Genomic DNA, 128580 nt, shown 5'->3' on the forward strand with positions numbered 1-128580 from the left:
TAACTACTTAACGTGAATTTCAAGAGCCGCTTAAGACAATATCTCGATTGAAAGGCGTTAATGTATGAGTCACGCCTTATGGTGGGAAGAGCAACTTCAAAAATTTGTTAAAAAAATCGTTCTACAAGTCTATAGAAAGTTATATGTTTGTAAATGATGATCGTCCAGGTTAATAAAGTCCTGAGAAGGACTGTTTTTAATGTTGTTGACTGACGTTTCGACAACCTTAGCGGTAGTCATCTTCAGAGTCAAATGAGGAGTAAACGTCAGGTTAGCCGTATTTGTTGTCTGGTTCTTACGTCATTGTATTGTGTGTACAGGAAATGTGCAGGAAATGTGTATTGTCATTGTGGATTAGTGCGAAGTAAAATATTTTATTTTTAGTTGTGATGTGTGATTTAGGTGTGACGTTTTTAGTTGTAGTGTGTGGGTGTCAATTGTGTATTGTCATTGTGAATTAGTTTGAAGTGTAATGTTTTTAGTTGATCGTTTGTTTGTATTGTGAATAAGTCGTTTGTAAGGTGCCGGTAATTGCTGTGATCTGTTCAGGGGGGTTTGTTCCAAGTTGGTATACCAACTTTCTAATGTAAGCCGTTGTCTATAGTCAGTACTGTAAGTGATGCATTTTGCCGAGTCGCAGTCAATGTTGTGCTTTGTCATTCGGTGATGTTCGGCAATGTGATTAGTTTTGTCTTGTTTCTTAGTAGCTCGTTTGTGCTCAGTAAGTCTTATGTTTAAGTTCCTGCCAGTTTCCCCGATATAGGAGGCGTGGCAGTCGGAGCAGTTTATTTTGTAAACTGCACCTTGTTTACAAAATAAACTGCACCTTGTTTACAAAACAAACGACTTATTCACAATACAAACAAACGATCAACTAAAAACATTACACTTCAAACTAATTCACAATGACAATACACAATTGACACCCACACACTACAACTAAAAACGTCACACCTAAATCACACATCACAACTAAAAATAAAATATTTCACTTCACACTAATCCACAATGACAATACACATTTCCTGCACATTTCCTGTACACACAATACAATGACGTAAGAACCAGACAACAAATACGGCTAACCTGACGTTTACTCCTCATTTGACTCTGAAGATGACTACCGCTAAGGTTGTCGAAACGTCAGTCAACAACATCAAAAACAGTCCTTCTCAGGACTTTATTAACCTGGACGATCATCATTTACAAACATATAACGATACTCCCGGGTTCAAACCATTTACTCTATAGAAAGTGTTTTACTACTGTTGTCTTGGCTTGATAAAGTTGTTTTAGACATTAAGATAGCGATTAACAATAGTGTATACTGGGTCACTTAAAGACGACATGCAAATAAGTGCTCACACCCATATTCCATGCATATACCGTCACATCTAACACACTTATGTTCTTAAGTTGCAAAAAATTATATTAAGTTGGATAGAGAACATCTGGAACATGTTATTTACTCCTTTATATCCACAGGAGTTGACACTGAATAAAAAATTCCCCCGGATTCAAATGCAATAACGAATACCGACGCCGCAGGTTTAGCCGAGTAACAAGTAAGGTACATGGCAGAGGAAAAGATTGGAAGGAATCTTTATAAAACTGTTATCTACCACCTTTATCTTGAGGGTTGACGTATAGTTACACTTAAATTGACTCAACACAGTTTTATGGTCATTATACAACTCTCCGAGAATACATGGGGAAATATGTGACTAACTCGGGCTATATAAACATCTAAGGCTATATTAATACATAAATAAAGCAATTGTTTAGGATATAATGAAAAATACTCACGCTTTCTTTAATGTTAACCAGAAGACCTTCAACGGTTGTAAAGCGTCCACCCAACGTTCCACTTTCTAGTTCAAACTCAAGTTCTGGTATTTGCAGTACACACGTGTCAGACTAAACAAGATAAATGTTGTCTTGCCAGTTCAAAGTATTTGTAAGCCACCCTATATGCCGTCAATGATAGAAGTCGATCACTTTTAAATAGCAACGTCGTAAGCACTCAGTTAATAGCTTTCGTTTTCAAACAATGCTAAGAAACATGTAAAATGCGCAAAATACCACCAGTGGTTGGGCCAGCCTGCAAATTTGGTACTGCAGTGCAAATTTTTCTGTGTCCATTCACTGCAAAACCAATAGGTTTCTACGCATGAAAATAATAATAATGCGCTAAAATTTGCACTGCAGGATCAAAACATGCGGGCTGGCAAGTCAATTATTTGCCATTACAATGTGAAAGTCACAAATTAGCACAATAATTAACACAATGTGAGAATAACAACTAACAAAATCAAAGCTTACGAAAGACGACGAAAATCATAGATTACGAAACCTTTAATACATCACGGCACAAATCTGTCGGGTCTGTTATCAGTAATTCAATCCTGCTACCCTTGGCCTCGATTCCACCTATAAATATTATAGTACAGGGTGACCCAAAAAGATACGTACCCATGAAAATTTCAATTATGGCTTTAATTAAAAAGCTATTTATTTCAAATTAAAACCACACATCATTCAGTTTATGGAAGACTATTCACAAGAGTTTCGGCTATTTCTGTCAATTTTTAGTCAATTTATGGCTTTCCCAAGATGTGTTCCAAATGTCCACCATTTCGTTTGCTGTGATGGCAGTTTTAAGTTCTTCAAAAATAAGAGCCATCCCGAAAGAGGAGTGTATAAAAGTGATTCAAAACTTTGCGAGACGAGTACAGGTTTGCTTGCCACGAAATGGTGGACATTTGGAACACATCTTGGGAAAGCCATAAATTGACTAAAAATTGACAGAAATAGCCGAAACTCTTGTGAATAGTCTTCCATAAACTGAATGATGTGTGGTTTTAATTTGAAATAAATAGCTTTTTAATTAAAGCCATAATTGAAATTTTCATGGGTACGTATCTTTTTGGGTCACCCTGTACAAAAGACAATTGATCGGAACACACGAATGGCAAGTTGACAGTTTGACAGCATTCCTTAGTAAGCGATTTTTTGGCAGTGCAAACAAAAAATGAGTTATTTCTACTGTTTAATCCTGAATAGTTGTCGAGATGAATTGACACATGACGAAAACAAGAGCTCTACTTTCTATTGCACCATTTAAAACAGTCACTCTTAGCTTCACACTTGGGAAACTTCAAATTACATCAAAATAAAGCGTGAGTATTTATACAAATCCCGAACATGGTTTGTCAGCCGTTCACCGGCACAGCATAGCAATGTGAAGTCTTACAATCATGAAAAAAAGTTTTACAAAAAAGGTACACAGACTTGTTTTGGGTAAAAAACAAACAGTTATTTTATAGTCCTCTTTCGGGCCTTAAGGTTTGCCTAAATATTACATTACCTCCTGATTTGACTTCGTTCGATCGTTCTCCACAATTTGAACAATCAATAGACATGATAATAACTTGCTTAAAATGAGGAATATCTGTCTCAGTGAATTAAGGAAACAAGATTTTAAAAAGAACGACGTTCAAGCAACAGCACTAAAGCAGAACGCAACCAAAAGGCCTTTCCTTGAATAATTGAAATAATTAAAAACATGACACAACTCGATTTGGAATTTTACGCAAAATCGGCAGAGAAATGATCAAACAGTTCACTTTAAGTGGATGGAATAAATGGATACCGACAGCTTTCATTTTTGTCGTTGTCGGACATTTACAGCGAGGGCAGTCTGTAGGAAACTCCAACACCTGGAAATGAGGAGTAAAACTAAGTATATATATGGACAACATAGAAAAACAGCGTCAATAAACACTAAGCATACAAAACAGTGAGGCTATTGCGCAAATGTTGTATAAAACCAACTTTTCTTCTAAAAACAATGGTATATGCACACAAAATATTACAGGCAGAGTTCAGACTTTAAAATAATGGGTTCAAAGCGGAACTTTTACCTCTTTAAGCGGAATTTATAAAGATTTGTATTTTTTTTGTACTGTTTGAAAGCACATAAACCAAGCACATGCATAAACCCAATGAACAACTCTTCAACATTATATTCATGCTCTCAAAACAACATCAATTTATCGTCCTTGGTTTTAAAAAGAACCATAGAAACATACCTCGTCGTTAGCATCAAATTCGTCAGAGGCATTTTCAACTTCTACGTCTATAAAAATACCACGATGTTTTCATTTATGCATGGTCAGACAATTTAAAATTTGTCAGGTGTAAATGCTTTCTATAGTGACATAATACATTTGTGCAGTTTACAGAGCCTACGAGTTTCACTACTGCTTGAATTAACTGCTCTTAGTCCGTGTAAGCTACACATAGACATTAACGAATAATTGGCGTAGCTTTTTATCATATGTCACGTGCTTTTAGTATCTGGAGGACAAACAAACACTTTTTTATGGTGCCAAATGATACTACTGTCATTGCCTTAGGGAAATATAATGTTCTGATGTATGACAAACTTCTATATGGTGTTTGGATGAACTGATCATACGATGAAGCGAAATAGCACGGAAGCAAACGGGAGAAAAAGGACAAATAAATGCAGGTTTGCCAATAATGCGACAGTAAAACACAACAGATTTTTGGATGTAAAAACCTCTATATGCTATAATGCAATGTAGCGATTATATTGGCGCTTCTCGCAAGGTCCGCACTACGCAAGAGTAACGAAATTAAAGCACTTTCGTATTCTGGAAAATTTAGGGACGCATACAAGCTTCAATTGTATGCAAAGCTTTAAAACTTCATCAAACTTAAAGCCAAAGACGTTTTCAACGAATCGAGAGCAAGTGTTTTCATGTGACGTAAAGCCGCCATCTTGATAGGTTATATACTTCAAAGCTTCTCTATTATGATTACAATTTCTAACACACCTCTAAAGAAGAAATTTATTCGCTAACTAACATGTTACACAAAAAAATAGACAAAAAGGTAAAATTCATGCACATGCATTTAATACAGGAAGCCTGACGTAAAAAGAGAGCTTAGATGTCATGTAGATGCGCATTCTTCAAAAAGAATTTTGTTAAATTGCTTGTCCTCCAAATGCTAGTTGACATCTATTGCAACGTAATTTTTGTCGTCAATGCAACTTGTCCAGATGTCAATTTTCCGCAGCTTATATAGCATTAAGTAAAAATTCAGAAAGAAAAAAACAGCACGTAAGTTTGACGTATCATTATAATTGATACATTTGTGGTTACGTTACAAATGAGAATGTGATTACAGATATAATGTTTAATGAAAGACATTAAAAAAACGTTTCTTTAATTTGTGGCCTGACAGGCCAGAGTGAATCACAGATTGGATGATAATTACCTCTAGTTTCGTCTAGTCCTAATAATTGGTTTTGTTCTTTTGTTCTTTCATATTTTGTAATTGTCATGGCGTCGTCAGATTTCGGTGCAAGCGGATTTTCTACGTAACTATTACCAGAAATGTCGTCAAGCACGAATGTAAATGAAATTAGACCATCTCGACACGACCTGAGTTTTTGAATGAATTTATCAAGTTTTTCTGCTTGCTCTGGGTTTAACACCTATAAACAAACGACAAAAAATCGTACTTGAGAGAGGATAAGCAACTAGCTACAAGAATAGTGAAATGGAAAATCACATCCACAGTCAAATCAGGTCTGACAATACTGGTATAAGATCAGTTCTAATGAAGTTTTATAGGCACAAAAAATTTGAGAGATTTATCCTATTAAACGCTCACAGCAGTCGCTTCTCAAACTGTTTAAGTCGTTCATACAACAGAAAACTAAACAGACCGTTTAATCTATATAATTTTCAAAAAACTGCTTGACACGATACAAAAAAGTATTGAATGCACTTTATAAGAACAAACGAAAAAAATATCCACAGAAATGGTCTCAACAACCAACCTTTTGTATAGGTACATGTTGCTCTAGTGACGACACAGCTCGTTCGAGGATTCCTTCAATTGTACTTAGTTCTGAAATCGTAAAACGTTTCTCAATAAATTGTTTGATGAACGTGTGTGTTAAGGTTATAGAACTAAAGAGAAAGCAACAAAATGTCATTTATTAAATCTTAAAGCTATTTTTGAGCTCTCGTGTTATAGACGATTTAGGCCCGTTTCAACCGTCGCATTTTAATTGCACCGAATGCATTAAGACAAAATAATGTGAAAAAATTCCTTATTAACTTTTGTTTTAGATGCATTTGGCTCATGTAAAATGCGACGTTTGAAACGGGTCTTAGATTGCATTTACGTTTTCTGGCCTTGCAGGAAGATTTATCCAAACTTATGTTAAGCAATGCCGTATGATACTGTGTAAAAGAACTCGACCAAATCTGCCAGCAAAAAAAACCGTTAACAATTGAACTCATCTATTCGAGAAAGCCTGTACGTACATGCAAGTAAACTAAAACAACGTTATACAACGACGTCATTGGTTGGTTTTCTTGATTACACATTTTAGTAAAAACAATTTTGCATAAGCATTCTTTTCAATGACAAATACAATAGATTACACAGAGTCAATGTCTCTGAATTTGGAAGTGGTGTTATGATTTAACGTGATTGGATTGAAGTGATTTATGATTTTGCTACATTTGATTGATATAATATTCTCCCATTATTTACATTCATTTGAATTTCGTTCCATTTTTTTCGTTCTACTGGAAAACTTTTTAGTTTTTTCCACTATTTTTCTTGCATTTTAATCATTTTTATTGTTTTCCGTTTCGTTTGAATGATTTTCCATTATATTCGTTTCATTTGAGTGATTTTTCATTGTTTCATTTCATTTGATTGATTTTAGAATTTTTCCAAAATTATTTTCGTTCTGTTTGAATAATTTTTCAGTGTTTTTCTTCCATTTCAATGCGCTTATGATTTTTCCCATTCTTAAAGTTATATTTGAATGATTTGACGATTCTTCACAATTGACATACATTTAATTAGTGGATATTCTTATGAAATGAAATTTCTACATCAATTTTTTTTATCTTAAACAATATTCAGACCCTCATATATAAGCAATTTGATAAATTTCTGAAATTAATTGTAGTTGGAAGTTACCGAATAACAATAACAACAGGGGAGGATTCAGGGGGTTGGTGGGTGGATAGGGTGGCTAGTCATTTCCCTTTCTTTAGTCAAAATTCTTAAAAAAAAGAATCAAATGCTGTTTGTGATTTAGTTTTGAAATTGCCAAATTCGCAAGTGAATTCACTTACACCAAAAACATAGGGGCATAAAAATTTTAACAAAGAGATTTTTATTGGGTGATACAGTAAGCATAAATCCATGAAACTTTAGATGAAACTTTAGCACGCGAGTTTTGGTCCTGCTACGTAACTTTCAAAGAATCATAACATTAACATTATTCATTTGTTTAGAAATCTTTTGTTTTTACAGTAATTGAACACAGAAAAATTAACACTGCGGGACAAAATAAACGGCTGGCAACGCTAGGGTAGACAGAACACTGGACAGTTTTGTTAAGAGAATTTGCAAAGATGTTTAAAAAGGAAAATATCAAATAAACAAGCAGCTTTTTAAGCCTACAATTTTTTTCTCAAATGCTCAAACAAAATTGAGTTTGTCATAGTGTTGTCCCAGACCCCTAAAATGGAGTAGTGTACTACGTTTGTCGCCCCCCTTGCAGAAATCCTGCATCCGCCACTGAACAAAACTTGCTTCATAAACGAAACGAAGCATATAATTATACTGACTTAACCTGCATGTCTTCCACAGCCAGCATTTTATACAAACATTGCATTTGCATGTGACTATTGAATCATCATGCATTGTGGTTCAATTTTTGTGGTTTATAGTTGTTCTTTGAAAGAAGTGCCCTGTTGTAGTATTGCCATACAGCTTCTTCTCTTGCCGGCTCTTAACATTTTAAGTGAACTTATTCTCTTACAAAGCGTCATTGATTTTCTACGAAAAAAATGGATCCTCAAATACTGTATGACTCGACACTTGGGAAACAAACACTAGAAAACTACCCGATGTCTTCATTATTAGTTCATAATTTTCCTTTATGTCTGAAATCGCAGCACTTACTATCAGCAAAATGAACGATGACGACAAAGGCTGGTTAAGGTTTGCAATAAAAATTTAACCTCGTCCTTCGCACTTGTGGGTCTATTTCGCCTCAACGTCAGAACAAAACTGCATATTGTTCATTTTAAATGGAAATAGCAAACGAACTTCATCAAAATTACTTTGGGTATTCAATCTGTTTATAGTATTAAACAAGCGGTATACCTCGCTGTTTAAAGTATTAAACAACACTAGTCAATTCTTTTTTCACGTACATAACCTTTAATTTTTTTTTGAACGAATTTGATAAATTGTGAACTTGGAATAATAAGAGTGAAAGCATTGTTGGAATTGGCTATAAAATGTTTATGTTAGACCTTGTGAAACATTCCAAGAATGGTAGATAAAAATGCTGCAATTTTGCCGCATGACGAACACTCACATTTGAAGTTTTGTTCCAAAAACGTGACGTTATTTCCGGAGAAAATTACGTCTCTATCAATCTTCTACTTTTCTTCTCCTCCAATTTGAAATCCATGCCCAAAACAAGCATAGTATATGGTTGCAATAGCACTAATATATTCCAACAGAATATTGCAACGTTATTCAGCGAGTGATGTTAGGGATTTACGTCAGAGTTCTCACAACCTGGTTAACGAAATGTGAGCTGTGTTTCACAAGGCTTGCGTCAGGATTTTTCATCCAAATTCACAAAATTCTTTCACAAATACCATTCTACGTCTACAATGTATCAAATTCGTTCAAAATAAATATTAACGTTGCGTAGGTGCACTTCTATAGCTAGTCACAATCCCTGATAATAGACCATATGCCTTATTAATTTTTAATGAAAATGCGCGCTGTGCATTCTGATCTTAGTAGTCACGCTACTACGGTAAACATCAACATGGCCACTGCGGATAGTGAGTGTGTAGCTGTTCTTTGTCGTCTTTCAGAGATAACTCAAACGAGTGAAAACCCTAGTTCTTTTCAGAACTCTTGCACGGGTATTCAGGAGTTTGTTACATCTGAAGCTTATGGCAAGGAAATCCCAGAAACGTCGACGAAGGCGAAGATAGTTGGTGTAAATTCTAATACCGTTGCAAGTCCAGATGAAGAACTCGCGACATTTGGTCGCTTAGATTGGACAAAGTCTTTGGCTAATCTTCCACCTTTTACGCACGAGAAGCTTGAGCATAAGCTAGTTAAAAGTAGAAGAGGAAAATCCAATAATTATGCGCCTAACGCTTTTAGAAATATGAAGAAAGGCTACGGTCTCTGGCGAGAAGGATATGAAAAGAATACAATGGTAAAAGCTAATGTTCCTACTTCAAATGGGGAGGTTGTATTTGTTGTAAAGGCGCGTGTTGGTACATCTATGAAAAGTGTGAGCTACTCTGTATTTGTTCATTTAAATCAGAGAACTGCTGAAGTGGAGTATAGTATTTGTAACTGTAAAGCAGGACAAGGTGGATGCTGCAAACATGTCGCAGCGCTACTTTACACAGTGTTAGACTTTGTGAATCTTAAGCTTTCTGCTGTTCCTGCCGAACTTACGTGTACTCAGCTACCTCAAAAATGGAATAAACCATCTGGAAATTCTAAAACTCTTGAGAAAGCTGTAAAATTTGAACACTTGCTTTTTGAAAAGGCAGATGTAAATAAAACCAATAAACAACATTCTGTAAGAGGTGTTAGAGAGAACTACTGCTCGACCCCACCATATGCACAAGAACTTACCAAAGAAGACATCAAAATAATGGCAGATGCCTTTCAAAAAGTTAATAGGGCATCATTTTTATGCGAAGCATTTAAATCAAATGAATATCAGCCCTGTAATACTTTTGAGACTTCTTGCAATCGAATGATAAAGAGGAGACAGCTGGTGGAGTCTTTGCCTGAAGATCCATCTTCGTGTATTATAAACAAGGTTTTTAAGAATGTGGCTACAGATTATAGTCCTCCTTTGGGCCATTCTAAACAACAATTGGAAGTAATGTTGAAAACAGTTTTTGTCACAGTTATCCAAGCCAAAGAAATATGCATGAATACAATGGAACAAAGTAAAAGTCCTTCTTGGTATGATGAAAGGTGCAAAAGACTAACTGCTTCTATTTTTGGAAAAGTTATAAATCGAAGAAAAACTATACACCCTACATCGTTGCTTAAAACAATCACCAAATCTAACAAATTTTTTAAAAATATACCTCAACCACTAAAGTGGGTTATAGATAATGAGAAGATTGCTCTTGAAAAATACAAAGCTAAATCTTTACTGGAAGAAAATACACACTTAAGCCATTGTGGCCTGGTGATTAGCCCGAAATGGCCATGGCTTGGATGTAGTCTACCTTGTCCTGCTTTACAGTTACAAATACTCTACTCCACTTCAGCAGTTCTCTGATTTAAATGAACAAATACAGAGTAGCTCACACTTTTCATAGATGTACCAACACGCGCCTTTACAACAAATACAACCTCCCCATTTGAAGTAGGAACATTAGCTTTTACCATTGTATTCTTTTCATATCCTTCTCGCCAGAGACCGTAGCCTTTCTTCATATTTCTAAAAGCGTTAGGCGCATAATTATCGGATTTTCCTCTTCTACTTTTAACTAGCTTATGCTCAAGCTTCTCGTGCGTAAAAGATGGAAGATTAGCCAAAGACTTTGTCCAATCTAAGCGACCAAATCTCGCGAGTTCTTCATCTGGACTTGCAACGGTATTAGAATTTACACCAACTATCTTCGCCTTCGTCGACGTTTCTGGGATTTCCTTGCCGTAAGCTTCAGATGTAACAAACTCCTGAATACCCGTGCAAGAGTTCTGAAAAGAACTAGGGTTTGCACTCGTTTGAGTTATCTCTGAAAGACGACAAAGAACAGCTGCACACTCACTATCCGCAGTGGCCATGTTGATGTTTACCGTAGTAGCGTGACTACTAAGGCCTGTCTACACGTATCCGGATAAATTTGAAAACGCAAAACTTTTTTTACGGATGTACGTTCCGTCCACACGTATCCGGATAAAACGCCCACACAAACCGTATACTTTTGAAAACGCTGTCCAGAGTGGAATTTTTGGAAAACGGAAAAAAATTAGTCTCGTGTGGACGGGTGAAACCGTAAAAATACAGAAACGATGACGTATAACTATTATTTGGTCAAACATGGCGGAAACACGAAAGGTTGTTGCGATATTGATTTGCCTTATTTCAAGCATAATATCATGCGTCCAGCTTTATAATGCGGTGTTGAATTCTCACGGAGAATATATTCGAAATCGTATGAATATTATTCGTCAGCTTTCGTTGCTTGGTACCGGAAGGGGGATTGTCAAGTTAGGCAAGAAGCGTCAAAGGAAAAAACGAAGATTTTGGATTCGACCTGGAAGAACAAATGCTTGGTGGAACGGTTTTATACGTGAACTAGTAGTCCCAGAAGAATGGCGAGAAAATTTTAGAATGTCTCGAGTTTCCATTGACAGACTAGCCGAAGAATTAAGACTCTACATCCAAGGGGAAAAAACTATCATGAGATCTCCTGTTGATGTGTTGACCCAAGCTGCTATCACACTATATTGTCTCAGTGATGAAGGTCGTATGAGAAAGACTGCAAATGCGTTTGGAATTTCTCGACAGACCGTTTCCAAAATTGTGAGAAAGGTATGCAAGGCAATAACAATACACCTTTGACCAAAGTATGTAACATTGCCATTTACTGAAGAGAATGTGCAAGAAGAAGTGAACAATTTTTACAGAGCACATGGTTTTCCACAGTGCTTGGGTGCAATTGATGGAACACACATTCCAATAAAGCAGCCACAAGAAAATCCTACTGACTATATTAACCGAAAAGGTACTTACAGTTTGAATGTGCAAGCTATATGTGACCATAAATACTGTTTTATGGATGTGGTTGTGAAATGGCCTGGAAGTGTGCATGATGCGAGGGTTTTTTCAAATTCCAGCCTAAACCAATTGTTGAAGAATGGCAAGATACCACCATGTCAACGCAAGATTTTAACTGATGAAGATCCAGTTCCTATTTTTATATTAGGCGACCCTGCATATCCATTAATGCCGTACTTGATGAAGGAGTATTCAAATGGTGGGTCTAATCAGCAGGAACAGTATTTCGGTATGACTTTGTGCCAATCAAGGATGGTCATTGAATGTGCTTTTGGTAGACTCAAAGCTCGTTTTGCAGCTTTAAAGCGTCCAATGGATATTAATCTTGATGAGCTACCTTTTGTGGTGTATGCATGCTTTGTACTACATAATTTTTGTGAAATTAGTGGTGAAAGAATTGCAGAAGAAAAGGTCACTGCTTCTGTCGAGTATGACAAACAATTTCAGCCAGTTATTGCCAACAATAAATTCAGAACTGACTGTAATGAAGCTGAAGGTAAAAAAATCAGAAGGATATTGACAAGGTACTTTGATCCATAGACAAACCAAAACTTCAATGAACAATGATTTAACAAAACCTATTTTTTATTTTAACCCAAACTATTTTCATCTCACTATGCAATATTTGTTACTAAGTAACTACAACCTTATAAAATATACACATCACTCTATGCTCATTTCAGTAATGCATATTATATTAAAATTTTCATTTGTAAACTGACTAAAGTGCAATGTGCTATTTTCTACATTCATCGGTTGTGCAGCCTGTGGTCTGTCCCAGTTGCTGTTGTAACCAGTAAGCGGAGTTGCAAATTGGGAGGTAATGGTTGAGGATGCAGCATTACTTGGCGAAGCATAGAAAACCTTCCACAATACACCCAGTAAGTTGTTCCATATTTTGCGAGAATTTCTTCATTTGGGTAGCCTGCTGCTTATCCACTTCGTCCATCTTTTCAAGAAGACGTTTTTTTATTTCAAGATCTTCTTGCATGGCATTCAGGAGTTGTTCGTCTGTTGATAACTTTCTCTTTAATCTGTTTTGTCTATAATTCTTCAATTTAGAATTTAAAAATTCTCTTCGTTCAGAAACACAGTTTCATTCATTTTCTTCATCGTCAAGAGTAGGTATTTCGGTATGAGGGCTGCTGGATGTTGAGGAAGCTATGGGTGTACCAATAGAGTTGGCGGGACTGGGACATATTAAACTTGAGTCAAACTCTAGTTGAATTTCTTGCGTCTCTATTCCAGATGCCATTGTAGTCGTAGCTGGTGAGCCTCCCCATATTTCCTGACATTTGTCGAAAGAAATCAGCACAACTCTTCCATGCCCACTTTTCTTACCACAATCAACAGCAGCGCGGAATTTGAGTCTGATAGATTTTAGTTTTGAAGTAATAATTGACTTATTGACTTCATTATTCTGGTGGGGAAACTCTTTTTCAATTTGGGCTGCATCATGTTCAGATAGATACTGAGCGAGGAATAAATTCAAAATATCAGAATATTTAGATTGGCATGTCTCCCAGTCAACATTCTCCGCAGTTCTTGCAGTTTTGTACTCAAGAACAACGTTTAAAAGGAGCTCCACTTCACCGTCGGTCCACACAAAGTTTTCGGTTTTGCTCTTCTTGGATTTGGACGAATTTTCTAATGCGTTTGACATAATTTTTGAATTGTATTTAATAGCAATGCGCAGAAGAATGTCAAGTGTCAAGAAAGCACATATACGTACACGTTATTTGCAGGCTCATCTTGTCTGAAGCGCATGCTCAAATGGAATTTTATCAGTGTTGTCAAATTTATCCGGATACGTGTGGACGGGCGAAAACGATCCGAAAACAATTACGTGTGGACGCGGAAGTTTTTAATACCGTAAAAAAAGTTTTGCGTTTTCAAATTTATCCGGATACGTGTAGACAGGGCCTAAGACCAGAATGCACAGCGCGCATTTTCATTAAAAATTAATAAGGCATATGGTCTATTCACAGGAGCCCTTTGAACAAAAAGCTGTCTTTCTTCCTAATCATATTCATTAATTCCTTTTATCTGCGTAATAGTAGTTCTAACAACAAGATTACCTCCTCCTTGGGAAAAAGCTGGTATCTCAAAATCCAAATCAGGTATTCTCACAAGAGCAGAATTCGTTTTCACCACCTGTCTGTTCAGATCCTTAAACACAAAGACAGAGAAACACATATTGCACGTAATGGTATATTTATAATTATATAGTGCGCGTAATGGTATACTTGAGATCTCAGCTTTCACTATTTGGTTTGGATCCTCCTAACTACTAAGCAGATGAGTACATACACCGTTATTGTAACTCTCCTATTTTGCTCACGACTTTTCATACGCAAACACATGCTTATATAACTGCTCCAGTGGCGTAGCAAACTCGTAAAATGGGGAGGGAGTGGCACAAATTCATACATTGCAAAGTCTAAATCTAGAAAAAACAACTTCTTTCAAAGGAAATTAATACGGCAGAACATAGGAATGCCAGGGACTGTTCATAGCTACAAACGGGTGCATTTGTTATTAGATTTGTGTAACGGCAATAACGATCAGTGGAGATTACTGCTCCAGAACACGTGCTTATTTGCAAATAAATATATGTTGCAACTGGATAACATGACATTCATAAAAAGATAGTGCTGACGGAATGTGTTAGCAAATATCGCGGAAGGTGTTAAATTGAGGTTGTAAATTAAACTAGCAGAAAAAGGAACATTGTCCAGTCCACAAATGGACCAATAAGATATCTCTCAAGTTTGTAGCTGTAGATCGTCAGGGTTGGTAGTGTCCTGAGAAGGACTGTTGGTGTTGATGTTGAATGACGTTTCGACAACCTTAGCGGGAGTCATCTTCAATGGTTTATTACCGACACAGAATGCTTGCATATTGACAAAGAAAAATGTGGTTATTTAATTTAAAAACATGTTGTTATTATTTTCATTGTCTTGATAGTGCTTATGAAATACATACAATCCAAATTTGGGATACTAAACTATAATTTGGGATACTAGATTTTCATACCCTAGTATCCATCTGGATACTCATCAAAAATATCCAGTTCGAGTTCCAATTCAAGAGATCAGACTTTAGTCTAAAGGTAACATTAGCTAAATTGCATTTAGTCCTGATTATTAACCTTTCATTTCTTTATAAAGTAAATGGTTTGAACCCGGGAGTATCGTTAGATGTTTGTAAATGATGATCGTCCAGGTTAATATTAATTATTAAATTTGACTCTGAAGATGACTACCGCTAAGGTTGTCGAAACGTCAGTCAACAACAACAAAAACAGTCCTTCTCAGGACTTTATTAACCTGCACTTTCATTTCTTTGTTAAATAGTAATTTCACACAAAAACATTAAATCAATGGAGTCTCGATATAAACATTAGAGTCCAACAGATTGTTTTAAAAAAATCTTTTGCCAAAAGAAGTTTGCCTTTATCATAATTATAAAATGAAAAAAAGACCTTTTGTCTTGAGTCAAGACATAGTTAAAGGTTTAATCTCTCCCTTCCAATATTCCACATTGTACATACTTGCACATTCACAGTAATCTATTATGTCCAACTATATAATAACTAAATATAATTTTCACAAACTTCCATATTAGTCTGAAGATAAATATAATAAAACCAAACTGCTTATGGCTTTTTGAAAAACAATCTATTGGGCTCTAATCTTTATATTAAGAATCTGCTTCCCACTTCGCACCACAATGGCAACCATATTGATAAATTAATGAAGATATAAAATTATGACAAAACTAAACATAGAACTGCAGTAAACATCAGAGATGTTTGCATTAACTTTTTGAACAGTTAGAACCACAGTGACTTTTTGTCTTATAAATGTGATAACGTACATTCAACTTTTGCTAACCAAACTATCAAATTTTTTAGCTGTTCTGACAACGATTTTCAGGTCAAACTATATTTGGGTGTAATGAAAAGAAACTAAACATACAAATACCTCTTTTGTTACTCTAACTTCAATCCTTATGCCAAGTGTTTGGACTGGTCCAACAGATTGTATTTCATTATTTCTGTTTCCACAGTGACCACATTCAAATGACATTATCACAACCTCTTGGAAATAAGGAATTTTCACCATAAGCATTTTTGTGATACCCTGCATAGAAATTATGAACAGAAAAATACGAGTTTAACACAAGGTTGTGCCATGTCAAATAAAACTGGCACAATGACATCGACTGTAAAGTGCTGAGTCCATGGATAGGTTGCTGTGCACAAGATTAAACAAATTTACTTATTTAAATATTTGCTTCATCCTTAAACATCATTTAGGAGTAGTGACCTAAATAATTAACAATAACATAGTCAACCTTGGACTACGCAACCCATGAAAATTTCAATCTGAATGGCAATAGATTAATTTAATTTTCTTCGAGAAGTTGCCACAATGGCAACAATATGGGTTTAATATTTATATTCGTTTCTTCATATAGATCCTCCAGATTTAAAGATTTACAAAAAATTAACGTCTGACGTTTCGGCTCATTTATAATATCATGCGTGGCCAGGCCAAATTCAAAATTACTACCAGAAACTCAAAATGCCAAGCTTTAGCAAACCTTTTCGTCGCATGCCATACACAAACTTTCTACAGTCATTGGCATGTCGATATCTTTCTCCATTGAGCCTATTTTTGGAAACATCAGTTGTTCTTCCATATTTATATCTGTTTCTCGCTATCGCTGGAATTGCGTGAATTTTCCTGCATTATAGAAGATATTATTTCCGACAAAATTTCAAATTTCTTAAGAGGTTTCCCAGTTTCAGCAGGATCATTATGACAATGTGCTTATGAATTACGACAATGGCAGTGAACAGTAAACGACTGAAAGGCTTGCTTTCACCATCATTGCCCGCAATCTGATGAACAGGACAGCAGTTTGTCACGTCAAAAATCTATTACTTCACGTAGCTCTCTTAAAAGACATTTAATCAATCTGTTTCGTAAATCCATCTGTTTCGTAAATCTGTTTCGTAAATCCATCGCATCTACTGGAATTTACGATAAACTGCTCTAATCGAACTGCTATGGAATAGCATCTATCATGGTCATTGTTTTGTCCTGACTCCTTTTCTGCTTATGGCGGTATCATAATCATTTGCAGTAGTAGCATGTAAGAAGCTTCACCGTGAAAGTCCACGCCATCTATAAGAGGAATAGATTGTTCTAGTTTGGCTATTGTTCGTGCAATAAGCTGGTCGTGATATCGCAAGATAAGGCTGTTACCGTCTAACTCCGCCTTTGCAGACACAGGGTTTGTTTCCTCCACAAAAGTTCCAGGGCCCCACTTTTGTTTCCCACTATAATTCCGTGCATACACTAAATCCCCCATCGAAAAAAATCTTCATTTGTTGTGTAGATCATATTGGTGTCTCTGCTCAAACCCTGCATGTGAAAACTTTACTCTTGCTGTTGGGTTTGCATGGCCAGGAGGGAGGTGGGAGTACGGGAGCTTTAGAGAAAGAAACGGACTAACTTTGCTTCGACGGTGTTAGGTTTTGTGATGTAGCCATCTACCTTCTTTCGAATATATTGACTTACACCGACAAAGAGAGATATCAGGGGCGGATCTAGAGTATGTCAAATCCGTCGTGCGACTGATGTTTGAAATTCAAAAATTACCTATTCATATTAATTAAAAATCATTAATTATTCTTACTTTATTATCGCATTTACTTCGTGATAAAAATCCAGCTTTATTTATTATTGAAAACTAATGGCTAATCCAATGAATATTTCATTGGTAACCAGATCAGTTGAATTTTTTGACCTGGAATAACCGACTGATAAGCGGGGTGGCTTGACTGGTTAGACGGATAAAGGAGTCCATGAACGCCAAAAACGCTTATTTTATTGGTCAATGGCCAGATCAGTGGACAGTCTGGAATGGTCTCGACTTATAATAGGGGTGGCCGGACGTATAAGGGAGTCCAATTGCTATCTTATAATTGGTTCATTTGAATTTTTGTTTTATTGTGATTGGTTTGACGGATTTCGACTGATAGCCTACTGAACAAGGAGGCAAGCTCACTGTCTGAATACCCATAGTCAAGCTCACTGTCTGAATTGAATGTTTGGTCGTTTCATAGTAATTTTTATAAGCATGATAGAAATTAAACTACAATCAGATGGAATTTATGGAAATCTTTTACAAATTCATATATTGACATGAATGCTGCTGTCCAAACTGTGAATTTTTTCAAGAGGGTGAAAAATTTATGGATAAATTGCAAAGACGATCTCGCGAGCGACATTTCAGTCATTGATGTTCAAAAGAAAGCCAACATTGTTTTGAGTTTTATCAGCAGAAATTTACATCCAAAATCGTAAGTAAAGGACAAGTGAAGTGTATGCATGAATGTAATATATCAAAGTCAATTTTTGCGAGTGTGTGATGCGATTTATGTCAATATGGCTTATGGTAAGCAGATTGATGCTTCTAAAATTGTTGTTGCCGGAAGGACTTTTAGCTATGATTTCTTTAGTGCTTGGGGAATCGTGACCGTTATATGGCAGCGAAATCCTACATTCCTGCAAATATATTTCAATGGACAAAAAATCTGTAGCCATAAGGCGCCATACTATTATTTACTTTATCATAAACAAATGTTTGGGGCTTTTCAGTTTATAATCATTGATCATTCAATCATTGGACAGTTATACTACATATTGTTTAAGATTTGAGAAAACTAACATTGATTACATGAGAAGCTGTTTACTATAACCTGTGATTTTGAGTCTTCTGATCCATGAAGCTTTTTATTTTGACCTGAGTATTTCACATACATGAAATGTTGTCCCATGTCACATATTGTCCCCTTTTCTAACTGAACATCTAAAGATGTAAAGGTGTGTTAATCTACGGCTCATACCAGATTGTTTGCCATAAATTCCAAAGGGCTATTGATGTATGAAAAGCATTTTCTATAAAGTAAAAATGTCTTTCTATGTATGCAGATAAACCTTTAAATTTGGCAAAACAGCAAAGTAATTTTCATGATCACTAGGTAATTTTTCTAATGATCATTATAATTTCTAAACTAAATTATTTCAGATTTACATTCAAACGAGCTTTGATCATATGAAAAGATATTTATCATAACCAGTAAGCATGACACATTAACCAATTTTAACATTCATGTAATTATATAATTAAAGACATGTTGGTTACATTCTGTTTGTATTTGCAAAGACAATGCTACTAGTGATTGCTATATAGCACACCTTGCATATACTTACAGAAGCCGTGTGGTTGCCGGCTTAGAATTGCGCCAACGTATCCTCTGCGTGTCGTAAAAGACGACTAAAAGGGGTTGGTGTAAGGAAGGGCATCCTACCGTAAAACTTTTGCTCCAAAAAGAAGACATGGCCCCCAGTTCCCGGCAGCCCTTCAGTGGGCAGGGGGTGCGAAGAATCTCCGGATCGAATGTTGGTGGAAGTGTCACCCTTCGGGTAGGCACAGTGAACGTTGGGACAATGAAGGGAAGGAGTGCAGAAGTGGCGGACATGTTGAAGACAAGGAAAGTTGATGTGTGTGGGTTTCAGGAGGTAAGGTTTAAAGGTGAAGGTACGAGAGTCATAAAGGATGAAGATAATGGAGCGAGATTTAAGTGGTCTTGGAAGGGAAACGGAAGTAGCACGAATGGTGTTGGCTTTGCGATAAGAGAGGATTGGGCGAAGTCGGTTGTAGCAGTGAAGAGAGTTTCGGACAGAGTCCTGAGAGTTGATATAGTTATTGAGGCCGAAGTTGTGAGTTTCGTTGTGGTGTATGCTCCACAGGTTGGACGAAGTGCGGAGGAGAAGGAAAAGTTCTACGACAGCGTGTATGCAGTCAGAGCAGACATTAGAGGGCGATGTGTGATGCTTGGTGATTGGAACGGTCATGTGGGAAGCGTAAGAAAAAGATACTATGCGCATGGAGGTTTTGGAGTTGGTGATATGAATGCTGAAGGCGAGGCGATATTGGAGTTAGCAGCGAGTTGTGAGATGGTGGTAGTGAATACGTGGTTTATAAAGGAAGAAAGCAAGCTTGTGACGTATGAATCTAGTGACAGTAGGACGGTGGTGGATTATATACTGGTGAATAAAGAAGAGAGGAAAAACGTGAAGGATGCAAAAGTGATTGCAGGAGAAGAATGTGTGACCCAGCACAAGCTGCTGGTCATGGACTGGAGAATCAGGAAGGTGAAGAGGAGAAAGGTTGAGGGTAAAGGCAGGCTTAAGCTATGGAAGTTACGATCGAATGAAGGGAAACAGTGTTTCCGTGACGAAATTGCGACATTGAATGTTGAGGGTGAGACGGTGGAGGAGCGATGGACGTGCTTGGAGAAGGGTGTTTTAACGGCAGTGGAGAAGGTATGTTGTAGAAGTAAAGGCGGTGTAGTAAAAGAACAGGCATGGTGGTGGGATCAACGAGTCAGCGAAGTGATTGGCGCGAAGAAGTTGGCATTTAAAAGGTGGAGAAAGTTGCGGACTGAAGCAGATAGGATCGATTACATCCGGTTCAAGAAAAAGGCGCGAAAGGAGGTGGCTAAAGCGATAGAAATGCATCAGAAAGAGCTTCTCGTAAAAATGCAAGAGAATGGACGAAAAGCGTTGTTTAGAACGGCTAGAAGGAGCAAGAAGGAGAGGAACGATATTTTGGGTGCTCCCGGCGTGCAGAACCACGATGGGGAGTTGAAGGTGTTATTGGAAGACAGGTTAGAAGTGTGCAGGGCGTACTGTGACCGTTTGATGAATGTAGAGAATGAGTGGAATGGAGAAGTTGAAGCAGATGAAGTTTTGGGGCCGTGGGAAACAGTGACTGTTGATGAGGTGGCGGCGGCTCTGCGCAAGATGAAGAAAGGAAAGGCGATGGGACCGAGTGAAGTGGGTAGCGAAATGTTGGACAATGAACTATGCGTGAGAGAGTTGTGTAATGTAGCGAACGAGGTTTTGAGGGGCTCAAAGATGCCGAGTACATGGAGAAAGAGTCTAGCGGTCCCGCTGTACAAAGGAAAAGGAGCAGCGACGGTATGTGGGAATTACAGGACTATTAAGCTGATGGAGCATGCGTTGAAGATAGTAGAGAGAGTGTTTGAAAGAAGGTTGAGGGAAGTTGTTCGGATGGGGGAAGAGCAGTATGGATTCATACCTGGGAGAGGAACGACGGATGCGTGTTTTGTGTTGAGGCAGCTGCAGGAGAAATTTTTGGAGAAGGACAGAGAATTGTATATGGTGTTTGTAGATTTGGAGAAGGCGTTTGATAGAGTTCCGAGAAAGGTGATCGAGTACGCTGCGTAAGAAAGGTGTGACAGAGAATATGGTTCGGGCAGTTATGGAGACTTATGAAGGTGTAGAGGCGGTGGTTACGGAGGAAGGTGTTAGATTTGGTGTTTTGAGGTAAAGTTGGTGTTCATCAAGGTTCAGTCTTGTCGCCGTTACTGTTTGCTTGTGTGATGGATGTACTGACAGAGGAAGTGAGAAGAAAAGAAGGATGCTGGTGTTTGTTGTATGCAGATGACATTGTCTTGGTGGCCGAGTCGAAGCAGAAAGTCATGGAATGGTACCGAGAATGGAAAACGGCAATAGAAGTCAAGGGACTGAAAGTGAATGAGGCAAAGACGAAGGGCATGAGATACTCGAGGCAGGTGGAGGTGAAGGACAGTTATAAATGGCCATGTGGTGTGTGTGGGAAAAGAGTTGGAGTGAATTCGATAATGTGTGGGAAATGCAGTAAGTGGGTTCATGGAAGATGTTCAGGTGTCCGTGGTACATTGACAAGAGTAACTGATTTTGAGTGCGGGACGTGTCGAAGTGGTGGGCGAGTCGCGATTGAATGGTTTGAACTAGGTGACGTGAGTTTGGTGTATCGGAGTTTAAATATCTGGGCGATGTGTTAAATGATGGTGGAGGGTGCGAGCAAGCGGTGAGGAACAGAGTTCAAGCAGCGTGGTGGAGTTTTAGAGAGTCGTCGGCAATGTTGTGCGGAAAGTCGACTTCGTTGAAGCAGAAGGGAGAATTGTACAAGGCATGTGTTAGAAGTGTTTTGGGATATGGAGCAGAGTGTTGGGCGCCGAAAGCAGAAGACCTGAGAAGATTGGCGTCGACGGAAAGGAGAATGCTTAGGATGATGTGTGGTGTAACGTTGATGGATAGGATTCGAAGTGAAGAGATTAGAGAAAGAGTTGGTGTTGAGCGTATCGAGAATTGGGTAAGGCGCCAGCGTTTGAGGTGGTTTGGGCATGTGGAAAGGAGGGAAGAAAGTGCTGAAATTCGTAGAACGTTGTATATGAATGTTGATGGAGTCCGCAAACGAGGTAGACCTAGAAAGAGATGGATGGATGCTGTGAACAGTGATATGAAGGCGATGGGTATAACGAGAGATATGGCGAGAGATAGAGACGTTTGGCGTAGAAAAGTTCATGGACCGGTCAACCCCCCTGGCGGGGATTAATACTGGCCGGTATACAAATTTGTTTGTTAGTTTGTTTTGTTGCATATACTTACAGAAGATAATAGTCTAGTGAAATGCCTAATAAACATTTATGGCATTAAGCTGTCCTTAATTGCGAATTTTCACTCTGATAATTTTTGCTTAATCTTTGGCAGAAAAAAAATTTGAGTTTTTTCTCAAAATGTGAATTTGCTGGCACTGATGTGGAGATGGATAAAGGGTTACAATAAACTTGCATGGTTTGAAGTCTGAGCTTTTCTATATCTATGAACTGTCACTTGTAGTACCAAATTTCTAACTTAACTCGTTACATAGAGGTTTGAATGGGGGTCTCTAGGGGGGTCTATGCTTGACAACTTGGTAGAAATTTTTAAAGACTATATCTGTTTTTGAATAGCATTATTTTAAAATAAATTTTACGTTCCTAGACATGCTAATGAGCCATATATTTGGCATGATAATGATCCTAAATATTTGGCAAAACATTCAAGTATTGTTCACTTCATTATTTTTTTTTGAAAAAAACGTAAGCAAAATGTGTTGTTTTTACGCAAAACCGATGCCCACAAAATACATTTTGTATAGCTCTAAAACGCTGAAAATGGCATTTTCAAGGCTCTGAAATTCAAAATTTCTCAAGGGAGAATGCCTCAAACCCCCCCAGGTGCAAAGCGCCTCCGACGTTTTATGACTGATGTCTGAAAAATCCTAGATCCGCCCCTGAGAGATATAACCGATAACTATTACGATCACATTTAATGTTTAACGTCAATGTCTATGGTCTACGATCTATCTTAGAACGGTTAAACTACTTCTATTTATACAAGATATTACGTATGGATATATTTCTTCCTTACTAAATATGGTTACTTTACAATCAACGGAAAGCTATTAGGAAATATAAAAAAGATTGTGATTATTCCACATAAGTATCCCTTAAAATAATCATTCAGTTAGTTACACTTGACTTAATTATTTACTAATTACAGGAAGAATATGAAAGCATATCTTAACAGACGGTACCTTGCACTTGTTTCATCATCTCTGTTTGAAAGTCCGTACACCTCTTTCTAGTAGACCATTGAATGATTGGTGGTATGGTGCTGACATGAAATGGCTTATCTCATTTCTCTGCACGAACGTTTGAGACTCTTGGCTTGTGAACACCGTAGCGTTGTCTGAAACCACCACCTCAGAGAGACATTGAGTTGCGCACTCAAGGTTGATTTGAGTCTAGCTGTGGTTGTTTCAGTTGTAGCAGTGTTGACGCAATGGACTTTCAGCCATTTTGAGTGGGGGTCAATAATCAAGAGCAGCATTTTATCCGTAAAGATACCCGCAAAGTCGATATGGGTAAGTGCCCAAGGGCGACTAGGCCTTCCCTAAGGGTATAAAGTTGCGGTATTTGCTGGCATTTTCTTGTGCTGTTGATATTAGGCTTTAGCATTGTATTGTATTCCAATGTTATGTCCAAGTGTAGGAAAATAAACCAAAACGCTATTTCGTTTTTGTGAATTATATTTACCGATTAGCGAAGAAGTTATTAATACCAATTAGAGTATTCTGTTATGTAAAATTTATTTGCAAGCTTTTATAATTTTCTTTAACTAGGTGCAGTTATTACGAGGCGGATAAAGTACTTGAAATTTAAGAATATTTACGTAATTATAAAGTTAAGTGGGTAAGTTTAAGTAGCGCGTTTGAGTAAAAGTAGGACTGGCTATTTCCTTTATTGCTACATAGCCTGGGAAATATGTTAACTAAAGAAGTCTTTGAAAAAATGTGAAGTGCACCAGCTTAAAATTGTCATCACAAAGAAAAACATGAAAAATCTATGTGATAAAAAGACGGCTTATAAAACATTCAACAGTACATTTTAAAATATTTCAAAAGTATATATATCAACGTTTTCAAACTATTATTTCACCGAACAAACGAAAAAAGGCATTTCGTCTCTGCTTGATTGAACCAAAAATCATCAATACCATGCTCCAAGTATATTGTTCTACTTCGGTTTGTTAATAAAATTGCTAAGTCAGCCGTGAGTCATGATCGATTGTGGAAAGTCAAGACTTTGAGCGTCTTTAGTCGTCTATATTTCTGTCCAGAAGCTTTCTTGTCTGCGTCATTACTTGCAATATGAGTACACATTTGGATTCTTGTAAGACTGTATGTACAGTATACTGAAAAAATAGTAGTACAACACTCAACTAGCAATATTTCACAACTACAACAAAGATGTCGTGTGCACTGCAAACAGCTGCGAATGTTGGACATAACAGCCGAATTACAATATAAAAAGGTTAATAAACAGCAAAGCTCAAAAATTGAAAAAATGGACTCATAGCTCAACAAATGGTATAACATATAAGAAAGCAAACACCACATCTCAGATACCATCTATCAAAATTATAGTTTAATACTGAAATGACAAATCGCTCTAGTTAGTTTGAAGTAACATTGAAAAAATAAATCATGCAATATGCATTTCTTATCTTACGAAACAAAAAAAGGCAACGTAGAATCACAACTATTCTGAGTAGTATTTGAAGTAAATTTTGAGTAATAAACTCAAATTGAAAGAAAATGTACCTTTGAAATTCAATTGGTACCAAATAATATCACATATACTGAATTACAAGTCGCCAAAACTGAAAATTCCGTATGTTGATCGTCTTATTTTTCTTTCTCTCATTCTTATTTGCCTTTTCTATTCTCTTTGCAGCATTTGGACAATGAAAAACCGACATTAACAATTGCAATGGAATTTGCAGAGCGCCGTTATGGGTACAAAACACTCTGAAGAGCGAACAGTTTCAGCGAAAAACAAATTGTCAACGTAAAAAGTCGTCATTTAGCCCCTGAATTTGCGCGGATTCCTGCGCCGTTTCGCCTTATTACAAAAAAAGAGTAAATATACACCAAGAAGCTAGTGCAAATGATGTGAATTTTGAGTTAGCATTTTTTTTGATATGCGTAACGCAAAAAACTCGTCATCCGAGTGAGCAACCTTAGCAAGCTTTTGTTGTTTGCCATTGTTTACCAAGTATAGTGAAAGACCTTTCACCCCGATGCTACCTAATTGGTTGAGGGCATGCAAGACTCTCTTTGCTTTGATTGGCTAAGACGTAAAGCATAATATTGATTTCATCTTTAATGTGCAAGTTATACGATTGAAATACATGCTAAACTTGATAAGTACTACTAGAGCAACATAATGGTTAAAAAATTTTTTGGTTCCTCAATGGACGCATGAAAAAATCACAATTTTCGTAGTGGGCCCATGGTCTATATATTATTGCAGGTCTATACCATTATTTATTGCCATAAATGACATAATTCATTAAAAAGCCTCGCCTATCAATTTTTTTATTTTGTACAAATGAATTAATGTGGCGTTCAAGCATGCACTCGTTCAGTTTTTGCTATGTGTTTTATCTAATTTTATCAAATTGAATTTTTAAGTAGCCAACCGTACATGAACAATGTTGCAGTTTTTTTTTGTTATTTCAAAAACCTTAAATTTGTCTTACTATTGCTGCATTGAGTATTCTCCACCAATACAGCATTTCTCAATTTGAAATCCATATAGATCATGGAGTGTAAGCCAAAAATACGCACAGCAAAAGCAATTTATAGATTAGTTGAAGCATTTGATGAAAAAATCTTATTAATATAGAGTTTGTCTACAACCACAAAACAAATATGACCAGTGCTGACACAAACAAAAAATGTTCTTTATAGCTACCTCAAATCATGGAGTCTTGAGTCAAATATTTTTTCCAACTTTTTATTTTCACTAGAATATTCCATTTTCTAACAATTTCACAATGTTATGACAAATAAATCTTACATTAAAATTGCAGTTGAACTGAAAAATTGTTAACTATAAATTGCCAAATTTGTGAAAAATAGAGGTAATTTCTAAAGGATTAAGACTTATTTTGTCAAAAGTAGAATATAAAGACAAAGCAATTACATTTCTGTTTTTCTGATTATATTTCTCTCCTGATATTTTAAAAGAGCACCAGTTAATTGTCGAGTATGTCACGCAAATGAAAGGATGCAATAAAACTTGAAGACAATTTCATTATTCCTTAGAAAACTCTGACTTATCATATTTTAGTTAAATCCACTTCTTAAAGTGTATCATTCGAAGTAAATATTTTTTAAAAGTGCGCGTTAGAAGTCATAATTCGTATAGTTCTGCTACTAAACGAATAAAAAGCCTTTTATTTTAAGACACTGAATGTGTATTTTTTAAACATTTTAACTTCAGAAAAGGAAGCATGCAACTTGCATATGATTGAATGTCAAACGTTTTGAGATCTCATGTAACGTAAATTTGTCTTTTTGCGCAGCATTTCCAAAAGTACAGCACTTGTCTGTCAAATATTCCATAGATTAATGGATTAACAGCGTGCGACCCCATAATTCTAACACAATAAGCAACGCTTAAATTTACGTCATTCTTTTCTTCAGAATAAAACAAATGCAAGAAAGTTGTCAAAAAATAAATATGGCCAACTGAAAAACATAAAACTGTTATTGCACAAACGAAAAATGTTCTTAAGCTCCGAGTATATCTTTGAAGACTTGACCTTGGGGAGAGTTTTGAATGCGGTTGTGTTGCATTAGAAAATGCTCTTAGTGCGTTTCTAATCAGTACTCGAGCGATTATGGAGTAACTGACAGTCATGAATATAGAAACAGAAAAAAATAGTAAACAACTTGTAAATGTTATTACGATCTTGAGGATTTACAGTACACTCTTGAATTGTCATTACACCTGCTGAAACCAAACCAATAATGTACGCTGAGCCACAAACGATTTTTATCATTCGCCGACTGAAGGAAGGCTTCAATGGATGAACTATGGCATGATAACGTAGAACTGAAATGATCAACATGATAGAAACTCCACTTACTTGAAATAATCGACTTAACGTTTAACAATAATTTGACGCCTTTGAATCGAGTAAGAAATGTACATAGCACTGCCAGCACGTCACATATCGCAAGATGCAAGACAAGAAAGTAATAGTTCTTCTTTAACAGGATCTTTTGCTTTAATACTGAAGCGATCACAAGAGTATTTCCAACCATGCCAAATACACAAATTGCAATACGCAACACAAAGTCAACTTCCATAACGATGTATATGATTAATTTGTATATTTTTTGAATGCTCTTTTTTCTATATTTGTTATCAAAAAGATTAATAAACTGCTGTAACTGGACTTTTTTAAGAATTTTCAGCTTTTTCTATTTTTTCTATAATTCTCGTTCCAAATGCCATGAAAAACTGTGTTTTAGTTTCTACGTTGTTCTGTCTAATTGCTTAAAATTTTAGCTATATTACTATATACATATTGGCAATACTAGTGTTGTTTTTGTGCGGGTAATGTGTGCTGAAACCAACCAATCAGAAACCAGAAAGCTTGTGTAAATAAATAGCCTATAACAATGATGAACAATAATGCTTTCACTATTTCTGCCCACAGTGAATAAATGAAAAAATGTTGATGAAAATTAGTTTAAATTACATAGCGCGTCTCGTCACAGCTGTGTTAGTAACTTCAAGCACTCCAACATACATGAGGATAAATATTTCATCATTAAAGAAAATAGTTGTAGATTAGATTACCTCCTCTCATCCAGAACTTGAGGTTAGAGGGCTTATATCAAGTGTTTGTCCTGGGTCATAGCCGGACTCAAATTCCTTCGAAAATAGTTGGGCAAATCCTCGCTTTTGAATTCGTTGAGATGTGCGAACTATTACCAAATAATCTGCAGCCAACTGCGGTAAATCCCCCTTTGTTCACTATCGAAGGTGGAGCAATAATCCCACTTGTTGTATTCTTTTACGTCGTTTACGAGGATAGCGATCTTTTATTTGAGATAAATGACAGAAAAGAAAGCCTTGGGTTTGACCCCATTCATGTTTCAATAATGCAAAGTTAAGCGATAGAAAAGAAACCATTTGGTGCTGGCCTGTTGTAAAAGTTTATCAAATATTTATTATATCTTCTATATACTAACCTAAGGAGGTTTTACACAACACTGCTGGGGTTCAATGCAAAGGCTCCTTAAATAAAGGGCATACTTATTTACATTTACGTATATTTAAATTTCGTAATGAATTCTGTTCATTCACCCTAACAACAAAAAAAAACCTAAACATATATGTAGCTAAATTTAATATAATTGTCCTTAACTAACTCAAGGTAATAGAATGACTTTAATAAATGTTAGTTGATTCGTTCTGTTTTATTTTATTTTAATCATAAGTTAATCGATCTGGTGCTCTTCTTCTTCTTTCCGAACGTCGTAATTGCGACGACTGCTGTTCAACACTCTCATCATATGAATTTGTTCCTCTCACTTCTTCCGTTGACGTAGATATCTCTATCTTTGCGTCTTCTGTGGGACGTATTGTAGTGTCTTGAACTTCTATTGGAGGGGCAGAAGTTGTTGTACCGTCTTGAAATCCTAAGTCTCCTTGAGGTGCTAAGTATTTTGTTGCTACGGTATCCTCTCTTCCATCAGCGTGTCGAATGTGAGCATATTGAGGGTTTGCTTGTATTAGATGTACTTCGTCCACTAATGGTTCAAACTTTGAATTTCGCGCTTGACGTTTTAAAAGAACCTTTCCTGGTGTAGCTAACCATGAAGGGACAGACACCCCACTCGTTGACTTACGTTGAAAAGAAAATAATCGTTCATGAGGAGTAGCGTTTGTAGCCGTACATAACAAGGACCTAATCGAATGGAGTGCATCCAGCATCACCTCTTGCCAGTGGTTAATGGGTAGATTTTTCGATCGTAAAGCGAGGCAAACTGTTTTCCACAACGTTCCATTGAATTTTTCTACTTGGCCATTTCCTGCAGGATTATAACTTGTTGTTCTACTACTTGAAATACCCTTCTGTAAGAGAAAACTCTTTAGTTCAGCACTCATAAATCCTGACCCTCGATCAGAATGAATGTACGTAGGCATACCAAAAACCGAGAATAATTCTGATAGACAAGCAACAATAGTCCGAGCGCTAACATCTTCACATGGGAACGCAAATGGGAATCTAGAATACTCATCTATGATAGTCAATATATATCGTTTCTTGTCCGTACTAGGCAGTGGACCTTTAAAATCTAGGTTCAGTCTTTCAAACGGCTGTGTTGCTTTTATCAGATGTGACTGTGCAGGTCGATAGTATTGGGGTTTACATTCTCGGTAGTCTCTACATGATTCGGTCATGCGCTTAATTTCTTCTATCGAAAATGGTAAATTTCGGCTTTTTACAAAGTGACTCATGCGAGATACTCCAGGATGACACAGTGCTTTATGAAGTTCGAAAAGTTTATCCAGTGTAAGCGACATAACCTTCACTCTCGATAAGGTATCCGCTGGTATATTTTCTTCTCCTGTTCTATATACTATGTCAAAATCATACATAGAAAGTTCCAATCTCCACCGCATTATTTTATCGTTCTTAATCTTACCATGACGTTTCAAATTGAACATATAAGCTACTGACCTCTGATCCGTTACTAGTTTGAAATGTTTACCTGTTAGATAATGTTTCCACCTACGAACGGCCTCCACGATAGCAGCTGCTTCCTTTTCTACTGACGAGTGTTTTAGTTCTGAACCATTTAGTGCTCTTGAGAAGAATACTACTGGTCGTCCTTGTTGATTTAATGTCGCTGAAAGTGCAAATTCTGATGCATCAGTCTCTATTTGGAAAGGATAAGATTCATCAATTGATCCTACTACAGCATTCTCAATATCATTTTTCAGTAAATCAAACGCTTGCAACGCATCATTTGATAATGGAAAAGCTAAATTGTGAGACAAAGGTCTAATTTTAGTTGAAAAATCTTTAATCCATTGGGAGTAATATGAAAACAAACCGATGACACGTCTTTGAGCTTTTGCATCACGTGGGGCTGGCAGCTCCCGCAAAAGTTTTAATCTCTCCGGATCTGGCTTAATCTCTCCTTGAGATACAACACTTCCGAGTATACTAATTGAAGTTACCGAAAAAACGCACTTGCTTTCATTAAATGTTAGGTTACGCTTCCTCGCTGCTTTCATAAAAAGTTCCAAATTTTTATCATGATGCTCCTGATTGTAACCGCATATAGTAATATTGTCTAAATACGCGAAAGTATCTTCTAAAGCTTCTTCGGATATGAAAGTATCCATTGATCGTTGAAAGGCCGCCGCTCCATTAGTTACACCAAATGGGATTTTACGGAACTGATAAAGTCGATGGTTAGCTTCAAAAGCCGTGTACTTTCTCTCTTTATTTTTGATAGGTACTTGATGGTATGCACTTTTAAGATCTACAGTGCTAAAGACACTATATTGGGCAACTGCGTTTACTGTATCATCTATTCTTGGCATCGGATAAGCGTCCAAATGAGTAAACTTATTAATTGTTTCAGAGTAATCGATTACTAGTCTTTTCTTTTGTCTTTCGTTCTTGGTTACAACGACTTGGGCTCTCCAGGGAGAGTCACTTTCTTCAATAATCCCTTCTTCAAGCAATTTCGACACTTCCGTTGCGATGAACGCTCTGTCTTCGGCACTGTATCTTCGTGATTTTGCAGCTACCGGTCTACAATCTTCAGACAAATATTGAAACAACGGCGGTGGCACTATATTTATAGTTGATAAACCACATATCGTTAAAGAGGGCGATTTTCCCCCATATTCAATAATTATGCTTTCATGTTTTTCCTGCCAATTTTGTCCTAATATCACGTTCGTACACAAATTTGTTAAGACAAACAGTTTTACTTTCTCATACTCTCGCTCTTTAAGTATAATATCGGCAAGACAATAGCCTTGAATTTTAGAAGAGAACGAGGATGCGGCCATTGTTACTTTCTCTTGAGTTGTATAAACGTTCAATCCCAGATTACTTGCAACTTTAGGATGTATAAAATTATGTGTACTTCCCGAATCAATTAGAGCTTCGCAAGATTTTCCATTAATCAAGACATCAATACAGGCTTTCCTTAGTGACTTTGCTACTGTATGTTTAGTTGATGCTAATGCTATATACGAAGCCTGAGGAGCGACCGATTTACATACTCTTTGGAAATGTCTTTTCTTTTTACATTTATAACAATAGGCGTCTTTAGCCGGGCATGCGGAACGATGGTGTGGTCGATTACTGCATAAGTTTCAGAAGTTCTATGTGCTGTATCTAAGGCTCGGGCTTGATCAAAGGCTGTCTGAAGGTCTAATGTTTTATTCTCAAGAAGACGTTGGCGGATGTTAGTTGAAAGAAGACCTGCTATAAACGCGTCTCGTACAGCTTCGTCTCGATATTGATTTGATGTCACGCTACGAAAATTACAATCTTTGCTTAGCGATTTTAATTCTTGCAAATACTCATCCAGGCTCTCGCCTGATTGTTGTTTACGAGTAGCTAACTTATGTCGCGAAAATATCTCATTAGGAACCTTAACATAGAGATTTTTTAACAATTCTATAGCTTCCTCGTAGGTTGTCGCTTCACAGAAAAGTTGATAAACGTCGGCAGTAACATAATTGACTAGAACCTTTAATTTGTTCACTTCTTCGTTAGGTATAGCAGCTACAAAGTTTTGGAAAGTAGCGAACCAGTGCGACCACGATCTAGCAGCGTCTTGAGCGTTAAGATTGGTGTCAAAACGTTGTGGTCTTAAAACTTTCTCCATCACAGCATAAGATGCGGAAGACACTTGATAGGGTTGACTAGTGAGGGCACCAAGATTCTGAGTGTTGTGTAAATTGTTGTAAAAGTTTTATCAAATATTTATTATGTCTTCTATATACTAACCTAAGGAGGTTTTACACAACACTGCTGGGGTTCAATGCAAAGGCTCCTTAAATAAAGGGCATACTTATTTACATTTACGTATATTTAAATTTCGTAATGAATTCTGTTCATGGCCCCAGTGCTGTTTTAACGATGCGAGATAGATGAAGGCAAACAACTTGTTTGAAGCTTTGGGTTTTGCCTCCATTGCTGTTTTACTTCCCTGCGGTTAGTACGCGTATTAGACAATAGGCTACAGCGAGGTGCATGTCTTTAGCGAAGTACGTTTGCAGATTAAGCAGCATTATTATTTTTTTGCCTTATCCACCAATTAATTGGTGTGATCAGGTGCAGAAGTGTGGTGGTCAGGTTCGTAAAGAGCAGGTTTAAAGATGAACTTGAACTCCAAAGCACTCAGCTTGGGTTAACTGAGTCTGCACCAAACCATCTACTCGCGTAAGTATGACATCATAATGTGACGTCGGGTATTAAAAAGGTTGCGGGACCTTTTTCGTAAACTAACAACTCCGTCGAAGTCAATGCATTCACGTTAAATTGGATGCTTTTCCATTCATTAGCTTAACTAAAGGTTCGTTTAATTACATCAAGGGAAGTGCAAGCAAATATTTATTCATGAAATCATTCATGCACGAAATAAGCAACGCCTGCCACGATTTTAAACAGAATATTATCCAAGTTTACACATCTGCCCGTTGCTCTTACTGACTGACGCTTTATTATATTTTTTGAAGTTTCCATTATTTATAAAGCAAGACTGAAACCTTTAAGTAATATTTAATCAAAAATGATTTTTAAAACCTCAATCATCCGTGCACAAGCCCTTCAAAATCCAGTTTCTAAAAATTACTCTATGGTTTTTTGATGTTCAATAACTGTTTAGTTTTCTTTGTTTGAAATGACTCTGCTGTAAAAGTACACATAGCTACAAGTACAAGTTTCTGTGATGGTTTAATAAATTTATAGTGCACACAATATGCATTTCAAAATTGTCAAATTTTTTTATACATCATGTTTGACTAAATCATAATTATGACCCTATTCAAAGCAAAAAATTGTATGCTAACCCAAAAACCATTGTCTTATCTTCTGTCTTGAGTATATCGTTGAAAGCCTGCCTGTGGAGGTTAAATTTTAAAGTTCATTATAAAAGCAGCACGTTTGTAATTAGACTTATTTTCTGCCTATGTCTATGATCTTCAGAAGAAAAGCAATTGTTTATTGGCTTTTTTGGATAGGATTCCAAATGTGAATATATACGACGTTTGTATAGACTACAGGGTGTATAAAAAAACCCGAACAGTTTGGAAAATGTCACAGAAGTCATCAGCACGCCAGATTTGCAAAAACCTTTGGTGGAAATAGGTGCTTAAGGCTTATATCACTCGCAAAAGCAACAATTTCTACAGAATTTCGTATGCTGTGCAATGGCTGAAAATGTCCTGAATGGTTTCTTTTGTCAACTAAACTGCACTTGTACGTTGCAAAATACATTTCAATAATTAAATTTTATTAAAATACTTGAGTATAGTCAAATCATTAAGTATATTACATTAAATCATATAAGTATAGTGAAATCATTAAATATAAAGAAATCATTAGGTATAGTCGAATCGTTAAGATAAATTTGTTTTACACCAAGGAGATCTCTAAAACGTTCATATGTAGGCTTGCTTAATGGTTTAGTCATAATGTCAGCAATCATTGATTCTGCAGGACAATTCTGTGGTTTAATGAAAGTATTTTCAGATGAGTTTTGTAGGTTTTGTGATGACGAACTACGAAAAAAATAATTGAAAGCTTTGAAAGTGGTAAGTCAATCATTTGAATAGTTGGACAGAACATTGTCTTTCAGTTTAGCAGATACTTTTCATGGTCATTATTTGCCTACCCGTATTAATTTCGTGGTGACGTAAGCTACGTCATTACATGTAACTAAATAGTTAATCTAAGATAGCGACGAACGGGACGTCATAAATTTTTGAGCAAACACTTTATATTTATTAAAAAATCCAGCAAACGCAGTAAAAAAATTCAGCCACTGGCTTGGTATACCAGCCGAGATGTAAAACATTTCTTTATGCATTTTCACGCTTGTTAAGTTCGGTTGTTTTGCTATACACTATTTTGTGTTGGTGGACAAATGTCACTCAATTTATTACTGCATGCGCATGCAGACCATGCCAACCTTACCCATCATCCATGACATCTATTATAAAATCATCCTGGGTTAATAGTATTATTACAATACCTAAAAGGCAGTAAATGCTGCCTGGGTGATGGTATTTTATTACTTTCAAGCATGTTTGTCTTTTAGGTTAAATAATACAATACAAGGTATTATTTTTCACACATCGTACAGTTTAAATTAGACTTATTATACTTTACAGAATTTTATTAAGTAGAACTTAATTTGTCAAAATTTAACTCCAATCCGCCTTACGGTTCTGGGACAAAATGTTCGTCCTTCATTGCAACTGGTGTGCAGGGGATTGCCACACGATTTTCTATTAATAGAAAATATTTTTCATTTCAAGTAGATAACGCAGACTATTTAAGAGTGAAAGAGTGCAATATATTCGTTGCACTCTTTTGCACTTCAGCTGTTGAGTATTAGAGAAGCTTCGCATGTTTAATGATGTAATCCAGCATGGCACTGATCCAAAATACATACAGCTTGGTTGTAACAAGTTGCCGCATGTAACAGGACATTGAAATTCTTGCACACCACAAAGCAACGTTTAAAGACAAATAAAAGTATTAAAAATACAAATTAATAAAAATGGAATTGTCTTCAACGGAATTGACCTTATGATGTAAAACGAAAGATGACAGCGGTAACTGTCAGTAAACCTGTGCGGTAAGGCAGTTAAGGAGCATTTCTATATTTATTCATGAAACATTTCAAATAAACGACAGATTTTTTAAAGCAAGCATGTTTCGGCATACTTTAACTATAAAGTAAATGGTTTGAACCCGGGAGTATCGTTACATGTTTGTAAATGTAGATCGTCCAGGTTGGTATAGTCCTGAGAAGGACTGATTTTGTTGTTGTTGACTGACCTTTCAACAACCGTAGCGGTAGTCATCTTCAGAGTCAAATGAGGAGTAAACGTCAGGTTAGCCGTATTTGTTTTCTGGTTCTTACGTCATTGTATTGTGTGTACAGGAAATGTGTATTGTCATTGTGAATTAGTGTGAAGTGAAATATTTTTATTTTTAGTTGTGATGTCTGATTTAGGTGTGAATATTTTTTTAAAAGAATTTAAAGAATTTTTACAGTAGAAAAGAATTACACATCAACTTACTGTGCCATATAGTCCTACACAGAATGGCGTATCGGAACTAATGAATCGCACACTTGTTGAATCAGCCAGACAAATGTTATGCCTTTACATTTTAGGGCAGAAGCAGTGAATACAGCTGTTTATCTGAGAAATTGAAGTCCGCCAGTATCGCTAAATGGAGTTACACCGTTTGAATGCCTGTTCAATGAAAAACCAGATGTTTCTAATCTAAGGTATTTGGATGCCTAGCTTACGCTTACTTTGAGAGAAAGAAACTTTGAGAGAAATCAAAGAAGTGTATCTTCATCGGATATCCCGAAGAGAAAAAAACAAATTGTGTGATGCACTCGGTCAAAAAAATTTTCGAAGCAGGGATGTTGTCTTTCTTGAGAAAAGATTTTACGACTTTAAAGGTAACGAGAACAAACAGTTCAGTAACTTTTACACTCCACAAGAAGAAAGGATTGATGAACCGCATGAAATACCATTTGCTCAAGAAGAGAATGACGAAATTGAAAACACAGTTGAAGCAGATCAGCACCTTCAACCAGTGGGAGCGAAATATGAAGAAAATGTTCTTAGAGTATAGTAATATAGTATAGTTATATAGTATAGTAATATAGAGTATAGCATATAGTAATGCTCAAACCCTTCCAAGAAAAAAAATATTTAAACTTCCCAACAGATTTGATGAAGAAATTTACTACTCATAAAGCTTGACTGCTGACATCCACGAACAGTGTAACATCCAAAAAGCTTGGAATGGTGAAAACAGCAACTATTGGCGAACAGCAACTGATTCAGAGTATCAATCATTATTAGATAACCGCACATGGGAACTAGTTCCTCCTCCTGAAGGGAAGAATATAGTAGGATGTCGTTGGGCGTTCAAAGTAAAGTGAAAGGAGAATGGATCTGTGGAAAGATACAAAGCGAGACTAGTAGCCCAAGGTTACTCTAAATCTGAATGTACCGACTTAAAGACGTTTTTTCAACAGTAGTTCGTTATGCATCAATTAGATTGTTGTTTAGTGTGGCGAACATACATAACTGGGAAATTCATCAAACTGACGTTAAGACTGCCTTTTTGCAAAGTAAACTAAAAGGCGAAATTTACATGAAACAGCCAGAAGGTTATGTGGATCAAAAGAATAATAATTATGTATGTCGATTGAAGAAAAGCATATATGGTTTAAAGCAGGCTGCACGGTGCTGGAATTCTGAAATCGACAAGTTTCTATTATCGAATGAATATCGAAAAAGTAATGCAGAGTCGTGTGTCTACATAAAGTCTATCAAACGAAAGAATGGCAAAATTGACTTTGTCATATTGGCCCTGTATGTGGATGACATACTGTGGTTTTCTAATTGTACAGATATGTTGACTAAAGAAAAGAAATCTCTTGCTAAGAGATTCAAAGTCGAAGATGTTGGTGAAGTAGGTTACATTCTGGGGATGTCAATAAAGCGCAGTCGTCAAGCTAAAACACTTAGTATCAGTCAGTCAAATATTTGCTTGGAGTACTAAAGAAGTTTGGAATGGATGAATCAAAACCTGTATCAACACCACTAGATATGTCAAAGAAGTTTGTATAATTATCTGATGATGAGAAGCCGGTATATGTTCAAAAATATCAAATGGCTATAGGTTGCTTAACATATGCAACTGTTGCAACTCATCCAGACTTAGCTGCGGCCGTCGCATTTTTATCTAAGTATATGTCCAGACAAGGTAAAGATCATTGGCAAGCAGTAAAAAAAGTGTTTCGTTTTATCAAAGGAACGACGGACTATGGTGTTTTGTTTACTGCAAATGGATAAGATTCTGATTTATGTGGTTTTTCAGACGCCGATTGGGGTGGTGATGTAAAGACAAGACGTTCTACATTAGGGTATGTTTTTCAGATTCACAACAATACGATAAGCTGGGGCAGTAATAGACAGACATCTGTGTCAAGATCAACAACTGAAGCCGAATATATTGGTTTGATTTCAGCTTCACAAGAGTGCATCTGGCTAAGAAGACTACTGAATTGTTGAAACCTGTCCCTACAACCATTTACGAAGATAATCAAGGTCTTATTCATTTGTGCAAGAATCCTAAATTTCATAATCGCACAAAAAACATCGACATATCCTATCAATTTATTAGAGAGCAAGTTAATAAGAACGCAATATGAGTAAAATCACGCCTGGCATTTTAGCATGCCAAAACGCTAGTTTGTAAGTCATTGTGTCCAGCGGTTTTTGCACAAAATACTTAATTAAAATAATTAATTACTGAAGATGGCGGCTGTTTCAAATGTGCGATTTTCAGCAGAAGAAGTTTTACATGAAGAGGAGATATACAACAGAGCCGTTGAACAGCCGCCTTCCTCCTTAAAAAAAGTTGAAGAGGCAATTTTCGCATTAGCAAGGGACATGCAATGCGAAAATGTGGAAATTATCTCGAAGAAGTGTGTCGAGCAAGTACAAGCTATGCTTGAACTTGCAAAGAGGTCTACTTCCACGCACAACAATAGTTCGCTGAGATTGATGGGACTCTATATTAATCCAGCCGAGCTTTTAAAAGAGGAGTCACGAATTTGGCTAATGGGGATTCGTCGACGACTTGGTGGCAAAAAAAGCATCAGAAACCCATATTATGGGGAAATTACAAGGGACACTCCTCATGCTTTTTTTGCTACCATGATGCGTACTGTTCGCACTTTGGATGGTTTTGTTGCTCCTTTTTGTTACCAAGTTGAGAAAAAGAAGGCTGAGGTGATATCCTTCACCTCCATGCGCCTTTTGAATAAGTTGCTTGTTTTGTTGTCTGGCTTGTCCAAAGAAGATGTTGCTGCTTACCTAAGGCGAAGTTTTACCGGACGTCGAAAGGGTCAAACAGCAGTAGTTATGGTTACCGAGGTGAAATACTTTGTTTTATGTACAAAAAAAGGCCTGGAAAGCTTATCATTGGATTTAACTATGGAGAGTGGAATATTAATGGAGTTCCTCAACATGTTTGTTAGCTTATAAATGTGTACAAGGCTTACAGTTATGATTTCTTTGCATTGTCTATCTTTTCAGGTAAAGCAAAACCAGTTTGATTGTTCTGCTGTCATGCCTATATTTTACTGTGCTTTTATTGGAAAATAATAAACCGATTCATAAACAGTGGCGTGCGGTGACCGAATTTAATAGGCAAGCGCTGGGGGTGAGGTTCGCGGCATAGCAACCTATCTAGGGGGTCTGGGGGCATGCTCCCCCAGAAAATTTTTGGATTTTGAAGGCTACTGGAGCGCATTTCCCGCGATTTCTGGGAGTACTTTGTCGAAAAAAATGTATCTCTCATGACTGAAACAGTATTGAAAAAATCTAAAAAATTCAAAACTTTATAGAGTATATATTACAATTACGGTTTAAGAGTATTACATGTGGTATTGTGATATAAAGTCGTTTTAAGTAAATGGCTACGCGTGTATTTCTATTGTAGTGAAGAAGTAACAGAACGAAATAGTCCAAAATCCTACAACAGATTTACTTAAATGTAAATTCCATCCGTCTTTCCTTTGCGCAAAACTCCTTTATAACGTCCTCATAGAATCGTGGCTTCCCCTGCAAACTTACCAACATCTCCCTCTCGATTGAAATTGTAGCCAATGCAGAAAGTCGCTCTTGCCCTTGTGTACTGCGAAGATACGCTTTGATACGCTTGAGAGCCGAAAATGATCTTTCTGCAGAGGAGGACGTATTTGGCATAGTAAGAATGAGCTGACACAATCGGTACACCTCTGGAAAACAGGCTTTCAAGTCAAGTTCGATTATTTTTGATATCATATCAAGAACAGGTTTCGATTTGAGCTCGGCAGATGCGTATACAACGATTAGTTCACTTTTTAGTGCTTGAAGATTAAAGAATGTTCCATATGAATCTTGCAACGATTGCAGCTCTCGTTCGGGAAAATTCCGGCTGTACAATTCGTGCTTTGAATGATCCAACAAAGAAACGAATGCTCTGCTGTTAAGACTTTCGAATCTAGAGTCAATCTGCACGACAATGGTATCGACTACACAGAAAAACATTTGACGGAAGGACGCCTTTACATCCTCTTCACTTTGCCCGCGTTTCAGTGCTACTTTGACGATACTTGACGTAAAATTCCAATAATCTACGAATTTTGTTCGTTGTTCTTGAATCTTATCTTTCGTCTCGCGAACTTTCGTGACACAGAAGACAATATCGAACTGCTTACTCTGAATGATATTATACTTTATAATTACGTAAAACAACTCAAATTTCAAGTACATTATCCGCTGTGTAATAACTGCACCTTCTTTAACCAAATATATAAAAGCCTGTAAATAAATTCTAACACATAGAACACTCACGACTGTTGTAAATAACTTCTTTGCTAGTGAATAAAATAATCACAAAATTTAATAGCGTTCTAGTACATTGAACTCACGTTCGGAGCTCATACGAAAGACTTATATATAACGCTAAAATCTACCGGATACAAATATCAATACTACGCAAAGGAAGCTCTTGTCAATATCATAATCTTGTAATACATGCTACAGATAATATCTTCTACATACATAAATTGCAAGACAATAGGCGCGAAATGTATTGTAGCAGTCGTGATTATAACAATTAAGAACAGCCAGTTTCGCGCACAATATTGGCACGGTGTGTTACAAACTGAGGCCATGGCGTTGTTTAATGTTTATAATGACGTCATGGCAACGTGTTCTCCCGTTCTTCAAAATGTGTCTGGCACTGACTCGTACGTTTCAGAATATCGGAGAGTCGTGTTTATCATTTAGTATCTTGTACCTTTTATTTTTAGTCATTAATTTACGAATTCAACGACACAAGACTGACAAGAGCATAGTGTTTTGGTCATAATGCTAGTCATACTTTACCACAACACACGTTTGCGTGCATTTCGATATCTCTGCAGACTGCGGCCCTGCTTGTTTACGCACATTGTGCGCAGAAAATAATAAAATAACCAGTAAAGCACCTACTACTTTGAATTAGAAATCAGAACATTACCTTTCGCTCTCAGTCATCTTTTAATAAACGATAACATTAACGGCGTGAATAATTCGGATGTCCAATGTGTTGAATATACGAATATTATTCGTGCGCTGATATGTGTTTAAAATTGCGAGCGTACAAGACTGTTCACCATCGCTATCAAGCGGCGCCCTTAGAAGCGCCGCTTGCCTTTCTCGATATTCGTCGAATAAGAAGCCTCCAAATCTAGATTAACGCATGCGCAAATGTTCAAATTGAGCTCCGAAGGCAAGCGCGCTTGCCTTGGTTAATAAATAAGAAATTTTTAAGGTGTATTTAATCCACTTGACTCATCTTACAAGTGTAGCAAAGTGAAACCGAAAACCACGACAGTAAATCGCGTATAAATAGCAAGCATTTCAACTGTAAAGACAATTTAGACAAAAGATTACAGTGACATTGTTTAGAACCGAAAATTTTAAACTGATTTTGCTCAGAGATTGATCCAAAAAATTTTTGTTCGGTAAAATGCTTAGGCAAGCGGCGCTTGCCTACGCTTGCATGACGGCACGCCACTGTTCATAAATAGCTATATAAATTTGCTTAAAAATTTTCATACAATGAGATGAGCAAACAATCAGGCTGAATTCTAATTGTTTCTGTATAATATATGCAAATTTGATAGTATGCACATGTAAAGCTTGTATGCTCTAACATGTACATATTCTGGTAAGATTAAGTTGCACAGATTATACTTGTCCTAATGTGATAAAAGACTAAATAGTTTTGTTACATTGTATATATACAATTACAATATTACAATTTATCCAAACAATATACTTTTTTTACAACGTGTTCATTGACAACCCTCCATTTTCATGTGTAACAATTACAATCCTAGAAGTATTTTTGTAGTAGGATGTATTTTGATTTTGGCATGTAAATAGGCAAAGGAAAACTGTAAAAATGGAAGAAACTCGTACCTTCTTGATTAAACAATGATGACAATGCATTCCATGCATTCACTTTCATATTACGATTTTTGTAATTGGGATCACTGGTATCCCACAAGCATTTATATTCTCTTAATGCTTGGAGAAACATTTCTTTGTCAAAGGTATTGCCGTCCACAGACTGTCCACTTCTGATGAGTGTGGAAGCTCTGTAATAATTAACTCAACTTCTGTTGTTTCTTCGTTACTAGTAGCCATGTTGAAATCATTAATATGAACTGCTAGGTTGGCCATGTGCAGTGTTTGCTCATCTCTGATATTTGATTGGCTAAAATTTTGACGATCGTAAAGCGCTTGACGAAAAGTTAAAACAGTTTAAACTTTTCGTCAGAATCAAAATCGTCAAAAATTTCGTCCGAACGAAAAGCTTTTTGCCTCTGCGCATGTGTTGTCGCGAAAATTTAAGACGATCGTCACAAAAATCGTCTAGTGGAGATGCGCCTTTATCCTTTAGATATTTTTCAAACATGTGACAAGTGTACTCACCACCGTTATCTGATCGAAGTACTTTAATTTTCTTGTTAGTGAGATTGGTCACCATTGCTTCAAACTCTTTAAATTTCTCAAAAGCTTCATCCTTACTCTTCATAAAGTAGACTGTTGTTTACCTTGATTTATCATCAATAAATGTTATGAAATATTTATTTCCACCAAGACTTGTTTCTTCCATCGGTCCACAAACATCGCTATGGACAAGATCAAGTACATCTTTAGCACGCGTTGCAGGTTCTCGAGGAAAGGTTGCTCGTATTTGCTTTCCTTGTGCACATCCTTCACAAACTTCAAAGTGATCATCGGATTGAAAATTAAGACCTTTAACCAACTTTTGATCTCGAAGTAGACGTAAATTCTTCAGGCTTAGATGGCCATACCGTTGATGCCATATTTCTTCGCTAGTATCACTTGTACAAACATTCGCATGCTTCGAATCATCCTGTTCTTCTTTAACATCAAGAACATACAGGTTATTCATCATTCTTCCTGATCCAGATATAGATCCATTTTGATCAAGTATCAAGCAAGTGTGTTGATTAAATTCAACTGAGTATCCCCGTTTTGCGGTAGCACTAACTGAGAAGAGATTTTTTCCTAAATCTGGAACATATAGAACGTCAACCAATCTTCTTGGTTCATACTTCTTCTTAGACTTAATCTCAATGTGTACATTTCCTTTTCCCAATGCTTGAACTATTCTGTCATCTCCTAGCTTTACCTTTTCAGGGGATTTGAATGGGATGAAATCAACCATGATGTCCTTATTATATGACATATGAGATGATGCACCTGAATCAATGTACCATGCAGATTCTTTGCCATCTGTAAACAACGACGAATTCTGAACTGTGGCTCCGTAAGATGCTTCTTCCCTTTTATTTCTATTGTCAATTTGCTGATTTTGTTTGGGTTTGCGACATTCTCTAGCCCAATGTCCAGGTAACCCACAGTTATGGCATTTACCTTTTCTTTTGAATTTGGTATTCTTTACTTTGTCGTTTTTGGACTTTTGACATAGTAGTGCTTTCTCACCAATATCCTTACATTCGTTGGATTCTTTACGTTTCTGTTCTTCATGAAGAAGTCTAGCAGTAACGAATTCTAATGATAAGTCATCCGCTCTAGATTCCAATGCTGTTATTAAGCCACTGTACGAATCAGGTAAACTACAAAGGAGTGTCGCCACTTGATCTTCCTCAGAAACAGACGCACCCAATGCTTCTAATTGACTTGCAATATCCTTCATCTTGTTGAGATGTTCGGTCATGGAATCATCAGGACCCATACTTGTAGTGAAATATTTCTTTCGCAAGAATAACTTATTGGCCAAAGATTTGACTTCATAATGACTTTCTAATTTCGCCCAAGCATCTTTTGCAGTACGCGCTGATCGAACGAGAGATAGCTGTTCATCGCCGAGAGACAAACATATTGTTGCAAATGCCTTCCTTTCCCGCCTTTGATATTGTCGACGTTGAGTATCATTAGTTCCTTCACCATTAGGTTCTACCTCATCGCCGATAACTATTTGCCAGAGATCCTTCTCTTCAAGTATCATCTGAATCTTAAACTTCCAAAGGTGAAAGTTTTGGCCATTGAACTTTTAGATCCGTGTAAATGCTTCGTCATTTCCCGAAGTCGCCATATTCAATATTTCGCACTTATGTAAGTTATATTCTCATGAAATCGCGATTTCTCATATACTTTCCGTATTTGCCGTCAAAAACAGAAACTCAAACGCTCCTGGGCCCATAACCTGTTAAATTATTCGCGATTCTGCAATAACGCTCGGAAAATGTATGAAATATTAGGATTTTTATTCTTGAACAAAATAACAAGTTGAGTATCTGCGAACAACAATATTACCAAAACAAGTTCTGAATGTCACTTAATATGACATGTGTCAATTTAATACTATATTGTGTCTACTTAATACTATATTGTTTAAATCTTTTCGTTTAATGTTCGTATCTTAACAAATATTAGGTCAATTGCTAGGTTGATGGTTTCAGTAAGTGGTATGTTAGTAAATAGGCTTTCAACGTCGCAGGAGATGAAGAATTTGTGACAAGAAGTTGATGAGTTGAAAGATGAGAAGTCGTCGAGGAAAGTGAAGGAATCTTTAGTGGAGTGGTCATCTGGAATGAGTGGTGTTAGTAGAGAACTAAGATACTTAGCTAAGTTATAATTGTATGCGTTGATTGATGAAACTATCGGTCGTAGTGGAGGCGATTGTTATGGTTCTCGTTTCTTGTGAAGTTTCGGTAAGCCATAGAAGCGTGAGGGTTGAGAACCTCTGGGGAAGATATCATTATAACCTTTGTTGTTAATCGAGTCTTTCTTTAGAATCTTCCTTAACAGTCGTTGCAGTTTGGCTTCACGTGATAGTGTGACGTCATCTTTGAGTGGGGTGAAGTTTGCTGTATTGTTAATGATTTTAAGGCAGGAATTACGATACATTTGACAATCCATGATTACAACGCCGTTGCCGTTGTCCGGTTTGAGAATGATAATGTTTAGATTATTGCGAATGTTTTTAAGGATGTGATGTTTAAAGTAAATGGTTTGAGCCCGGGAGTATCGTTATATGTTTGTAAATGATGATCATCCAGGTTAATAAAGTCCTGAGAAGGACTGTTTTTGTTGTTGTTGACTGACGTTTCGACAACCTTAGCGGTAGTCATCTTCAGAGTCAAATGAGGAGTAAACGTCAGGTTAGCCGTATTCGTTGTCTGGTTCTTACGTCATTGTATTGTGTGTACAGGAAATGTGTATTGTCAATGTGGATTAGTGTGAAGTGAAATATTTTATTTTTAGTTGTGATGTGTGATTTAGGTGTGACGTTTTTAGTTGTAGTGTGTGGGTGTCAATTGTGTATTGTCATTGTGAATTAGTTTGAAGTGTAATGTTTTTAGTTGATCGTTTGTTTGTATTGTGAATAAGTCGTTTGTAAGGTGCCGGTAATTGCTGTGATCTGTTCAGGGGGGTTTGTTCCAAGTTGGTATACCAACTTTCTAATGTAAGCCGTTGTCTATAGTCAGTACTGTAAGTGATGCATTTTGCCGAGTCCCAGTCAATGTTGTGCTTTGTGATTCGGTGATGTTCGGCAATGTGATTAGTTTTGTCTTGTTTCTTAGTAGCTCGTTTGTGCTCAGTAAGTCTTATGTTTAAGTTCCTGCCAGTTTCCCCGATATAGGAGGCGTGGCAGTCGGAGCAGTTTATTTTGTAAACTGCACCTTGTTTACAAAATAAACTGCACCTTGTTTACAAAACAAACGACTTATTCACAATACAAACAAACGATCAACTAAAAACATTACACTTCAAACTAATTCACAATGACAATACACAATTGACACCCACACACTACAACTAAAAACGTCACACCTAAATCACACATCACAACTAAAAATAAAATATTTCACTTCACACTAATCCATATTGACAATACACATTTCCTGCACATTTCCTGTACACACAATACAATGACGTAAGAACCAGACAACGAATACGGCTAACCTGACGTTTACTCCTCATTTGACTCTGAAGATGACTACCGCTAAGGTTGTCGAAACGTCAGTCAACAACAACAAAAACAGTCCTTCTCAGGACTTTATTAACCTGGACGATCATCATTTACAAACATATGATGTGATGTTTTTTGAAGTCAGCTGGTGTATGGAAAGCCATAGTGGACAAAAGTAGTCGAGAATTTTTTTGGAGTCGAGTTTTTTTTTTTTACAGTCGAGAAATTTTTTTTACAGTCGAGAATTTTTTTTACAGTCGAGATTTTTTTTTACAGTCGAGATTTTGTTTTACAATCGAGATTTTTTTTTACAGTCGAGATTTTTTTTATAGTCGAGAATTTTTTTACAGTCGAGAATTTTTTTACAGTCGAGAATTTTTTTACAGTCGAGATTTTTTTACAGTCGAGATTTTTTTTACAGTCGAGATTTTTTTTTACAGTCGAGATTTTTTTTACAGTCAAGAAGTTTTTTGCAGTGTCGAGAATTTTTTGGCAATTGAAAATCAAAAACTAAGTCTGATTATAAACTAAGAGAAAGATAGCGAAACTTTTTCATTTCATTACTGTGGTTTTATTAGAAATGTCAAACGTCTCAAGAGCTGTCGACGAAGATTTAGAAAATTTGTTATTATCGATACAACACTGTTTAGAACGTATAGATAGGAACGATATTCTTGGTAACTTCAATTTTTTAGAACATTTATGTGATCGCCTTGAAGGACATATTCGAATAATAATGGCCATCTCCTTAGTCCTTAGAAATCAACAACATCCCATATCGCCGCTCATAGCAAACTTACTCAATATATTAAGACAAAAACTTCAATTTCTGCGAACACAGATTACTTTATGTAATGAGGAAGTTGCGATACGTTGTAGAATTCCAGTCCCGCAAGAAGCAAGCTCTGGAGGCAGACGTAGATACATTGTTACAGCAGACCAAATTGAAGAATTACGCAGTACGGGTATGAATTGGAAAGCCATTGCCAGTTGCCTTGGAGTGAGTGCCAAAACTCTTTACAGAAGAAGAATAGACTATGGTATAGCAAACACTTACTGTGACATAACAGAACAAGAGCTTGAACGATACATTAGAGATATTTTAAGATTGACACCCTTCTCTGGCGAAACTTACGTAAGAGGAGCTTTGCGTGGTCGGGGTATTCATATCCAAAGGTGGAGAGTTAGGGAAGCATTAGAAACTATTGACCCTATTAACCGTGCCATAAGACGAAGATACGCTATACAAAGGCGGGTGTACAATGTGAGGAAACCAAATCATCTCTGGCACATTGACTCCAATCACAAACTCATCACTTGGAGATTTGTCCTGCATGGTTGCATCGACGGCTATAGCAGAACTATTATTTATTTGAAATGCTTCACGAACAATCTTGCGCATACTGTTTTGCAATGTTTTGTCAATGGTGCACAAAGATTTGGGATTCCATCTCGCGTACGTGGCGATAGGGGGGTGGAAAATGTACACGTTGCACGGTTTATGATAGCTAATAGAGGTCTAAACAGAGGAAGCTTCATAGCCGGACGCAGCGTGCATAACCAAAGAATTGAGCGCCTTTGGGCGGAGGTGAATAGAGTGAGTTCCTCCTATTATAAAGATCTATTCCAATTTATGGAGGAAAGCGAGCTTCTTGATGCGCACGATGAAATCGATTTGTATGCTCTGCACCATGTTTACATTCCTGCAATACAAGCCTCACTCAATGAGTTTGTCAACCAATGGAATCATCATGGACTTCGAACTATGCGGAGTATGTCGCCCCTAGCACTATGGCGTTCTGAGCTTAATGAAACTGATTTAACAGACGTTAATATCGATAATGTAAATTTATATGGCATTGATCCTGATGGCGCGGTAGTGATATCGAAACGGACAATATGGTTGTTGTCCCTGAAAATTCAGTTGAGTTGACCGAAGATCATGTCAATGAAATACGCCGCCTTGTTCCGGAACCTTTAAGTGATGACGGCAATCACGGAATTCACCACTACCTCACAGTTCGTCAATATTTGCAAAATATTTTTCAGGAACAATAGAAACTATTTAATGAAAGATTATTAGAATGAATTGAGCCTTAAAAATATACCATTTTATCAACAATCGTCGCAACTGCTTTCATTGTCACATATTAGAACACATAAAAAACATATTGAACATATTAAAACTCTTGATAACAGAACACTATAACAGAACATATTTGAACATATTAAAACTCTTGATAACAGAACACTATAACAGAACATATTTGAACATATTAAAACTCTTGATAACAGAACACTATAACAGAACAGTTTTATACGTACGTATACAGTATAGTATAACTTCAACCACAACATTGTTGTTTAATTGTTCGTCTTTATCCATTATCTATTAAACTATGTAAAATGACTATGCAGCTTCTCGTCGAAAAATGTTATTGAATTCCTCGGACAGTTCGTTGTATGACTGGTAAGTTGATGGTATTATCAGTAGAGGAGCACATGTGTGCGCAACAGGTCGACGTGCGTTTCCTGATTCATCACTAAATGCAACCTCGATTGAATCAACTGCAATGATGTTGCTACCAGTAACATACTGGAGAAAAACAATAATAACGTTGTCGTCAAGAGATTTAACAAACCGCTTTAAATGAGAGAAGCATTCCCGTTCGGCACCAGAGGCTGGGCTTGAAATAAAAAGCTTGCAAACCTTTTTCTGGTTTGGCTTTTTTGCTTCATAAAAACTCACCAAACTCTCAACAGTTTCAAATTGCTTAAAACCTTTCAGTTTCTTCAGGATCGGTGACCATGTATTAGCCACGTATTTTGGACGCTGTATTATTTCTTGATGAGCTAACTCCTCAATAATTTTTGACATCGAGCTCTTTTTAATCACCCTGCGGCACTTAAAACTTGAAAGCACGTCAGCTACATCTTCGTCCAATGACGGGTCGGGGCATTCATCACTGATACTTCTTTTTAAAGTGTCACTTTCGTCCTTTGATATATATTGATGAAAAGACTCTACTAGCCAATCCTTAGGAATCGCGTCCTCCGAAAAAAGACAGGAAGCAATAAATGCACTGGACAAAGTAACAGGAAAATATCCAAAGTTAATAAATCCTGCAACAAGAATACGAGCAATACTTTTCCATTCACTCTGTTGGTAGTCACGACCTATAGCTGGGACTTTTTCGGAAGCACCAGTAGCCAGTGAGTTATAAAACTCTCTCCAAAATATGCTAAGCGCCTCTCGTTTTACACCAGAACCTCTTCCGTTTTCAATATCTCCTGCTTCGTCGATAAATACAATCTCTAGGCAACACGACAAAATACTTTCGTCCTTGAACGCAATAATCATGTCTGCTAACACATTGTGGCGGTTAATGGCGATTTCCTTAACCAAACGATTGTTTTCATGAAGCTGATTACCACTGTACAATTCACCATCTGCATCAATATTTACGTCTCCATCATCTTTCAAATCAAATAATATAGCACTTTTTACAATCACAAAAAACAAAGATTTTTATCAGGCATAAGTAACAAATTTATTTTTATAACACTTTTGGTAAAAGTGAGTGATCGATGTCTGCAGATAAAATTTATCACAGTTTAATAAAATTAATAGTAGTAATTACAATAATACTAATAATGCAAGGACTAATAAGGATACTGATGGAAAAATGCTAGGGTACTTGGGATACAATTAAAGATAACAGACAAAAAATATTCAACCAGTTTGTATAGTTTCTTTGGCATACTCTATATAAATAAAAATAAAAATAATACTGATGATGATGATGATGATGATGATGATGATGATGAATATTGTGGAAGACTTAAGGAAGATATAAGGATACATTTAACTATTTGTATTTCAAACAACATGGTTTTAGTGGTTTAATTGTTTTTATTATAAACTATTTGTGGTTATTTGATTCTTTAACTGGGTCAATAACTTTAACAATGTCTGACTCATTTTATTTTCATACGCATGTAAACATCAGTTACCTTGTAAATCAAATGGTTCTTCCAAGTTTGTTTCAAACAATTCACACTGGTTGTTTTGCATTTCAGTAGAAGGTTCAGTATTGGTCATATCTGCATCAGCATCATCAAGCTGCTTATTATTAATGGCTTCATGTTGCTTCAAGGGTTCATCTATGACCACAGTAGCTTGATTTGTTTCTCCAAATTGAACTTGATTTGCTTGACAAATTACAATATATGAATAAGTGTTTATGACAAATACTGAAATATAGACATTACACAATTTTGCTCCTTTCAATGTATAAAAAAGCTCTATATTATATATTTTAATCTTTTTTCATCTCAAGAACACATATATATACTGCTATAATTATATATATACTAATTATTTATATAATTAATATATATACTACTGAATTTGTCATAAGATTTTACTCCAAAACAATAAAAAAAAGAATATTTTCTCAAATCTCACCTTGAAAATTGTTAGTTAAGATTTCATTAAGACTTGAATCATTTGATAGCCTCCATAATTCATCATCCTCAACATCGTCAAACACATTTTCTGGAAGACTATACCTTTTACGTTTCTCTTTATTTGTAGGCTGATTTAGGATTTGTCTACATGGCCTAATATAAACTGGTTTGTTGTTGCTAAAGATTCTGTTGATTACAGAACCATTTAAATATTGACCTTGAGCTAATGTAGGTTTGAGAAGTGCTGTATGGACAGAATGCACAATCTCAATTTCCACGTCATCAGGCAGGGTTCCTTGAAAAGCTTGGCGTATTTCAAGTTCTACGTCAATGTCAGTCCACTCTTTGTGAAATTCAAACGCACTGATGATGTGTCCATTTTCCTGCAGAAAAACTTTTCCTCCTTGACGAGGTACATTCTTGTCATCTGGACCTGATAGTAAGATAAGATCACGCGAGAATGGCCCAGTACTAACTTTTTTCGATTTAGAACATTTTCTCCGACGATTTGATCTCATAGTTGACCGTTGGTCACCGAAATATCTTCTGGTATTGTAGGAAGGAGTTGCCAGATGTGAAGAGGAAGCTGTGACGGATGCATGATTTGTGCAGTGCGACTGCGTTGTATTACTTGGTTGATTTACTTCCATACCTGATGATGATGAATGTTGTCCAAACGTCTTTCTTACTTCATTCTCAACCGAGCATGAACTTCAACACTAGCATAGTTATTGGAAGATGCCCCGGTACTTGCCAAGGCATCCGACAATTCTTCGATACGGTTAAATATTTGCGAAAGTATCTCTTTTGCGCCTGATGAAGATTCAGTCGCCATATTGTTTTTAATGCGCCTATAAACGCGTAAAAAATTGTTGCGAAAAAAATGTCGACTGTAAAAAAAAAATTCTCGATTGTAAAAAAAAAAATCTCGACTGTAAAAAAAAAAGTCTAGACTGTAAAAAAAAAATTCTCGACTGTAAAAAAAAAACTCGACTCCAAAAAAATTCTCGACTACTTTTGTCCACTATGGCTTTCCATACTGGTGTCGGGTGATAAGATGAGATGTACGAGTGAGCGATGTGTGCCAGCTCTGTTTTGAGATGCGTGTAGTCTTTTTGATTGTGAATGCTGTGTTTCATAGTTTGGTGGATTTTTCCGAATGTTGCCAGAATGTCGGTTGAGTTGAGTCGTAGTGGTTTAATGCTGAACAATGGCTTTCAACGAGACATAAAAAACATCACATCCACTCTTTTACGAAACTCTTTCCCAGTAGACTTTATTAACAGAACCGTAAAACGATATGTCGACAACAAACAAACAACAACCTTAATTTAAACACTGAAACTCCTGACACGACGATCACGACCAAGACAAATGAAAATTCTAAAATAACAACTCTATACTTCAAACTACCATACATCAGACATTACTCACACACACAACGCAGACTTAAAAACATTACGAAACGCTTCTGTACAGGTATTGACATTCGACTAATTTTCACATCATTCAAAATCAAAAACCTTTTCTCATTCAAAGACCCAATCCCTGATTCAATTAAATCTATGGTGGTATATGAATTCGATTGCGCGGGATGTAATTCCCGGTACATTGGCGAAACTTCGCGCCATTTATTCACCAGAATCAGGAAACATACCACAACAGACAAAAACTCTCATATCTACCGACAATCATACGATTCTTAAATCTCACTCATGTAAAACCAACTATTCACCCTCTTGCTTCAAAATCATCGACACTGCTGATATTTCATTCTCCCTTAAAATCAAAGCACTCCACATTAACAAAACTAACCCTGACCTCAATGTTCAAGTTTTTAAATTTAATACAATATTTAGTTTATAATACGCTCGGACGCTCTCCATTAATTTATCTTATTTCCTTTTTATTGTTGTAATTTCTGTATCATATTACTTGTATATAAACCTTGTATCACTTATTATGAGTATCGTTACATGTAATGGCAGTACGTCCGTGGTGTTTGTAATGAGAGTTTTTGTACAAGTGTGTGCCAGATTTAGTGGAATACTGGTGAACAGTGATTTCACATCAAAAGACACTAGTATATAGTTGTCCGGTATTTGTATAGTGCACAGTTTTTTAATGAAAGTTTCAGTGGATTGTAGATTGTAATGGACGTACTGCCATTACGGACAAAAGACATTATGGAGCTACTGGAGCTCTGCCTCACCTCGACTTACTTCCAATACAAAGGAACACACTACAAACAATTACATGGGACAGCAATGGGCTCGCCCGTTTCTGTTGTAGTTCCTGAAATTGTAATGCAATCTATAGAGGAACGGGCGCTCACGCCTTACAAACATGCACTACCTTTTTGGTTTCGCTACGTAGATGACACAATCACAGCACTACATGCAGACGACATTGATGACTTTCATACTCACATCAACAAACAGAACAGCCAAATACAATTTACCAAAGATGTCGAAGAAAACGGAACTCTTCCTTTTCTCGACTGTTTGGTAAAACATGACAATCAAAAACTACGAGCAACAGTTTATCGCAAGCAAACACATACTGACTGACTACTAGACCAATCATCTTACAACCTTACATCACACAAAGCCACCACAATCAGAACATTAACAAGACGTGCACAAATCATATGTGATTCACCGGACGCTCTACGAAACGAAAAAAACTATCTCAAACGTGCTTTTGACAAAAACAACTATAACTCTGACTTTATCAAACGCAACACTTACAAACCCAACGAACCCAACGAAGCGAACAACTCAGTGACAACAGCAACGATACCTTACATCAAAGGTACGTCTGAGACTATCTCGCGTATCTTACGACCATACAACATACGTGTCGCACATACACCAATCACAACGTTACGACAAGTACTAACGAACATAAAGGACAAAGAACAACCCAACGAACGACAAGGTTCAATTTACAAAATAAACTGCTCCGACTGCCACGCCTCCTTTATCGGGGAAACTGGCAGGAACTTAAACATAAGACTTACTGAACACAAACGAACTACTAAGAAACAAGACAAAACTAATCACATTGCCGAACATCACCGAATCACAAAGCACAACATTGACTGCGACTCGGCAAAATGCATTACTTACAGTACTATAGACAACGGCTTACATTAGAAAGTTGGTATACCAACTTGGAATAAACCCTCCTGAACAGATCACAGCAATTACCGGCACCTTACAAACGACTTATTCACAATACAAACAAACGATCAACTAAAAACATTACACTTCACACTAATTCACAATGACAATACACAATTGACACCCACACATTACAACTAAAAACATCACACCTAAATCAGACATCACAACTAAAAATAAAAATATTTCACTTCACACTAATTCACTATGACAATACACATTTCCTGTACACACAATACAATGACGTAAGAACCAGATAACAAATACGGCTAACCTGACGTTTACTCCTCATTGACTCCGAAGATGACTACCGCTAAGGTTGTCGAAACGTCAGTCAACAACAACAAAAACAGTCCTTCTCAGGACTTTATTAACCTGGACGATCATCAGTTACTGCTTTCTTAGTGTTTTTACCCCTGTTTCAACTTTCCTCTTGGGTTGGTTTTGATAATAGTTGCGTCGTTGGGGTCGGCTTTGGAAATGACCGCCCCGACGTTGGAATAAAAAGGCACATTGGAATTATATGAGCTGGTGGACCGTTGATCGTTGCGTTTCCGTTTTTGGCTTGTCAGTTGCTGTGCAGCCTTTTTGTTTTCTTTTACTGTTTTCAGGCGTTCCTTTAAATCCTTACCAAACAGTTCTGCAGCATCAGGTTCTTTGTTACTACAAATTACCTTATAATTTTCATCAAGGTCAACTTGGAACAAGTCCCTGCGGCACATGTTCAGATCATGATTAGGTGGAGCGAGAAGCACAGTAGATGTGGACAGCCCATTCCAGATAACATCTGGTGTCGGTGCAGGTGTTGTAGGATTTGTTCCAAGAGAGATACCCGGGCTCGTCCAGGATTCGGACGAACCCGGGTGTTGAGGGTTCGTTCCCTCAATTCGGGAAATCGGAATGAGGCCCTTTATTAAGGCTTCTTATAATTTTGGTAGACGGTGCATCCATGCTACGTGTGGATTTCCTAGAAATGTCCCAAATTTCTGGGTTCACCTTTGTAACTCTTAACAAGTCACAGTTTTCAGGGCGTTTTACCCCTTCCTTCCGTTTTGATAATGTTTGTTCGTTTAGTCTAGTGGACAAAATGCTGGTCAGGATTTTAGAAATATTAGTTGGCAATGGTTGGTCTGTCGGTTCATTCTCACTCACTTCGTGAATCAACTCATCTACCAAAGCATCGCTTTGGTTTGCTAGAGCTGAAGCTGTATCTGCAACTACAGCAGCAGCCCCGTTGGTTGAGTGTTCTTCATCAGTTTCACCTTCAGACATAACATCACCATCGTTCATTTGGCGTGCGGCATCATAAGCCTGCTTGAGCTCTTTTACGACAGGAGCAAAAGTATTCATCAAGCCAGTAAGTTGATCGACTTTCCTGTTAAGGTCGTCCAAAGTGGTTCTCCCGTCATTTCCTTCTTCTAGGAGATTGTTGTTGTTGGCTTTAGCACGGTGTTTATACCCAGGCCCCCAGATTTGCTCATTTTCCCTTGTAGACGAGACCGTTTCTGTTGCGGTTCAACGTCTACATTCACGTCTCCTAATAAGCCCGACAGCGTCGGATTAGGATAGTTATGCAAGAGCGTCAAGTCGTCTGCTTGATCAATTGCTTCGCTGACTTATGCCATTTGTTGTTGAATAGATTATCTAACAACAGAAAAAGAGTTTACCGCGCAAACTCAGTGGTTATGTAGGTGTTTTGTCCTGTATTGCTTTTTTAGAACTTTTTTGTCGTTCTACACAATAGAATTACATCCCTCCAACCTATCACCAATCTTCCATTAACCCACTGGTGAAGTTGTAAATTAACTGAAACACTATATTTCCAAATCATAATTCAATATGAATCTTACCTTTTCTGTAAAAATGAACCTATATTTTAAATGAAGATATGATCTTCGCACTTTGCTGGACAGTTTAAGCAATTGTCTCATGAGCCTGAAAAATTCAGGCGACTTAACGGGATTCGAACCCATGACCTCTGTGGTGCCGGTGCAGTGCTCTGACCAATTGAGCTATGAAGTCACACAGTGGTGAGTAGGTCAATTTTGTTGGTCTGATGTTTTCTCGTGAAAGGCATTTTCACATGCTCACCACTGTGTGAATTCATAGCTCAATTGGTCAGAGCACCGCACTGCATAAAACATTTTTTTAAACCTATATTTTGCTGTTTTTTTGACTTGCCCGCCATTTTGAAAATATTTTTCTTATTTGGCGCGGGGCTATTGAGTTCTATAATACTGGAGCGGCTATCTCAAAAACGTCTTTAATTAGCGGCTGACGCCAAAAAAATGGAGGATTTGTTCTATTACCGCTGAGATTTACCGAAATTGACGGCTTTTCCGAAAATATCACAATTTCTCTCTCCCCTCTTGAGAAAGAGTGAGGAAAAAGTATATGTGTTTTTCGCATATTTAGCAAGCAATTTTATGATGAAAATCACTGTAAAAACATAAATTTCATAAAAGCGAGTCTATTGTGGTTGCCAGTTGTCGGCTTCTGCAACGGATGCCTTTTTTAACTATTGACGAACGAGCTATTTGTTGGCCACATATGAATGCAGATGTGCGCATGGTAACTGTCGTTTAATGATTTGTTCGATCAAAGTTTGTAGTCTGCACGAAACAAAATATATCATATTTTATCTCAACGAGCCACGAGAGAAATGTTAGCTCATTTATTCTCATTAGTTTTTTGCTGTCTTTCATGTGACGGCCTTTTTCGCAACAATTGTAAGATTTGTTTTTGTGCATGCATATCATGTGCATACAATAGTGTTCATAACACTTGAATACATGAATACACAATTGTGTATTTAATACTTCTCTTCTTTCTCTCTTTGTTATAAGTTTCCTATTAGCCATGTGAGTTCAGAATTTGATTGACTAATACAGCTTTCACCTCAATAATAAATTTTATACCCATATTTAATAAGAGTTGCTATGGGATTTTTCCCTTTAAGTATGCAACATCTGGTGTTGTTTATACAAGAATGATGAAGTGCATGTACAAAAGTAAAAATAAGGCAATAAAACCAGATGAATTAAACACATTTTGTGTTCTTTAATGCTAGAAGCATAACAGCTTTTCAGAAATTATAGAGTTATTAAACTGTACTACCTGTATTTCATTCATATTATGAAATGAATTAAGAAGGAAAAAATTGAAGAAAAACTTGGAAAAGTCAAAACATTTCCATGGTTTAATAAAGCAGAAAATAAAGCAAATGGCAAATGTCCATTCTCTACTTTAATAGGTAAATAGGCTCAAAATATTTTTTCAGCTAAAACTGAAATTAAGAAGAAATATATAGCACTGAGGTTTTCATTACTGAATCTTTAATGCTTCAATATAGCATGCATTACATATAAGTAACATTCAAACAACATTCTACTAAAATAATTTAATAGAGAGGTGACATGATTTTACAATTTAGTTGTAAAAAACACACTGGATTGTACAGTTACAGCAAGTCATCATCAATCTCAGTATCAATATTGACACAAGCACAAATTGTACGACCTTTTACATGACATTTCATCAAGCATCAAGACACACAAAACCTTGTCATCTTTATTTGGTACTTGACCTTTACTTTCAAAGCATTCAAGGCATCTTTACTAAATCCATTATCTCCATCCATAGAATTAGTCCAAGTTCAAATAACTGTTGGACAGGGAAGTCTGTGAATCATTTACCTTTGTTTGTATTCAGTCTTAGCAATTTGCAGTTAGACTCTGTCTGGTCAATAGTATCTTCTAATTGTCTTCTTAATGTAGTGATCCATGAAATAGTGGTAATGCAGCATATTCGAGAAACATTTTGCTATCCGATCATCTCTTCATGTTGTCAGCAAATTGATCAAAACAAACTCTGCTCTACTTCATAGGTTCTCTTTGGGGGTAATCGTTTCTTCATAGTATCTGCCCACTGAGTAAAAAGAGCAGAACCTTTTTTCGCGTTAGGGAAACTATTTTGCAAACAGATTTACGGTTTCACACATTAACAAATAAGTGGAAAAGTATGTTGATATTTAAAAACAAAAACAGGAAAACATCAGTAGGATCTTATCGCTCAGGCTTCAAGTTCAATTGCTTTTCAATTTTTGATGAACAAACAAAACAAATATCTTACCTGTGAAAGCGACATGTTCCTTTTTGTGGACACTACAATATACAACAATTGAATGATTGAAGTGTTGGCATTTTAAAAGAAATGCCAAAAAAGGATATCGTGTTTGTTTTTGAAAAATGCTGTATAATTACCTATAGACATCAGGGGGAGGTCGAGAATATAATTTTTCTGCAAAGCGATCATTTCAGCAGAAATAGGTCCATTGGCCGCAATGAACTCTACAACAACTGGAAGGCTAACTCAATATACCCAAGTCTAGACTTGTCTGAAGCCAATTAGAAGCTGATTTGCGGCTTCGCGTGTATCTCGCGTGGGCTGTTTTATTTGCGTGATGGATTGTTTTGCAAAAACTGATAACTTGGAAATCCATTGAGTTCTACAATAACTGAAGCGGCTATCTCAAGCGAGGCCTTAGATATCTGATGACGCCAAAAAAATAGCGGATTTCGTCCGTTGCCGCTGAGATTTACCGAAATTGACCGCTTTTCCGAAAATTTCACAATTTCCCACTCCCTCCTGAGGAAAGAGTGAGGAAAATGTATGTGTGTATTTGGGATTCGGCAAGCAATTTTTTGATAAAATCAAGGTAAAAAACTTAAATTCATAACAGCGAGTCAACTGTGGTTGTCAGTTATCTGCTCCTACGAGGATGCATTTATAACTATCGACGAAAGAGCTATATGTCGGCTACACATGTATGAATGCAGATGTGCGTCGTTTTCTTACCAGCGTCAAACTTATTTGATCGATTAAACTCTTTAGTCTATACAAAAAAGTATATCATAGTTCATCTCCACGGTTCACGAGAGAGAAGTTAGCTTATTTGTTATCATTGCTATTTTGCTTCTTTTCATGCAATGGGCAATGGCTTTTTTCGCCACAATTGTAGGATTTTTACTTGTTTCTTTAATAAAGTAAATATTAAATCTCTGGATATTTACGGATTTTCTGTAATTGAGTTTCATATTAAATTTCAAAAAGACTCAAGTCTGCATAGGTTTGGTAAATGAAAACAAACAATATTGTATAGAAATTACTTTAAGTAACCTTTTTGTGATGTTCTGAAGTGCAACTGCATCAAATACTTGTAAAGTTGTAGCACATTTTGATTTTGTTGTATTGATATATGAATTTGGCAAAATGCAAATAATCATCAAAACACTTATGCTTCCAATGGTGTTTATAATTCATTTGTAGTTTTAATACTTCTACCCTTCTTTTTCACTTTGTTTTGTTTTTCCTATATTTGCAATGTAAGTGCACTATAATTTGAATGATTAACACAGTTTTCACCTCAATAATAAATTTCATAAGCAGTTAGTAGTGTATTTTGTTCTCTGAGTATCTACATCTGGTGTTTTGTTCATACAAGAATGATGAAGTGCAAGTAGTTATGTTATAACAAGGAAATAAAACAAAATGAATGAAATACCTTAAGTGTACTTTTATGTTAGAAGCTTAAAAGCTTTTTAGAAATTATAAAGTTATTGGATTATATTACCTCTATATCATCAATCTCATGACAAGAAATAAGAAGCAAAAAATTTGTAGAAAAGCTTTAAAAAGTGAAAAACTTTTCTTAAAAAAGTAGCAATAATGCATATGATAAATCTCCATTCTGTACTCTAATAGGTAAATAAGCTCAAACTGTTTCTTAAAGAAACATAAGAAATATATAAGACATATACAGTACAGTAACTTTAAAGGTTTCATCACTGAATCTTTAATGCTTCAGTATAGTGCATTAGATATTAATAACATTTAAACAACACTCAACTAAAGTATTTTGATAAAGATATGACATGATTTAAACATTAAGTTATATAAAACCGAATGGCTTATACAGTTTGAATCTTCACATCTGCATCGAGTCATCATCAATCTCAGTACAAATGTTTACATAGACACAAACTTTATGGCCTTCCATTTTACATGTTTGTGAATTGACATTTCATTAAGCATCAAAACACACACAACCTTCTTGCTATCTTTCTTTGGATCATGAGCTTTAACTTCAAAGCATTCTAGGCATCCTTAGTGAATCCATTGTCTCCATCCATAGAATTTGACCACGATCAAATTAAATAACTCTGGATAGGGCAGACAATAAATCAATTATCTTTACAACATTATCATTTTTTAAGACTCTGCCTCGTCAATAACATCTTCCAGTCATCTTTACTACTTGATCTTCCCTGCATGTTGTCAGCAAATAGAACATAACAAACTCTGCTCCAAGTCATGGGTACTGTTGGGTTTGATCATTTCTTTTTGATACTTACTTACAGAGCAAAATGTGCAGGGTCTTTTTTGCTTTAGGGAAACTATTTTGCAAATAGATGGGTAAATTTACGATTTCATGCATTAACAAATGACAGAAAAGTATGCAGAATTTTATAAACAAAAACAGGAAAGCATCAGTATATTTGGCGTTCAAGTGAAATACGATCTTTAATATGTATTTTATGGCTTTTCAAGTGCATGTATAATTGCTTTTCAATCGTTGACGGACTAACAAAACAAGCAACTATCTCACCTGTGAGAAGCGATATGTTCCTTTTTGTGGAAACTACGACATCCAACAATTGAACGATTGAAGTGTTGGCATTATAAAAGAAATTCCAAAAAAGATATCGTCACAGAATATGGAACTAACGATACCATATTCTGTGATATCGTATTTGTTATTGAAAAATTCTTTATAATTTACTATAGACACAAGGGGGAGGTTGAGAATATTATTTTTCTGCAAAGCGATCATTTCAGCGGAAATACGCATTGAGTTCTATAAGACCTGGAGGGGAAACGTCATAGATATAGTAGGTCTAGATTACTGACGAGCCGCCATATTGCGTGACATCCATGATAAATCCAAGATGGCGTGGGAACCGGGCAAAAAACATAGACTCACTATAGGGCAATTGATGTTTTTCGCAATTTACTTCTTTTCATTGTTTTCAAACTCCTCCGATGAAGTTTTATTGGAAACAAATCTTTATTTCTAGTGTTTTGAAACCATATTGGACAGTTATAATTGAAATACGGGTGAAAATATCGCTTTCGAAATATTAGGCCGTATTCTGTGCCCCGAAAATGTGCTTAGAAAACGATTTTCGTATGTAAAAATATATGACTAAATAAAAATCACACAGAAATACTTAATAAAACTTACTTATTAAGATTCGAGATGTTTACACCTTTGAAACTTGCAATCTACGCTGTAATAGCACTTTTTAGGTGACAAACTCGCTCTTTGATTTTTCCTGCCGCCATCTTGTTTTTAGCTGTATTTTTTATGAAAACCGCTGGCAAATCGCTGGCTCACGCATAAAACATGGCGGCCCCGCCCGGCTGCATTATTCATTTTAAGGCTGCAAAAGGTCCCTTATCTACTTTTACAGAAACATCCTTAGTTAAATTTTTACATTGCCATGATATATGGCGCTTGTACGACGGTGAGCATAAGGAGATTGCTGATAGAAACGAAGATTTAGTAAATAGAATAAGGTCACTCGATAATCCATTGCTTGAGAACTTCCAGTATCTTAGAAATTGCTATGCCAAGTTTACAAATGTAGGGTTAATAAGGAGAGCTGAAAAACGTTGTTACAATAAGAGAGAAATTCCAAGTGTTGGTGAAACACAAAATGATGAACAAACAGTACAAGGCGAGGAGCCTCCTAAAAAATTATTAAGATCTTCATCTCACTTGACAAATGATCCTCTCAAACAAGCTAGAAATGAAGCTGTTTTGCCTCCTGTGTGCATTATATGTAACAAGGAAAAGTCTTTCATTGTTCAAAAGGTAAAGTAATAGAAATAATTTTTAATTCAATATTTTTTTCATTGTCTTAATTGGTTACACAGGTAGCCCATTTTCACTTGCAAAATGTAATAATAATAATAATATAACAATAATATATGCACTTTTATAGCGCTTTACCTATTAGCCCAAAGCGCTTGTTATGCTAACCCATATAAAGAAATAATTATAGAACAGAATAAAAAAAACTTAATTACAATTTAAAAAGAGCAGTAAAAAACGGAAACTAAATATTGTAAGTTTGTTTGAAAAGAAATAATGTAATGGCATATCAGTAAACTTTGGACATCTTTTATTCACTAGGGAAAGCGTGTTGTTGACAAGCTTGTTTCATCAGAAACGATTGACGGAGGACGCTTACGTGAAGCAGCTACAAGAAAAGAGGACGAGCGCATTCTGGTGCATATCTTAGACAAGGACTGCGTTGCTCTTGAAGTTAAATACCATAGCAAATGCTACAAGTCCTACACATCTTTCCTTTATAATGGTCAAAGTGCGTTGAGTAATGCTGGACGCAAAGTTTTGTATAGTGAGTCGTTCGAGGAATTCTGCAAGTACATTAAAAAGGTTATTATTGTTGATCATGGGATATGTTATATGAAAATGCTTACGATGAAGTTTGTGGACACAGTTAAGAACATTGAAAATAAAGATGCCTCAGGATATAGAAGTACTAGTCTCAAGGAACGTTTAAAAGAAAGATTTCCACAGCTTGTGTTCCATACACCAAAAGTCCGTAATAGAAGTGAGATAGTATATGCAGAGGATTTGTGTAAAGGTAGTGTAGTGGAGATGTGTGTAGACGGTGACGACCCTGAAAGTGCCGAGCAAGAGGAAGTAAGTGATGCTAAGCTGGAAACTCAACATTATGGAATGGATCCTTCAGCAAACTCCCCTTTACATGGTCTCTATTTCGCCGCTTTAGAGCTGAGAAGGGTTATTCATGACTATCCCACTAAGTGGTACAACGATTGGCCTCCGTTATCGAGCGATATAACCGGCGACAGTGATAAAAAAGTTGTTTCTCCAGTGCTCTTTAATTTCATGGCATGGGTACTTGGCTTCTCAGAAGAACCTGAACATACGAACTATGTTGATATTGGCGAGAACTTGAGGATCAAACTTTTCTCTTTGTGTCAGGATATGGTGTACAGTAGTTCAAAAGGAAATGTAGAAACCCCAAAATCACTCACTTTGGCAACGGCTGTCAGACAAATGTCAGGATGCTCCATGTTAATAAGGATTTTAAGTGGTCTAGGTCACTGTGTGTCCCTATCTTCGACAATGAGCTACGATACTGCCCTAGCACAGACTGTTATGGAAACGTCAGCATTAATACCTAGTGAATTTCTTGAAGAGGTAGCTACTAACCTTGGATGGGACAATATCGATTTTGGTGAAGAGATTAAGAATCAAACCCATGTAACAAACGGGATAATTGCACAAAAGATCAAAGAATCCACTGAGCCACCTCTTGTCCAACCAAAACCAAAAATAAAGAAGTCGCAGAGATCTATAGAGATGCCAGACTCAGAAATTGCCCCTTTTTCTATTGGCGTCAAAAAGACTCCCGACTTCAACAAGGCAAGAACTTCTGTAACTACCTTCAACTCACGTGGCGAGCTTGCAAAGAAGCTTGATTTAGCGTACGTTTTGGTGCCAATGGTCAAATCGAATCAAGATGATTGCCTTCCCTCATGGACAGGATTCAATACTTTTCTTTACCGTGACGAAATGCCAGATGTTTCAAGAGTCGGATATTTACCAGTCATCGATGGTTCTCCAACCAAATACTCGACTATAAACGAAATACTGAACAAAAGCACCGAAACTGCAGACAAGCTAAAACTGAGGTACATTGTCGTTTGCTAAAATTCTATCTTTAAGTTTCTCTGAATTTTTTTTTTTTTTCAGATATGTGACATTAGTATTCGACGAAGCTGTTTACGCTAAAGTGCAACACGTTCGATGGAAAAATGATGACCACTACAATCGTTTTGTCGTGCGCCTAGGAGAATTTCATGCAATTATGTCATATCTTGGTGTGGTTTCAAAACTTTTCGAAGACGGAGGTCTAAAGGTATGATCATGCCGTGGTAATCATAGTACTAGTTTTCCATTCCCTGTCTAGCCATAAAAGAACCCAAAAAAGTATTATTGGGTAATTCATAATGTCCATTATATATGCAAGTGAATGTAATCGGAGTCCCTTTTTCATTTACAGGACTTATTTATAGAATCAGGTTTGATAAGTGAGGGATCCATTAAGGGTGTACTCAGTGGGAAGCACTACAATCGTTCCATGTCATGCCACAAAGTATTGTACGAGGCTCTTCAGCAGATGAGATTTGATGTGTTCTTGGATAGCTTGGGTGAAGAATCAGAGAAAAAGGCCTATGATGTCATAATATCCGCAAGAGAAGCTTATTGGAATGGAACTTTACAAGATTTCGTCGAGTCTCGAGAATTCAAAGACCTAGTAAAGACATATGATGATTTCGTTGCTGAATCATCGGCAAAATCGAAAACGTTTGCATACTGGAGTATGTATATTAAGATGATAGGTAATTTCATTCAAATCGTTTGAATAAATAAAATTTCTATTGAATTTTCTAAAACGGAGATCGTTGCGTACCAATTTTAATTTACAGAAGTTTGCTTTGGACTCTCAAAAATACTGAATATACGATGGTAAATTAGACTTATCTTTTCAGGAATTATTCTTATGTTTGTACGAGCCACAAGAACTGTTGACTGGAATCTCCATTTGCTGGCATTCAGAGCGATGTTGTCCTGGTATTTTGCCTGTGATAAAGTCAACTACTCAAGATATGGAGCTGCATATTGGCTTGAAATGGTATCCGTCAAGGAAACGCATCCAGGTTTGTTGTATTTGTATTGAGCACGGAATATTTCTTAATTAATCTGCCTTTGTTTATGCTCTGCCTTTATTCACAGGAATCCTTGACGACTTGTCATCCAACTTTTCAGTGCAGCGGCAGCAAAACTATGCGTTTTCAGCAGTACCCTGCGACCAAACTATAGAGCAGACAGCCAATCGCGATTCTAAAACGAAAGGTGGTTTGATTGGCTTTTCAATGAATCGGTCAACAGTGCACAGGTGGCTTCTATCCCAATCGCAGAGAGCTGCTATTACTAGTAAATGTAAAGACATGGCTGGAATAAACGACAAAACCAGGTTTGTTAGATTATTCGTTTTCTTAAGTCTTATGCAGTTGCTTATGTGCTTCTTTTATATTTTGATAACTCTCTGAGCAGAATGAAGAAAGATCTTGATACTTCCAAGGTTTTGAAACACGAGAAACAAGTGCAAGAGGTAGTTAACACAGCATCAGCCATGGCCAATCCATTCAACATTGAACAAGCCAGCCTCGTCAATATTAGTACCGGTGTAGAGCTTGAAGATGGCGTTGCCGACAAGTTACTTGAAGCCGAGCAGCTTGGAGAAGACCAGTTTAATGATTTCTGCAAAGAAAATCTGTTTAGTGACGACAAAGATATATATAAAAAGATTAAAAAGAACAACATCAGAACTTTTACAACCAAAGCAATTACCGTCAAAGACAGCAAGGGACAACAACTTGCTGTGAAGTCAAGCCGAAATCTATTTGCCAAACTACTGGTTTTGTCTAAGACGCGCAATGTCGACTTAAAAGAGTTGTTATCTTTCAGCCTTAGCGAATTTCCACTGTCCCTTGCAACTCCAACAGGCGGCTTTGTCAAGACAGCCAAATCAAAAATGTTTGAAGTTATGGAGACGCTGGGTGACAAATCAGTTCTCGTAGATGTTCAAAGCCTTCCAGACAAAAGTACTGCTCTTCTCGTAGACGCGATGGCAGTCTTGCAAGTCATCAAGGGAAAATGGAAGACATTTGGTGAGTTTGCTGACTCGACTTTAACCTATTTAACGAATCTTGCTGCGAAATGGTCTGCCACGAGGTTGGATTTTGTAGGTGATCGATATCCCGAAATTAGCATCTAGAATACGGAGAGAGCTCGCAGAGCCAGTGTTCAAGGTATCTGTCATACTAGCGCAGGAGATTATTATATTTTTAAACTTCAAAATTAATTTTTGTTCCTATTACAGGAGTACAGACAGTTCACATTTTCAATGATGCCCAGAAAATCCCCAAACAATGGAAAAAGTTCATGAGCTCTGGAAAAAACAAAGAGTCTCTCATGGCTTTTTTGGCAAATCAGTGGCGTACCTATCCCTCATCTTTCCTGCGCTCCCTTGCATGCTTGTACATAACGTCGCGTGATAAGTGCATTTTCCTTACTTCGGCAGTATCCAAAGAGAACCCAATTATCTCCAATAATGTCCCAGAGTTAGAAAGCGATCATGAAGAGGCAGATACCCGTCTTCTTCTGCATTCCAAGCACTCAGCTCAAACCTATGACAGAATCATCATTAAAACGCCTGATAAAGATGTCCTTGTTATATCTATTGCCATGCAAAAGCTTATTGGAAAAGATGTATACTTACTAACAGGAACAGGTTCTAACACTCGCACCATAGACGTTGGAGCTGTATCTGATGAGTTAGGAGACGCTCTCTGCAAATGTTTACCTGGATTCCATGCATTCACAGGCAATAATTCATGACACTGCTCATTATTATTAAATACATAACATATTTAACAAGTATAACATGTTCATTTGTAGGCTGTGATTCCACAAGCGCCTTTGCTGGAAAAGGCAAAGTAAAGCCTTGGAAATTGCTTTTATAAAATCCTGAGTTTTTAGAGCCTTTCTCGTTGCTTGGCCAATCGTTTGAGATTTCCGAAGAAGTTTCCACTCCTTTGAATAGATTTGTCTGCCTGCTTTATGGCGACAAAAAGGGAACTTGCGTCAATGATTCAAGGTAAGGCCTTGTTGCGAATTCTATTCACACATCTGCACTTTTTGTATCTTTTTGGATTTGTAGGTACGCCTTGTTTGTGTCTGGGAAATGTTCTGACAATTGCCTCCCCCCTAACACAGACAGTCTGATGCTGCACATCGAGAGATCAAACTATCAAGCATATATTTGGAACAAATGCCTTCTGCCGAAAATGAGACTCCAGCCCCCGTGTGGAAACGGATGGTTCATCGAAGACGACCAATTGAAAGTTTTATGGATGACTCGGCCGTCAGCACCTGACACCCTAATTGAGGTCGTCACCTGCCATTGTAAAACTGGGTGCAAAACCCTTAGATGCTCATGTTTGAAGTCTGGCTTTAAATGTACCGACTTGTGTGGCTGCGCGGACTGCTGTAATTTTGTTGCAGGAGATGACGATTTGTCAAAAGATGAGAATGATGATGATGATTGTGATGATAAAGACGATGAGTACGATAGTGAGGAAGATTAATAGATTTACAGATTTATAGATTATCGCTTGAGGAATATGCGCGCATCACATCAAATTTGTCGATTCAGGTCGCACGTTTAGTATAATTAGTCATATAATAATATAATGTTATGTATTATTTGCTCATATAATTAGACCATTTAAAAGGTCATATAAATCTGCATTGTATTTGAACGAAAATAGCTAGTAAGAAAAGGTCTTACTAGGACGCTTACAAGTAATGAGTAATCTTCTCTATAATATTATATAAGTATTTAATGATGTAAGCGCACGGGTTGAGGTCATCCACTCAGAACAACTGAGCCTTTCTCTTTTGTTTATAATGTTCAAATTTTTAGATAGATACCGCTTTCCCGCAGTTTTGCACTGCTAAAATACATAAGAAATAATTGAAATCCTAAATGTCACTATACTCGCTTTGATAAAATACTGAAGTTTACTAAATATATATTTTCTCACTTTTCTGTTGTAAATTAATAAACAATATATATATAAAATACTTCAGGCAAAAAAAACGGAAAAAAACTAAAAAGACTGCCTTAAAATCCTCGATTTTGCCGCCTCTTTCTCTATCTGAGCCTGCGAATAATACAGCGGTCTTCCACAAAAAAAAATGGCGGACTATGGAAAAGTGGTATGTTTCGCTGCCGGAAAATGGCATATACAACCACAAATACAACCATCCGACTGGTGCAGCTTAAAAAAGATATTTCAGGGCTTCCATTTACTACATGTTTCGAAGTTCATGTATGAGAACAATATTTCTTCGTGTATTCATATTTTTTAGGAGTTTGCAACATCAAAGCTCGAAGCAAGGCAATCGATCAACAGGGCTCAGTCACTCAGTACTATGCTTAGTACTTTTTTAAATATCTATCGGAGAAGTCTGGCTGGGAGAATGGTACTTAGAATAATTCTAGGCTAACTTTGTCAATCCAAGAACACGTGCAGTACTGGTTTTTATAAATCGGGGTATTATTTTTTGGGTACACTTGCAAAATGTATCAATTCAGGAAGAAATTCAGACGCTCAAATGACTTCTTTTACAATAACGTGGAGAGGAAACACACAAAAGATGATGTGGTAGGAATTTTAAAGTGTTCTTTTATTGTTTCTGGTTGCACAAGTTCATATTAATTTATATTTATTACGACAGTTATATTAACAAAAGTATGTGTACAAATTTATTTATGCCCACAATGTTGTGTAAGGAAAAACGATTATTCTGAGCACATTTTCCAATTTCAAGTCTGGATTCTCTACATCCTTTAATCACAATGTCATATATGTTAATAGAATAGCAGTGTGTCATATGAATCTCAATTTTTTGAACAAGAAAATGAATTTGGGGATTTAGTAAGTTTACATATATTGTAAAACTATGTAGATATAAAAATACGCTATATTTATGGGTTTTTTTCATTTATATGTAGAATGAACAAAGTGAAGATATTGCTGAAAATTATGACAAGCACCAAGAGTTAACCACCAAAACACAGGTTTTTAATGTACATATTGATATTGTTTCTCATGAAAAGTCATTGGAAATGGTTATATGTAGGACTGCTTTCACTAGAAAAAACTAAAAAATTTTGAAGTAATTTAAAGAAGGCATGCATTATTTCAACACTTATTAAAAGTCTGTACACATTTTAAATTAAATAATGGTCTTTATTTGTAGGATTCTGAAGATATTTTTACCAAGCAATCTATCTCTATGATTACAGAGGAATCTAAACAACCATGTCAACATAGTCAAGTAGTTCTCACTTATACAGTTATACTTTATACTGTTTACCACTAGTCATGTTTTTAATGTGTTATAAATTGACAATATGCTTGTTGATTGCTTATGCATGAGACACTGTGTAGCAAAACTTTATTAACATCTCGTAGAAATGTGCTCAACAAACATAAAAATATATTACAATAGATATTTTTGAAACAGTGAACATTAATAATTATTGTATACTTGCTCTTTCAGAGTCATTTGTCACCCACTGGCCACTATACTGGGCTATTGTTACAGTTTGACTTTGCATCAAATGTATCACGTCAGCAATCCTTTGTTGTTCATGATTATAATGCAAACAAAAGAGCAATTATGGTGATGTCAAATTTTATTTCCATAATTTCAATGTTGGGTATATACCCAACTAAATGATATTACTCAATACTCTTTTTTTGGTACTATAACCTGCATGTATTTTTTTCTTTTGCATAATTCATTTGTATTTGTTCATCGATATCCCCACCTATTGCTTGATGGCTACGGTTGGATATTGTGCTGCTCATGTGATGCAAATAGAAAGCAATTTGTTGAAGCCCTACCTAATAATATACAATTAGATCCTCAAAAAGGTATGTAAAATAGATGTTACTGAAATGAAATTATTAAAACAGGCCAAACAACATTTTTATACTTGTCAGATATACCATATCCCAGTTGCATACACATATTAGCAATGGAAAAATATCTGGTTGTGTATGATAGAAAGTTTGGTATTGAAGCCAAAGATTTTATTGAAAAAAGTAAGTGTTGTGTGTTACTCTTTCAGGATATAAGGTGTCTGAACAGCTTCACCAAATTTAGACTTACACTTACATACTATTTGTTTGAAGACCCTTGTCAAAGATGTGAGAACTTGTTACATATTAATCTGACATTGCATGAAGTGAATGTCTCAAATTTGTATTTGGCTTATTTTTTCAATGTAAAGTTCTTCATGTTGTATGGGAGGAAATGTCTTCATCCTTAAATATCAGTTTATTGTACATTTCAAACCCTTGTGAAGTCATCCTTCTGTGTTTTTACAAGACCCTTGTGAGACATTGTTCTTATTACATGTGGACGTTAACTAGCATAGCTTTACAAGCAAAAATATTGTTAAAATTTGTGAATGATTATTTACACAACATATTTATCTCATCCAATTTCTTTTATGAATGCAGAATCCACATCCATGATGCAGTCTGTTTTCAGTGATCATTCCTACCATGAGATGCAACCTGAAGAAGTATATTTTGTTATCTGAAAATAACTTTTTTGTACAAATACACGTATAGTTTCTCAACCTTCTAATACCCCACAATTTGTTACCATACATCCTGTGCCTAAGTTCAGGAGCTTCTATAAAGCTATTAGGGTGATAGCCAACAGGGCAAATTGAATTTATGACTATTGAGGTATACACATTCATACTCAAATACATACATAGCCACATACTTACAGTACATACATTAAGTAGTATAAACTAAATGTATGGTAAAATAGTAAAGTCATATTCACCATTAGCTTTACGTGCCTGATATATATATTAAGCACTTTATAAGGATTTTGTGAAGTCATAATTAATCATAATTATTAATCTACAACCTTAAGATAAATGATTTTACATATTTTAGGACTTGTTTAGTGCAGTGTGCAGGAGGTTCAGTGGATTGCTGTAAAACCAGTGAATAGTCCATGGGGGGTTTGTACTTTTGTGTATTCAAAAGTAACGCCGCCCCAGCCCGAGTTAAAATGTTGCAGCTGTTCGTCATATCATTGCATTCATGTGACAACCCTTGCAAAAGCCATGCAAATCGTTGAAGAGGATGAAATGGATTCTCCATTGGCACTTTTTAAGTGTTCCTTTGGAATTACACCAGAGATGCGAGACTATTTTGAATTGGCTACACTTAGCAAAGAAAAGGTTTCTTTATTTGAAACAGGTATGCAAGATAATCTGCAATGGTGAACATCCTTTTGCTTTACATATACTATTTCCTTTATCGGTATGGTATTTAGCACTTTCTAGCATTTTGTAAATATTACAATTTAATTATTTTAGGCAATGAGAATGATGCAAGCGATTTTACTGATCTTCCTGAAAAAAATGGTCATAAAATTTTGGCGCCATCTGAAAGTGGTATTTGTTTTGTGGTGCAGAGTGGGATAAACGTTCTATTCAAGATGAATGGTTGTACGTAGACGTGTGTTCAGTTGCGTACTTTTATTCAATCCATGATGTAAAAGGTAAGTTCTGATTTGTTATAGGTTACGCTTTGCTTCATAATTATTTGACTTAAATAAATTATTTAGTGTATTGTAGACCTTGCTCCTCTTGTGCTACGAAAAAGCATTATGATGGCATTGAAAACAGGATTGTATGGTTTGGATCATATGCAATATCTCATGCCGTTCTAAAAGATTACATTCGGCTTTTCATAACGTCGAGGTACTTTTTAATGAAAATTTGCCGAAGCATTAGTAGCTACGTTTGTCCATTATTTAATTTTCTCGCCCTATCTCTTTTGAATGTTTTTCTTTTTATTCTTGTTCAGTTTACCTATGTACAAATATTATGTTGCGTATGTACAAAGGCAAGTGTCTTCGGGTAATTTTAATTTCCCAAAGGAAATAACTTACGCCAAGTTTCGTCTCGCTATCATTGCCATGATACGGTAAGCATCATTTCATTTTCAGCTGTAAAATATGAATATTCCATTGAGATAGTGATCGCTTGTTTTATTAAGTTATTGAATTTTCTCTTATTAAGGTTGCTTAATATTGATTTTGACAATGGGTTTTTTTGTGAATTATGTGGAAGAATTCCCAAAAGGTAGTGATGGATGGAACAACTCTTGGAATACAGAAAACTTTCTTACCAAATAATTTAAGAGAGTCTGATACTGGATTGCTAGATGGAAGATAAGTATTTTTGAAGTTTATCTGTAATGTATAGTATATACAGGTCTTCTAATTAGTAAATACGAGTGTTCATCTACGTATCAGAAAGCATTTTATGCATGATGGTGACTTCTCTCAATTTGTTTTTGTACACAGCTTATAGTTATAAAAATAACAACCTGTTTTCTTTTGTCCAATACTAGGTTTGAAATGCGCAATTTCATCAACAGGAGAAATGTGCGAGCTTTATTGAAGAAGTACAGTGATTCAAAGCTAAGTTGGGACGAATTTCAAGAATTAAAATCTGAAGTAAGTAGAATTTATTACCCCACGAGTACAAAATTTTGTATGACCACTCCAGAGCTCATTTTATACTATAATTTCTCGTATTTATAGATATCTTCAAAGGGGCTTAGGACTCTACTTGAATGGTTAGAGAAACAAGGATTTATCACTAGTTGTCCAAACTCGTGCAGAAGGTTATTGGCAGCATTGGCTTCTGACAAACCAGTATGCGCAATTGTGCCCCCCAAAGAAGAAGTTTTGGACCTCTTGATAAGGATGTCTGATGGAGCCAATCCAAAAGACAATCCTTCGACTGATTTAAAACTTCTTCATGAAGAAGTGCCCTTACTGTTTAACGTCATTGAGACTAGCGAAGAAATTCCAATTACTATTCAACCGCTGCTAAAGGAATTGGTACAAAAGGCGATAAGTCCGTTCGAGGTCAAGGACGGTCAGTGGCGTTTGCCACACAACTTACCTGCGGTGTCTCAAAATTCGTCCCATGGATATCTACCTTCTCTGCCAGAACTGGTTCAACGAGGGAATTATGTTCTTGACAATAGGAAGACACAGCAGGGAGATTGAAAATATCTTTTCACAAGAAAAATGATTTGTGTAGACGTGCTAGAAACATTCACTTTGTCAACATGTTAGATACATGATACACTTCATTCTTCAAGTAAATTGTTATGTACGTCATATACCTTCGTATACTGGATGCAACTTCACTTTTTTGCCACCCCATACTGCATAACACATAGAGTTTGCCTGCTCTAATATTGTATGCAATGAGCCACCAATGCAGCCTATATTTTTTAAATGAACATGGAGTTGGCTCATGTTGGCCTTTGCATCATGAAACAGTAAAAATTTAGTGCTTCCACCCTTACATGTCACATATTGGCACTAGCACACATTCATATTTATTCATTTCTTCAGGTGTGTACATCCCCACTCTTGAAATGAAGCATCCTGATAATCTCAGCGGTCTTTCTCCTCTAAAAAGTAGGAAATACAGCGATGTTTATTTACACGATTTATGAGTAGTTTGATAATGTGAAAGTTGTGAATATTTTACCAAAATTTGCTACTTAAAATACGTACAGAGGTCCATCTATTAACAGTTTCTGTTGAAAAAAATTGCTAAATGCGAAATATTTTGCATTTCTTTTTTCTGCTAATTTACAGTAGTACCTATAAATAAAAATGTAAATGTTTTGACACATTAGCCATGCATTTAGAGTGACTTTCGTCCTTTATTTCAGCTACACCTAGATTTTTGGGTAGTACCTTAACAGGACGTCTACGATGGTGTCGCATACCCAACTGTTATCATTTAGTCTATTCAAATCTCTTTTGTAAATGCTTATACCATCGAAACAAGCAACTCTGGAATCAAAATGAAAACGTGTCAAGAATAAAAGGAGTCATTCTTATTTTCTTTATACGTGTCTAAAATATGTTTTACTACAAAAAACCTCTCATTTTCTCCATTCCAAGTTCTCCTAGAGAAAAAATTAAAAAATACAAACATCTTAATATACGTATGGCACAAAGTTTAGAATCACTCAGATTTTTATTTGGCAAGAAATGTTGGGAAAAACCTGTAATTTAAACTTTTATGCTGCGTTAGTGTCGAGTTTGTCGTTTTTCCCATTTTGGCTCCAAGAATGCAAACAGGTCCTTCTTTATTTTACAAAGAGTAAAAGCCACACTGCCTACTCCTTGCATAGCTTGGCAAACACACGGTAGATATATTTGAAAAACCTCGTACTTAGGACACCACACCTCCAACGATGCACTAAGTGCCCCAGCAATACACATGAAGTGCGTATCTTTCAAGTCAACATCTATGAAAAAGTTAATTGAGCTTTTATCAGAAAGGCATGTTATATGAAAATTAAGCTTATGATCACTTTATTCAATTTAAAACCGTAGAATTAAATGGTGTGTACGGCGATTAATTAGGTTATTCGATAATACCTTCTTCCAGGAAATTATGAATTTCAGACACAATTTTCTTGCCTGCAGTTTCCGTATTCGTTTGCCTGGTGCGCTATAATAAAAATCAAATCTCAGTTCATTTGAAATATTAAGGATAAATCTATATGTGAAATAATGTATTATTAAGTAAATTTTTTAGGTAGAGCAAAAGTCACCTCTAGTGCTAAATGATGTTGATGGGAAATTCCGTACAAGAAAGCATCAAGTTTCAACCTGTCAGGATCCGTACTAAGCGCCTCAAAGATATTTCCTGGCTCACTGGCATCATAGCCTTGAGGCAAACCCATCGCTTCCATCTTACTCGATCTATAAAATAAATACGTAATCACAAGTAAAATGTTTTAAAAATAATTAAGTATAAACTTTAAATGTGAACCTTAATGCATGAGTTACAGGTTGATGATGACTTTTGGCGGATTGCAACAATTCCTGAGAAATTTCACAATTGTAGCTCATATTTGCCATCCTGAATCCAGAAACTATACCACATATTTCCCCCCCTAAAATGATCCACTGTCGTATAAAAACACTTTGCAAAAGTCTTCCAGAGAAGTAAGGAATTACTATATTAATTGCGTATTGTTTATCTTGATACATATAGATCTTAACTTTCGTCATGTGAAAACTCAAATTTACCTTTTCATACATATCTTTGATATTTAGGTCTGCGCTTTCCGTCTAAATTCAGAAATTGCACATAAGATTTGATGGTGAAGAAAAAGATATCTAAATATTAATCTCATTCCTTTTGTTGCATCATGAAATGTTCCTCTGGTCCCATTTCGTCTTCTTCGTTTCCTTCTTCTTTAAGATATTTCTCTTTGTTGTGCTCGTAGTCCATATCTTCATCTTGAATTTCTTCTTCGTCGATATCTTCATGCTTCTTTTCTTGTTTGAACTCGTCTGCTTTCTCCTCGTTTATTTCCTCTATATCAGTTTCTTTTTCCATGTCTTGATACTCTTCTTCGATGTTTTCTTCATTAAACTGTACACATCAATTTATTAATAGGATGTGTAATAATCACATAAAGTGTGGAGAACGTATCGTAAAAATACAATTGACGTATTCTTTTTAGGACAATTTATTTTCTTTTTTTACATTTTTTACATTTGATTATTCAAAGTATTATCTTACGTCTGTAATGTAATTCCAATAGGAAAGGACGATTTCGGTTAGTTCTGCCTTGTTGAGAACTTTCCTGAAAATTTTCTTATCGTTGTTGCCATCTGGAAGAATTGCAATCAATTTTAAACATGGTTTAGAAAACATAAATAAATACACATAAAATAAAAGACATAAATAAATCATTAATTAAACCTAGTGGAATCTCTTTTCTTGCTGATGGTGAACAAAACGGTATGTGTAACGGCCAAAAAGATGGTTGTTCTGCTTTGGACCAAAAATTTTTAATTCGGGCTACAGGCCATTTGTTTCCTCCCTTAGACCCTGTAGCAGTATAGAAATATTTGTCTCTGCTTATGTTTTACAAACATGAAACTTATTTAAAATGAAACATGTTTGTGCCTGAAAATGCTAATGAAGGAAGAACCATATTAAGCACGAGGTTTCTGAGTTCTTCACACGACCATTTTCCTCTTCTTATTTCATCAAAAGCTTCAGGGTCGATTAAATCAGGTCGAACTCTTTTCGACTTCAATACGTTTTCATTGTTTGCTATATAGATATTTTAAACTTCACAATTGTATATGTCAAATGATCATATATATATAACAGTGATGCTTATTTTAATATCAGAGAATTAAAAAGCAGTAACAGTATTCACCAGATGACGTTGTTGAAGACCTCAAATCGTTTTCAATATATTTGCATACTATATGGCTGGCAACGTCCAACACATCTTCGCGCAATCCAGGACTTCCTACAACACAGAATGGGTTTATTTCAATACAGTTAAACATATGCGTGTTCAAGTAGTGAACTCAAAAATCAATAACCTGCTGTTCGAACATTTCCGTTCCCATCCAAATATAATAAAACAAGAGGACCGATTCGATTAGTCTGGGACACTTGATCAATCTAAAATCATGAAATTACATAAAATATTATCAAAATACAAAATAAAAAATACAAAAGCAAACTTACGCGCTTTACTAGACGCTTTCTCATTTTGTATGCATTCAAACTTTCATTTTTGCTGATTAACTCTTTCCTCTAAACGAATTATTATGTGACATAAACTTTATGCTATAAAGAACGAATCATTATTATTGAAATATTTATCAACATAACAGGAAAGAGATTATATTATATACCGGTCTCTGACTCTTTTTCACACGTGTCTCTCCCCGCGAATTTGTCTTCATTGTATTTTTCAAAGTTATAGAAGTATTCCTAATTGTTGAGTTCGAGTTACTCGCCATATCTCTTTCTTAGTATATATATACCTTCGGTAACAACCACGAGTGAACTTAATGATCGAACTGATTTTTATTATTTTACAGAGCAGTATTTATAGTCTTTATTACAAATAACAAATATTATTATTGGTCGGAGTAGTTCCTCTGTTTAAGCTATATATGGTACATAAGGAAATTTAATTAACGTCAATAACTGTTTCTTGGCTCTTAGCCGTGTGGGAAAGGATACATTGATAAACTAAACTACGCACATACTATTTCCTTAAACACTGTTGTAACACTGTTATAACACTGTTATAACACTGTTATTTACTTAAATACTTAAACACTGTTAGCCTTCATATCACTCGTTTAAACTTAAACTAACATTGTCTCTCTAATAAAATTTTTTTACGACCATGGTTATATATGCCGAAAACTGGCATACTTTATATTTCTACCACATTTTTCTAAACACTTTAACACTGTTAGCATTCTTATCACTCGTTTAAACTTAAACTAACATTGTCTCTCTAATAAAACGTTTTTACGACCATGGTTATATATGCCGAAAACTGGCATACTTTATATTTCTACCACATTCTTCTAAACACTTTAACACTGTTAGGCTTCTCATCACTCGTTTAAACTCAAACTAACAAGATCTATGTAATAAAACGTTTTTACGACCATGGTTATATATGCCGAAAACTGGCATACTTTATATTTCTACCACATTCTTCTAAACACTTTAACACTGTTAGCATTCTCATCACTCGTTTAAACTCAAACTAACATTGTCTCTCTAATAAAACGTTTTACGACCATGGTTATATATGCCGAAAACTGGCATACTTTATATTTCTACCACATTCTTCTAAACACTTTAACACTCTTAGGCTTCTCATCACTCGTTTAAACTCAAACTAACAAGATCTATGTAATAAAACGTTTTTACGACCATGGTTATATATGCCGAAAACTGGCATACTTTATATTTCTACAACATTTTTCTAAACACTTTAACACTGTTAGCCTTCTCATCATTCGTTTAAACTCAAACTAACATTGTCTCTCTAATAAAACTTTTTTACGACCATGGTTATATATGCCGAAAACTGGCATACTTTATATTTCTACCACATTCTTCTAAACACTTTAAAACAGTTAGCATTCTCATCACTCGTTTAAACTCAAACTAATAAGATCTCTGTAATAAACCGTTTTTACGACCATGGTTATATATGCCGAAAACTGGCATATTTTATATTTCTACCACATTCTTTTAAACACTTTAACACTGTTAGCCTTCTCATCACTCGTTTAAACTCAAACTAACAAGATCTCTGTAATAAAACATTTTTACGACCATGGTTATATATGCCGAAAACTGGCATACTTTATATTTCTACCACATTCTTCTAAACACTTTAACACTGTTAGCATTCTCATCACTCGTTTAAACTCAAACTAACAAGATCTCTGTAATAAAACGTTTTTACGACCATGGTTATATATGCCGAAAACTGGCATATTTTATATTTCTACCACATTCTTTTAAACACTTTAACACTGTTAGCCTTCTCATCACTCGTTTAAACTCAAACTAACAAGATCTCTGTAATAAAACATTTTTACGACCATGGTTATATATGCCGAAAACTGGCATACTTTATATTTCTACCACATTCTTCTAAACACTTTAACACTCTTAGGCTTCTCATCACTCGTTTAAACTCAAACTAACAAGATCTCTGTAATAAAACATTTTACGACCATGGTTATATATGCCGAAAACTGGCATACTTTATATTTCTACCACATTCTTTTAAACACTTTAACACTGTTAGGCTTCTCATCACTCGTTTAAACTCAAACTAACAAGATCTCTGTAATAAAACATTTTTACGACCATGGTTATATATGCCGAAAACTGGCATACTTTATATTTCTACCACATTCTTCTAAACACTTTAACACTGTTAGGCTTCTCATCACTCGTTTAAACTCAAACTAACAAGATCTATGTAATAAAACGTTTTTACGACCATGGTTATATATACCGAAAACTGGCATACTTTATATTTCTACCACATTCTTTTAAACACTTTAACACTGTTAGCATTCTTATCACTCGTTTAAACTTAAACTAACATTGTCTCTCTAATAAAACGTTTTTACGACCATGGTTATATATGCCGAAAACTGGCATACTTTATATTTCTACAACATTTTTCTAAACACTTTAACACTGTTAGCCTTCTCATCACTCGTTTAAACTCAAACTAACAAGATCTCTGTAATAAAACATTTTTACGACCATGGTTGTATATGCCGAAAACTGGCATACTTTATATTTCTACCACATTCTTCTAAACACTTTAACACTGTTGGCCTTCTCATCACTCGTTTAAACTCAAACTAACAAGATCTCTGTAATTAAACGTTTTTACGACCATGGTTATATATGCCGAAAACTGGCATACTTTATATTTCTACCACATTTTTCTAAACACTTTAACACTGTTAGCCTTCTCATCACTCGTTTTAACTCAAACTAACAAGATCTCTGTAATAAAACGTTTTTACGACCATGGTTATATATGCCGAAAACTGGCATACTTTATATTTCTACCACATTTTTCTAAACACTTTAACACTTTTAGCCTTCTTATCACTCGTTTAAACTTAAACTATTAATGTCTCTCTAATAAAACTTTTTTACGAGCATGGTTATATATTATTATAGTAAGTACATAAAACGCCACTTTTGTCATGTGTCGCCAATGCGCAATATCTAGCAAGGAGTCTTCTACTGATTAGTCCAGTTGTCGTTAGGTCAGCGGAGACCCTCATTTTGATGGTTGTATTTGTGGTTGTATATGCCAGAAAATGGATGCGATACATATATCTGGAAAAACAATAGGATTCAATTCGTAATTTCGAGGGCTAAAACTCCCTAGATTGCAAGATTTGGAGGTGTAAACAGGTAAATTCTTGTTAGTTATGGAAAAAGCAATCAATTCATGTAGTTTTTACGTAGTCATATATTTTTACATACGAACTTGAACGATAATCGACCACAGAATACGGCCTATATTGTTTAAATTGGTCGTTATGTTGTCTCAAGTCGTTTGTCCACTAAGAGAAACTGATTTTTTCAGCTTTAACTCCCGTACTGATTTGTTGCGCATCGGAATATGTCATATTGACAATTTACAGAAAGATTGGGGAATCAATCTGAATATTTCTGACAAAAAAGCGACTTATTCGAGAAAGCACTCCCACTGTACTCGTACTGATATGTGAGATATGTGAGATTCAAACACGGTTTAGAAAGGCCATCCGACTTTGAATGAATGAAAAGAGGAGCAAGGAGATACATAACACTGCAGCACTATTATCTACTGACAAGATCTTAGTGAAGCTATTAAAGTTAGTAAACTTAACTGAAGGAAACTTACCTCATCTCAAGTAATTGTATCCAGGAGCATTGGCTATACTGATGAGATCTTACAGCTAAGTGGTTCAACGAAAGAGAAGGAACTTATGTTCAGAAGCTTGTTATATTAACAGTGGTTATTTCAAAATCTGACATAATTACATTCAAACACATAACCCAAGATACTGTTGCAATACTATTTTTTGAGAGAGTTATAAAGCTCTGTATAAAGTATTTTTTTACCAGAGCTAAGGTGTTCATTAAATTTATAAATTATCTTATGAAATATTTGATATGGATGTCATCGGTGGCATATCCAGAATGAATGTTTTACACTTGCTATGTAAATTTTATTGCATCATTCCTCATTTCATTAGAAATCTATTGTTTTTACAGTGAGTGAACACAGCAAGATTGAGATAGAATGAGCAAATAAAAATGCTGGCTATGACTGAGATTATTATAAGATATAGCTGTGAATAAAACATATGTGACTTTTATGCTTATCATACTTAGTTATAGTATATGTTTTTATTATGCTATAGCTACAACACCATCTATGATACCAGTTGTTTCCAATGGCAATACAATTTATAACTGCAAATGTCTAAATTGAATCACATTATTAACATGCAACTAATGACTTCTGACAAAAATTTGTATCATACTACTCATAATGCTGTAAAGGTAATTGATTTATTGTCTGCCCTATCCAGAGTTATTTAATTCGATTGTGGTCAAATTCTATGGATGGAGACAATGGATTTACTAAGGATGCCTTGAATGCTTTGAAGTTAAAGCTCATGATCCAAAGAAAGATAGCAAGAAGGTTGTGTGTGTTTTGATGCTTAATGAAATGTCAATTCACAAGCATGTAAAATGGGAGGCCATAAAGTTTGTGTCTATGTAAACATTTGTACTGAGATTGATGATGACTCGATGCAGATGTGAAGCTTCAAACTGTATAAGCCATTGGGTTTTATGTAACTCAATGTTTAAATCATGCCATATCTTTATCAAAATATTTTAGTTGAGTGCTGTTTGATTGTTACTAATATCTAATGCACTATACTGAAGCATTAAAGATTCAGTGATGAAACCTTTAAAGTTACTGTACTGTATATTTCTTATATATTTCTTATATTTCTTTAAGAAAAATTTGAGCTTATTTACCTATTAGAGTACAGAATGGAGATTTATCATATGCATTATTGCTGCTTTTGTAAAGAAACGTTTTTCACTTTTCAAAGCTTTTCTACAAATTTTTTGCTTCTTATTTCTTATCATGAGATTGATGATATAGAGGTAATATAATCCAATAACTTTATAATTTCTAAAAAGCTTTTAAGCTTCTAGCATAAGAGTACACTATAGGTATGTAATTCATTTGGTTTTATTGCCTTACTATGACATATCTACTTGCACTTCATCATTCTTGTATGAACAAAACACCAGATGTGGATACTCAGAGAACAAAATGCACTACCAACTGCTTATGAAATTTATTATTGAGGTGAAAACTGTGTTAATCATTCAAATTATAGTGCACTTTTATCGCAAATATAGGAAAAACAAAACAAAGTGAAAAAGAAAGGTAGAAGTATTAAAACTACAAATGAATTATAAACACCATTGGAAGCATAAGTGTTTTGATGATTATTTGCATTTTGCCCAATTCATATATATTAATACAACAAAGTCAAAATGTGCTACAACTTTACAAGTATTTGATGTAGTTGCACTTCAGAACATCACAAAAAGGTTACTTAAAGTAATTTCTATACAATATTGTTTGTTTACGTTTACCAAACCTATGCAGACTTGAGTCGTTTTGAAATTTAATATGAAACTCAATTACAGAAAATCCGTAAATATCCAGAGATTTAATATGTACTTTTTTAAAGAAACAAGTAAAAATCCTACAATTGTGGCTAAAAAAGCCATTGCCCATTGCATGAAAAGAAGCAAAATAGCAATGATAACAAATAAGCTAACTTCTCTCTCGTGAACCGTGGAGATGAACTATGATATACTTTTTTGTATAGACTAAAGAGTTTAATCGATATCTAAGGCCGCGCTTGAGATAGCCGCTCCAGTTATTATAGAACTCTATTAGTAAGAGTTGGGACAAACGGTCTGGGGCGAGCGCGGAGCCGCCATTTTGGTTCCTACTTGCAAAGTGAAACTATAATAATACTATTGGAAATTGGCTTTTTATGCAAAAGAAGAAGGCAATTTAAGCTTAGTCCATAGTAGTATCAAATATATTAGGAATAATAGCCAGCTCTTTGCGTTTTTTTAACGATTTGCGGCAGACCTGATTTAATTTCATTGGTTTGAGCTTTGTTTGCGGTTTACTAGTTCGTGCTTCAAATTGATCGTGACCCATTGTAAGAAGTATTTTTCGTACGTGAACGTGTTTTCTCGACTTATATTCCGACTCTGTGACAAGTTTTCAAGATCTTTAAGCTTGGTGGCAAGCGGCAATTTTATCCTAGCATCAGTGTTATCAAATATCATCATCTGTATTACAAGAATCATCATCTGTATTACAAGAAAAAACCAATTTTACAATCAATATGATGTACTATAAAATTTTGATACATGATATAGCTTTACTTGCTTTATAATCATTTTAAAACCCTGGTTCAAACCACTGAGGATGAGGGTTGCTTTTTGGCATTTATGTAGAGCAGGTTATATTAGCAATACTTGTCATGTTGTACACTTGGCTATTTATTTATAAGCATGAACTTGCTGATAAAATGCTCAATACACAAATATGGATGCATGTCAAATCTTCCACCAGTTCTTGAGAAGTGGGAGAAGTAAATGACAAGAACCAACAATCACCCACAGTTCAAAATTTCAAATCATCACTATCACACATTACAAAAAGAGCATGTGAAATTTTTACAAAGCAAGTCTAACTTTAAAAGCAGTAAAATTGTTATAAAAACATGTTATGTTAAGTGGATTGTGTGTATTTTGCACAGCATTCAAAGATACAGACTACCTGTTATCAGTTTTATCTTAAATTTTTGGTCTTTCGATGACAAATAAGAAATTCATATTTCGAAGCAAGTTTTTACTTTTATGTTTTATATAATACAGCGTTACGTATATAAAACACGTCTTGGTACGTCCACAAAGCATCTTAACACATTAATAACCAAATTTTGCTAACGGTTTTGAAAAAAATAAAACATTAAGTCTAGCATTCTATTTCCAAGTTAGCAGTTTTTGCAAAACAATCCGTCACGCAAATTAAACAGTCCACGCGAGATATACGCGAAGCGGCAAATCAGCTTCTAAGTGGCTTCAGACAAGTCTAGGCATGTATATTTTGAGTTAGCCTTCCAGTTGTTGTAGAGTTCACTGTCCAGTTGTTATGGAGTTCATTGATTGGCCGCCAATTTTTTGGCGTCAGGTCCCAGTTCACTTAGCCGCTCCAGTTATTATAGAACTCAATGGGCGGGGCTAAGAGTAAGCCCCCACCGGCTCCGCGATGCCTGCATAAGATGAAATAGAGAAAGAATTAGACGTCATTAAACAAAGTCATCCAAAGGCTGGCAAGTTCATGATTTAAGGGTACCATGAATCTAGGGGGCTTCACACTCAACGACAAAAAGTGAGAAATGCTGAACATACGGTTGATCCATTAGGTGTCCAAGAGAGAAAAAGTAAACGAATAATGCGTTGCATTTATACTAATCCCTTTCTCAACTATATTTGGCATATTGATGGAACCATAAGCTTGTTAGATGGAGACTTGTTATACACGTGTTATATACTTGTTATCCTGTACAATTTATCTGAAAAAAATATACTATATATTTTTTTAATATCTTCTAAAGTTTAGAAGATATTAAGATATTAAGTCAGTTTTAGAATCTAAACTGACTTAATATCTTCTAAATATCTTCTAAGTTCTATCTCAAAATTTTTTTAAAATAGCTACGCGAAGTAATTGAAAGCGACGTGACAAACTGCTGTCCAGTTCTTTATTAGCTTGCGGGCAGCGAATGGAAGGTTTCATCTTTTCGTAAGCACATGGAGCGAAAATAAATTGACATTTTCTCTTCCGAAAATGGGAAACCTCCACGCATCTAGTCCTCCACCTGGTACTACTCCTCCTCCACCACCATTAACGGCTCCCTTACCACAAAATACATCGATTTGCGAGAAGAAATCTATCACCCCTGCAGTTGGCAACCCCGGCTCGTTTGAAGAGTTACATAAGAAATGTAAAGGTCGGTAGGGAAATGACTGTAATATAAATTCATTGAAATAAAAATCATATGAGCCAGGGCATGAGAATTGGGTTACATGAAAGCGATTTGTTTCTGTACTACGACACAGGAGAAATGATGGCCGTATATTATATACTTAGAACATGCATGCAAGTATATGCAACATTGTTCCAAATGATAATGCAAGTCGTGTTTTAGGAAATTTTAAATGAGGAATATTGAGTTCGCCATTTAATGCTAGAATATAACAACCCTAGCACACAGAGATTGACTGTTGACTATATACATGATGAATTGTCAACTTTTGTCAAATAGTTGGCTTTGGGCATCTGATATGAAAACTGTCAAGCATTACAAATATTTTGTTGTTGAAATCATAAAAATCTTGTGACATGTATGTGTGTAAGTTAATATGAATGGGTGTACATAGTGTTTTAAAAAACACACTACCTTATAACCTTTTGGGAAGATCAAAAACAATTATCTGAACTTAGCTTACACTGATCTAAGTTTTATTACCCTGAAGTACCTGCAATTACAAAACTCTTAGCTTGCAAACTTAGTTTTTGTGAGTGAAGGACATTAAGCAAGCCTTTATTCTATGTTCACTAGAAAATGTATCTAAAATTTTAAATTGATTGCTTGTCTTTACAAAACAACGTAGAAGTTTCTCAACCAATTGATTTGCAGTGCCAGATTGGCATATCGTTTAGCAATTTTGACATGCAAAGACATATGTTGAAACACTTAACTACGAAACCATCTTCTTAGAACTAAAATTTTTATTTGATATGAATGTAAGCTTTGTAGTATTAAATGTGGCTTCTTTGCATTACTATTTACATATTTTCATTCCTAAGGCGCTGGAATCACTAGTTATTTGTCAACCAAAAAATTTAATTTAAGCTACTGACCAAGGTCTATATTAAGTAATAAGGGTACATAGGATTTTACCACCACTTTTGAAGCTTAGACATTTATGATTAATCTGCAAAAAATGACCCGAATTTCAGTGATTTTCTCTACATCAGGCATTTATCTTGAAACATAAGTGTATTTCATCAGCATTAACATTTTTCTGTTTTCAAATTACAGTAAAATACAAGTATCAAATCTCTTGAATTCATCCAAAAAACTACCCACCGCCACAGTATGCCATTTTGTTTCTAATTTATCAGAAGATGGTTGTTTTTGTCCTAGAAGTTATCTTGTGCATAGTGTGAACCACCTAATTCAATAGTTACAAAATTTTAAACAGGAGGAAGCATTCTGCATGAATCAGTGCATTTTGGATGATAAATTATTGATGTATAGTTACACTGTATGTGTGTGTAATTGCCTTTGTAGATGTTTTCCCTCAGTGTTTTGAAGGAGCTAAGCTTCTGTTGAATAAAGGCATTAGCAGTCACTTTCAAGTTTCACATAACTTATCATTAAGCTCACTTGGACCTGGAAGTTATCACTTTGGAGCCACATATGTTGGAGATAAACAAACTGGACCACATGAGGTGCTGTATTTTCTGGCAATTACTTTATTTCTGTATATTGGTCAATAAAGCCTAACCATCTTGGCAAGGTTGCACTATTTTTGTTTCCCTATTTCTCTATTTTTATGATTAGTCTCATTTGAATAATCACTCAATATTTTATAAAAAAAAATTTATGAGAAAACTTTTAGGATTTGGTCAACTTTTCTCGAGAAAATGTATTTTTTTACATCAGGGGTTTAAAGTATAGCTAGAGGTCTGTACAGGGTAATTTCTTTAAAACAGGCAAGAGTTTGTGTTAAAACTTGACGTTAATTCAATGATAACAAAGTTTTGGGTTTTTCTTGAAAAACTACGTAATATACCATTACAGGGCCAGATTAAGATGTGTGGAGGCCCCCTTTCCCTTACTCGAAAGGCCACGGACTGCCCGTTCTTCCAATAGCAAAATATTAATACAAATTTAGTAAAGCATCTGATAAAAGCAAAAACTTCGAATATACATAGTGTGTAAAGCATTTGCACGTACAATGATTGAATGCTACCTGAGATAGAGTACTTTTTTGGATTGGATTCTGGCAGTCTTTGATAAGTTCGTCGAAGTTAAAGTGCCTATATCACCCTCAAGGAAATAATGTATTAAGATAGAGTTGACGATTTTAGGAACACTTGCAATGCATTTCATAAGACAAAAACGTGATCTTCCTTGACTTTTTGGGCCTCAAAGTTTACATTTTTCTTGTTTCACCGTGAGGTGCTGTGACTGTGTCTTAGTTCACCGAACATGACGTACATTGGAGAACGCGCTGCTTTTCAACGCTGTATAATTATAGTTTGATTCAATAATTATAGTTTGATTCAATAAGTGCACAACAGAACCAAAGTTTAATAAAAATACATTCCTCGACCTTGCTATAATTATCACTATGAAGTACAGCGTTAAGAAACAGCGTACTATGTACGTTACGTTCAATGAACTAAACACAGGCACAGCACCTCAAAGTCAAACACGAAAAAAGCTTCGAGGCCCAAAAAGTGAAGGAGATCAAATTTTCGTCTTATAAAATATATTGCAAATGTTCTCAAAATCATAAATTCTGTCTAAATACATGATTATTGTAGATTATTTCTCTGAGGGTAATATAGGCACTTATTGTTCTTAGAATATCACATTTAATGCTCATCAAAGCAAGATGGCCGAGTTTGCCGCGATTCATTGTCGCGAGTAGTCTGTTCTTCATTACATGAAATTACCTAACGAGTGAAAAAATATTTTTCCCTGTTCAGTGAAGCAACAATGTTTAATTTTCCTTTAAACAATGTGGAGGCCCTTGTTTGTGGAGGCCCTTGTTTGTGGAGGCCCCTGGGCAGCTGTCCAGTCTTGTCCTTTGGTTAATCCGGCCTTGTACCGATAACTCTTTTTCAAAAGCGCTTCAAAAGTCACTATCCACTTGACAGCGCTGTCCTCATTGATGGATTACTATTTACGGGGCATGTAAGCAAAGACAAAGTTGACGGCCTTTAGGTGACATCTATTTCTCCTACTAGCTATGTTCAGTGTCTTGACGACGTTTGCGTTTATCACGTTCCTTTGCTTTTGCATTTCCTGTCTTGTGCTTGAAACTCGGATTTGCCAGGCGGAAAGCGAATTCTTAGTATAAATATAATTGCCCAACATAAAACTTTTAATATGGCCATGGGTACATATTTTTATTAACAATAACGTTTCGTCTTTAGCTTAAGATGTCTTAAGATGTCTTAAGATGAAGACGAAACGTTTTTGTTAATAAGATTATACACCAATGGCCATATACTAAGAATACGGTAAAAAGTTTAAAGTTAGGACGAAATTTTGAAAATCACTTTACTGGTAAGGAGAACTGGGGAAAGTCACTACTTCATAAGCTCTGAGCATAGGCCGACTACTTAGCGTGCTGGATAAAATGCTTCTGCCTGTCCTTTGTAACTACTACCGTCCACTACGCATCATTATCTTGATAATGTCACATTCTACAGAATGTATGGAGCTTTATTAGCTAGGCTTGGAACTGTATTAAAAGCAGTTGCCTTAAAGAATTAAATTCAACACTACGTATTCACGAATCTGGTTGAGCCTGTTTATTAACTGTGAAAATAAGTTATAATTTGCCGTGATAAGCAACCCAAAATATAGTCATTTTGAGGAAAATTGTCTTGTTAACATTTGAATATCAAGCAAATTATATACAAAACGAACTGTAAGCCACTTATGTTGCATAATACGTAGTTCGAAAGCATTTTTCCATTGGTAAATATTCTTCTTATCACTTTATGTTTTATTCAGTCGTATCCAGTTCTTGTAAGCGATATTGATCTAAAGGGAAATCTAAATTCACAAATTATTCACCAGTTCACCGATGGCATTCGAGGAAAATTTATTTTACAGGTCAGTGTTGAACTTTGTTTCCTTTATTGGCTGAAGAGCCTTCATTGTTTGGGGAGGGGCTCGTTTCCTCAAGTGAATATTCAAAATCAAAAAAAAATCTGTCCATTATCTTGGTTAATAACTTAAAACTTCGAAATCATCTTGTCTAATGAATCCAACAGCAATGACGACTGCAATGACATCCAATTAGAAATTAGAAAAGTAGCCAAAAGTTTTTTCGATCTGAGCTTAAAGAAATTTCACTTGCAAGCTTATTCAGCTTACGTAACTTGAACTTAATTGTTTAACTCTGTCGTCAACGTTCAAAGCACGAAAAATTTGCGGTAAATGTTAAATTATGTTAAATCGCTATGAATTATACAATATCTTTCATTTAAGTTAGATTATAGCTCTCGATCGAAATATCTCGAACGATTTCTCCGAAAACCACTGCAGAGCTACGTACCTTTCTGATTTCAAGAAATTGCAAAACAAACTCCTTTATGTCATCATCTTTGTGAGGTGTAAGATACAGATGGTGAAAATATGACGCAAAAACCACTTACGAGTTACGACGCTTTGCAATATCCCTTAGGGTGTATCATAGTAAACCCCCCACAAGCGACACACCGTATGTAAACTACGCCATGCTAGCGGCAGATACTATTCTCGAAAATAGGGCAACATTTTATACCTTTAGCATGCCGAGTGTTGCCGATAACATGTTTGTGGATGAAGAACTATCCCTGGACGATATTCATCCATAAACATGTTACGATACTCCCGGTTCGAACCATTTACTTTAGTGTTGCCGATGTTATCGATGTCGCAAACACAACGAACTCTAATCGTAGTAAGGAGACTAAAGGACTGTCTAGTTTGTGATGACCTGTGCTATCATGTTATCAACAATCTCTTCGTTCTTTGTTCATTTTACTCTATTAAGGTTTCTGCATCACAAATTTTTTGACTTTATAGACTCAAAAAAAGTTTTGGGCAATGCAACAGTACGATATTGAATATCGCGGGCGTGATTTCACAACAAGCGTCACCTGCGTGAATCCCGATCCCTTTAAATTATCTGGAATCGTCGTTGCTCATTATCTACAGAGCCTGACGTCATCGCTGTCACTGGGCGGAGAATTCCTTTACCATAACGCTGCTGGCCAAGAGGCCGCGGTCGTTTCTTTGGCTGGTCAATACAAGACTGACGATTGGGTGGCCTGTGCTACTGTAGGGCAGGCAGGATGGCATGCTAGTTATCATCATAAAGGAAATGAGAATGTGGACGTTGGTGTACAGTACGAGTACAATACCCAACAGCAGACTAGCTCTGTCAGTGTTGGCTATCAGTTCAACGTTCCCAAAGCCAACTTAACTTTTCGCGGTATGTTGGACTCGAACTGGACAGTGGGTGCTGTTCTCGAAAAACGATTTCACCCTTTACCGTTTACATTCTCACTGTCTGGAACAATGAATCACGATAAGCGTGAATCACAGTTCGGGTTCGGTTTGACGGTGGGGTGAAATCATGAATGTATGATTTGTTTCTTATCCACTAATCATGGCGTAGGTACATAAATATATAATTTTGATGCTTTTGAACAACGCGCTGTTGTAGAAAGTACGTCTATTTTTCCAGTTCAAAACTAATGTAATTCATGGTATGTCTATTGATGGACGGATAGCATTTTTGCATTTTATCTAAAAATAAAGTTTTCAATTATTCTGTAAAAATGTGTGTTGCTGAAGAAGTATTGTAAGCTGTAGTCCCTTATACATAATACGAACTAAAAGCAAACGTTATTTGGTACCGCTTTGCAAGCTTATAGTCGGGTGACTTCTCGTCGTTTTGCCCTTTCAAAATAAAAATTTTCTGATATTTTCTGTGTGCTTTAGAGCACTTTAATCACTGGATGACAAAAAATTCGGTTTATTATGGCGGTCGGTCGCAAAATTAGGCTCTCTGCGAATGTTTGTATGTTTCTCTGCATCTATGTGTCTTTTTCAAACTACAAATCCTTACATCTACAGACGAACACTTCACTAAATGACAGCGATGTGTATTTTGTTTCAAGAAAGAGCTGCAGGATTGAAATTTCGGGAAATTTACGACAACAGAGGAGTCGCTACATCGCCCGGCAAAATGCCGCTGCTTCAACGAAGTTAGCTAAATTTTTGAAGATAACGCAGCTGACTTTCTATGCTTCAGCTGCCATCATTCTGTCTGGCGACGTCTGTCCTCAGCCTGGTCCTCTAAACCATGTGGACTTTGATGTTCCATCCTTCAGTATCAAAGCCAATGGCCTGTCTATAGCTCATCTCAATGTTAGAAGTATAACCGGCAAAATCGACCAACTAAATCTAAATTAACATCAAAGGCCCCGATATCTGGACATTCTCGGAGACCTGGCTCTCACACAGTATTCAGGATGAGGAAATTCACATACCGGGATACAATTGTGTAAGACGAGACCGGAAAGGAAAGCAAGGGGGAGGTGTAGCAATTTATTGCCGCGAAAGTTTAAATTTTATCGAACAAGAAGACCTCATGAATGCAAATGAGTCTGTCTGGATTAAAATAAACCGAACAAGATGCAAGCCACTCATCATCGGCAATGTCTACAGACCCCCAGATCAGCCTGTAGATATCTTTTTGGATAATCTAAATGATTCCCTGTCTAGAATTGATTCTACTAATGATAAAGTTCTTCTGGGAGATTTAACATTGATTTCTCTGTCCAACAGAAAAATGCAAATGTTTCGCTGAAACGAAGACTCCGGGGAATTACACAGGCTTTTGACCTAAAACAATTGATAAAGGAACCGACACGCGTCACCGAACATTCTGAGACGCTAATTGACCTAGTGTTTACAAACGCCAACCACAAAGTTGTCGAGTCTGGAGTTTTTGATCTCGGACACAGTGCTCACTAGCTTGTTTACTCGGTCGTCCCCGAGTTGCTCCCAAAACTATCGAATATCTCGTATATATTCATACAAGAACTACAACAAAGACTCTTTCAATGAAGATCTTGAGAATATTCCCTGGCATGTCGTTTTTAATAACACTGACAACCTGGACGACTGTGTTAATACATGGAATAAGCTGTTCTTGGACGTTTTTGAAGCCCACGCACCAACTAAAACCCGAAGAGTCAGAGGATCGTCAACCCCGTGGATGACCTCAATCATCGCTAATGAAATGAGAAAGCGCGATTATCATCTCAAGAAAGCAAAAGGGAACAAGAACAGTCGAAATTGGCGCGTTTACCGACTACTAAGAAACAGAGTCAACAGCGACATTAAGAAAGCTAAATCAGACTATTATTCCAATCTGATTCAAGAAAACCAAAGAAATGCTAAAGGTTTTGGAAAGCACTCAAAAAGCCCTCTACCATCGTGAAAGACGTCCACAAATATCTCTAGTCTACGAGTAGATGACGCAGTTGGCACCTCTGATGAGTCAATTGCCACTGCTTTGAACACCTTCTTTGTAAGTATCGGCAGAAAACTTGCCGGAAAATTTCCGGACCTGTCGTTCTCTAACCAGCCCGTGGTCAATCCTAATATAACTGGTTCCGGGTGATATCTGAAAGTTTTTTCAGGGAAGCTATCAAGCGTTTAAAACCCAATAAAGCTACTGGGTTAGATAAAATCAGTGCCCGCCTGCTTAAGGACTCTGGACATATTATTGCGCCTTCGTTGACGTCACTATTCAATCTATCGCTACAAACAGGAACTTTTCCTTCTGTTTGGAAAAACGCGAGGGTCATACCTTTTTAAGAAAGGTGACAAACAGGACGCGTCCAACTACAGGCCAATCTCAGTACTGTCAACGTTAAGTAAGATCTTAGAAAATGCTGTTCACACTCAATTCTATGGCTACCTAACAGAGAATAACCTAATCTCGTCAAAACAGTTTGGTTTTCGACTGAAATCCTCGACTGTCACAGCTTCTGCACAGTTTATTGATCAGTTAGTCCTCGGCATAGACAACGGCACTGTTACAGAGACCGTCTTTTTAGATCTGACAAAGGCGTTCGACACCGTGAATCACTCCATCCTGCTACTTAAATTGTCTCGCTTTGGTCTGGATGATACAGCACAGAACTGGTTTGATTCTTTCCTTTCCAACAGAATCCAAGTTACTTGCTGTGGCAGAGCTCAATCTGACCCAGACACAGTATCTGTCGGAGTTGCCCAAGGCTCAATCTTAGGCCCGTTATTGTTTATAATTTATATGAATGACTTACCAAACGTGCTTGAATTTTGTAACATTACTTTGTACGCTGATGACACCGTTTTAAATTTTTCCACCAAACTTATTTCAGAAATCGAAACTAAGATGAACTCGGACCTCAGACAAGTATGTGATTGGTTGAAACTTACTCTTAACATCAAGAAATCCCAATTATGCTAATTGGTAGTACCTCGAGACTACGTAGAATCGATTCCATTGTTATTTCAGCTGATGGTAAGCAACTTAAGGAAGCAGAATGCTTTCCCTACTTAGGATTAATTATCAATCAGAATCTTACTTGGGAGGATCATTTTGAAAACATGCGTAGTAAGATAAACAAGAAGCTTGGCCTTTTGCGGCGCATCAAGTCGTGTCTCCCACTAAGCGCTAGGATAACTTTTTTTAATTCTTTTGTTCTGCCCCTTTTTGACTACGGCGATATAATATGGGGAGACCTGGGCAACACTACACTTTTGACAGAGCTACAGATCCTTCACAATAAGGCTGCGCGAGTCATTTTAGATCTTCCCCTATGGCAAGCCAAACGTGACAAAAGTGTATTGAGAATTCCAACCGCTAGTCGAGAATATCAAGCGATGGTCGAGAATATTAAGCGATGGTCGAGAATATTAAGGCCCATCTCCACTAGACGATTTTTGTGACGATCGTCTTAAATTTTCGCGACGACACATGCGCAGAGGCAAAAAGCTTTTCGTTCGGACGAAATTTTTGACGATTTTGATTCTGACGAAAAGTTTAAACTGTTTTAACTTTTCGTCAAGCGCTTTACAATCGTCAAAATTTTAGCCAATCAAATATCAGAGATGAGCAAACACTGCACATGGCCAACCTAGCAGTTCATATTAATGATTTCAACATGGCTACTAGTAACGAAGAAACAACAGAAGTTGAGTTAATTATTACAGAGCTTCCACACTCATCAGAAGTGGACAGTCAGTCTCAAAAGTCCAATTTTTCTGTGGAAGGCAATACCTTTGACAAAGAAATGTTTCTCCAAGCATTAAGAGAATATAAATGCTTGTGGGATACCAGTGATCCCAATTACAAAAATCGTAATATGAAAGTGAATGCATGGAATGCATTGTCATCGTTGTTTAATCAAGAAGGTACGAGTTTCTTCCATTTTACAGTTTTCCTTTGCCTATTTACATGCCAAAATCAAACTATATCCTACTACAAAAATACTTCTAGGATTGTAATTGTTACACATGAAAATGGAGGGTTGTCAATGAACTGTGTTGATGTTTGGTGTCTGCATGAAACCAAAAAATTTCCTTTGGGTCTGTATGCTGTGAGTCCAAAATGAATCCCTAGTCTAACTTACACAGTTCTTTTCTGCCAGCCTTTCTGAGTTGTGGCCTATTTCAACTTTTTTTTCATTCGAGACAACATATATTTTTATTCTAGTTGATTCAAGTCTTTTTCATATGTGTTTGATGACATTTGGTAATTTGTTTTTGAATTTTTACTTTTTAGTGGCATTCCTACAGAAAATTTATAAAAATCTAAAAGATTCTTTAAAGAAATGCCTGGACAAAAGAAGGTCCATGACCAGATCAGGTGCTCCTGCAGGATGTCTACCTACATGCAAATATTTTGAATTGATGCGTTTTCTTCATGAGAAAACTTCCAATTTGCCAACTCATAGCAATGTTGACATATCACCTGCAGCATCCAGCCATGTAATTGAAACTGGTAATTTTGAGGATCAATCAGATGCTTTTTCCCCTGCTATATCAACTTCTTCCACATCACCATTTCAACCGATAGCTTGCTCTATGTCACCATTATCGGTACCTGCAAGTCCGTGTACTCTAACAACACCGACACCTGAAAGACCTATTGATGAAAATACTTCAAAAAAGCGTAAAAGACCTTCATCTGAAAAAAGTGCTTATGACCCATTTTTGCAACAAATCAAGCAAATGGATGATCAACTAATCAAAATTGTTAACAAAGAGTCTGGATGATGAGGCTACAGCATTTTGCATGAGTCTTGTACCTGTGCTGAAAGACTTTGATAAAAAAAAGCTAAGATTAGCAAAAATTAAAATTCAACAACTTTTATTTGACATAGAATTTGATGATCAATGAGATAAAATATGCATTCAGTTTTTAACAATATAACAATTTTGGTATTTACATATTCTTAAGATTTTTCCTTTTTTTAAACATGAATTTTATTTCTGTGTTGGTGACCTCAAAACAAGCATCATAGGTCTGACAAATTTGTTTGAAAATAATATTTCACATGTGGTGGGAATCATGAGAATTCATTACATAATAAAAGTGATTAAACATTGCTTTGAATTGATTACAATTTACCTTGAACTTTTTCTTGGGTTTGAAAAACTCAATTTACTAAACTCATTTTAACATTTTGATGAATTCTCTTTTCTCATCATATATAAAAAAACCTGTATGCTTACATAAATAGACTATATAGAATATTGTTAATTAATGAATAACATTGTATATGTGATAATTGATATTCTGTTGCTTAGCCAAATAATGACATTCCTGTAAAGCTTAACAATTATCTACATTTTATGTTATTCATTAGTTGTTTCCAAGTCCTATTAAAAAACGAGAATCAATTTATTTTGCTTTGCCTATTTTGTCCCATTGCCAGTCAACAGCACCCTCATTGTTGAAATAATGTTCAAACTGTTCTCTAACCCATTTAGCTTCCCCACCATAATTTCTTGAAGCCCCAACATTTTGAATAGAAGCTATACCATTCATAATATTTGCATCTTGTCTCCATTCACCAAGGTGCAGTCCATTTGGCCCATCCTGGTCAACAAATGTACTTGGGCAATAGTGACTTTCTCTGTCAGTTTCATTTATAGTCATCAGGAAGTTGTGCAGTGCAACCACTGCTTTTGTTATTGCAATAACCTTGGGTACTTTTGCAATGATTGGCCTGTGGAAAACACGAAACGACTAGCACAAATGCCAAATGTGTTTTCAATTACCCTCCTTGCACGACTGAGCCTATAATTGAAAACTAGCTTACTTTCTGAAAGATTGGAGAATGGATATGGCTTCATCATATGTCTTTTAGACCAAAAGCATCATCTCCAACAAAACATACGGTAAAACCTTATTAGAATTGGAAATTTGACAATCAGGTGGAGTGTTCAGGAGTTTATTTTCTATAGCATAACCTAAATTGCTGTTAGCATAAACACTTCCATCACTTTGCCGTCCACTATCACCTATATCAACCATAGTAAACTCGTACCGAGCATCACATACTGCCATGAGCACAATACTGTGAGTCTTTTTATAATTAAAGAAAGCGGATGACTGATTATCAGGAGCAAACATCAACACATGTTTGCCATCAATTGCGGCAAGTGCATTCGGAAAATTCCATCGAGCTTCGAATTCATTGGCAATTTTTCTCCATGCTTCAACTCCAGAAGGTGTGTCAATATATCCTGCTTCCTTCAGTCTATTCCAAATTGAATTGCACGTTTCATCGATTATTCTGCCAACAGTTGTGGCACTCATTCTATAATTAGCGCCAATAGTTGAATAGGCATCACCGGTGGTTAAATATCGTAGTGTCACTGCAAGTCTTTGGTCAGGTCCAATAGGTTTTTGGAAACATACGAAAGTATCTAAAGAACATTTCATGGTCGTGGAGTCGCATATCATTTATCAATAGCTTATATTCTCCTTTCACATTTCTTTCTTCGTACAGCTTTCTTATCCAAAATCGACGTTTCCTTTTTCTTGTTTTGGTGTTCTCCCTGAGCATTTTTTGGTGAAGATTGTAAAGAAATAAATATCTTCTACGAAGCAGCAAATATAGAATATATCTTTTATTTATAGACGCCATTTTGTTTATTGGAAAACACCGCGAAATAATCGTCTAGTGGAGATGACTAACAAAATCGTCCTATAATTCGTGTTCGAAATATTGTCGCGAAAATTTAAGACGATCGTCACAAAAATCGTCTAGTGGAGATGCGCCTTTAGGCGATAGTCGAGATTTATAACAGTAACAATGGTCAGCGGACTTAGAAGTAAACTTCATGATTTATTTCATATTTATATATCGAATTGATCATTCTGAAATAACTAAAATGGCGGAAAATAGAAATACAAACATTATAGATCGAATTCTGGAAAATTTAAACGAACTTTCTTCAAGAATTTCACCCCAAACAAGTGCTGAAACAGAGGCAGAAGTAAGTCACATTTTCAATTCCAATACAGCTAGACGGCGGTCTACATCAGTTGTACCAACTACGAACACTACCGAACAAAATGTGCCGAGGAGGAGTTTTGTCACGGGACGAAATTTTAATACACAGCGCCCATCTGCTTCTTATCGAAGACAGATTAGGGAATCTAAAAGAAGGCCTGGTGCTATAGATAATAGACCATTCTTACGCGACCTTATTTTGCTGGGAGGACCGAATGCTTCTGTCGTTCCTCGTCAAAGAGCACGCCTTGCTCTTATGGAACGGGGTCACATGATCTCAGGCTGCAGATTCACCAAGGCAATGAACGCTGCACAAGTGGAAATTGCCATAATGGAAGCTTTTGCTGACAAAATTTCAGCTGGTGTGGATATCGAAATATTAATGTCGATGCACACATCTCTTGTTGTGCCATCTTTGGCTCATGGTCAGATTGGCATTGATGGAGCAATAGACCATATGCCTTATTCATATTTAATGAAAATGCGCGCTGTGCATTCTGGTCTTAGTAGTCGGTTAGCACTATTTTCCACCCAGCAAACCGCCCTTTACTTTACACAATCGGAAATAAATTAAAGATGGCGGCTAATGGGAAAGAACCAAAAGCTAAATGGAAACCATGCATGCACTGGTGCTAGGTCGTTTTGAGATTTCGAGTAATTTTATATTTTTATAATACAGTTTTTAATATCAACATATGAAAATATTTACAGATAAATGTTGCAGTATAAATTTTCATGCAACCACCTTAAGTTATAAACTTACAATCCAGGCTGGAAAATATGTCGTTTTTCGACGATTGTGTAAAATATTATATAAAATATTATATTGCGTAAAATATTAGATTGTGTAAAATATTATATTGTGTAAAATATTATATTTCAAAGTAAAGGGCGGTTTGCTGGGTGGAAAATAGTGCTAACCATCCGCAGTGGCCATGTTGATGTTTACCTTGGTAGCGTGACTACTAAGACCAGAATGCACAGCGTGCATTTTCATTAAATATGAATAAGGCATATGGTCTATTTTGCAACGGCTCTTTCAGAGTAAACCGGTGTATGTGCGACCAAACAAACAGATCATAATTGAGCATCAGGTATGAGTTTCTGTTGTCCTCTTATCTATGGAACTTGTTCAGTTTATTCATGGTTTAACAGCTGCATCAGCTGTTTTACTTGCACAGGTGTATGTTGATGCACCATTTTCATGCTCTTGATTGGAAAAATGAAATAATTGACGTTATTATACTCATCATATTTAAATTAAATATGCTGTCAATGTAGGAAAATGTGTGCACAAGAAAAAGTCATGATGGTAGGTCATTCTCTTTAATGGAGAAATTTAATTAAATACACAATACAGGAATAGTTTGTGAAGTCCGTCTTATATTTTTTAATAAAGATTTACCTGATATTTTTGGTGATGTGCAAATGTCAATAAGCTCTACCGACGCCAATCAAGTGCCATTGGCTTTGCCTCAAGATACAGCACAATCTCCATTTTCACTGCCTCAAGAGACAGCACAAGCTTCTTTACAGTCAACCTCTGATCTTCATGCAGATGTTGTACAGGATACATCAGGTTAGTTACATTAAACATATTGCCACTATGCTTTATCCTATTGCTGAATCATAACAATTTTTTTACAGCACAATCTCCATTTTCACCGCCTCAAGAGACAGCACAAACTTCTTTACAGTCAACCACTGATCTTCATGCCGTTGGTGTACAGGATACATCAGGTTGGTTGCATTAAACATTATATTGCCACTATGCTTTATCTTATAGCTAAATCATAACAATTTTTTTACAGCACAATCTCCATTTTCATTGCCTCAAGAGACAGCACAAACTTCTTTACAGTCAACCACTGATCTTCATGCAGTTGGTGTACAGAATACATCAGGTTAGTTACATTAAACATATTGCCACTATGCTTTATCTTATTGCTGAATCATAACAATTTTTTTACAGCACAATCTCCATTTTCACCGCCTCAAGAGACAGCACAAACTTCTTTACAGTCAACCACTGATCTTCATGCAGTTGGTGTACAGGATACATCAGGTTAGTTACATTAAACATTATGCTGCTACTATTTTTATTGATGAATCACTACAATTTTTTAATAGACAAAAAAGTGCTTGCCATAAAAAATACATGTTTACTTAAGGACACGTGTACTTGATCTGATTGAAAACTGATTTATTTTAGTCTGTGCTTAACTTTTAGATTTAGAAGCAATTTATTCTGTGTGGTAATAAAGGCTAGTTTTCACTTGAGATATTTCATTAGAATTCAGCCACTGCAGTAAATTACTGTAAATCGAATTATGTCATATAAAAACCAGCCTTTAGAAGTCTTTTTAAGATCAGATGAATAAAGCTTCTATGAAATTTAAGGCCATTAAAGGACTGGAAACAATTTTCATAAACTGTATTTTGACAGGGGGTAAAAGAATGTACGAATGAAAGTGATTTTTGCCATAGACACTAATAGCATCACCTTAACAATTCGTATAAAACAAACAAACAAACAAACAACATTTGTATACCGGCCAGTATTAGACCGGTCCATGAATTTAACAATTCGTATATGCCTAGTATTTTCTTTTTTATTTTTATGTTTATTGTATGATTAAAGCTATAGTTGGCTATTGTAAACATTTCTTTTTTTCTTGGATTCTGCAACAGTAATAATTTCTATAACATTTTTTAAAGAATAATGAGCTAAAAACTTATAACGATGATTTTGTTTGGGGGACTACTTTTTTCTTCATCCCTTGAAGATTATCAGTTTACAAGACAAACTTTAATCTTAAACATGAAAATATTAATTGGCAACTGAAATTACAGTTTGTGCACAACAAAATCTAGCCCCCGAATATAACATTACATATATAATTCACCTGACTTTTGAGAGACCTACAACTATTAAAAATACTGAATTGTTAACGTGTTTAGCAACAAATGTATGATAGGATTTTTTTATTTTTGTCTCTTGCTTCAATATTTATGTTTCTAACTAAATATGTAAGTTTTATAAAGGGCCCACTTTTTGTCCACCTTCTTTACCTATATTTGGGTTTTTTTTACCCATCATAAATATAATTTAAATCTGTAGAAAGTATATATTTTTAAATTAAATAGTAAATCCTTATGTGTTATGAACTCAATTTTCATCTAGTGATGCAAGAAATTCACCTCATTGACGAAGATGACGATTTCATGTTCCAAAATTATCCCAAATTAAAAGAAGTAATTGTGCACCGCTCAATGATTCGCCATGATATTATTGATGTTTTCAAAGATCCAGAATTCTTAAGCACAGGTTGAACATCACAGTTATAAATGCAAATGACTACCCAGAAAAAGGAGAAGGTGCAGGTGTGCTGCGTGATGTTCTGACAAATTTTTGGCATGAATTCTTTATATCACTTAGTGCAGGTGGAACTGAGAAAACGCCACACATTCGACACGATCTTCAAAAACCAGAATGGCAAGCAATTGCCAGAGTTTTAGTGTTTGGATATGAAAAAGCCAAATATTTTCCTGTGCAGCTGTCACAATTCTTCATCCTTTGCTGCTTGTTTGGTGAAGAAAGTCTGGGCAAAGAATCTCTACTGCAAGCATATCGTTGTTACGTGCCAGCAGACGATTGAGAGATTCTAGATAAAGTGCAGAGTCGTGAATTAGATCCTAACGATGAAGACCTATTGGAGTTTTTGTCATCCAATAAGTGCTATAAAGCCCCCACTAAGGAGAACATTGCCTCCATAGTACTTGAACTTGCACATCAGGAACTCATTCAAAAGCCCAGATACATCACAAATTGTTGGTCGCCAATTTTAAAAACTCTTCAGAATGATGCAAACTCCATCTTTTCAACACCACAGCAAGTTGAACAGTTATATGAAGAAAAACAGCCAACAGCCAAAAAGGTTAACAAGCTTTTTATTGCTAGTGTGAGTACTGATGCTGAACGGCAGAGCTTGGATTTCCTAAAAAGATATGTGAAATCATTGGAAAAGAAGGCTCTTGAAAGATTTCTGCATTTTTTAACTGGTAGTGATGTATTGACATGTGATTCAATTGAAATTACATTTACAGCCCTTCATGGCTTTTCACGACGGTCTATTGCCCACACATGTGGGCCAACCCTAGAGCTACCAACAACTTATGAATGCTTTGCAGAACTGGCAGAAGAGTTTACAAGCACAATGAGAGAAAGCACATCATGGTCATTTGACATTGTGTAAAGTTGTTTTTTATTATTTTTCACAATATCAAATAGTTTTGTTTAAACAGAAAGAGAACTGACAGTTTTGAAAAAAATGTTAAATTCTTGATCAATGAGCTTATTTTTGGCTTGCACCATTTTACTAAAATACATTTGTTTCATTTGTTAAACTTCGTCAACATTAATCCTTGCCTCTAAAAACCTCTCAACAATATGAACTGTCTTCAAGTAATGTTCAATGCCATTGTTCCCATCATCTTCAAGAGGGTTAACTTGTTGTTGGAGGTAATCATACTGATTTTCGCTTAGTTGCATGCTTGAAATAGGTATAACAACATTGTTTCTTGTGGCAACAGGTAATGGCCCCCCATAATCAATTCCATATACATCATCATTTATTGTTGTAGGCTCATTCGGAGCTAAGTTAAAGTTTGAATGAAATAAAGCCGAGGGAGTTTGATGATTTTCTGTCCTAAGACCATGGTGATTCCACTGTGATTTGAATTCATGCAATGATGCATTTATACGCACTAGATAAACGTAATGCAATGCCAATAGATGAATTTCATTAAGGGAGCTCAATAAACCATTGTTCTCTAAAAATCGAAATATGTCTTTGTAAAGTGCTGAACAATAGTGCATCACTCTGTTCACTTCAGCCCATAATCGTTCTATTCTTTGATTGTGCACACTTTTCCAGCTATGAAGCTTCCCCTGTCATTGCCTCAATTTTCTATCATAAATCGTGACACATCAATATTCTCACTGCCATGATCACCTCGTACATGAGAGGGTAAGCCAAACTTCTGCAATCCACCTTGAAATAATTCAAGGACAGTGTCGGCTCTGTTATTTGTGCAACAATGCAGGTAAACAATCATTCGGCTGAATCCATCTATGCAACCATGGATTACAAATCTTTGTGCGATCAGTTTATGGTTTGAATCAATGTGCAATAAATAATTAGGACCTTTGACATTATAGACACGCCTGCAGATTGCATAACGTTTCCGAATGCTTCTACCAATTTGATCAACCCTCTGAAGACTTTCTCGAATTCTAGTGCGTTGAACATGAATACTTCTGCCCCTCAAACCACCCCTTATGTACGTTTCACCGCTGTATGGTGTTAACTGAAGAATTTGTCTAACTTCTTCATCCAAGTCGGCATCAGTAATATCTGAGAAGCTTTGCTTAATTCCAAAGTCGATTCTTCTCCTGTGTAATGTTCTGGTAGAAATTCCAAGAAAGCTAGCAATGTTCGTCCAGTTCATTCCCGTATCACGAAGTTTCTCAACTTGTTCTTTTCTGATATTATAAGCTGGTCTACATCCAGTACTTATAAGCGTATCAATTGCAAGCGAATTTTCATTCGTGGACAATTCCTGCTCGAGACATGTCTCAAAGGCACGCGACAGTTTCTCCAGTTCCCTCCTCCATTACAGTGATCAAGTTCTCCAGCAACATGGCAACATCATCAGAAGAGGAATCGCGAGATGAGCTTGTTATTGTGTACTCTGAAACAGCTCCGAACATTGCTGCGACAATAGATATGTAGTTTTCAAACTTATTTTTGCAATATTCGATACCTATTGCGTCTTTGTTTTGAAATACTTGAAGACTTTGGCCAAACAATCTCTGTAAACCAATAAAAAAATCTCTGAGTTCTTCAATGTCCTCGTCCATGATTGCGAGAAATTCCTGAATTCTTTCAAAGTACATCAAGTATTGCCAGAAACAGGAGTTTACTACTAAGACCGCTGACCATTGTTACTGTTATAAATCTCGACCATCGCCTAAAATTCTCGACCATCGCCTAATATTCTCGACCATCGCTTGATATTCTCGACCATCGCTTGATATTCTCGACCATCGCTTAATATTCTCGACTAGCGGTTGGAATTCTCAATACACTTTTGTCACGTTTGGCTTGCCATATTCCCCCTACTGCTTCCGCGAGCGATGCACTTTCAAAGCTCCATTGGAAACACCTAGAAAGGCGGAGAGCCGAGCATCGTGCTATTTTTATGTTTAAGGTAGTTAATAACCTTTTTATGCAAACTTTTCACTGCTGTTTTAACAGTAACTATCACAACTATAATACACGATCAAAGCGAAATATCCGCAAATCATTCGCACACAGAAGATGGGGGCACTGGATAGCAATAAATTTTGCAGCGGACTTTTGGAATGCCTTATCCCTTTCCCTAAGAGATGTGCCCACCTTAACCCAATTTAAGCGTGGTATCAAGAAAGCACTATTTTAATTAGCTTTGTTTTTGGCATGTTAATTTTTAAATGATGTAGTTTTATCTTCATATTTTTCGATTTGTATTCTTTTTCTTTTTATTTTTAAGTAGTTATATTTAGTTACTTTTAGAGGACCCCTCTGTAAACCACTATTTAGTGATGTTGGCATCCTCAATAAAGATTAGCTATTATGTGCAAGGATTTAAATATTAAATTCTCTTCAATGAGTACATTTACTTATAACTGTGTACATTAATTCATCAAGCACTGCAAATTTAGATTGAGTTTTGATTAGGTCAGGCTATATTTTAGTTTTGTAAACGTAAATAGCGTTTACAAAATTAAAGAAACTGCTGGCATCAAGTATTTTCATACTAGAGGGGGGCACAGGTCCATCTAAAGCCCCCCTGCCTGGGGGGCACAGGCCCATCTGAAGCTTAGCCATTCGGGCTTAACACCATTTGTCGTTCGGCCAATTAATAAAAGGCTAAATGACGTAAATTGAGTCAAGTTATATGGAAGTTATATTACAGGGTTTTGGGTAGTTAACAGTATCTTTAAGGTACTTAGCATCTGTTAACACAAATTATTATATTCATTTATTCGTTTACATGTCTTTCCATGCTATAGAGCTACCAAAAAGTTTACTGATTTAATTGTATTTTTGTTATTGTCTCAGATCTTTGAGAAATCATTGACATATTTAGGAATCGGATAACCGAAGATCATATTTTTACTGACTTTCCATTATACATGAGTATGAACGGCCACACAAACCAATCCGACCTGGAAACACGATTGAATACTATATACACGCCTTGTTTGATTTCAGTTAAGCTACTAGACGTTACCTGTGCTGGTAAACGGCCGGTATTCTAAGCAGATTTCATATTGCTCCTGCACATTAGAAATACTATTCTTATTGGCTACTCTGTGCCGACTGGAAACTTTGTTAACTGCGCATCCGAGATCAAATCTGAGTTGCGTTTCTGCTAGTTTCTGCGTGCCTGAAAGCGAATTTCGCACTATATTTTCGTAGCTAAAAAAAACATAGCTACTTTTTCAAAATTTCGCGCATACGAACAGTGTGGTTACATGTTTGTAAATGTAGATCGTCCAGGTTGGTATAGTCCTGAGAAGGACTGTTTTTGTTGTTGTTGACTGACGTTTCGACAACCTTAGCGGGTAAACGTCAGATTAGCCGTATTTGTTATCTGGTTCTTACGTCATTGTATTGTGTGTACAGGAAATGTGTATTGTCATTGTGAATTAGTGTGAAGTGAAATATTTTTAATTTTAGTTGTGATGTGTGATTTAAGTGTGATGTTTTTAGTTGTAATGTGTGGGTGTCAATTGTGTATTGTCATTGTGAATTAGTGTGAAGTGTAATGTTTTTCGTTGATCGTTTGTTTGTATTGTGAATAAGTCGTTTGTAAGGTGCCGGTAATTGCTGTGATCTGTTCAGGGGGGTTTGTTCCAAGTTGGTATACCAACTTTCTAATGTGAGCCGTTGTCTATAGTCAGTACTGTAAGTAATGCATTTTGCCGAGTCACAGTCAATGTTGTGCTTTGTGATTCGGTGATGTTCGGCAATGTGTTTAGTTTTGTCTTGTTTCTTAGTAGCTCGTTTGTGTTCAGTAAGTCTTATGTTTAAGTTCCTGCCAGCTTCCCCGATATAGGAGGCGTGGCAGTCGGAGCAGTTTATTTTGTAAACTGCACCTTGTGTGTGGTGTCTACTATTACTTCTTTTTACAACTAAATCTCAAGCAAGTCTATATTTTTTATCTATTTCGTTTTCTATGAGCACACAGCAATCGGGCAAAGAAGTGTGGTGCCCTCCCAAACATGAGGAGGCTCGTACGCCCACGAGGATTTTAATAATCCTTCCCGGTTGCCGGGCATCTAGACGCTGCGTTTTATCTGCGCGTGTTTCAACGTTTGTAAGTAAATGTTACCGTTCATTCTAAAGTTTCGACTAAATCAAGGGCGACCAAACGTCGCTTTGATATCGGGCAAACTCAAGCGTTAGAACTACAAAAATCAGGTCAGATTGTCTGCTTTATGTGGAAGTCAGATGAAGCGTATGGAGTCATATAATAGTTTATCCTATAACACGAAGATCCCGTCTAAATGTAGGTACAATAAAAAACTAAATAAATATAATACGCACTTTTATTTTATATAAAAGCATACACATATTGACGACTGTCGCATGTACCTGTGGCACTCTGTGTGAAGGATCTACTTACAGAACTAAATAAATGGTTGGCGTGAACACCACGTACATGCACTCTTATTTTATATATTAAAGCATGCATATATTGACACTTTCAACGACTGTCACTTTACTTGTGATGGATCTACTTACAGAACTATATAAATGTACATCTTCAAGTGTCCTGTGTTTAATCCTAAAAAAAGCCAGAAAGACTTTTGGGACTGGCAGCAATTAATCGTATTCTGGGGAAAAAACAAACTCAAAGCTTTTTAGTGTTACAGAGCTGAACGAGCTATTTTTTGGTTAATTATTCTTCTTTGTTCTTGTCATGTAATCTGAGCTAAGGCACGCACAATATCTGATGTTCCAGAGACAATTGTTTCTTTATACGTCAAATATAACATTCAATAATTACTGAATGAGGTCGAGTGTAATATAAAAAATATAAAGATGACAAATTTCATGTGTTTCTACAGAGTTATCAAAGTAGATGGCTGCTCAACTTGAGCAAAGCAAGCTGATGGGGAGGACTATTCGAGAGAACAGTTGCGTTAGTGAAGAATTCTCTTTACAAAGTCGTTGGGGCGGCTAAGCTTACTTACAAAGAGATACAAGACGTGCTGTCGGACACCAGACAGTATTGAACAATAGACCGTTAACGTACTGTGAAGATGATGTATAACTACCGTTGATCACACCAAATATCGTGATTTTAGTGAAGGCGAATTATCTTATGGAAACGTCTCGTGAAAAAATCGAAGACATCGATCTACAAAAGAAAGCGTCGTATTTAAAGAAGTGCAAAGATTCCTTCTGGCGGCGTTGGAAAAAGGAATAAATGAGGGCACTTAGAGAAAAACACGATTTAAGACATAAAGGGAAACGTATGCAATTGAAGAAAAAGATGTGGTGCTTATTAAAGGAGAAGAAAAGAACAGAGGAAAGTGGAAGATCGGAGTAGTGACTGACCTTATACCTGGTCGAGAAGGAGTCGTGAGGACAGTCAGACTTCGTGCCGGTAAGAATTATCTGGAAAGACTAATTCAGTTTCTCTATCCACTGGAATTGCATTGTGATGTAAAAAAACAAGTCGAGTTTAGCCCAGAAGCAAGAGAGTACAGACCCGAACGGATAACATCGGTGGAAGGAGCGCAAGGCATTTAAGGAATACTTTCGTATAAAGATAACGATAAAATAAGAAATATTATTTATTAGTTGTGTTTACGTGAACAAGAAAAGGGGAGAGTGTGTCGTGAATGTTAGCCCATTCCTGTAAAAATAATATAAGATCAGTGAACATGTTACGTTAAGTTTGATTGAGAGCTGTCAAAATATGGGTGGGTTGCTTTTGAAAAAGATTTGTGATGGAGATGCCGGCGAATTTTTTCTGGTTGCGTTTCAAATCGTTTTTCATTTTTTGCCGTATGGCAACACTGCCAAATGAAGAGTTAATAAAGATTGTCATACACCAATTTTCAAAGTTAACTTTCACTCCTATTGTTTTATTTGTCGAGAGTGTGTCTCGTGCCCACATTAATGCCCGAAAGACCAATTTGGTTTGTATTCCCACGCATATCTCACGTGACTTCTTAGTTTCCTGTCCAATAACTCATAGCGTTACAGTCAAACTTCAACTTACAGGTAAGTCTCATTTAATTTTTAAACTTTATCCAATATTGAGCTTACTTATTTCAATATTGACAATCTCGATAATGTTTGAAGCATACATTGTTCATAGTCAGTGATGGAATAAACAAATTCATCTAGCTATTTACTGTGAATTCGGTTTTTGAATTGGTTGAGAGAACCTATATGTATGAATTCTCTTTGCAAACACGTACTGCAGTTTAATTATTGTTGAAGTTATTGATAGTTGATCGCTGGTTTTCCCAAGTTAGCTTGTAACAAGGAAGTTTCTAACGCGAGGGAAAGATGGTTTCTGTTATCATACAACGACGTAAATTGTGAGGCACTAAGGCTTTTAATAACGCAAGTTTGGCGATTTTCAGCAATAGGGTGAAAGTTCTCGTGTTTGACTCCGAAGAATCAACGATGTAACATTAGTCGAGCAAGAGGAATTTTGACTGGTAAACTTGCCTTCCAAGTATTGTGGTTTCCATAGACTTGTCGATGACATGCTATTAACCTTTTTCATTGAGCAGAATTGAAAATAATTCAGCCCTGGAATAGTTGAGATGCAAACTGAAGCAATTTATAGATGACGAAAATAAAATTTGAAAATTATTTGCGTGTTGTTTTATTCTTGAGGAATATGTAGTCTAATCGTCCCTTATGAATATATTGATGAGGGATATTTACTCTAAACGTCCTAATGAATACATTGATGAGGGATAGTTAGTCTAATTCGTCCTTAATGAATATGTGATGAAGGAAATTCGTCAGTAAACGTCCCAGTGATAACAAAAGATCCTGCGAGGCAACCATGTTATTATAAAGATTATTATACAACAGTTTTCAATCTTTACTTTCAGTCCTACTGTTCAATAATGTGGATTCTTACATGTTTGTAAATTTAGATCGTGTTACATGTTTGCAAACATGTAACGATACTCCTGGTTTCAAACCATTTACTTTAATGTGGATTCTGCTTTGATTATTTCTTAATTTTCAAATTGCTTCTAGAATGCAAATCCTATATTGTGTGGATTTATAAATGAAGAACCATACTTTAATTTATCCACGCACACTAGCTGTCCTAAATATGAAGACATTGCTGGTTACGGTTGTTGTCCATATGTTGTATGTTGCATTGACAGAGGCTACTGTTCCGTGGGTTTTATAGGCCATCAACATAAATGTATTATGCCATTGAATTCAACACATTTATAAATAAATACCAAAGGGTACGAGGGTGATGGCTTCTAAACGATACGGAAAAGCAAATTTTTGATTTTCTTCTTTCATATTTCACGAAAAACCAATAAAATAATAATCGAAAAGTCTAGTTTACATTTTATAAATAAATTAAGTTTTGACATTAATAGTAAAGTTTGATTCTTTTGATTTATTATAAGTGCAAGTGAGTACGGCAGTAGTTAATCCAGAAAATTCGTCACGAGGTGCATCCAGTTCAGGCCTCCAGCTTGACGCTTGTTTCGGCATAAACTTTCATTATCATTCAGAATTCACCAACATATCTTATGCCGTAGCCAAAGCACTAAAATGAATAAGGAATAATGATCAATGACATGACATTAAAAATATGAATAAAACAGAACGCCTGTCTCTCTTAAAGCTAAATTCCATTCAGCTGCATTTTACGCATTGAGAACAATGCTCGGGCGCATGTTGCTTCCAAGTGTGAAGGTTTTTCCACGTGGCGGAAATTGTACTCGTGCGCTTTTTGTTGAGAAAACAAAAGATAGTCATAAAGTAAATGGTTTAAACCCGGGCGTATCGTTACATGTTAGTAAATGTAGATCGTCAAGGTTGGTATAGTCCTGAGGACTATTTTTGTTGTTGTTGACTGACGTTTCGACAACCTTAGAGGTAGTCATCTTCGGAGTCAAATGAGGAGTAAACGTCAGGTTAGCCGTATTTGTTATCTGGTTCTTAAGTCATTGTATTGTGTGACCAGGAAATGTGTATTGTCATTGTGAATTAGTGAGAAGTGAAATATTTTTATTTTTAGTTGTGATGTGTGATTTAAGTGTGATGTTTTTAGTTGTAATGTGTGGGTGTCAATTGTGTATTGTCATTGTGAATTAGTGTGAAGTGTAATGTTTTAAGTTTATCGTTTGTTTGTATTGTGAATAAGTCTTTTGTAAGGTACCGGTAATTGCTGTGATCTGTTCAGGGGGGTTTGTTCCAAGTTGGTATACCAACTTTCTAATGTATGCCGTCGTCTATAGTCAGCACAACATTGACTGGGACTCGGCAAAATGGAACAAACCCCCCTGAACAGATCACAGCAATTACCGGCACCTTACAAACGACTTATTCACAATACAAACGATCAACTAAAAACATTACACTTCACACTAATTCACAATGACAATACACAATTTACACTCACACATTACAACTAAAAACATCACACTTAAATCACACATCACAACTAAAAATAAAAATATTTCACTTCACACTAATTCACAATGACAATACACATTTCCTGTACACACAATACAATGACGTAAGAACCAGATAACAAATACGGCTAACCTGACGTTTGCCCGCTAAAGGCTGCTTTCCACTGTTGCGTTTTTCAACGCGCGTACCCTTACGTTTCCGTACGTATCCCCCAAGCGCGTAAACGCACAAGTTGAGCACAACTTAACTTTTACGCAGCAAAATTGAAAAACGCGAGCAATTATCCAATGAAAATGAATTTACAGATCACGTGCTTTACAATGAAGCATGCTTTTGCCAATTGATTTACAAGTTGAAAAAAGATGGGAAAATATACAAAAGTTGAGGAGAAACTTATTGAAGAAATTGAAAAATACCCAGCGCTTTGGAATACAAAAGACACTAACTATAAGAACAAAATATTAAGGAAAATGCGTGGCAAATAGTGACTGATGCTGTGAATGCAGCTTGTCAATCAACGTATTCAGGTAATATAAATGCATATGTTGTGTTGTGTTGTAATAAACGAAGTGTATTCTTAAATATTTTTGACCCAGTAAACGACTACAGAGACAGAATTTGGAAAACCTACGCGATTCATATGTCCGTGTGTTAAGTGGAAATGGGAAAAAGTGGAGCAGGTGTGGATGAAATTCCACATTATCCATACCTTTTGGCAATGTCATTTCTGAAACCTTATGTTAATATTCGAACAAAGAATTCGGACAGCAATTTCCAACCAGTTGTTCTTTCAAGTCCATGCCAAGATCCACTTACCATCACATCTGAACCTTCTACTGATGATTTAACGGTTGGTATTGAGGCATTTTCTCAAGAATCTTTCCCTTCGTTTGAGATTATTGAAAACGTTCAAAATGTTGCTTCAAAACAACCAAGTAAGAAAAGGTCTTATGCAGCAATGTCACAAAAGCAACTTGATCGGGCCTTGGATGTAAAAATCATGGAATATATATCTGGTGGTGAGAAATCCTTGCAAAATCAATCAGCTATGGTAACTATAGAAGATGCATTTGGTAAAAGTGTTGCTGCTCAGCTACATTTGTTGGATAAAGAAGCAAAAGTAAGGCAATGAGTAAAATTCAAATTGTTTTAAGTGAAGCAATCTCTTCAATGTCAACAAACAGTTAGCATGAGAAGGATGTAAAGTAAAATGAAGTGGAAAACTTAAGTTATTGAACTAACTTTCAAGTTACTTAGAAAAGTCGTTGATGTTTGTAAGAAACAGATTATTCTTTGTTCAGTTGAAACATACATTTGCTAATTAAATAAATACAACTTATTAATAAGATGATATTATAAATGTAAAATTGTTTTACAGAAACAGGTTTATTTTTCTTGTCTACCATTATTTTGCACATACGCATATTGCCAAGGTACTTCCCCTTCTGGTGAGCAGAAATAATTTGTCAGTAAATTTTGCACAGATTTGGCATTTCGTGAATAGTTATTGCTTCCTTGTCGTGAAATTTGTTGCAGACCCGTGTCTCCTTCTGTCAAAGATCGCCATCCTCCTGGCAGGTTCTGTCCATACCTATAAAAATTTCTTTAGTTATAACATTTTAGGTTATCGAATACTGTGGCAATTTCATTTAGTTGTATTATCATGCACATTTCATATAGTGACTAGTGGTAGATGCTTAAGATGATAAGACCATAACCAACTGACTTAAAATTAGATACAGGCATTCAAAACTTGCATATACTATAGTAACTATAAGATAAAATATACTAAGAGAAAAAACATCATTTTATAAGCTCAAGATTTAAGTTATTTTAACCGGAGAAAATAGCAATTATACCTGTCTTCTGTGTCAACAAATCCAGCTGGGCAATACCTTTTTGATGAATTAGGAATACCGAATTCTTCTAACATCAGGTAATTGTGAAGTGCACAGACTGCTTTAGTTATACTTGCCACCTTTTTAGCTGAAGCCATTATAGGTCTTCTTAGCACTCTCCACCTAGCTGCAGTGATTCCAAATGCATTCTCAACAACTCTCCTTGCTCGTGACAGACGGTAATTGAATATTTTGAGCTTTTTATCAAGAAATTTTCCTGGGTAGGGTTTCATCATCCATGGTTTAAGGGGGAATGCATCATCAGCAGTGAATAAATATGGGCAAACTTCTGTTGGTTTATTTGGAAGGGGATCTGCAAATGGTAACTTTAAACTGCCATCTTCAATGGCTCTTCCAAATTTAGACTCACCAAAAACACCTCCATCACTATTTCTGCCTGAGCTGCCAATTTCCACTAGAGTAAACAAGTACCTAGCATCACAAACTGCCAACAGAACAATGCTATGTGTTCCTAAATGGAAATAAAAAATTGTTAAAAAATCATACTCGCTTAATCACAATATTCACAAACATGCAGTTTCACTTGACTTGTCCAACATGTAAGCAGCAAATTTACAATGTATATCGTTATCTAAGAACTCTTATTTACCTTTATAGTTAAAAAATGACGAACCAGCCCGAGGGGGACATTGCATGACTACATGTTTGCCATCAATGGCACCGCAACACATTGGGAAGTTCCACAACTGCCAAAAATCTGTTGCGATTTTTTTCCATTCGCTTGTTGTCGTTGGAGGCTTGATAAACGGTTGCAACGCAGACCACAAAGCTTCGGAAGACTCCTCTACGATTTTGGTCACAGTAGCATGGCCAAGTCGAAAACTGAATGCTATGCTTTGTTGAGAGTCGCCTGTTGCTAAAAGCGAAGAGTAACAGCGAGGCGTTCTTCAGGACTCACAGGCTCGCGGTATAAGGAATTCTTTTTCAAGTATGGCCCAACCAGACCAAGAAGTAAATCAAACCGCGAAGGGGTCATCCGAAAGTATTGATAAAATGATTCAGGATCATTTAACCGCATTTCTTGAATGAGCCGATGGTATTCCCCCAGTTCTTTTCGCCGTTTTAAAATATCTTTAATCCAAAACCTTTTTTTGTATTTATTCCTTCGTTTTCGTCTTTGGCGAAGCAAAAGTAGAATTGCTAATTTTCGCTCCTCTTTCGACGCCATTTTGAATTGCAGCACGCATTAAATTTATGCACAACGCAAAACGCAGCACTGGAGATTAAAAATCCGTGCGTTTTTATCTATGGATGTACGCACGGAAAAAAAACGCAACAGTGGAAAGCAGCCTTAAGGTTGTCGAAACGTCAGTCAACAACAACAAAAACTGTCCTTCTCAGGACTGTACCAACCTGGACGATCTGCATTTAGAAACATGTAAAAGATAGTCACTTCTCCTATGCTCAAAAAACAACGTAATTTCTATCTATTTAATTCGTTGAAGAAGAAGGGATAGGATTCCTATCAAAACAGTGATTTTTAATGAAAAAATTACCGCTTTATTCCAGTGATCTGGAAGGCTGGAGTTTGAGAGCAAAACAACGAACTTAAAAGTAGAATGACTTCAACTCTGTGGCGTTGCTCTAGAGCTGCTCGAGAGCACACAAGTGCTACTGACCTTTTCAACATCACACAGTGGCGCATGCGTCATTCAATAAGAGTGCGAGCATTTTGCACACCGAAAAGCTTTTAACCGCAAGTCAAAGATAAAACAGACAGCGAAATTCTACAAATATGTTTCGTTTCAAAGGCTAACAGCTTACTTAAAATTATGAATGATCACCTGCAAAGCATTTATACAAATATAAAACAAATTTATGCACAAACGAAGCTAAACGCATCCAATTTACAGTCGATGATGTGCACTGCAAGTTTATACTAAAGTCTAGCATTTTATAACGCATGTGTAATTGAACCTGAATATATTGGAAATTTTACTTTTTGTGAAAATCACTAAAAAAAACTTTTGTTGAATGTAAAAAAAATCCTGTTAACCACTCTCTTGATAAAATGGAAAGAGTTACATAAAGAATGCATTAGAAAGCACACTTTCACTGTTGCAAAGGGACAAACATAATTCGAATGAAAGGAATAGAGCTATGGAAAAAATATTTACTTCAATCCAAACTGGTTTGTTTTTTAGGCGAAAAACGTTAGTTGTTTATAGAAAAGCGTCTTGACAGTTATTTACTTATTGTTTAAACATTTCATTATATAGCTAGTGAAAACAATAGAAAACTACAGAAAAAGTATGTTAGTTTTTTAACGGCAGTTTTACAGAATGAGCAAGTCGGAAGCACTGTAGATAGAGAATGACATAACACTTACTTCTACACACTTTTCCTATTCCATTAACTCCTGAATTGGAGTTGCTGATTAATAATTTGAATAAGTTCTTGTTGGTGGGGTAGGCGACCAGATTCTAATTTTGACCAAATTGGAATCTCTGTGGAAAAAACCCACAAAACAATAAGTTCAAGCAAATGAGACATGATAATACACCACGTATTTCTTCATGAAAAAATTGGGTGTTCAGTAAAATCACCTGATGTATCGAAATAAATCTATTTTAGAGCAAATACACATACTGGCCTTCTGTAGTTTAATAAAATAATAATACCGTTGAGCTCTATTTCAAAAGCACCTGTTGACGTTAGCTGTCCCTCAACAGCATTTGACAGGAAGAAAATCAATATAATGGCATACATCTATAAAAATCAAAACAATCTAAGTTTGTTGTTACATACGTACGTATGCATGAATTTCTTTTTAAAACATACGTAAGCATGAATTTCTTTATGACTTAAGTTTTGAAAAAAACTGTTCTCGAATCATTTTGTAATAACAAGAAAAATACTGTAGGTCATTTGATTGACATCAGGCTGTGGCGGGTTGTAGGCTAACCAATAAAAATTGGGGATTTTTCGTAAATCGGTTTACCGGATTTTGATTTCGTAAGTATGTTTACCGGTTTTTTATTTTTATTTTTGAATAAAAAACCGAGGGTTTTGGTAAATGAGCACACATGCTCAACTTTACGTAGCTTGAAATGCTGAGAATAAGCGTTAGATAACCGTTACAGAAGTTCGCATTTTCATTTGTCAGTCAAACTTGTAGGCTCTAGACTAAATCGTTGGTAAAAATGGTTGCCAGAGCAATGTAATTATTGTTAGAACATATTGATGTGAAAGTGTAACCACGTGTAGACATAACAATAGATGGACGTGTTTTTCCACCTATTATTCAATATTCATATTTCACAATTTTCTATGTGGATACTAAGCGGTGAATGGTTAGAAAATTTAAATTATGAAGTACAGGTATGATGTAAAATTTGATACAACATTTGATGTCCAACACAACACAACACAACACAGGACAGAACACAGCACTAAAAGCTAACACAACACAGGACAGAACACAGCACTAAAAGCTAACACAACACAGGACAGAACACAGCACTAAAAGCTAACACAACACAGGACGTTTCTGATGAGGCAATAGGTTATGTTGTACTATGGTAAATGCTCGTTTTAGCACTGCTCCAGATTAGGGACTGCACCTGGACAAGGTTAATAAGGAGGTAAACACAATCAGGATGTCGATAACTTGACAGACAATAATAAATAACAGGAAATTGTACGCAGATGCATTACATTGTATTTGTTGACATTATTTAAAAAATAAAAGATGTTTATTGTGTTTGTACAGGCTTATGCAAACGGAGGAGACCTTTGGGAGAACTCGAGAGCAGATCAGTGCAAGCCTAAGAACAAAGGTTAAGGGTTACAACTGCTTGAGAATTCTCACAAACATCTCTGAGGTTAGAATAAGCTAGTGAAAACACAAAAAACATCTTCTATTTCTTTTATAAAATAACAATAATGCAAAACAAATAAATTTGATGTAAAAGTATTTAATTAATTTTTCCTCTAAAATGCATTCATGATCTATTTGACAATTTCCAAATTCTCTTTGAGTGATTGATTGTTCTGATTGATTGATTGGTTGAGCTCAGATTTGTTTTGCACAGGTTAATGCAAACACAGCTCTAGACCAATCAGCACACGGATTTCATCATGTTTATTTTATAAATTATGCTAACAGTTTTGTTGGGTTTTGGAGGTAGTAACTGACTAGTAACATTTGTTTCGGATGTTTTCGTTGAAAATAAGTTAATAAGCACCTCTCCCATTTAAAAATCTCTTCCGGCTCAGGATGTGAAAAATTTAATAAAACAAACATTAAAAGAATTTGAATCTGAGTATTTTTCCTGTTTAGTGAGCACTAAACAAATGTACGTAGCTTCACTTCACATTCAATCAAATGTTGAAAGTGATGTAAGGATACGTAGGTAATAACACCATTTTTTTATTTAATTTAAATGCTAAACATTACCTTGTTTTCCTGGGTCCAAAGGTAAATATCTGGTGGCTGCATATTTAGTGATTCAAAAAGCTGAATTCTTTCCCCAAATATGATCAATAAAACCAGCATCATTTTGCTGACACTAAGAAAGCTTGCTATATACTGATTTATTAATGGAGGAGGATAGTTGCCACCAACTATGGATAAATGAGGATATTGTTGGCGAAGGAACTCTGAGTACTGTTCATACGCCCTCTTGTACCCTCAGGAGTTACTAAAAATTTACAACAACAGTTTAAAAACAACAGTGTGTGGCAAAACTATACCACTGCATCATTTAGTTTTGAATGATTTAATAATTTATTAAAATCCCAATAAGTCATATTGGCATTGCCTTGTTCCAAGCAAGTACAACTGAGAAGTACAGTTTGCTTCAAGAGTGTAAATTACGTAATAGTAATATTAAAACAAAATACGTTTCTGCTTCCCAATGTTCTTGAAACTTTTTGACAATGATTTCAACTTTTGAAAAAAGTTCGGTTGGTTATAAAGGTTAGTTCTCAGTATTACGTACGCTTTGTTTACCTACTACATACGTAAGAGTATATTAAAAGAAAAAATACCAAACGTTACACGAGTCAAAACTATCAAAAACCTTACCAGTAGAGAACTTTTAACGTAAAAGAGGTTGAGCGAGAATGGTCTTTTATCAATTTAGCTTGTGAAAAGGTGCGATAATGTCCAAATAATTCACTGTGGAACACTATTATAGAGAATAATGTCCATGTAATGAACGTCACCCTCGACGCCATTATTTCAATTTCCAGTTAGCCTAAAATCTCGTCCCAGTCTTCTCCTCGCAAAACAAGTAGCGAGTTCCAGTGTTGCCACGCCTTGGGATTTCTCCCAAGATCTTGGGATTTTCTGCTCAAGCTTGGGATCTTGGGAGTTTTTTCGAAATATTGTAAAATCTTGGGATATTTTGTTTAAATATTTCATAGGTAATATTATCTCGTATTATGAATTTATAAATAAGTGTGACACGTGTTTATAAATAAGCTTGACAACCTTCACACCCTCCCACTGAAGATGCCGTCTGAATCTGATGTTTATTTGAACATACTATAAGTTCTTTTACCGTGGATATTCTTTAAATTAATGTACGTGTATTCCATAAAACGCTGAAGCATTTCTTTCGATCGAAAATATTATTAATTGGTATTGCATTTCTTGGTTGTCTTTACTATTGAATAGTAGAAATCAGGAGGGAGTGAATATTAAAAATAATTTTTAAAGTGGAAGTTTGACAACCAAAATCTGCCATCATCGCCATGTTTTTGACAACCGGGTCCAGGCCCCTTGTTCCCTCCAGTTCTTGTTCAACTCAATGTATTGAACGCGAACATTGAACATCCAAGAAACTTTTTCCTGTATGGTTTTGTAAAAACAAAATGGCGACCTTTTTCTGAGGATTCAAGCCTGAGGTAAACTTGACTTGTTTTGCTTCATTCGGGTGGGGAGCTCAAAACACTACAGTGCATACACATTTCAGAAGCAGAATGTATGACGAAGAAAGCAACTCAAGTGATAAGAATGATCATCGTCCATCGAGAAAAAAAGCAAAACCTGAAGATAAAAAATGGTACAAGCAATCGTTCAACAATGCTTGGTTAAAAGATCCAGAATTAGCAGATTGGATTTCAAAAGATCCTGGACATAAATTCACAGTGAGATGCAAAGTGTGTGAACATACATTCAACGGTCCCAACAAGTCGGCTTTGATGAAACATAAAGCAACAAAGAAACATACTGATGCATATAAAGCCAAGCAAAATACTTTGCAAGTGAGCAAGTTTTTTCAAAAGCAAACAGGGCCAGATGTTGACGAAATGACAGCAAAAGCTGAAGTTTTGTTATCTGGTTTTCTAGCTGAGCACCGAACGCCTTTTCTTCAGGCTGATCATCTCAGCGAGTTAATGAAAAAAATGTTTCCCGACAGCAAAATTGCTCAAAAAATGCAGTTAAAAAGAACAAAGGCATCATATGTTGTTCAAGAAGGAATTGCACGAGAGGAAATGGAGTCAATATCAGCAATCTGTCAGAAAAACAAGTTTTCTCTGATCGTAGACGAATCCACAGATATTTCAGTCTCCTAAATTCTTGCTGTTGTCGTCAGATTTTACCATGAAAGGAAAGCGATTGATGCTTTATTGACTGCCCTTGAAGTAGAAAACGGCACTGCTGATGGATTGTATGCGGCTGTTAAAAACTTTTTTCAAGAACGAGCCATACCACTAAGTAATGTTGTTGGTTTTGCTGGCGACAATTGTTCAACAATGATGGGCAAAAATGGAGGTTTTCAGGCTCTTTTAAAAAAAGATGTACCTGGTTTTTTTGTCTTTGGTTGCATTTGTCACTCCTTTGCTCTCTGCGCACACTATGCAAGTTGTCGCCTACCTTCATGGTTGGAAGCATTTGTGAAAGATGTCTGCTGTTATTTTTCCCGTAGCAGTCGGCGACAACACCAGTTCCGTCTCATACAAGATATTATCTATGAGGCGCCGTTCGTTGCAAAAATCAAAAATGTTGTTCTCATGTATTGAATTGCTCTCATCATACATTGAATTCGTTATCCACATGATTCATAGACTGAAATCCTTTCATTCCATATTAAAAAGCCATAGACTTTTGATTTTGCTAAATTTTCACTTTGTTTTTGTAAAAATCTCACTTTGTTTTTGTATAAATTTCACTTTGTTTTTGTAAAAATCTCACTTTGTTTTTGTATAAATCTCACTTTGATTTTGTTTAATCTCACTTTGATTTGTGAAAATCTCACTTTGTTTTTGTGAAAATCTCACTTTGTATTTGTAAAATTTTACGTCAATTTTTTTACTGCACGTAATAATACCAAAATGGCGGCAGAAAATGTGATATTTCGATTGCTTATAATCGTTTGCATGTGCTGTTTCTATGCTCATGCCATCGAAGAAGATATTTGTGAGTATTTTCAATCCTTAAAGAGAACCTGCAACGAAGCAGACCGACTATGGACCTCAAATGATGTCAATTTGTTGGAGTTCATTCGACGAAAACTGCATGATCAATTGAGCATTCTTGTTTACTTCGTTGAAAGATGTAACGAACATGAAATACTCACTGGACTTCTTCAAAACTTGTATAACAGTTTGCTTCTACTGTACCGACATTATTCGTTTAGTATTGAGAGATTCTTGCCAGAACATGAAAATGAATTTTATTCGGAAGTAGAGACAACTGGACAAAGAGGAAGACCCAGGTATGAATATTTCAAGAAAATGTCACAAATGGGCACAAATACAACTACTTTGAGTAAAAAAACACCTGCGAGACCAATTTTTATATATAATGCTGAGGGTTGTTTATCTGATTTATTCCTTTATTTAATCAAAAATGCTGAATTACTCGTCAACCTATTCAATAGGTTCAATGCATCTTTGTCTTTGTTTTAGTTATTCTATCACGTGTGGCCAACTTGGGCAATTGCGCCGTGCAGGGATGTCATGGTCTGCAATTGCCGATACGTTAAATGTGAATAGAACAACTATCTACAGACTTCGGAAAAAAATTGGAATAAATACCAACGAAGCTTACAGATTCTCTAACATAGCAGATGCAGACCTGGATGATATTTTGACTTCCATACTACACAACAGTCCAAATGCTGGTGAACCGTTTGTCGGAGGAAGCCTGAGAGCTAGAGGGATTAGAATCCAAAGATGGAGACTGAGAGAAAGACTACAAGTATTTTTCATTTGATCGCTAATCAATAATTAATGACAGTCATTAAACTTTTTAAATGCATGTATACCTATAGTCAACCTTAGAATGAATTGTTTTTTAGATTTTAGATCCCATTGGACGAGCTTTTCGTAGAAGACACTGTATAAGACGACGAGTATATAACATTACAATCCCAAATGTTTTGTGGAATGTATCATGTTTTACAAACTACGAATGCATGGATAGAATCAGAAGTATACCGTGATAATTAAATAATTAAAGTAAGGCGCAATACGATATCTATTTAGGCACATTGATGGGAATCACAAACTGATTGCATGGAGATTCGTTCATCACGGCTGCATTGATGGCTTTAGTAGGGCTATCGTGTACCTAATTTGTTCGTCAAACAATAAAGCATCGACTGTACTCAGCCTTTTTCAAGATGGTGTGGAACGATTTGGTCTACCGTCGAGAGTTCGCGGCGACCGCGGTGTGGAAAATATTGATGTTGCGAGGTATATGATTGCGAATAGAGGCCTCAATAGGGGAAGCTTTATATGTGGACGTAGTGTCCACAATCAAAGAATAGAAAGATTATGGAGTGAAGTTAACAGGATCGTGAATTCTGTTTTCAAAAATCTATTTACATTTATGCAAAACTGCGATATTTTGGATGCAACAAATGAAATACACATATGGGCGCTTCATTTCGTCTTTTTGCCAAGAATAAACACGTGCCTATACGAGTTTGTTTCACAATGGAACAACCACAGTTTAAGTTCAGTGCAAGGGAAAACCCCCATGCAGCTTTGGCATTCTGGAATGATAAGGAATATGAATCATTACAACGACATTCAAGGAGTTGGTTTAGATGTATATGGAGTAGTGTTTCTATGTTAGAAGAACACATCAAATTTTGCGCATCCTCAACTGTTTTGGCTTGAAGTAAGTTTTGAAGATTCATTCGAATGTCTATGTCATCAACATCAAAAACAGAAACAGAAACTTTGTCTGGGCACCCAATCAGACATTCAAAAAGGATAGGACTGAGGCACCTTGGCCCAATTCCACAATGAACAAGAGATATTGCAAAAAATTGTCCTGCCAGAAAGTATTCAGATTCCTCCAAACATCTTCCATTACAAGACAACATTTTTTTCTCATTGGGGCCAGTAAATAACTAAAGAATTAGTAATATATTCCAGCACAAGAGTTACAAATTCTCTCATTGGACCACCCTGGTCAACCGCACCTTCAGAAACGCCTATGTCATCAGTAAATTTCACTGACATCCTATTTTCTGGACTAAATGACTTTCTCAACATTGCACGTTTTGTTCCTTCCCAAATACTATTTCGACAAATATTAAACTTTGAAATTTGAGAATTAGAAATGCTTTCTGACTTTTGCTCAAGAATTTCTTTAAGATTTAATTCATCAAAATTGGAAGGGCCAACACTTGTTGCAGACTGATTTTGATCATCGTTATCTTCAACATCAACAGCATCAACAATTATATCACTATTGACTTCATCAAAGAGTAGTGATGCATACAAATCATCAAGGCAGCAATCATTACCTTCCACTAAATTTCCAGGATGTTGCAAACAATTTTCACTTGGATGATCTGCTGCTTTTTCATGATGCTCTGTTACATCTCTGCTTTGGAACACATTCCTCATTTCAATTCTACAAAAATGCAACAAAACAGTAATAATTTGTTCAGAATGTGAAAGATTTAATGCGCATATGCAACAAGTTTAAACACTATTGCAGCCTACCCATCAATACTATCTGATATCTTTTGTTTCTTTGAACTCTTGTTTGTACTAGTGCAAGATTCTTCAGAATCCAGTCTCCTTGATGTAGAAGGTAGCTCATCAAAATCTTCATCACTACTACCAGACTCAATCTTAAAAAAATGTGCGATAAGTAAGCACAACAGCAAAGCTAGCCAAAAAACATAAGTCATGTAAAATAATAATACCTTTATTCCCACCAGACTTTTAGATGGTTTGAGATAAATGGATTTTGTTGCAAATATTTTACTTAAAATGTATCCAGATAACTCCTGATCAGGCATTAACACAGGCCTGACAATTTTATTGCCACATCCCATCATTATTTCTACACTATAAAAATAATGACAGTAAACTGTAAGCTTAAATTAAATACGAGTTGCAAAGTTATAATATTTCTAACCTTGTGTCATTAAGTTTCTCTTTGAAGAAATCCTTAAGGTTCTGCAAAACTTGATTTTCACTCCAGTCTTTGCTTATCTGTACTGCACTTAAAACATGACCTAATTGGTAAAGATTCTGCTTGCTCTGTTGTTTTGGGACGACATTGTCAGCAGGGGAAGTCAAAAGTACAACTTCTTTTGTGAAGGTAGAATGTAACTTGCTATGACGTCTTTTCACATAGTTTGAAGGTTTTCTTCTTTAGAATACACAACAAAACAAAAGTAAAATTCTGTCATCGTTCTATTTCAGTATACATCATACGAAAGGACCACTTTTTAAGGGGCATCTCAATCGGACGGTACAACAACAAAACTCTTAGAATTTTAACTGCCTATACCTTCTTGAGGTAGAAGAGGTATAATTTCGTCTCACATCAAATATTGGATAGGTGTTCGTTGGCTGCACCCCAGGTAGAGCAGGTGTAAACGTATTTAGCGACTGAGAAGTGGTTGACTGTGAACATCGTGTCATTTGTGTGTTCCATTGCGAGTCAAATTCTTGTCTATTCACTGCAGCAGCCCCACGAGGACGAAATATCGACGAAACCTCGGATTCGACATTATTAAAAGATGCAGCATTAGTATTCTGCGAAGCGTCAAATGCTCGTGATAAACTATCCCGAAAGTTTTGGCTGTTAATTATTGTATCAATGATAGAGGAACTGCTCGTTTCACTACCCGCCATTTTGTTATTATGAAATTGCTTATGATGAATATGATAAATATTTTGAAAATTACGCAAAACCACATCGAGATTTTCACAAAAACAAAGTGAGATTTTCACAAATCAAAGTGAGATTAAACAAAATCAAAGTGAGATTTATACAAAAACAAAGTGAAATTTATACAAAAACAAAGTGAGATTTTTACAAAAACAAGGTGAAAATTTAGCAAAATCAAAAGTCTATGGCTTTTTAATATGGAATGAAAGGATTTCAGTCTATGAATCATGTGGATAACGAATTCAATGTGTGGTGAGAGCAATTCAATACATGAGAATAACATTTTTGATTTTTGCAACGAACGGCGCCTCATAGTTTACTCCTCATTTGACTCTGAAGATGACTACCGCTAAGGTTGTCGAAACGTCAGTCAACAACAACAAAAACAGTCCTTCTCAGGACTTTATTAACCTGGACGATCATCATTTACAAACATATAACGATACTCCCGAGTTCAAAGCATTTACTTTAATACAAGATATTGTTGAATCGCCTGTCATAAAGTTCTCAAGCTTTCACAGACGAGGTGGCTCTCCCGAGGCCAAGTTGTTGCCAGAATTTTAGAGCAATGGGATGCATTAAAACTTTTCTTTCAATCTGAGTCTCCATGTGTTCGTGTAGACGGGGCAGTCAAGATCTATGAAACCATGACGACGAATGGAACCAAGTATATTATGGCATTCCTAAATTACATATTGTCAAAAGTGGACAGATTAAATGCTGAATTTCAGGCTCAAGATTTCAAGCTGCACACACTGTACAGTTCTATATCGGATGAGTATAGAAGCATTTTGGCCATGTTTATCCACGACAAAGTCGTACGAGAAACACCGTTGGACGAGATTGATCCAAATGACGTAAAGCTATACAAGCCTCTCAACGTTATTCATCTTGGAGGAAGATGTACAGTCCTGTGCACCCAACAGTCTTTGGGTAGCCAAGAACAACGTTTCAGAAACGATTGCCGTAACTTTCTCCTTGAGTTATGTGACCAAATAAAGAAGAGGTTTTCTTTCAAAAGTGATGGAGTTCTAGCTTTCCTATCAGCAGTCAACCCTTCAGAGGCATTATCCAGCAGGCGGTCATTAAACTCGATAGCGGTACTAGCACACCATTTTCCGTCTTTAGTGTCTGAATATCAATTGGATGAACTTGATGATCAGTGGAGGCAATTGTTATATGCCACAGACTCTCTTAAAGGCATGACTAATTCCCCAACACAGTTTTGGGATGAGATCAGAGCTATTAAAGATGGTAACGGCAATAAAAAGTTTGAACTTTTGGGAAATTTTATGTGCAACCTGCTTGTTTTGCCTCACTCATCTGCCTGTGTCGAGAGAATTTTTTCCCAAGTTAACATGATAAAGACTCCTCAAACCAACCGCCTACATTGTTCAACTTTGAGGAACAGATTAATTGCAAGACAAGCTATTGCTCGACAAGGTGCGCATTGCTACACGTGGGAGCCGTCTACGAAACTTGTAAAAGACGTACAATTTGGTCATTGTCGGAGGGAGTACTTTAGAAACATTGTCAGCGTCAGGAACAGGAAGAAAATGTGACTGATGTTTGTGACATTGTAAACGAAGAGACTGTTGAGATAGGGTCTGGTTAGCACTTAGCATGTTGTCGATTTGGCTGTTTCAACGATGTTACCATCACCATGTTTGACTTTTTTATGTACTGTTGCGTTTCACGAACTATATTTGATCATTTCAACACTTATATACATAAACTATCGATTTTTATGAAATTAAAATTAAAACAAAAATCAATTCATTCCAGTCCTTACATTATGCGTTCATTAGTGCGGCTAATCGTGTACCCATGACAAAGGGGTCCCCCAGAAACGACTGTGGGGGATCTTGGGATATTTTAAAGGATCTTGGGACTTTTTGCTCAAAATCTTGGGAATTTGTAAAATAGTGAGTGGCAACACTGGCTAGTTCCATGAAGAGACGCAATAAGTATTTTTCTATATTGCAGATATGTCGGTAATTTCTATATAGGTAACATGTGGACTAGAATTCTGGATAAAAGAATTGGGCTAGATTCCTCAGCACAGCAAAAAATAGAGAAAGGTTGAAAATCAGAATGGAATGGCTTGTTGAAAATAGTGACCTATCAGAGTCTTTCAGGCAAAGTAGAAAAGTATGAATAAAATTATGTGGTGATGACACAAAAGTGGGAAAAAGACTTCATGTTGTAAACATAACATTTGCGTACAATTTTGGAGGAAGGGTCAAATGCAATGATAGCTGATGGCAACCACATCATATCAATAATTAAAGTGCCTGAAAACTATGAAAGCCTTTCTGAAGCTCTTGCAGATATCCAAAAAGAGGTTCAATCTTTAAATAATGTAGAAGTGGGAGGAGAAGTTTAACATATTGAATGGTTCCTAGGAGGTGAATGGAAGCTCTTGGCATGCATTTGTCGTCTAGGAGCAGCTACTGCTTATAATCCAGGCATATGGTGCAAATGCCCTCTTTATAATAATTATGATAGAAAGAAAGCATGGTCATTTGTCTGACAGTAAAAAAGGTACACGGACAGCTGAAGAAATCCTAGCACTATCCACATCAAGATTAAGGGAAAAATACAATGTTAAACATTCACCATTGTTTCCATCCATACCATTGTCCCATGTAGTAATTGATAGTCTTCACTTATTCTTGCAAATTTCAGATGATTTGATAAACTTGCAGATAGTTGAACTTTGTGGAATGGATGCCATAGATAAGAAGGAGACATTTAATGATGGCTTTGATATGTCCAAGTATAAATACATTGCTAGAGAAATGTTTTCTTAACAATACCCTAAAAATCTCTTTATAACTGGTACGTATGTCTGTAAGGACTCCATAAAGCTAAAGTGGCGTGATATCTTACTGGACCAGAAAAACTGCATTTCTTCAGAAATGTTGAGTTCTCTCATATTTTTTCCAAACCATATCAAAGAGAAAAATATTTCCTTATTATGGTCACAATTCCTTGAAATCACTGAAATTTTAAGCTCTTCTGGACGTCCAGTGGATGAAAAAGTAATAGAAGATAAAAGCCAATCATTTTTAGACTTGTTTTTATTTTTTTACCACACAAAGCATGTAACTCCTTGCATGCATGCTATTAGATGACATGTACTAGAATTTTTAAAAATGTATGGCAAGTTTCTCACTTTATAAGGTTTGGAAAAGTTTAATGATTGGACTACTAAGGACTTTTTAGATCCTTGAATCAAAAAGACTTAGAATCATTAAAGCAAATTATGATGAAGAAGAACAGGGTTGAACATATAGGAGATCTTGGTTGTGAAAAAAGAATTTTGAAATGCAGGAACTGTAATCAACAAGGACGCAACATAAAACCTTGCACAGAAAGTGTGGAACATGTGATCAATAACCAAAAACCTTGTTACTCTCCACTCCATGTACAAAAGATTAAAATTATTTTCACAAGTATGATTTCAAAAGGTTAACATAATTTAATATGCATAAAGTAGATTTTCATGGAGGGCAAAGAAGATTGATAATTGCGGGAGCACCATATTCTTATATTCATAACTTTTAACTCACTAACACAATTTTCATAGAAATAAATAAAATAGAAGATGCAAAAATAAATCTAGCTCCCTATTACCAATCTTCTGCCAGCCTTGTTTACATAGTTGTGGCATTTAGACATTATATGAACACAATTATTCATGCTAGTAGCAAAGCTAGATGGAGCGGCATTGCCTTTAGCTGTTCTATTTCCTCCCACAAATTGTAATTGTAAAGAATTTCATGTATTTTGGGAAATGGGACTTGTTGTCAAGGTTAGCAATGCAACTGGTTTATTCTAGTTATTGAATTTAGAGAATTCAGTAATACATAAATAGATTTATATAGAATTTATTTCCAGGTGTACTCATGGTGTACTGAGTATACTTCCTGCCGACACCATCTGTACTAGATCACGATTTTGTGTAATTGCTCTTTTATTTTTGTGTTTTTAGTCAGTCAAACAATTTTGTCGTTGCCCTTTAGTCCTATCATTGAATAATTTGTTTTGGCAAAGAGAATAAAATGTTACATCACATAATTATTACATAATACATTTACATTACAGCATCTCATTTTAAATTTAAAATATCGTAGCGATAATCCTGTTGTTTATAAACTTCTAAAGATTATTTATGAATAGAATTATATATAAATTATAAAGAATTTTGAATTTGAAGTTTTTTAATATACTATGACTAATTATTCTGACTTATTGACGGCTTTATACAAAATGTTTACATGAAGTAGTTACGCTAATGTAACATTAGGAATTTGAGAGGTGAAAATGAAAGAGAAAAATTATGTCCATAATCAAACCTATCATTTCCAATGTAGTCAACTTCCTTAATGAAACGACTCATATTTTTTTGGAACACTCAATCATTGCATTTTCCCTGTTTTAAAGTGCGTTCAAGGTAAATGAATGTTTATTAAATCATTGAAAATGTTATAATTTGCAATATATAATTGTTATTAGTATGCAAATATTGCGATGTTAATGAAACGTTCATTACATATTTATGGAGAGCCTGTTTTTTCCCTCTTTTTCACTAAAAATTTCGTAGTCTGTTTTGTGTTGGCTGTTGTCAGTTGACACTTCTTGTGAGTTGTCAGTGTTGAAATGTATACTTAGAAATAAGTTATTAGGGCAAATACTTATGCACCTGATATAAAATGGTCTTGTTTAATGCCCTTTCTGCCTGGAAAATTACAGGCTTTTATGAAGTTAATTGGGAAAAAATGTTTTTTAAGCAAAAAAATTATACGAAACTTTAAGTTGTTGATTTTACAATAAAAGATATCTATTGTTTAGTGTGGTGGCCACTCTGAGTGCTCATGCAGTATGCATGTAAGCAACTTTAAATTTTGTTCTTAGCATCTATGCATAAATGTTTGCATTGTATCTAAATTTCAGTTTATGGCATTGGTATATGCTATAATGGAAAGTCCAATTCTGTGTTAGGATGATGTATTTGTGATTTGTTTTTCTTTCATATGCACTTTTTCGCCATTACGTAGCAAACGATTTGAGTTATGAATTTAGAGCCAACCATTACACCAACAAAGGCAATCGTTCAACAGTAAGCCAAGATTTTCTAAACTCTATGATAAATTCATTCCAATTTGACTGCATATAGAATGTACCCTGGGATGAGGGGGGTATTTTCTCCAAACACATAAAGTTTTTCTACTTTGCATAGATCAAAGTCAATAACTTGAGTATTGCTTTTGTTTTTTTGACCTATGGTTTCTGTTTTGGAATCTTCATCTTAATGTTTGGTGTACTCAGTATTTTGCTTTAGTGCAGCTTATAATTTTTATTATTAGTGGATATTTCCCTAGTTTTCCATAGACAACCAAATTGGTAGATCTTAAGTGCACACAAAAAATTCTTTTACAAACGCTCTATAAAGTTAGCTGATCTGAAAATCTTGTTTTTAAACATTCTAAATGACTTAACTGTCCCCAAATTTCACAACAATACAGTAAAATTGGTAGTACCAACGAAGAGAACAATTTTAATATGAACATTTTTAACATGAATATCCTTGTTGTTATGTTGTTTTTATTTGTCTTGATTAGGTGATTGTCGTCTTGATTGATTTGAAGAAATGGCACTTGATGTTGGAAAATGGACCATTTTCCACATGGTTGAAGATGCAATTTTGCAAATGGCAAAAATGGTTTGTGTCTTCGGACCAAGTGGTAATGAGGCTTTTATTTTGACTGAAGATAACGATGTGTTTGCCCTTGGTGCCAATGTTCATGCTTGTCTTGCGCTTCCTAATGGAACAAGCACACTTAAGCCAAAGAAAGTTGAAAAATTGTCAAATTTGGATGTCCAGGAATTTTCATTTGGAAATGCTCCACATGTCCTTGCCCTTACTGGTATTGTGAAAATTTGCTCTTTTACTATTGTGATTTTTTCTTTGTGCAGATAATTTGAAAGCAATTTTTTTGTTTATCCTGAAGTTCTAATGATCTTAATTCTTCTTATGAGATATAGTTAACTCACTAATCACTACAGTAATATACTTTAGAAGAGAGAACACTTTGTTTTTTTTGTCATCTAACCACTGTCACAAACTTGTCCTATGTATTTAATTCGATTAAAAATAAGTTGAGTAAAGAATTATAGAAAATAAGTTGAGTAAAGAATTTGTTCTGTCAAAAATTCAGCATGAATTATTTAGTTTTCAAAACAGCAAAATCTGTTTAATACGGATTTTGAGCGGAAATCTTTTACTGGAAATTTAGGTGTAATACGTCATTTAACGCAAAATTTATGTATTAGTAAGTAGTTGCGTAGCAATAATGAACTGCTTCCATTCTTTTTGCAACTCTGCCGGGCTCACAAAGCTCAGCTTTACTAAGCAAGAGGAAAGATTCCTAGTCTGACTTGTTATTGACAGCTGAGCATGATCAAACACGAAAATTTGGAGTCACGCTCATTTTCTAGAGCACGACTTCAGCCTTTGGCAAAATATACGTTGTATGTTTACAAAGGAATATTAAACTTTGTGATTAAAAATGTTATGCTAACGTAAATAATGTTACAGTGGTTTTTTTAAATATTGTCATGCCGTTGCTTAACTTAGGATCTGGTGAAGTTTATGGCTGGGGTGGAAACTCCTATTCACAAGTTGGTCTTGCTAGCAGCTCATCTGTTCAAATTCCTACGTTGATTGGCGGTGCTTTAGCTGGCAGACACATCTCTAAAGTAGCTTGTGGGGGAAATCACTCAATGGTTTTAACATCAAATGGAGAAGTAAGTTCATACGTTTGAATACTTTCATTGATTACATGAAAATAAGAAAAAGGCAATGC

At 35.9% G+C, this 128580-nt stretch overlaps 13 protein-coding genes, 5 long non-coding RNA genes and 2 pseudogenes across 24 annotated transcripts in view; 10 read left to right on the forward strand and 10 right to left on the reverse strand.

Moving 5' to 3' along the window:
* LOC124445457 (zinc finger protein ZPR1-like) overlaps window positions 1-16821 on the reverse strand; it is a 28962-nt gene extending 12141 nt beyond the window's left edge. The window contains exons 1-10 of the mRNA XM_046996181.1: window positions 16529-16821; window positions 15907-16065; window positions 13999-14089; window positions 5876-5946; window positions 5308-5527; window positions 4092-4138; window positions 3653-3719; window positions 3368-3451; window positions 2354-2430; window positions 1807-1917 (exon numbers count right to left, since the gene is read on the reverse strand). Coding sequence (XP_046852137.1) covers window positions 1807-1917; window positions 2354-2430; window positions 3368-3451; window positions 3653-3719; window positions 4092-4138; window positions 5308-5527; window positions 5876-5946; window positions 13999-14089; window positions 15907-16065; window positions 16529-16627 — 1026 coding nt within the window. The 5' untranslated portion in view covers window positions 16628-16821. The remainder of the gene's footprint in view (window positions 1-1806; window positions 1918-2353; window positions 2431-3367; window positions 3452-3652; window positions 3720-4091; window positions 4139-5307; window positions 5528-5875; window positions 5947-13998; window positions 14090-15906; window positions 16066-16528) is intronic.
* A 2514-nt stretch (window positions 16822-19335) lies between these two features.
* LOC124445097 lies at window positions 19336-21252 on the forward strand. The gene has a single exon (XM_046995806.1). The coding sequence runs from the start codon at window positions 19336-19338 to the stop codon at window positions 21250-21252; it is 1917 nt and encodes a 638-aa protein (XP_046851762.1).
* A 24851-nt stretch (window positions 21253-46103) lies between these two features.
* LOC124447075 lies at window positions 46104-47686 on the forward strand. Its single transcript, XM_046997976.1, is given in 2 exon segments — window positions 46104-47441; window positions 47444-47686. Coding segments are annotated over 2 exon segments (1476 nt in total). The 5' UTR covers window positions 46104-46144; the 3' UTR covers window positions 47623-47686.
* Window positions 47687-47782: 96 nt separating this feature from the next.
* On the reverse strand, window positions 47783-50883 carry LOC124447074. Its single transcript, XM_046997975.1, has 3 exons — window positions 50033-50883; window positions 49579-49776; window positions 47783-49041 (listed from the first exon to the last, which is right to left on the reverse strand). Exons 1-3 carry the CDS (start codon window positions 50682-50684, stop codon window positions 47975-47977), a joined length of 1917 nt encoding a protein of 638 aa, XP_046853931.1. The 5' UTR covers window positions 50685-50883; the 3' UTR covers window positions 47783-47974.
* A 2746-nt stretch (window positions 50884-53629) lies between these two features.
* On the reverse strand, window positions 53630-54674 carry LOC124445099 (annotated as a pseudogene).
* Window positions 54675-67607: 12933 nt separating this feature from the next.
* LOC124446274 lies at window positions 67608-71242 on the forward strand. 3 transcript variants are annotated; one of them, XR_006948380.1, is made up of 12 exons: window positions 67608-67631; window positions 67845-67904; window positions 67982-68047; window positions 68230-68307; window positions 68533-68909; window positions 68979-69080; window positions 69501-69565; window positions 69954-70262; window positions 70382-70566; window positions 70633-70768; window positions 70875-70994; window positions 71090-71242. It is a non-coding gene; the product is annotated as an uncharacterized LOC124446274 (long non-coding RNA). The 3 variants fall into 3 exon arrangements; XR_006948379.1 differs by lacking the exon at window positions 67608-67631 and having other exon boundaries at window positions 67743-67904; XR_006948381.1 differs by lacking the exons at window positions 67608-67631; window positions 69954-70262 and having other exon boundaries at window positions 67742-67904.
* Window positions 70867-71281, reverse strand: LOC124446277. The gene is made up of 2 exons (XR_006948383.1): window positions 71199-71281; window positions 70867-71016 (listed from the first exon to the last, which is right to left on the reverse strand). It is a non-coding gene; the product is annotated as an uncharacterized LOC124446277 (long non-coding RNA).
* A 139-nt stretch (window positions 71282-71420) lies between these two features.
* LOC124446275 lies at window positions 71421-72204 on the forward strand. Its single transcript, XR_006948382.1, has 2 exons — window positions 71421-71529; window positions 71617-72204. It is a non-coding gene; the product is annotated as an uncharacterized LOC124446275 (long non-coding RNA).
* A 483-nt stretch (window positions 72205-72687) lies between these two features.
* Window positions 72688-73957, reverse strand: LOC124445100. Its single transcript, XM_046995807.1, has 6 exons — window positions 73665-73957; window positions 73489-73561; window positions 73280-73355; window positions 72984-73010; window positions 72828-72894; window positions 72688-72699 (listed from the first exon to the last, which is right to left on the reverse strand). The coding sequence occupies exons 1-6, from the start codon at window positions 73803-73805 to the stop codon at window positions 72688-72690; spliced, it is 396 nt and encodes a 131-aa protein (XP_046851763.1). The 5' UTR covers window positions 73806-73957.
* A 276-nt stretch (window positions 73958-74233) lies between these two features.
* LOC124446273 lies at window positions 74234-75344 on the reverse strand. Its single transcript, XM_046997114.1, has 5 exons — window positions 75294-75344; window positions 75035-75184; window positions 74828-74956; window positions 74645-74736; window positions 74234-74494 (listed from the first exon to the last, which is right to left on the reverse strand). The coding sequence occupies exons 2-5, from the start codon at window positions 75060-75062 to the stop codon at window positions 74249-74251; spliced, it is 495 nt and encodes a 164-aa protein (XP_046853070.1). The 5' UTR covers window positions 75063-75184; window positions 75294-75344; the 3' UTR covers window positions 74234-74248.
* A 322-nt stretch (window positions 75345-75666) lies between these two features.
* LOC124446278 lies at window positions 75667-75903 on the reverse strand. The gene is made up of 2 exons (XR_006948384.1): window positions 75784-75903; window positions 75667-75715 (listed from the first exon to the last, which is right to left on the reverse strand). It is a non-coding gene; the product is annotated as an uncharacterized LOC124446278 (long non-coding RNA).
* A 7401-nt stretch (window positions 75904-83304) lies between these two features.
* Window positions 83305-89190, forward strand: LOC124446949 (mitochondrial import receptor subunit TOM40 homolog). The gene is made up of 4 exons (XM_046997838.1): window positions 83305-83562; window positions 84910-85070; window positions 87373-87474; window positions 88432-89190. Exons 1-4 carry the CDS (start codon window positions 83400-83402, stop codon window positions 88978-88980), a joined length of 975 nt encoding a protein of 324 aa, XP_046853794.1. The 5' UTR covers window positions 83305-83399; the 3' UTR covers window positions 88981-89190.
* A 3045-nt stretch (window positions 89191-92235) lies between these two features.
* On the forward strand, window positions 92236-93687 carry LOC124445101. Its single transcript, XM_046995809.1, has 3 exons — window positions 92236-92823; window positions 93194-93412; window positions 93488-93687. Exons 1-3 carry the CDS (start codon window positions 92538-92540, stop codon window positions 93685-93687), a joined length of 705 nt encoding a protein of 234 aa, XP_046851765.1. The 5' UTR covers window positions 92236-92537.
* Window positions 93688-96815: 3128 nt separating this feature from the next.
* Window positions 96816-100343, forward strand: LOC124446979. Of its 3 annotated transcripts, XM_046997873.1 has the most exons (7): window positions 96816-97030; window positions 97218-97248; window positions 97336-97515; window positions 97584-97676; window positions 97748-97840; window positions 97909-98001; window positions 99121-100343. In XM_046997873.1, exons 3-7 carry the CDS (start codon window positions 97365-97367, stop codon window positions 99267-99269), a joined length of 579 nt encoding a protein of 192 aa, XP_046853829.1. In that variant the 5' UTR covers window positions 96816-97030; window positions 97218-97248; window positions 97336-97364; the 3' UTR covers window positions 99270-100343. The 3 variants fall into 3 exon arrangements, with proteins under 3 accessions (XP_046853829.1, XP_046853830.1, XP_046853831.1); XM_046997874.1 differs by lacking the exon at window positions 97748-97840; XM_046997875.1 differs by lacking the exon at window positions 97584-97676.
* Window positions 100344-104497: 4154 nt separating this feature from the next.
* On the forward strand, window positions 104498-106113 carry LOC124446655. The gene is made up of 2 exons (XR_006948506.1): window positions 104498-104555; window positions 105118-106113. It is a non-coding gene; the product is annotated as an uncharacterized LOC124446655 (long non-coding RNA).
* A 1454-nt stretch (window positions 106114-107567) lies between these two features.
* Window positions 107568-116169, reverse strand: LOC124445102 (thioredoxin reductase-like selenoprotein T). Its single transcript, XM_046995810.1, has 5 exons — window positions 116118-116169; window positions 115010-115242; window positions 113232-113319; window positions 112940-113057; window positions 107568-107819 (listed from the first exon to the last, which is right to left on the reverse strand). The coding sequence occupies exons 1-4, from the start codon at window positions 116167-116169 to the stop codon at window positions 112963-112965; spliced, it is 468 nt and encodes a 155-aa protein (XP_046851766.1). The 3' UTR covers window positions 107568-107819; window positions 112940-112962.
* On the reverse strand, window positions 110059-111455 carry LOC124446683 (protein ALP1-like). Of its 2 annotated transcripts, none has more exons than XM_046997535.1 (3): window positions 111224-111455; window positions 110551-111004; window positions 110059-110282 (listed from the first exon to the last, which is right to left on the reverse strand). In XM_046997535.1, the coding sequence occupies exons 1-3, from the start codon at window positions 111279-111281 to the stop codon at window positions 110078-110080; spliced, it is 717 nt and encodes a 238-aa protein (XP_046853491.1). In that variant the 5' UTR covers window positions 111282-111455; the 3' UTR covers window positions 110059-110077. The 2 variants fall into 2 exon arrangements, with proteins under 2 accessions (XP_046853491.1, XP_046853490.1); XM_046997534.1 differs by having other exon boundaries at window positions 110551-111061; window positions 111200-111455.
* A 3726-nt stretch (window positions 116170-119895) lies between the features above and the next one.
* On the reverse strand, window positions 119896-121671 carry LOC124445103. The gene is made up of 5 exons (XM_046995811.1): window positions 121325-121671; window positions 120947-121183; window positions 120732-120876; window positions 120526-120656; window positions 119896-120433 (listed from the first exon to the last, which is right to left on the reverse strand). The coding sequence occupies exons 1-5, from the start codon at window positions 121669-121671 to the stop codon at window positions 119905-119907; spliced, it is 1389 nt and encodes a 462-aa protein (XP_046851767.1). The 3' UTR covers window positions 119896-119904.
* Window positions 121672-123802: 2131 nt separating this feature from the next.
* On the forward strand, window positions 123803-125169 carry LOC124445104 (annotated as a pseudogene).
* An 855-nt stretch (window positions 125170-126024) lies between these two features.
* The window catches only part of LOC124446723 (RCC1 and BTB domain-containing protein 1-like), an 11219-nt gene continuing 8663 nt past the window's right edge, over window positions 126025-128580 (forward strand). For both annotated transcript variants that reach the window (XM_046997586.1, XM_046997585.1), the window contains exons 1-3: window positions 126025-126167; window positions 127336-127641; window positions 128352-128521. In XM_046997586.1, the coding sequence (XP_046853542.1) occupies window positions 127365-127641; window positions 128352-128521 (447 nt within the window). In that variant the 5' untranslated portion in view covers window positions 126025-126167; window positions 127336-127364. The remainder of the gene's footprint in view (window positions 126168-127335; window positions 127642-128351; window positions 128522-128580) is intronic.

Source organism: Xenia sp. Carnegie-2017, unplaced genomic scaffold (assembly GCF_021976095.1).
Source record: "Xenia sp. Carnegie-2017 unplaced genomic scaffold, XeniaSp_v1 HiC_scaffold_22, whole genome shotgun sequence".
In the NCBI taxonomy this organism is placed as follows: Eukaryota; Metazoa; Cnidaria; class Anthozoa; order Malacalcyonacea; family Xeniidae; genus Xenia; species Xenia sp. Carnegie-2017.

Excerpts from the sequence above, each read along its gene's own strand:
- LOC124445097 (XM_046995806.1), top strand. The coding sequence starts at position 19,336 with ATGGCCCCCAGTTCCCGGCAGCCCTTCAGTGGGCAGGGGGTGCGAAGA.
- LOC124447074 (XM_046997975.1), bottom strand. The coding sequence starts at position 50,684 with ATGGAAGTAAATCAACCAAGTAATACAACGCAGTCGCACTGCACAAAT. Across the intron at positions 49,777-50,032 it reads CTTAACTAACAATTTTCAAG|CAAATCAAGTTCAATTTGGA; the intron begins GTGAGATTTGAG and ends TAATTTGTCAAG. Across the intron at positions 49,042-49,578 it reads AGAACCATTTGATTTACAAG|ATGATGGAGACGTAAATATT; the intron begins GTAACTGATGTT and ends TTGATTTGAAAG.
- LOC124445100 (XM_046995807.1), bottom strand. The coding sequence starts at position 73,805 with ATGGAAGCGATGGGTTTGCCTCAAGGCTATGATGCCAGTGAGCCAGGA. Across the intron at positions 73,562-73,664 it reads AACATCATTTAGCACTAGAG|CGCACCAGGCAAACGAATAC; the intron begins GTGACTTTTGCT and ends TTTTTATTATAG. Across the intron at positions 72,895-72,983 it reads TGGAATGGAGAAAATGAGAG|AGTTGCTTGTTTCGATGGTA; the intron begins GTTTTTTGTAGT and ends TTTTGATTCCAG.
- LOC124446273 (XM_046997114.1), bottom strand. The coding sequence starts at position 75,062 with ATGGTTCTTCCTTCATTAGCATTTTCAG. Across the intron at positions 74,737-74,827 it reads AAGAAAAGAGATTCCACTAG|ATGGCAACAACGATAAGAAA; the intron begins GTTTAATTAATG and ends CAATTCTTCCAG. Across the intron at positions 74,495-74,644 it reads ATTGGAATTACATTACAGAC|TTTAATGAAGAAAACATCGA; the intron begins GTAAGATAATAC and ends TGATGTGTACAG.
- LOC124446949 (XM_046997838.1), top strand. The coding sequence starts at position 83,400 with ATGGGAAACCTCCACGCATCTAGTCCTCCACCTGGTACTACTCCTCCT. Across the intron at positions 83,563-84,909 it reads GTTACATAAGAAATGTAAAG|ATGTTTTCCCTCAGTGTTTT; the intron begins GTCGGTAGGGAA and ends TTGCCTTTGTAG. Across the intron at positions 85,071-87,372 it reads AACAAACTGGACCACATGAG|TCGTATCCAGTTCTTGTAAG; the intron begins GTGCTGTATTTT and ends TGTTTTATTCAG.
- LOC124445101 (XM_046995809.1), top strand. The coding sequence starts at position 92,538 with ATGGCCAACCTAGCAGTTCATATTAATGATTTCAACATGGCTACTAGT. Across the intron at positions 92,824-93,193 it reads ATCGTTGTTTAATCAAGAAG|TGGCATTCCTACAGAAAATT; the intron begins GTACGAGTTTCT and ends TTTACTTTTTAG. Across the intron at positions 93,413-93,487 it reads CAGCCATGTAATTGAAACTG|CTTGCTCTATGTCACCATTA; the intron begins GTAATTTTGAGG and ends TTCAACCGATAG.
- LOC124446979 (XM_046997873.1), top strand. The coding sequence starts at position 97,365 with ATGTCAATAAGCTCTACCGACGCCAATCAAGTGCCATTGGCTTTGCCT. Across the intron at positions 97,516-97,583 it reads TGTTGTACAGGATACATCAG|CACAATCTCCATTTTCACCG; the intron begins GTTAGTTACATT and ends ATTTTTTTACAG. Across the intron at positions 97,677-97,747 it reads TGGTGTACAGGATACATCAG|CACAATCTCCATTTTCATTG; the intron begins GTTGGTTGCATT and ends ATTTTTTTACAG.
- LOC124446683 (XM_046997534.1), bottom strand. The coding sequence starts at position 111,281 with ATGTGTTGCGGTGCCATTGATGGCAAACATGTAGTCATGCAATGTCCC. Across the intron at positions 111,062-111,199 it reads GTCATTTTTTAACTATAAAG|GAACACATAGCATTGTTCTG; the intron begins GTAAATAAGAGT and ends ATTTCCATTTAG. Across the intron at positions 110,283-110,550 it reads TTTGTTGACACAGAAGACAG|GTATGGACAGAACCTGCCAG; the intron begins GTATAATTGCTA and ends AAATTTTTATAG.
- LOC124445102 (XM_046995810.1), bottom strand. The coding sequence starts at position 116,169 with ATGCTTCAGCGTTTTATGGAATACACGTACATTAATTTAAAGAATATC. Across the intron at positions 115,243-116,117 it reads TAATTTAAAGAATATCCACG|GGTACAAGAGGGCGTATGAA; the intron begins GTAAAAGAACTT and ends GTAACTCCTGAG. Across the intron at positions 113,320-115,009 it reads TTTGGACCCAGGAAAACAAG|ATGTATGCCATTATATTGAT; the intron begins GTAATGTTTAGC and ends TGATTTTTATAG.
- LOC124445103 (XM_046995811.1), bottom strand. The coding sequence starts at position 121,671 with ATGGCGGGTAGTGAAACGAGCAGTTCCTCTATCATTGATACAATAATT. Across the intron at positions 120,877-120,946 it reads GAGAAACTTAATGACACAAG|TGTAGAAATAATGATGGGAT; the intron begins GTTAGAAATATT and ends TTATTTTTATAG. Across the intron at positions 120,434-120,525 it reads ATATCAGATAGTATTGATGG|AATTGAAATGAGGAATGTGT; the intron begins GTAGGCTGCAAT and ends GCATTTTTGTAG.